The 103,568-nt window shown below is 40.3% G+C and overlaps 12 protein-coding genes and 1 pseudogene across 12 annotated transcripts; 4 read left to right on the top strand and 9 right to left on the bottom strand.

Moving 5' to 3' along the window:
* Positions 1–7,210: 7,210 nt before the first annotated feature.
* LOC115748196 (cysteine proteinase inhibitor 6) lies at positions 7,211–9,360 on the bottom strand. The gene is made up of 4 exons (XM_030684645.2): positions 9,054–9,360; positions 8,270–8,489; positions 8,021–8,166; positions 7,211–7,505 (listed from the first exon to the last, which is right to left on the bottom strand). The coding sequence occupies exons 1-4, from the start codon at positions 9,279–9,281 to the stop codon at positions 7,368–7,370; spliced, it is 732 nt and encodes a 243-aa protein (XP_030540505.2). The 5' UTR covers positions 9,282–9,360; the 3' UTR covers positions 7,211–7,367.
* A 1,733-nt stretch (positions 9,361–11,093) lies between these two features.
* Positions 11,094–17,096, bottom strand: LOC115748149 (taurochenodeoxycholic 6 alpha-hydroxylase-like). Its single transcript, XM_030684585.2, has 7 exons — positions 16,608–17,096; positions 15,720–15,919; positions 14,528–15,154; positions 13,841–13,991; positions 13,006–13,173; positions 12,404–12,570; positions 11,094–11,693 (listed from the first exon to the last, which is right to left on the bottom strand). Exons 1-7 carry the CDS (start codon positions 16,909–16,911, stop codon positions 11,586–11,588), a joined length of 1,725 nt encoding a protein of 574 aa, XP_030540445.1. The 5' UTR covers positions 16,912–17,096; the 3' UTR covers positions 11,094–11,585.
* A 1,385-nt stretch (positions 17,097–18,481) lies between these two features.
* On the top strand, positions 18,482–24,244 carry LOC115748229 (65-kDa microtubule-associated protein 5). Its single transcript, XM_030684692.2, has 11 exons — positions 18,482–18,722; positions 19,255–19,458; positions 19,829–20,074; positions 20,173–20,388; positions 20,989–21,144; positions 21,247–21,406; positions 21,859–22,010; positions 22,855–22,942; positions 23,343–23,416; positions 23,500–23,574; positions 23,862–24,244. The coding sequence occupies exons 1-11, from the start codon at positions 18,654–18,656 to the stop codon at positions 24,117–24,119; spliced, it is 1,698 nt and encodes a 565-aa protein (XP_030540552.1). The 5' UTR covers positions 18,482–18,653; the 3' UTR covers positions 24,120–24,244.
* A 1,270-nt stretch (positions 24,245–25,514) lies between these two features.
* LOC115748180 (putative RING-H2 finger protein ATL69) lies at positions 25,515–26,321 on the bottom strand. The gene has a single exon (XM_030684629.2). The coding sequence runs from the start codon at positions 26,224–26,226 to the stop codon at positions 25,723–25,725; it is 504 nt and encodes a 167-aa protein (XP_030540489.1). The 5' UTR covers positions 26,227–26,321; the 3' UTR covers positions 25,515–25,722.
* An 11,068-nt stretch (positions 26,322–37,389) lies between these two features.
* Positions 37,390–38,357, top strand: LOC125316315 (disease resistance protein L6-like). Its single transcript, XM_048284333.1, has 2 exons — positions 37,390–37,683; positions 37,828–38,357. The coding sequence occupies exons 1-2, from the start codon at positions 37,440–37,442 to the stop codon at positions 38,355–38,357; spliced, it is 774 nt and encodes a 257-aa protein (XP_048140290.1). The 5' UTR covers positions 37,390–37,439.
* A 1,877-nt stretch (positions 38,358–40,234) lies between these two features.
* Positions 40,235–42,595, top strand: LOC115748103 (disease resistance protein RUN1-like). Its single transcript, XM_030684504.2, has 3 exons — positions 40,235–40,450; positions 40,823–41,056; positions 41,540–42,595. Exons 1-3 carry the CDS (start codon positions 40,235–40,237, stop codon positions 42,593–42,595), a joined length of 1,506 nt encoding a protein of 501 aa, XP_030540364.2.
* Positions 42,596–42,700: 105 nt separating this feature from the next.
* LOC125316314 (putative adenylate cyclase regulatory protein) lies at positions 42,701–43,519 on the top strand. Its single transcript, XM_048284332.1, has one exon. It carries the CDS (start codon positions 42,701–42,703, stop codon positions 43,517–43,519), a length of 819 nt encoding a protein of 272 aa, XP_048140289.1.
* Positions 43,520–48,583: 5,064 nt separating this feature from the next.
* On the bottom strand, positions 48,584–51,634 carry LOC115730354 (annotated as a pseudogene).
* Positions 51,635–59,848: 8,214 nt separating this feature from the next.
* On the bottom strand, positions 59,849–60,982 carry LOC115732428 (cytosolic sulfotransferase 15-like). Its single transcript, XM_030663068.2, has one exon. The coding sequence runs from the start codon at positions 60,979–60,981 to the stop codon at positions 59,971–59,973; it is 1,011 nt and encodes a 336-aa protein (XP_030518928.1). The 5' UTR covers position 60,982; the 3' UTR covers positions 59,849–59,970.
* A 7,344-nt stretch (positions 60,983–68,326) lies between these two features.
* Positions 68,327–69,421, bottom strand: LOC125312490 (cytosolic sulfotransferase 15-like). Its single transcript, XM_048283551.1, has one exon. It carries the CDS (start codon positions 69,381–69,383, stop codon positions 68,373–68,375), a length of 1,011 nt encoding a protein of 336 aa, XP_048139508.1. The 5' UTR covers positions 69,384–69,421; the 3' UTR covers positions 68,327–68,372.
* Positions 69,422–77,102: 7,681 nt separating this feature from the next.
* On the bottom strand, positions 77,103–78,245 carry LOC115730463 (cytosolic sulfotransferase 15-like). Its single transcript, XM_048283554.1, has one exon. It carries the CDS (start codon positions 78,154–78,156, stop codon positions 77,164–77,166), a length of 993 nt encoding a protein of 330 aa, XP_048139511.1. The 5' UTR covers positions 78,157–78,245; the 3' UTR covers positions 77,103–77,163.
* Positions 78,246–83,731: 5,486 nt separating this feature from the next.
* Positions 83,732–84,825, bottom strand: LOC115730464 (cytosolic sulfotransferase 15-like). The gene has a single exon (XM_030661080.2). The coding sequence runs from the start codon at positions 84,789–84,791 to the stop codon at positions 83,775–83,777; it is 1,017 nt and encodes a 338-aa protein (XP_030516940.2). The 5' UTR covers positions 84,792–84,825; the 3' UTR covers positions 83,732–83,774.
* Positions 84,826–91,031: 6,206 nt separating this feature from the next.
* Positions 91,032–92,199, bottom strand: LOC125312526 (cytosolic sulfotransferase 15-like). The gene has a single exon (XM_048283550.1). The coding sequence runs from the start codon at positions 92,123–92,125 to the stop codon at positions 91,115–91,117; it is 1,011 nt and encodes a 336-aa protein (XP_048139507.1). The 5' UTR covers positions 92,126–92,199; the 3' UTR covers positions 91,032–91,114.
* Between the last annotated feature and the right edge of the window lie 11,369 nt (positions 92,200–103,568).

The following is a 103,568-nucleotide window of genomic DNA, read 5'->3' as shown; positions in this document are numbered from 1 at the left end:
CTTCTGAAAGAGAAATTCGTTTGATAATGGGTGGAAATTTCTACTTCTAAAATGTTATTAGCACAAAATTCTTTTTTCTTTGGATTCTCATCTTTCGGTTCGGAGCAAAAGATAAAAGACGACTCCTGCTCCTCTCAAAAACAGACCAGGCAAATTGAGAATCCTAGTTTGCTTTGGCCACCGAAGATAACTGGAGTCATTGTCGGCGTTTCGGATGCCATCAACAATGGCTACGAATCTTGGGGTCCACTATTTGGCAAACTATTCTTTGCTCTGTGGGTCATTGTTCATCTGTATCCCTTCCTCAAGGGATTCATGGGAAAACAGGATCGGGTACCCACGATCATAATTGTTTGGGCAATTCTTCTCGCCTTGATATTAACTCTTTTATGGGTCTGAATAAACCCGTTCGTTTCCAAGGACGGCATTGTGCTAGAGGTGTGTGGATTGGATTGCAACTAGGATTAGGTGAGCTAGGAATGTTTTAGTAGCCTCAAATTTTACCTGTAGAAATTTTGTTACTGTAGCTTACGATTGATTGTGTTCGTCGGTTGAAGACTCGAAGCGGAGGGCACCCTTTTGCGATTTCCAGTGGGATTCATCAAGTAGAAGGCTCCTTGAAGGGTGTGTGTACAAAAAATGAAAATTGGAAAAGGAGAAAGGAAAAGAATGATTTTTGGCAGATGTGGACTTTGAGTTATGCAAAATCCTCTTGATTGTTTTAGCGTGTTAAGTGATTTTTGTATGCCGTCTCCTTTTTGCCAAGAAGGTAATAAATCAATCTACTAACGAAGAGAAATTGTGACCAAAATCCCTAAATCTGTTTCCACGGTAAATCCATTAAGCTTTTGATACTTTTCAAACATATTTTGTCACCAAAAGTCACCACAAGAGCAAGCTCCATCCCTAAAATGATGATAACGGACGGGATCTCTTATCACAATAATCCTCTGCTCCATCTTGGCCAGAAGTTTTGTGAAAGTATGACAGTCTCCACAAATCCTCAGATTTTTTTCTGATCATTATTGTCTTCTCTGTCAGTAAGCTCATGATTCCATATGCAATCGCGAGTTTTTTGCTGTGGTATTGAAGTGAAGCCTCCCTCTGTTCATCTTCAAGGTCCTGCAAAACAAAATTTGTGTCTGGGACATAGCCTATCAACAAGCTTCCCCGGTTCCTCCATTTTTACGTCCAAACTCTTGGTCAGAGGCGATATCAGGTTCAGCTGCTGCATGCTGACATTTTCAGCTACATCTGCAGAGAAATATAAACGCAAAGGATTACTAATCTATGTAGACACAAACTTAAGTTACAAGAAGCTATTCCTGTTGGAAAACCGAAGTCTTGATACCTGTTCTCGCAGACAAATTGACAGATGCCGGACTATGGTTGTCTGAATTCAGAATAAATGTCTCTTTCTCCTTTTTTATTCCTAATTCAACATTTTCATTGGCATAACTTGAAAATGACAAATGCTCCTTTCTTAACTCACTGGGAGCATGTTGTCGTGGGCATACATCCGAAGGGGCATGACCACTTGCATTAACATGAGCAAGTTCTTTCTCTCTGCTATCAACACAGGAAACCTAACCTCAGTACTCCCATCTTCCAACTTCTCGCGATCCATATACTCTTGAATCATGGCAGAGACTTCTTGCTCCATTGAGTATTTCTCATTCTTAATGGTAAGCTCTTTTGTGCACGGGCAATTACTGCAGTGGTCCTCCGTCACATCTTTCTTTTCATGTTCCAAATCACAGGAGTATTCAAATGTGGCCCCGTCCTTAGAATGCTCATCATCAGTGACTCCGATCATATCTTTCTTGTTTCCTTGGTTCTTCAAGAAAGTCTCACTTAATAGAGTAACTTGAGCATCAAAACGATCCACATGATCTTTTGAAACTTCTACAGTAACTACTGGAGCCTTTTCTTCCAACTTGGTGATCCTTACCTCTACATAGTCAGTGTTCTTAGCATTTCCATTTCTCCGTCTCTCTTCCCCAGTGTCTGCATCCAATTTCCCTACACTGTCTAGTGAGTTGTCTCCGAATACAAAGCTCATTTCCCAACTAACAAATGTCTGCAACTCCACTTGACTCTCCAAAAACTTGTTTTCTACATTAGGAAACAGACAACTTCTCTAGCATCGCCAATCAAAGAGAAAGTATGAAAGAACTCTACTTACATCATAAAATGAAGAAGCGAATAAGTACTCGCCAAGATCGATCTTTGTAGACTCGTCTCCATGAAATTGAACGCAATCTTGGAGAAAAACTGATGTGTTTCCATCTTCTTCCTTGTTAAGTTTATCCACCGCCTTGATGGTCACAGTTGCAGAGGAAGCTTCCTCTTCAACTTCATAAAATTTGCAGATGCTCCCTTTGTTATTTTGATGGAAGCTTAGAGCTTCCTTTTGTGCATTCAACTCCTCTCCACCAGCACGTGGCAAATGACAATTGCCTACTTCAATAACATCAGAATTTCCTTCTTCAAGTGCTTCAAGGTTTTCAGAATGGTTTGCAGATTGATTGGCTGAAAAGTTTAGATTAGATGATGCAGTGAACTCCATCTCGTCCACTTTAAACCCCATCTCCTCCTGCTGACCACCATCATCCAATTCCCCCTGCTGATGGCCATATGAGCTTGAAGAAAGAGAACTCACAGTTCCTTTCTTCTCCAGGGACTCAAAATGTGCAAATTCAAATTGGAACTTCGTGGAAGATCAACACTGTTAATTTCCAAAGCAACCACTCCTTCAGGACCGCAATTGATACACCTGAACTGAAAGGAGGCGACGAGGTGAGAAGAAAACAGTAACAAAGGACGAACGCGCAACCGTCGAGGTGAGAAGAAAGCGAAGCCGAATAGAGAGAGAAAACTCTAACCTCGCAGATCCAAGTTCCTTCAGCACAAAAGACAAATCGCAGCTCAGAATAGGTCGTCGGACGTGCGAATCAGGAGGCAATAGCGGAGGCGGACATGGATGCGTGGTTGGGAGCGACCGAGAGGGTCGTCGGGCGTCGATTGGAGAGAAACATTCGGCTATCATAGAAGAGGAGAGAACCTGTGATTGATACACCAAAACTGAAAAGAGGCGATGAGGTGAGAAGAAAGCAGTAACAAAGGACGAACGCGCAACCGCCGAGGTGAGAAGAAAGCGAAGCCGAATAGAGAGAGAAAACCCTAACCTCACAGATCCGAGTTCCTTCGGCACAAAACACAAATCGCAGCCGAGAAGCGATCGTCAGACGTGCGAATCGGGAGGCAATGGCGGAGGCGGAGATGGATGCGTGGTTGGGAGCGACCGAGAGTGTCGTCGAGCGTCGATTGAAGAGAAATATTCTGGACAAGAGAAGTGCCCGGAAGAGGAGAGAACTTGGGCGTTCAAAATTTGATCCACAGAGAAGGAGTTTCGAGAGAAGCAATTCTAGACGAGAGAAGTGAAAATTTTTTACTTCTCGGATGAGGTTCAAAAATCTGATCCAGCAAGATTTTCTACTTCAGAAGTGAAAAACACAACCAGAAGTTACATTTTTTATCAAACGAATTTCTACTTCGGTAGTATTTTTACCAAACGAATTTCTCTCGCCGGATCGACTTCCGCAGAGAAATCAAAAATTAGAAGTGATTTCATGCAGACCCTTAGTTTACGAAAGAAGAAGAAAAGATTTGACCTGCGGTGAGCTTAGTTTTCTTACTTGAAACTAAGTTGACTAATTTATGATCTTATTTAAAATAAGATTTACTATTGGTATAATTTTGAGAAAATTGCTTCATTTCAGTCCTAAATGTGAATTTGAAAATTTCCCCTTAATTGTGAATTTAAGCTTGAGCATTGATTCTTTTCGAACATAACGTGGCTCTTGATCTTTGATTCCAACTAAAGTTTTTCTAGTCACCCGAGCCGGAGTAAACTTATTGTATGAATATTAATTCGATTCTAAACTTTTCGATTTTGCCAATGTAATCATAAATTATTGTACAATATTTCAATATAATCATGCCGATCAATTTTCACAGAAATTACTAACGTGGCGGTGTGCTTCATAAGACGGCTTGCAATGATTGGATCGCAACCTCAGCGATTTTCGGACGAAAATTGACTGAAAATTCTATATTGAAATTTCACACAAAGTTGTAGGGCTAAATTGGCGAAATTGAAAAGTTTAGAACTGAATTGACGTCCATACGGTAACTTTAGAACTGATTCAATGATTTTACCTTTTTGAGAGTACTAAAGGAGCTGTAGCTTCGAGCATAGACAAGCCCAAGTAAAATGCTACTTGACTTGTGCAGCGCATACCAAATTCCAAACTTGGTGGCTAACCTAAAATGACCATAGTGATCCTTGAACTATTAAAATTAGGCCGGCAATAGTTGTTCTTGCTCAAGTACATAAAAAAACAAAACAACAATTATCGTTCCACTTGTCATTGCTCATGTAGCCGACTAGCAAGTTTGATCACATCCTTCTTTGGATTTTTTAAAAAAAAGAAGTCACTGGGACAATTGATTAGGGATGATTGATTTCAGGTAGGGGTGAGCAAAAAAACCATGATCCATCCGAACCGGACCGGACCGTACCCAAACGGTTGATTTTGGATGGAACCGACGGGTAACGGTCCGGTTCTCGATTTCAATTTTCTGGAACCAGTAGGTATCAAATCTATTTCCGATTTCAAGTAGGAACCGTTCAACCGGCCCAACCGGACCGGTCCTTTTATACATTATATATGTATATTCTTCTAACCGAAACATCTCCCTCAAAGGCCCAAATCCAAACCCATCCGTTCAAAATAAAAAGAGTTCATACCTAGCTCATCTCACCCACCCGGATGCCCATGCAAGCTGCAGCGACCGCACGACCGAAAAGAAAAAAACCCTAGCAAAGTGCAAGCCGTTACTATGTAAAACATCATCCAAGTGTCACATTATAAGAGAAGAAAAATGAACAGGGACACGGGGGCAATAGGAATTTTGCACTTTAAGCAATGTGGGCTCAGTGAACGTGAAATGTCAGTAGAACATAGATGACCTTCAATGCTTTCATTCTAATTGAAAACTTGCTATTCTAGTAGAAAACTTCACGTGACCAAAGTGTAAGCTTGATAAAGTTTACCATTCTTCCATTTGGAGCATTACGTTGAACATTCCCATCAAGGATGCAAAGGTTCAATCCATGGCCAATTTCTCCGAAACTGGTATCATTTTCTTTTTTAATTGATGTTGATGCTCGATAGGACCATAACCGGGATCCAATCGGGAAGCGAACCGGACCGATGGTTCAGTTCTCGGATGGATCCATGGAACGAGCAGGTGGTTCACGATTCACATTTTGCGTAATCGGCCCCTAGCGGGTGGTTCTAGGTTCTAGGATGGGAACCACCCACCATGAAACCGATCACCACTAGTTTCGGGTTTTGTACATGTTCTGCCCGGTATTATTTAATTTTTTTCTTGTATTTTTTGTTTTCTTTTCCTTCTTTACAAAAAGAGAAAAAAGATAAGGAAAAAAGAGAAGAAAAGAAGAAACTAATAATAGTAATAGAACAATAAATTTGAAAACTCAAAAAAAAAAAAAAAATTTGTAAGTCCACGTTAGATTTAATCGTCCGTGTCACGTAGATCGCTTGAAAGTCACGGAGGCGCCTTTTGATGTAATGGCAATACTTAGCTTTAGAACTTTAAAGTTAACCGTGCTCAGTAGAAAGCATATGAGAAAGTGTATGCTTGTATGTCAAAGGACAAAACCAATGCTTAATTTTGGAATTTCAAAGTTAAGCATGCTCAACTGGGAGCATTACCACAATGGGTGACCTCCTAGGAAATTATTGCTTGTACGCCAAAGGACAAAATCATGAGGCTCGGAATAGAATGATTCAAAGAGGACAATACATCAAGTGAGTTAATTCAGGGATGTCACAATTCATGAATCGATACATTGCATGCTTGCAACGTGGAATAAGTGTGAATGGAATAACCATTTGCATGAATTGAATGAAGGTACCGATTTGGGTAGCAAGCATGCTCGGATAATTTCCCAACCTTGAAAGGAAAAGGATAGATGGAAGGTTTACTTTTGAGAAACCTAGAGCTCACTCTCGCTTCAATAGGGGTGATCGGATTTAGGGTCGATAAATTGAGATGTTGTAACATGTTTCTCTTTCTAATTTGGATCATCATTTCTTTTTGATACTTTAAGCTTAGCTCCCTGTTACTTAAACCCAGACAATATCTTAGTTCAATGCTATATCTGCATAATTATCAATACACCGTTCTAAGATGTTGTCATTTAGGACTTTTTGAACAGTTTTCTCTTCTTCTTTTTTACAATTATTTCCATCTCAATTGGTATTTTGAGATGAGCGATGTAAATTTTCGTATTGATTCTTTATATCGCCTCACTTCATATGAAAATTTCCTACAAGTTCGCGTATTTTGCAGCATAAGAAAGTCTACCTTCTAACGCAATTTCATTTTTTTTTTAAAGTTAAGATAGTGCCAACTGCCAACATTTGCTCACCACTTCATTTCACGGAGCAGTGTCGAATCAAATTCTACATCCATCGCTATTTCTCGTTTTGAGGAACTCGTGTCTACGCAAGCCCGAGCAGTAGCTACAACATTTAAATCTCACAACTAGTAGTATGTTTACAAATCAACCCACTGTATGCTTGCGACATTGAATAAGGTACGAACGTGATAACCATTTTCATGACTTGAAAGGAGGCACCGATTTGGGGTCAGTGAGCATGCTCAATTAGTTTCTAAGCTTGAGAGGCGAAGGACGGATGGGAGGTTTACATCAACGACATATCGATCATTCTTGACCCGATGATCCCACCGAGGTCGGGTTCCCAAACTCCAGTCTACATGATTATGTATGTTTTGCTGGAGAATCGATGACAAATCGAAAAGCAAACTTGAGAAAGGAGAAAATTTACAACAAGCCCTAATGAAAATTCAATTTGGGGTATTGCCAATTTGCGACAAAGCTACCTTGCTCTAGCCTTCAGAACAAACTAGCCGTGAAAGATTTAGCCGACCGACAAATTCAAACTCTTATGTGAGATTAACTTTGGCACTTTAATCCCTAATTGAGACAAAGTCCAATCTAAGTCATCGTTCGAGAAAGAAAAAAATTTGAAAACAAAGAGCCTGCAACGATTATGGTTAGAAAATAACAGCATTACTTTTCGCAACAGAGTAGTAAGAGTGAAAACGAGCTAATGTTTATCAGTCACAGGAGACTACACGTCAGTTTTTTTTCAGTTCACAGGAGAACTCGGAACATACAAAGACACACTAGGTAGTTCATGCAGAGAGGAGTTCGTATTGGAAACCAAAGTGATATAAAACATCACAACTCAGGGTTGCTCAGGCACCATCTGATTCAGCTGTAGGATTCCCTCATGGTTCTTGTGCACTTCAACTTTAAACTTCTCTTCTTTGTCGCCTCTCTTGACCTTGAGAAGCATGTCGAATTTGGCCAAGTTCTCCGCTACCTGCATATCACAATTGCAGTTCACTCAAGGTTTCCATCAGTTCTCCTCCTTCCAGCATTTATGAGGCTTACAATACATGGCCACGAAAACGACATAACTTTGATCAAAGGACCATTAGAGATCGCAAAAGAAACAGACTGGCATGGAGAAAGACACAAGGAGGGAGGGAGGTTATAGCAGCAACTGTTTGTAAATTAATCATTTTGTCAGTCACGAGGACTTGGATAAATTTTCTCCCTCGCTGACAGGTTATAACCACAAATTGAAATCAAGGTCTATAGCTTCAACTAGGGGAGTATTTGCTAAGCATTATAGAGTTAAGACAATGGAAGTCAGCAAATGGAGACAACAAAAACAAGCAAAGATAACCACACACCAGATTGGATGCCGAAAACTTCGCAGCACGACACATTAAGTAGACACCAATGACTTCTTAGATGGAAGATGAATGTTAGCACAATCTTCTGTAGACGAACTTTAATACGGGACAAAGTGAAATTCGAGCATTTACTTACCTCAGCTTTTGCATGAACAATCTCATGAAGTTCATACGGGAACAGGGAATTGGACCTTTGCTGAATAGTCTTCACGGCGTGATTTGCAGCATCCTGGACTTCGGGATCGTGAACAGGCACTTCTTGCCAACCAGGACCATGCCCACCTTACAATCATAACAAGATAGCTTTTCACATCCATCAACCGTACAGTGCACAACCATGAACTGTGATCAAGCAAAATCGTGCCGACCCAAGAACATCATTCACCTCTCCTAGCACCAAGGTCTGAGGGTGTGAAGGAGGGGACATCACCAGCATGCTTGAATTCCTGCAATTCTTTGAAGTTCATCCATGGCTTCACCCAGATCTTTGCTTCGTAGAGCTTCTTTTTACCTGCATCCACTGCCTCAATTGTAAGATGGTGCAAGGTACCAGCAACCACCTGTTCGTGTGCCTTCACCACCCTCGCAAACTCGAGGAGTCCATTCTTCAAGAAAGTATACATTGTCAGTCCATGAGGCAATACTGTACATGCTTGACTAGACATAGCGGTCGATATCTAAGATGGGTTCTAAAATGAGTTTGGCACCAGCTCTATGATCGAACTGAAATCTTACAAAAACCCACACAGACAAATCATCAAAAGATACGCTACTTCCTATACGAGAAACATGTGACAAAGCATAAGGCACTCGAAATCTATTTTCTCTACTCTAATCTTCTCTTCAGGTCAAACTTATACCATCTAAGCAGTAGCGCCGACCTTATTTGGGGGCATCATTGCGATATTGTGAAAATTTACAAGGTCCACCTCCTCCGGATCAATTCACCGGCATAAAATTCTAACGATTTACGAGAACGCAAATCCACTTGATGGTGAATCGAACAATCCACCTATGAAACCCGCAAAAAGCGGCGAAGAGAAATCACGAATGGCAGAAACCGCAGCAGCGATTAATTGCGTCTATCCAAAACTCAGAGCGGCGACAATCGAAATGCAGCAAAAAGACACGGTGCATAAAAAATCGAGGACAGAGGCTGTGGAAACCACCTCCTTGCTGTTGTGCTCGTCGACGGCGAAACGGCCGAGGCTTTCGACCTCGACACTGTTCTCGGCCCCTCGCGACTCGCGAACTCCACCGAGAGTGGCCATGGGATGAGAACCGTCCCCTTCCGTTCCCGCTTCTCGATCGGCGCAGAAACCTGCTTCTCCGAGCGCTGCAGAGGCCGACACTACGAGGAGAGACGAGAATAAGTAGGCGATGAGCTTCAGTTTCATGGCGATTTCATGATCGTCTCCTGATCTGCTGTATTCGATGAGAAGTTAAAAGAGAACGAAGAGGAGAGAGGGGGGGATTAATATGGCGAGTGCGCCGGGAATAGGATACGTGTGCGACACGTGTCGAATGGGCTCTTCGTTTTCCAAAGGTTCCCATCTTGCTTAGTCTGTAAGCTTTGTTGGGCCCGTGGACCCCACACTTCTCTCTTTCTTTTTTGGTTTTTTTTTCCCAAATTGGACTTGATCCTACATTTCTTATGCACGATTTTGTCCGCAAGCATGTAACAGGACACGGGTAATCTAAGGGTGATCGGTTCCGGTCCAATCCGATCACGCTCAGGAACGAGAAATCGGCCGATTATTAGTAAAAAAAAATTAATATCATGAAAAATCTCAAGCTAATATACCAGTGATAAACTTATCCCATTAATCACAAAAAGCTCCACATTAGTACACATACGACAAATTTACTCCAAATTATTTTTTGACCATCAAAAACCTTAAACTGATATATTTGTGACAAATTTACTCTAAATTAATTTTTTGACTATGAAAAACCTCAAACTAGTACATCCGTAGCAAATTTAACATTCATTAAAATGGGTTAATACCAAGAAAAAAATCCAAATTAATATACATATGACAAACAAAAGGTAAAAATCCTAAACTAGTACACTCATGAACCGCCACGTGTCATCCAACTCAGCAATTTGATGGTTAAATTTAACGAAAACTAATGAATGGTAAATTTATCACATGTAGGTAAAATTATCACAAGTGTGCCAGTTTAGAATTTTTTGTGATAAAAAAATAATTTGGCATAAATTTGTAACCAAAGTACTAGTTTATGATTTTTCGTGATATTAATCCTTACCGAAAGTAAGCAACACCGACTTTTATTTTAAGATATTAATTAAATTAAATTTATATTGAAATAAAAAAAATAACTAATAAAATATTAGGTTTACATTTAAGAAATACAAAAACTAAATTGGCATTTAAGAAAATATAAAAATAATCGATGAATTATTAAATTTATATTTAAGAAATAAAAATAATAATTAATTAGATCCAATTTGTCTTGAAAGTAGAAACCGAACCGAAAATCACCGGTTTCAATTTTATAAAATCATGAATCGGACCAGCACCATCGGAAATCAAACTGAATCGGCCAATTGTCTTATGATCGATCCATCTTACTCATCCCAAGTAATTCTTGTATCTTGACCATCGTGGCCCCTCGTATTTTCTTTCCGACTTTTTATGTAAACACCGCTACACAAAAATTTAACGATTCTGTGATCACTAGGGAGATCTACGCTTCAATCTTATCCAATGGTCGCGAAGATCCCGTGAGGACAGGGGTAAGGCGACGACCAATTAGCTTAGGACTATGCGCTGAAGTTGACCTGGAAGGGAGAGATCTTATGTACATTTGCATGCGGACCACGGAGAGTTGTTTAACCATAGATAATCTGTTAAACCATCCTATCAAATAAGTAGAAAATCCAATAAAACAAAAAATAAAATAAAATATGAGAGTTTCAAACGAACGTTCCGAACCAGCGGAGCATGGTCACACTTCCCGTTTAGAAAGAGATAGGTGGGAGCTCGAATCCTCGCCTTGGAGAGGAGTGGAGTAGGGACGAATGAGGAGGGAGGAGAGTTTTGCAATCCTTCGGCACATAGTACACACAATATGACCACGACAAAACTTCTGAAATTAAGAAAATAAAAATAATAATTAAATAAATTCAAGAGTAGTGAAAAGTCATAGACTCGGCGGACAGAGAGAGGTGTTCCATCCATTTCTTTAATGTGAAAACAAAGCACCAATTCGCCGACAGTGAACATTTTATTGTACAGTGTAACGTGAACGTACTGTTTATCGCCCAACACAGAGTCCTAAAGTACAACGTCACCTCTCCTCAAGTGAGAGTGAAAAACCAGACGCAGAGGGGGGAAAAAAAGAAAAAAGAACTGATACAAACGTTCAAGGGATGAGGGGGTTAGAAAACAAGAAGAGGCCTGCTTCACTGCAACAATAGCTCCAAGTGCTCCAAAAACACAGTTTTTATGTCCAACAATGGGAAACGGCACCTTCAGCTACTCAAAATGGGGAGCCAAAAAAACATGAGCTTAGAAACTCGCTCACGTGTATGAATCCCCAGTTGTCAGATCAACAGCGAAGCATCCCCTCATCGATTTTGAGAAAAAAGGAAACGGATGTAAACTCGAAAACTTATCTCCTCTAAGTGATGGGCAGTTTATCTGAAGACAAATCCCGTGTTGCTGCCTTTTCTTTCAGGCATTCCTTTTCACAAAGACCATTTCCAGGCTGGGAAGCTGTTCAAGAGCACCCTTGGTGAGTGGTGGCTTGAGAACACCCTTCAATCCTTGCTTCAACCTTATCTGCCAAAAAAGTTTCATCCCAACTAGATATCACGATTTCGTCGTCCACCATAGAACTAGCAGAAAATCACAGTAGAAAGTGAAACAGCTTCTCATTGCATCTCTAAACCTTTGCAGATGACGGAGTACATCAGTGCTAGAAATGCTAGTGGCTTTAGAACTACAAACAGAACCATCCAGTCGACAGTAATGAAAGTAGCATCAGTCATTGGGTAGTAAGGGCCTCAAAACAGTCCACTTAAAACCGGAACCAGGAAATTTAGTTTCCAGTCAGGCAATTTCAATCCGTCTCTTCACTTTCTTAAGACCACTCTTGCTTGGGTGTCAGATTTCAGTTGGAGCTAATATTAGAACAGAAAGGTGATCACCCGCCTGTACAACTTTTATAATATTCTCATATCTAAGGCCTAGCTCAAGAGCAATGGCAGGATATACGCTGTTTGAGTACATGTAAAGGGCCACAGTCCATGGTTAACTATTGCGATGATTCCACTATTCAAGAAATAGGAGATCGATCACCAGATATTCTCTCAAACTCCTTCCCACTTTTGTAATATTTTGACCCTCTCTGCACCAGTTAAGTTATTTCCCTTTCTTCACGTTTCTCATGTAGTGTACAGTTTCTTGCTCTAATCAGAACTCTATTAGTCAGGCAAAAGTTGTTGGGACCTATCACAAGCAGTAAGGTAGAGAAAATAGACTAAGCAAACCTCATAGTGCTCCAACAATGATGCAAATAATGTTGCCAGTCCATGGATCACAAACTTCTGACCAACACAAGCACGTGTGCCATAACCAAAAGGAAGATATGCTGCGTGGTTTCTTGGATCATCCAAAACATAAGATCCCTTCTTAGAACCGCCGTCATCAGCAGCCCCTGATGAAAATGATTGCCAGGAGATAACATGCATAACCAGAAGACTGTTACAAGAAGTTTGCCATGGTGGTGACTGCAAAATCTCATAGTAATTTCTAAAATTGCACCTTGCCATGTAAAAGCTAGTTTGTACAAGCTCAAGTTTATAATGACTCCATAAATCAGGCCATAGTTTCCTTATGACTAACTCACAACCAGAAACAAGCAATATTTATGCAAAATTCTCAAGGAAGTACATCCAGCGATTACAATGTGAAAAGTTGCACTGCCCATAAAAGATGTCCGAATCACATCAGGATGGATAAGTGACTTTCCGAAAAGTTCATTAGCAACAACTACTGTGATTCATATTTGACCAATGGCTGAAAGGCAAGGTGAACCAGGAAGTTGAAAACACAAAAGGAGACTGCAAGCTGAAAATAAAATAAGTGTAACCTTTAAGTTGTGCTGAAAGAGAACCCTTTTCAGCCCTTGATAAGAAACGATATGGATTGAACTCACTGCAGTCATTTTTCCAGCTTAAACCTTCCATTTGTACCAACTGCACAGGGACGACTAATACTGCTCCAGCCGGTATAGTAGTACCTGATTTGAGGTGCAAGTCTAGAAAGTTTGAAAAGACTTGAGTTAAAGAACCGTTCAAAATGTTCCCACTAAAAAAAATGAAAAGGTAAATGATGGGCATTATGTGAAACCCTCTTTAGCATTGAAGATGGGGGTTAGTCGACTGGAAAAAATTTGCTGTTACAAACATCAAATTGGTATACTTTTTACCAAGAAATTAAATGTAAGTCGTTTCCACTTGAATAACAAAGTAATGAATGAGGACTGTATGGCCACTAGACTGACCATCTCAGCAGCACAAGGAAACTTGTCCCCCTGGGAGGAAGGAGCACCATGACATAAAACATGGTCAAAGGGGGAGAGACCTCGAGATTTCAAGAAACTAAAAAGTTAACATTTCCCATGAATCATAACTCATCAGTACCCTACAAATGCAACATACTGAAATGATGATATGATGTAATTCGAGAAAAGAGAGGCATTCAAATTATTTTTGCAAATAATTTAACATAGGCCCTTCATCAATATGCATACAGATATTCCAGTTTGACAGTAAAATAAATGCAGCACAAAATTAAAGAACCCACATCGCACCGCATATCCATAAATTGTCATTACTCCTTTTCAATGTCAATGCACTTGAAGACACACTTCATTGCACAAATTCCGAGTCAAATGCACCACCTAATGCAATTCAACAACATACCTCCATTAAGAGAGCACCTCTGCAGCAAAGGCCATGCTGGGAGAAGACGAGCAGATTCATAAATAGTGGCAGATAATAGCACCATCTCATCAAAGGGTCGATAGTCGTCTTTCTGTGACAACTTTCTTGCCGTGACAATCTCCAGGTAGATCTTTAAAACATGTTAAAAGTACAGTCATATAATGTGAACCAGGCTCTTCATAGAAAACAACACCAGCCTCAAAGCAAGCCAAGCATGATCACCAAATCTTAACCAAAGTCATCCAATAGGAGCATCATTTTCACTATTAACTTCCTTATATGATAATGGCTCATGGCAAAACTAGGCTAAGTGATTGTCAATCAACCAGATCGATCATCGTTTACCTTCTAAAATTTACCCATCTAGAACTGATGTACAAAACGTCGACTCATATAGCGACTCTACAAGACAAAGAATAGAGGCAAGCACCAAGAGCCAAGACCACCAAAAAAAGAGCAGCACCCACGAGAAGAGGAAGGCTTGCCAAGAATCAAAAAGGTGTAAGACTAAGAATAGGAAGTTTAAGAGAAACTCTACTCCACAATCTTCTAACTTCCTTCTCCACATTGCTTAGATTCAAACTTTCTACTGCATAGTACATAGTTTAGATCTAAATTGCTCAGTCAGACAAACAATTCACAACAGTAGTAAAAGGGAAAAGTGACCTGATCTTGCAATTCTTGATTCGATGCAAGCCTTAGGAATATATCACCAATTAGGCTGGCAGAAGTCAGGCATCCATGAAACATGACACCCATAATATTAGCACATGGTTCCTCACTCGAATTAAATTGGCTATTTAGCTCCTTCAACACTAAATTATCAGGCATCATAGCAGGAGAACATGCCAGAGAACTTCCTGCTGTCAGATCAATTTTAGGCTTCTCATCAAAGTGGCAACATCTCTCATAGTTCTTTTTGCAAAGTTGAACGAATTTTTGAGTCAAGCATTTCAACTTCGTGCACATGCCTTGGTAACTCCAAAAGCCCCATCTCCAAAAAGGAGTAACATTATATGAAGCCCAAAAATATGCATCCTTGGAAATTGACATGAGCAATTCCTCATACACAGTAACTTCAGACCAACCCAAGAATGCTTCCCCAAACACTCTGGCGCCCAAAAATTGGAATGCCATATGTTGAGATAAGACTTTAGAGTCCACACTTCCTTTGGACATCAGTAGATGCATCTTTTCCATGATAGAGTCCAAAACCTTCGTGGAGACAACACCTGCTTTCTCATGCAATCTATTATTCAATTCTGCTTCCAATAACTCTCTTCTCTTTTGCACCTGTTGGCAATATTACGCGAAGTAAGAACTAACAAATGAAAAATATTTTTAAGGAACCAAAACAAGGATAACTTGATGATTCATCCCACATAAGAAGAAGAATTTGATGCATGACCTCAAGGTGTCAGCTCCAATTTGGCCACTGTACTAACACATAGAATGTACACATCTTAGCTTCAATGATAAGATAATTATGCAAATCCTAGACAGCTAGAGAGTTTAAATGAACATACAGAAACTAAGTCACCTTTCAATGATAAGATAATTATGCAAATCCTAGACAGCTAGAGAGTTTAAATGAACATACAGAAACTAAGTCACCTACTTCAATAAAAAAGATAGACATTGGCATGGCGTATTTCAAGGTGCTGGTGGTGGCAGTAAATTGGCAATGGGACCATGTCAACAGAGTGAAAAAACATTCAGTTACTAGACTGGTGAAATATCTTATTTCAATCCCTTTTAATCATGGTAAAGCAACAGCTAGAGATGCTATTGCTTCAGAGAAAGTGGAGAATCCCTAGACAATTTGGACCAAATAAGGGCAAGGAACCAGAGTCTGCACCTTGTCAAAACAGGGCATAAAGAGGCTTGATCGTCCAAAGGCCAATTGAAAGGCCCGACCAACAATAGGCAATTTATCTTCGGCCTTTGAAAGCATTTCTTTGACAAGTCCTTCATCCGTTATCGATACCAAAAGCTGAGTCGGGCCTAGCCACAGCTTGACAACTGCTCCATATTTTTCATGGAGGGTTGATAGAACATCTAAGAAAGGCCAATTGAATCGGTAAGGGTTCCAGAATGGGAAAAAGACATTATACAGAGGAGGAGCTCTAAAATTATTGATCACTAACTGAATTAACTAAATGGTGAGACACAACTAAATGCAAGGCACGACAATTAGCAGTCACTAGAACAACAAACTACTGGAGGAAACTGAAGAAAAACAAAGTGCAGCGATAGGGCTCTCCATTGCTTGAACCGCTCCACCAACTGTCGTCTTGCGCCTCCACGGCAGATGTCTACATGGACAAATAACATGGGGCGTGGCGTGTGGTCAAGTGCATTCAGATAATTATTCCTTTCTCTCTTGATAGGCTCAGAAAGCATAATTGAGGCTACATGGGCATGTTATGAACTTGTATTTCTATGTTCTTCTTCAGTCCAGTCGTAAATCACCAGCAAGGGTAACATTCAAGCCAACCCGTGAAGATCGAAGTTGAACAACTTCCTCAGTGATTTCACAAGCTAAAAAAAGCATCGGGAACATAATTATCCACAGTCAAACCACAAATTGAACCAAACTAGACGCATCAGAGATGGCCTGCTGTTAATGAGACGCGTTGCAAATTCAGTCAACAAGCACGTAACAGCCGACATCTAGTCCACGCCTTCTCATCCTCGACACTCGAGCTTCCTTCGAACGCTACACCTCGAAGACGAAAAGACTCACCAACGAGATTTTCCCTCGAAATCAGCTTGCAGTGGCCGTAGAAGGAAGGCGAGGGAGGTCCGGGGATCCTGCTCCCACCGATCCATAACCTCGCCAGCTTGACCACTTTCCCGACCAGATAAGCAGTGAAGGCGATGAGAGAGATCCACAGGAAGGCGTTGAGCTCCCTCGCGGCGCACTCTCTGATCAGCCCCAGAGTGTACTCGCCGGAACCGCAGGACCGGGAGCTGAGCTTCGATCGGAGGAGAAACCCCAGGAGAGTCTCCGACGACGAGGAGGACGACCACGATGCGCACGAGTCCATATCCCACTCCCCGATCAATCACATCGGCAACGACATCGGGGGAGTGTGATGATATTGTTGACCTACGGTAACCGAACAAAGTACGAAGACGATATCGATCGATCAAATCAAAGCCGATGGTTGGTTTGTTTTCCCGTAAAAAAAAAAGTTGAAATGACGACGCGCGTTGACAGCTGCGACAGTCGTTGCGGCTCACGCGCCCCCGCCCGGGTTCTCGTACTAGAGAAATTTCTCGAACCTCGTTAAAAAAAAAAAAAAAACCTATGGGCCCGTTCGTCCTATTTAATCACTGTCTTTTGCCATTTTCGCTTTTTGCTTGAATTCGAAATATCTGAAATCATGCACTTAATAGCACGTGCATTTATGTATAATCTTTCATAATTACGTAGCATTTAAGTAATACTTTCAATTCACATAGACGGCGTCGAGAGGGAAACCGCCCGATTTTGTCGGGAATTTTAGATCGAATATAATAATGATGAATAAGACAGAGGTAGGATGAAATAATAATGGGATTAGTAATATATTGTACAGTGTTTCGTAAATGTTCGAATATAGCATGGACATAAGATAACTGGATAATGCGAGAACCGCTCTACCTACAAAGTAATTTGCCGCTCTCGACCACCGTCGGTGATGTCTTTGCCTTCGCGTCCGACGCGTACGACAATACCTAGATCCGGGCCAACAGGTCTCCGTGGAGTCCAAGAAGAAGACTCGAGAGAGTGAACAAGCAAAAAAGAGATTTCCAGCGGAAGGTGGCTCGATTCTCCTCCGTCAAGCCGCCATTGTCATGTGCCTCGCAACTTCAAACTCCACCCAGCCTTGTGTTTATGTCGTCAATTCACCACCATCAAATTCCTTTTCGCTCGCTTTTCTAAAATAACCTTCATTGACAAGGCCAAATTTTGCCCATCATCAATGCTAACACGCGACTAGAGAGGTCATGACCGACACCAAAATCGAGGCCCGGCCTCGGGCGACCTTAGATTAGGGTCCCCCGAGGTTGGAAATTGTCAATATAGTACCTCGAATTTGAGATTATGCGCAGGCCTTCGATGATGGAAGCTCTTTCTCTTTATCGAATTCTTATCTAGCTGGGTATATCCTACCTCATAGATGCAAATATTTTAATCATCCTATATCTAGATATGTGGATCACGTGTTGCTCCAAACTCCGGATCCGATGCACCAAACGAGACGATATAAGCTCGGTTTGATACAGGCAACAGAGATTGAATGGAATTACGATTCATGCGTATTTCTTTCCCGCGCCTGCAAAGAACATTGTAGTCGTAACTTAGGTTGCTTGAATGAGATAATAAATTATTTTTAGTGCGTATTTCCGCCCGAGCGATGCCCGTCCATTTCAGCCAACGGCATCGAAGTGAGATAGGATTCTGATGAATCGGTCTTCACCGTCGGATCAGATCAGTCTCATCCTCCCTCTTGCTTCCCGCGGGGGCCCAATGCTCTGCGGGGGCCCAATGCTCTGGGCCCCTGCTACTGCCTTCCATACCGTACCAGTTCAAAAGGAAAATCCAAAATTTCTGTTTGCCCGCCAAAAGAAGCTCAATCTGTAACCGATGACTTCCTCAAAATTTTCCATTTCGCTCTCTCTCTCTCGTGCACATAAACGCGCAGATCCTCCGGCTCGGACATAGGAAAATCTCTTCTTCTTCTTCTAGGGTTTCTACCGGCGATTTCATCTGCCGAAGACCGAGCGCCTGAATTCTTCTGACATGGCGAATCCGGAGCCTCCTCTATCTCAAAGCCACACCACTTGTAGCTCCCTCCTCCATGAGCTGCGGGTCGGTCTGTCTCTCTCTCTCTCGGTCGATTTTCTTGCTCCATTGCTTGCTTGCACAAGGCTTAGGCTTCGTCTCTATTTTATGTTCTTTTTCTAAATCGGAGATTTTAATCTGTCTTAATTTGATTCAGTGCACTTTAGGTTGTTTAAGTGGGATTGCCTTTCCACGGTTTGCTCTGTAAAATTCAGGCTGATATTATTCTCGTCGTGTAGAAGCACGGAAGGATTTTCAGATTGCATTGGTTATTTCGTTTTCCACTATGATTCAAAAAGGCCAAAAAAGGAAGAAAGAAAGAAAGAAATACTGCTCAGTAGATGTAGAGTCTTGTTTCTCTGTTAGCCATTTGGATGATCTGCAATGGCTTCCCGAGTTGTCTGTAGAGAATCAAAAAGTGGCTAGATAGTAGGACTGGAAAGGAATTGATCTCCCTGTCAATGGGGTTTGAACATTGTCTCTTATTCTGATTTCCCCTCTTTTTGGATTGCACCTGCTTGTGCTCTTGTTTTCATGTGCTCTAATTACTATACCACAGATTATTTGGGATGAGATCGGCGAGAGTGATGGCGAGAGGGATAAAATGCTTCTACAGCTGGAGCAGGAGTGTCTGGATATATATCGCAGGAAGGTTGATAAAACCAAAAAGTACAAGGCAGACCTGCATCAGTCACTAGCTGAGTCTGAAGCTGAAATAGCCAACCTTATTTCTGCCCTTGGGGAGCGCACAATCGTCGCCCGGGTACTTTCGCTAACATTTTCAACCTTTAATACTCAAAGTTGAGTATTGGGGAACTGAAAAATTGCGTGAATGTATCATTGCAGTAACCTTTTCAACCTTTACCGATTGAAGTACAGGATTGGGGATTGAAAATTACAAGAACAAATCATTGCACATATTACTCATAGCATTTTAATTTGCAACAATGAAGTGAAAGGTTTTTATTTTTCAAGGGGAAAAAAAAAAAGTGGAGCAAGAGAGGAGAAAATTCTTTATTCTCGAGCTTGGGCCTACTCTAGAATTATAAACTCAGTTTGTTCTCTCCATTTGTGCAAGTAAATATTTCTGTAAAGGTAAGTGCTGAGCTTTGAGATATCACTCGATTATGAAGGGGAAGGGTAGTCTCAAAGAGCAACTCTATGCTGTACAACCCATTCTGGATGACTTGAGATGGAAGAAAAACGAGAGAATGAAGGAATTTTCAGAGACGCAATTGCAGATATCCCGGATATGTGCAGAGATAGCAGGCAATGAACTGTCAATTGATTCTACTTCTTTGCAAGTTAATGAACGAGATTGGACTCTCAACAGGTTGGCGGAACTCAAATCACACTTGCAAGAGCTTCAAAATGAGAAGGTTTATTACATTTCTTTTCTCTGTACTCATACACTGATTTTGTGAAGCCTAGGAAAAGAATTGGGAAAATAACAAAAATTAAATTGTTTGATTTGCAGTTGATCCGCTCACAAAGAGTGAACAACCATATCAACACCATCCATCAGTTTTCAGTCGTGATGTCTTTTGATTTCTTTGAGATTGTCGATGAAATTAATCCAACTTTGAGCAGCTGCAAAGATGACCAGGTTAAAAGCATAAGCAATGACACTCTTGCTAGGCTCACAAGTACAATCCGCTCCCTTAAAGAAGAAAAACAACAAAGACTACAGAAGGTGACTTGATGGCTGTTTTTCCTTCATGTCTCTGGTTCTCTATATGTGTATATCCTACATTGGACTTGTAATTCCTGATCAGAGCACATAAAAACTCTGACTGCTTCCTTATCTCTAAGGTTGTTTTTGCCTTTGATCATGCTTGTATTAGCAAGGTCTTTGCTGGAACTGCTTAAAACGTCTTATTGTTTCCTTATCTCTAAGATTGTTTTTGCCCATGATCATGCTTGTAATAGCAAGGTCTTTGCTGGAACTGCATGAATTTTTATGACTTGGTTGCATTCTTTGCGCTTTCAAGCAATGACTAGGGATAAGTACGCTACTTTGGAGCCATAAAACTGAAAGCATTAATCAAATGGATAAGTATGTAGTTAATCTAATTACTGTCTATAAATTTGACCTGTAACAGCTACTAAGTACAAACAGATTCTTCCTCTCTTTACTTTTTTCTGGCCTATTTGTTATCTTAACGATCTTCCTGAGCTTGAGCTTAATTAAATGCCTTCAAGGCTTGTTGCTGGTGAACTAAATAATGTTGTTTGCTGCAAGATTTTTTTGATAGCATTGGAATGAACAGAAATTTATTTGGTGTAATTGTAGCTTCAAAATCTAGGGAGCACACTCATGGAGCTGTGGAACCTTATGGACACTCCTACTGAGGAACAGAAAAAGTACGACTATGTCACCAGTTTAATTTCTTCAAATGTTGACAAGGTGTCTAGGCCAGGATCCCTTGCTCTAGAAGTCATTGAGCAGGTGATATCTTGTCCTAAGGTTTATTTCACAAATAACCACTTACCATATATAAAATGTTGTCTGTTGGATTTTTGTAAACATGCTTAAACCTGTTATTTCTAGGCTGAGCTTGAAGTAGAGAGGTTGAATCTCCTAAAGGCCAGTAAGATGAAGGAGCTTGTTTTAAAGAGACAAAGTGAGCTTGAAGATATCTACAGAGGTGTTCATATGGATGTGGATAGTGATTCAGCAAGACAAATTCTCATCAGCCTTATAGAATTAGGTCTCACTCATTCTTCCCTTTTTCATTTTCCTCAGCGATAAACTAGAAATACTCTCTATTGTCATTACCTTCCTCAAGTTATTTAGCAGTTTCCATGATGTCCATCTTCGCCAAATCCCAGGTAAAGAAACGCTACTGAAATATTCATCTCTGCATTCCAGTTGTCATGTTTAGCAATCAATTTCAACTCGTGTAAATAGAAATTTGTTGTAACTGAGTTCCAACCTCCAACCCTTATGACGTGTCATTATCTCTGGCATGATTTTTTCACCTTTAGCATTCTCCTTGTTCTTGATATATTCCACTTTCCTCTCTTGTGCATGCACCTTTTACCTGGTTTGCATAAAGGCCCCTCTTTTAGGAGGAAATCAAAATGCACACCTCTTGCTCTGAGGCTAAATAAAAATGCGTGCAATGGATTCTTAAATTTCTTTTTCAACATGCACTTGTAGGCAATGCTGATATGTCTGATCTGCTTTCAAGCATGGATGACCAGATTGCGAAAGCAAAAGAGCAAGCTCTGAGCAGAAAGGATATATTGGATAAGGTAGAGAAGTGGAAGTATGCAGCGGAAGAGGAGAAATGGCTTGATGATTATGAAAAGGTATCAACTCTCAAAAAGCTTTTGAATTGCTTTGCAGCACAGTTGGTTGTAGATACATTGGGTACTCTAGCTTTTGTACTGGTTTCACAAATGGCATGTGAAGTTTTCTTGGAGATACCTTTCTTGAAATGTGAAGCCCAGGCATTGTCAAAACAAGCAAAAACAAATCGTGGATGCTTTGAGAAAAGTAACAGCTCTATGAATTTTTTTGTCTTTGGGACATTCACTTCCACTGAGTACGTTAATGTTTTTTCTCCACATCAGCCCTTTCCTTTTCTCTTCCAATTTTACATTCGTATGTCAAGTGATGATAATCTTGCTTACATCTGGATTATAAGTACGTGTATGAAATATGTGTCGTCAACCTCCTTGTTGCGGCAACAGTGTAAGGCCACATCCATACCCTAGCATGGTGAGGAAAGGCCTGACCCGACTGTTGATATCCCTAGCGTTGCCCCTTGGGCCTTTTGTTATGTCACAAGCCTCAGTCATCGCAAATGAACTCGTTACTGCTCCTAGATGATTCTAGAGGAGAAAAGGTAATTAACATGCGAGAGAAATTTCTTCTGCTTAAGCTCGTGAACAAGTATGTATCGCTTAGACATAAAATCAGACTTAACCCCATGGGTACAAACAAAAGAGACACTCACATTTCTTTAAAATATATTTATGATGAATTGGTTAGTCTATTCTAGTCTATGCTAGCTTTTATCAGAACTCAGACCTTCATTAGGAGACTCATAGCAAGTAATACCTTTGAGCCATGCACTTGCACTTAGGCAATCATGTTGCAAGCCTTAGGCTTTTGAATTCTTAGGTACTCACTTTACTTTGACCTTCGCAGGATGAAAATCGCTATTCAGCTGGGCGGGGCGCACACATAAGTCTCAAACGTGCGGAGAAGGCACGGATCCTGGTCAGCAAATTGCCATGTGAGCTTTTCATCTTCTATAGACACTGATACGACAATAGTCTTTGATGATTGGTGGCACAGTGCATCCTTGCATGAGTCGAAATGTATGTTAATCAATACCATTGCTAATTAAATTTCAGACTTGATTAATTAACATTAATATTAGTGTATACTTCATAGAAGTGACCCACTCTATCAAGAGAATTCTCTTTTCCTGTGGTTATCAAGCTATTTCTCCTGAACGTGTCATTTTCTCCAAGCTTACCCCCATGGAGAAGACTACTGTGGAAATGTTCCCGTTATCAGCACCTTCACGACATGATAAATATTGTAGCGTTTTTGTGACAGCAAGGAAACTCCTTGTGTTTTTTTGTATGGATGTTTATATGCTCATACAAGACTTGAATTTTCTTGAGTAGCTATTGTTGAAACTCTGACATCAAGAATAAAAGCTTGGGAATCAGAGAAAGGGATCCCTTTCTTGTATGATAAGGTAATCAATCAGCTCACGCATCTTCTGTTTTATGTACAATTTAGCATTTAAGCTGTTTGACTCAAACTGCTAATTAATTCCAGGATCCCCTCTTATGTACTTTAGAGGAGTACACAATGTTGCGGCAGGAGAGGGAAGAGGAAAAACGTCGATTTCGGGTATGCTTGAATCATCTAATCTGGCACTGCTTGCATTTCATTATGTTGATACGCATAACATACGGATTTGATTTTTTTTTTTTTTTTGGTGAAGATTATACGGATTTGATTTCCTCCCTCTTTCACGCATAAAACGGCACCAATTTATTGTTCTATTATCATTTTTTAAGGATCTTGAAGGTTCTGCTTTGCTGTCCTTCTCATTAGGAGCTTCAGCATTGACATTTGTCATGGAAGCTGAGTTCGCGTGGTAAATCTTTGCTTTGCTTCCTTTCTGCCTCTTACAGGAGCAGAAACGGCTACAGGAGCAACTTGCTGCAGAACAAGAAGCCATCTTCGGTTCCCGGCCCAAGAAACCGCTTGGCCAGAGCACCGCTGCCAATACCCTCCACGGAACACCAATGGGTCGACGGGGTGCCACCCCAGGCCGTCATGGAGTGCCCTCAAGTGGCAAGGAGCGCAGAGACGGCCGCAAGTCTAATACCGTCATTCCTATCAACTACGTCGCTCTTCCGAAGGATGATGCCATGTCTCAGGGAAATTGACATGTGCCTTTCTCCTCCATACCTGACATGAATTTTTTCTTATCCGAAAAGGCAGACAATGTTTTGTCCTCAGGAATTGTGCATATGACCATAATAGCTAATAAAAAGTACAGCTTCTTGTTTCATGCCAACCGCCGAAAACGACAGGGTGTCGTTGGGCGCCATTCCTGAACCTGACCTTTGCGAGCACTTCTCCCTTTCATTGGACTCCTGGCTTGGTTACGAGCATTAAGTTGCAGGATGTTTAAGAAAGGAAAAGGAAAACAAAAGAAGAAAGTCTTTGCCATCTTGCAAACGAAGCTGACTCACCAAATCAGACCCTCAGAAAAGAAGCTTTTCTTTTTTAATCTCTATTTGACTAGTTGGGACGGCGTCGCCACTTTTGGTCGCCTTTCGCTCATCCCGACACCTAATTGTCACCGGCAACGATCTCTTCGGCCCATGTGAAGGGTGTATTAAAGTGCCAACAGGTCATTTATGTGGACTGCCGAGTGTCGGCCAATGACACGAACCGAGGTCGGAATCGGAATGGTCCATCTATTCCCACCCCTTTCCGTATCCCTCTTTATTTTTTCTTTTTCAATTAACGGTTGCGGGGTCATCTGCAACTTTGAAGAGAAACCCATGGCCACAATAACTGCATATACGACTCAGATCGACAGCTGCCGCATAGAAATGAAATATTAAATTGAAGGTAGCGACTAGCGAGACTGCTTTAGACCAAAGAATTGAGCCTTTTCAGCTTCCAATGGGTTCATTGCTGCTTGGGATTGCATTGGGCTTATACCCATGTTCAAACTTCAATTTTCTAGAGACGAGAGAAGTATGGCTATGGAAGGAGGGGCGGAACAATCTCGAGGAACCTTGACTTTGTAGATCTGTCCAAAGAGCCGACCCAATCACTCGCGACACGACTTCGTGCTTTCTGTTGCCACTAACTATATAAAAAAAATATGCACTAGGCCCGACACGTCAGTTGAGAATAAAGGCGAGTCTAAGCTCCGTTCAAATGTAGACACCCATCGTCGGGATCTTCTAATTTGGCCCCATTATTTCTTCCCATTCACGTCAAATAATCAAATTTATGATAATAAATTTGATTATTTCTTGTTCCCTAAACTTTTTTTCTTTTCATCCGCATTGAATTGTTGCTGAAGGGTACCAATACGAAGCAATTAGCTCGTTTTAGCTATGTAGCTAGAAGGATCTGTAACATCGGATGTATATTTCCTCCACTAGACCATCAGATTCAAAGGGGAATAATGACCGGGTAACGTTAGGGGAAACTTGAATCAGCGGCTCAAGATTTAGTATAACACTTTTGATGAGATCCTTGATTTCTTCATACTAATAAGCATACTTCAGGCAAGAAAAGAAAAAAGGGGGAACGAAATGAATAAATTCTTTCTCGAGTATTCTCTAGCGCTAGGTTACATTATAAACACAGATTAGAGGGTCACCATCCTAAGGGAAAAGGAAAAGAACAAGGAAAAAGCACCATGCATGCTTGACTTCTTCGCAGAGACTACATGTACCCCAAAATGAACATACCCAAAACCAAGACGAAACAAAAAAAGAAGAAGAAAAGTCATGCCAACCAAGATCACCTGGGATTGGTAGCGAGGGGGACCAGCTCGGATAGTGGTGTGGCGAGCGGCATGGCAGCCGGCAAGCGCCGGCACAGCGGGCACGTGGCGCTGACCCTGAGCCACGCCTCGGCGCAGTCGGCGTGGAAGCAGTGGCTGCACTCCGGGACGCACCGTATCACGTCCTTGGCTTCATACTCGGCCAAGCATATCGAGCAAGGACCCCCCTCGTTGTGCTTCGGCAGCCTCTTGCTCTCCCCCAGCACCAACTTCGGGTAGTGCGTCTCTATAGCCTCCCCTTCCATCCCCACCGTCACCGCGGTCTCCGCCGCGTGCGGACTCGGGTCCGCCGCATCGGCGTCGCCGTCGGAGGTGGCACGGAGGTTGTGGGACTTGACGCGGACGCAGGCGTAGGAGGCGAGCATGATGGTGGAGATGAGGACGAGGAGGCTCACGGCGATGGCGATGCCGTACCCGAGGCCGACTCCGGTCGTCGCCGGGGGGTCGGCGGAGGAGGACATGGGAGCGAAAGAGAAGGAAGGCACAAAAGCAGTGTGAAATGAGAGTGACTAGGGGGAGGTGGTGGAGAGATCAGTACCAAAACGGGTGGAATTAATGAGAATTGGAGTTAATGTATGTTGGTGAATGGCAAAGTTTTGAGTGTGAATGAAAAAAAGGGTGAGATGAGAGTTATGACCCTTGGGATGGGTGCAAAATTAGTGGAGAGCTCTTAATTTGTTTATGAGATTTGGAACCCGAATTGCCAATATCTTATTACTGTAAATGTTGATAAATGCAGGGGTAATAACGTAAACGGTCTTCGAATTTTGATCCAAAGTGTAATGTGATTTATGAACTTTTAATTCGAATAATATGATCCCTGAATTTTTAATTTGATCAATATGGTCCTTGAACTTTTGAAACATGTTCAACTCAATCCCCGAATTATATGAAGGTGTTCAACATAAGCCTTCCATTAATTCAAGTTCAAGGGACGGCTTTGAACATTTTCTTATAGTTTCGGGACTAAATTGAACATGTTTTAAAAGTTCGGAGATCACATTGAATAAATTGAAAGTTCATGGACCATATTGATCAAATTAAAAGTTCACGGATCACATTACACATTGGACTAAAGTTCGGGTACTATTTGTGTCATTTTCTCATAAATATATATATGGTGTTTTCCTTTAATATAAAGACTATGACAATGCACGGACGAGGGCTTTCTTAATTTTTTTTAAAGGGACAAGTGCACCATACGCCCTAAAATTTACCGCGAAAGTAGGAATACGTCCCAATTCTTTAAATAAAGTCGAGTATTAAACACAGCATTTGTGCAAAATAATAAGTTTTTGGTCTACCACATTCCTTTACTTTTGAGAACAATCATTAGATTCTTATGCCTTAAGAGAAGAATTTCACTTGCGGATAAAATGATTTTATGTGAAGAATTAGGAGATTTACGGGCGTTTGTAGATTACTTTTCATTTTTGCAAATGGGCTATTCTTTAATTTGACAGCATCTAGATTGAACAAACATTTTTTTCTATTCGTTCCATTGTTCCAATTCAGATATTCTACAATGATTTGGCCAAGCTCGGAAAGTTCTTAGCCCTTGCTCAATTTTTTTTTGTGCTTTTTCACGGCATTTATGCATCCCCCTCTCTCGCTCTCTCTGCTCATCTCAATCTGTGTTGTTGGCGTCGGCGCTACTGCCGGTTCGATCGAGCAATTGTCTTGGATCCGGGCTCGTACTTACTCGACCTCGACTGCGGTCAGTCCGATGCCGCTCAAGGTACGGCCTCGAGTGGGTTTCCTAAGCTCAGCAGACAGCCGATGTCGACCCCTCAGTTTGAGACATGACCTCGGGCATAGAGAGGTGGGTGAGCAAGAGAGCAACCGCAGCGGACTCGCCGTGTTCACGTGGCGGTGATGGGGTCACTGGAGGCGCGGGGGCAAGCGAGTATGAGGGAGGCTGAGGCGGCGATCAACGGTGAGTGAGATAAGGGGAGATGAGAAGGGCCGAGAGAAATGGTTAGAGTTTCTTTGGGTCGGTAACGAGCTGCCATGCCGGGGCGATTCTAATAGCTAATCTTGACGTCAAGTTAGGAAAGCTCTCCATATGAAATAACGAAGTACGGAAAGCCCCCGCCGGACATTCACTCGCAACACGGCACGAACTTGAGATCTCATAACAGATAATGCGATCATTTGACCATGTCTCTCAAAGTAAAACATAGATTTTAATTTGGTACAAAGAGACGGGACAGGGTCGGGACGTTTGATCTTGATTGTCTATGAAATTCTAATTTGACGGTCACAAACAGAGGTTACCATGGGCCTCGAAAAAGGGCCTAACCAAACAATTTGCTTCTCACGACCCGCTTTAATCGATTTTAGGGAAAATTTCAAATAAAAAATTGACATGCCCTCATTTTTTCAAATAAGGATTTGTAGTAGCCAAGCCGTTTCAAATAAGAACTTTTGGTCGGCCGATAAACATGTCACTATTCCAACCATCGGAGAAGAGGTATTTTAGTATAAAAAAAAATTCTAAGAATATCTTTTGATTTTTTTTAATTTTTTTTTCATTTCCTTTTCTTTTCTCTTTCTTTTCTCCTTCCCTCCCTAGCCATAGCCCGCCATCGATGGGCGAAGGTCACCCTTGCTTGGGTTGGCCTCGCCCTCGTCGGATTTGATGAGGGTCGCCCTCGCCAGGCTAGGCTAGTCCGGCTAAGGAAAGAGGAAAAAGGAGAAAATAATAAAAAAAGAAAAGGCAAAGGAAAAAAAAAAACATAAAAAGGAAGAAAATTCAAAACAAGAAAGGACGAAAATGGCCTTCAGCCAGCGAGGTCGGGCTCTTCTTTGAGACTGATATGCTCACTTTAGGTTCTTATGGACTGGATCATCTAGAGAAAGTACAATTCATGTAAATAGGACCTGGGAAAGAGGAAGAAATGAATGGAATTGCTAATCCCCAATCCTTTAGATTCCATTTCGGACCCTTATTTGAGATGATTTGGCCACTTCGGGCTTTTATTTGAAATAAGATCCACTTCATGCTCTTATTTGTGAAAATGATGGCACTTTATATTCTTATTTGAAATTTTCTTCAAATTTATATAGATGATCCTAAATTTCTCAATCATTTCGTAAGCCGCCTTGGATAATGATTTTTAGGCCTGGGCATTGTCTAGTGCCGCATATAATTTGAACTCATCCCAAACTTGGATGGGCTTGGCTTAGTTTCAGTAATATGGTCAGTTTTTTGTATGGGTCAAAAGTAATATGGTTAGTTGGAAAACATGGAATATCAAAGCTTGATGTGATTCGACCTGTGGCGCCGTCCCTAACTTTGATGGGCTACAACACGGGCCAGGAATCATTCTCCTTGTGGGCCTTGGCCCGATAGGACTTCCAGCCCACCACCCTTTTATATTTAGATTTTGTAATTTTTGAGGTCTAAACTGCAAATACATTGCCTTCGGATTTCCCGGCGGGAAAACTACCAAAAGAGTGTTAAACTTATTGTAATTGTATCAATTCAATCATAAACTTTTTTCATTCATGACAATTCAATCAATTTAGCTGGCCGATATCTATTGAACTATTTTTCTTCCAAACCCTTGCCGGCATTGGCGAGGGGCGCGCCCCTCGCACGGATTTGGCTAAGGCCGTGGTGCCCTCGCTTGTGGCAAGCGAGGGTTGGCCGGTGACCTCGCTTGCCCAAGGGTTAGGGAATAAAAATTAAAGAAAAGAAAAAAAAAAAGTAATGAGATTCAAAATATTTTTCAAATATTATTTAAAAAGGTCAACGTCGGCGTCAGTTAGGCAAATGAATTGAATTGATATAAATGTAAAAAAATTATGATTAAATTAGCAAAAAAATATTTAGAACCTAATTAACCCAATTATAATAGGTTTATAATTTTTTTTGCAATTCTTCCATTCCTCATCAAAAGAGAGACAGAAGATAATCAAAATCAATCACCATGCCATCTCTTCCTAAATGTTTCTCTCTTGGGGACGTTAAATTCTTGGATTCAATCAGTACTGTCAAATCTATCCTACAAGTTCCAATTGGCAGGCGACCACGCTGATCATTAAATTTGTTCTTTCTGGCAACAGATGGGTTTCGTGTTCTCGTGTCATCTTGTGTAACTGGAAGCTATTTTTCTAATGTTCTCAGTTTTTGTCTTTTTTTTTTTTTTAATATCATGAAAAACCCCAAACCGGTAAGCTTGTGACAAATTTACCCCAAATTTTTTTTTTGACCACTGAAAATCCCAACCTGGTACACTTGTGATAAATTTACCCCAAACCGGTACATCTGTGAAAAATTTACCTTCCGTTAGTTTTCGTTAAATCTAACCGTTAAATTGCTAAGTTTGATGGCATGTGGTAGATCACAGTTGTACCATTTTGATATTTTTACCTTTTGTTTGTCACGGGTTTATCAAATTGAAATTTTTCGTAGTATTATTCTAATTTAACGGAAGGTAAATTTATCACAGGTATACCATCTTAGGGTTTTTCTTGGTAAAAAAAATTAGCAGTACTAGTTTATGATTTTTGGTGGTCAAAAAAATAGTTTGAGGCAAATTTGTCACATGTCTATCGGGTTGGGGTTTTTCTTGGTAAAAAAAATAGTTTGTGGTAAATTTATTACAAATGTATTAGTTTGGAGTTTTTCATAGTATTAAACCTTTTTTTTTTTTTCGGTCAAAAGTTTTTGTCTTTTGTTATTGAACGAACAATTCTTGACTGCTGCTATTTGCTGAAATGTTCTTAAATTTGGATTTCCTAGCGGATAAAATGTAGATTGCCAGACGAAGTAGGCGATAGACTCTCGGTCCCGAATGCTTATGATGGTAGTAGAATCGTCGTTGTATCATCTTTTTTTATTCTCCTCTTTGATTAGTTCCTCTTAGTTAAATAAGCTGAAGACCAGAGCGGTGGGTAGGCGTCGTGGGTCCCTTTTTCGTTTTTTTTTTTTGGGTCTGAAGGTCGTGCACAGAAGTTGGAACCCTGGTCCAGGGGAAAGATCCAACCGGGATCAAGAAAACCACGTCGCATCATGTGGATCTGAAAAGATGGAGGGTTCTCGATTCATTCGTTGCGGTTCCAGAATCCACGTGAGGACTGGGGATGGACAGAGGGTGTTGAAGTTGAAGGGATCTGTCTTAGCATTAGCATGTCTTGAATCGTAACCCTAGAGCACCAACAGAAGTCATTAATTCTAAAGAGAGTTGCTAAATCTAATGGCTTGATAAGTCAAGAATTCTGTTTTCTATCGGCCAATTCGAATCGATTTCATAAGCCGGTCTAAACTCGAGATAATTTAACAAGAAGTTTTGGTAGAGGGACTGGAAGCGACGAACCACGCCTTTCCTTTGGGGAAGGGAAGCAATGAGTTCATCAATGGCCTTCTCCTGGTCATCTTCTTTGGTACCTACGATGGCGGACTGCGAAGAAAGTTGCTGGTGTGCCATTGATGTTCGAGTAAGAATCGATACGACCATAAGAATGGGAAGCACTGATCTTTTTGTTGCTAGTTGAACGTTAATTTTTCATTTTTATGTCCTCATGGTGACGTCAAAGAGGAACCAAACACATGATTCACATTGCAATAGATATTTCTACCATTGCTTGCCTACGGTAGTGTCGGTCAAACGTTTATAGCTTACGAACTAGACAATTGTTTTAAACACTATAAGTTCCTTGTCATATCTTTGTGCCAGTTGATGATCTGTGGACTATTGACATTGTTTTGATTTGACAAGTAACAACGGCTATTTATCAGTAATATACTAAGTAAATAGTTGATTTACTAGGTTGTGAACTTGTGATATCTTTGTTAATTACAAGAGTCGTTTTTCACAAGTAGATAAACGTATCGCTTACTTTCCTAGTGTGGTGGTTAATTGAGCGTTGTAGGTGGGAGAAAAAAAAACTATGATATCTTTTCCCCCCATGTCGTTTGCAAAGGAGAGATCCCCGGCCACAAAATCAAAGCACATACGTATGATTGTCGATTGGAGGGACCATTGTACGTGATTGTCCCCGTCTCGGTTGAATCTTTTCATGGATCTCGATGTCGCCGAGACTGAAATTGGGGCTTTTCCGGGACCGCATTTTATGCCTCGCACGTGAAAAAAGCTAAACGGTGGCATTGAACTTTGATTATCATTGTAACAGGACTACACAAGTTGGCGCATTGATCGCGCCTTGTCGAAGATCCCAGTTAAATCTTATGAGCGGCGTGCATAAAACGTGGGCATGTTCCCCGGCTGGGCCCAGGTCAAAAGCGACCATCCACAGCCATTCGTTAGACAGCTGAGTGAGCTACTCATATTTGACGGCCCATCAAGAAAATAGCCAACTTACTATTTACTCGGATTGGGTGGGCCTGGATCAGGCATGTTCGGGGTTGGCCCAAATTGTCATCGGTAATTTGCCGGATTTGTTGACCTCCAGGTCCTCGAGGGTCTTCAAGCTAACACATTTTGATTGTCTCTTCAATCACACCTCCCCCCTCTTGCTCCTCGGTGAAGGGGAGCCCCACAAACCAACCCGGCCACCTTCTTCAGGTGTCCTACAATGTCTTCCTTCAAGTCCTCATACTTGAGGAACAACACCTTCTGTGGCCTCTCCAAGCTCTCCTTCCGATACCCCACCGTGTCCCCAAAACGACGTGAACGATGTCTTCCCTTGGCAAATGGTCTCGAAATGCTCTTCCAAGGACCACTCTGGCTGGTCCTCCGACCGTGCCATTTCAAGGAAGAAGTGCCAAGAAGAAATCACAATGGCTTCATGTTTCGCTTGGAAGTTCCGCTGAAACGCGATCACATTGGGCAGCACTATAGTTGTTAGAGATATGCCCTAAAGCGATTATGTAATAGTTACATGTTAGGGATTTCAGTTGTATTTTCAATTTATTATTTAATTAATGGCAAAGACGTATTTATTCATTTGTCCAATTATTTACTTATATGAATAAATTCCACAAGATCGGTTATTGTAGGACCTATTCTTGAGACGTTGAGAATATGTGTGACAGGTTCACAGTTAGACTGAATCTTTAAACTGTTCCCGGTTGATGGATTATTGAATGGATATCAATGATCCCGTTGAGACCGGTGTGTTCTTAACTTCACCATTGAGCATTGGATACTTAAAGGAATGACGAGTCACAAGTCATTGGGTATTGCGATGCCCGAGCTAGAACACAGGTGCTTGTACCGGACAAGTTCACCGAACGTGACACGCGTTGAACGATTAGCGACATGGAAGCTTTTAGCATGGTCAATGTCTAATTGTTCATGCTTTGATCTTGTGTAAATAATCCTTAGACCCGAGGCACGTTGTTGACTTGTGTGTTGGATGGCTATGGTTCACGAGGACGCATATTGACGGTTCATTGATCCGTCTCGTACTTGATGGTCACTCATGCACATACGAAGTCACACGTGTGCGCAAAATGGAATCTGTCTCCTTGTCACATGCAAGGTATGATATCCTATGCAATTTAATTATGACAATGCATTGAAATCCTCGGCCGGGGTTATAACCGAGAATGAAATGTTCATGTCTCGTTTGAATGCATGTCGATTAGATTTGTGCATATGATCGAATCGGTGACTTGACAAATATTCCATGGTCTTTGTTCGATCGGGATATAGTAAGACAGAGGGATTGAATTACGCCGTAGTCAAAGCGACGAGGTTCATTATGTTCTTAAAGCATTCACACTTTGTCTAGGTGGCTATGACATATTGCTAGATGTCACTCATGGCTTGTAGGACACGGAGATTGATCGGGACAATCAATTCTCTTGGATGTTCTAATGTGTTAGTGCATGTCTTACTACTAGCTCAATGATGAACCTAGGAATGTCACACACCATAACCAATTCATGATGACATTGAACGGAAAGATGATATTGCAAATATGTTTGCAATCACAACTATTGAATTAGTCGGACTGAAATTAGATTAAATATGATTTAATTTAATTTGTTATTTTTTGGTCATGGGCTATGTGCATATGATGCACACGCACGTCCTAAATCGACACATATTGATGTGCCCGAAATTGCACACATGCTGGTATATATATATTTATATATATATTGTTTTTGTCTTTATATATATATGTATGATATATCATATATATTGTTTTTAATAATAATAAATAAACTAATAAAAAAAAAATTATGCACGTAACACACGGCCAGCACATTTGCTGGCCATGTGCACGTCTCACACGGTCAACAAAAAGTTGTTGACCGTGGGACGTGGTGCACGTTGCACACACGATCAGATCGTGTGTGCCGTGCAAACGGTTTTCCGTTTTTCTCTTCGTGCGCGAGCGTAAAAACAGTTTTTACGCTCTTAGTGTGTGTGCCATTCTAGTGGGCTGTTTTGAGAAAAAGATTATTCTCGCGTGTGCGTGTGAAGAGGCAAAAAGAGAGATTAAAATACTCTCTCACTTTTCATACGAAAGACCAGAAATTTTAGAGTTGTGAGAATTGATTCCACAATATTGCTAGCACAATTCAAGTGGTGATTCTCGCGAGTTCGTTCTTCCGTTTGACGTTGCGATTGGTGGTGTGTCTGAACTAGAGGCCCGACACTTGTGGGGCTCGGATCGAAGAACATCTAAACCTGTTTCGTTTCAAGCACGCTTCAAGAGGTAATCCGTTAAACCCCTTTGTTGCACGTGTTTTTCGATTGAAACGCACGAACTACGCCTTTGGAGATACGTGTATAGGTTTTTATTTATTTCCGCTGCGTATTTTATATGTTATATTTGCCTATGCATGTTACGTCAAATCCCAACAATAGTCGGGCGCCAAAAGTTTTGGTAGAAGGAGTACAAAGGACGAACCACGCCTTTCCTTTGGGCAAATGAAGCAACAAGTTCATCAATGGCCTCCTCCTGGTCTTGTTCTTCGCTACTTACAATGGCGGGCTGCAAAGAAACTTGCTGGTAACGCCATGGGAGGGGTAACTGGGGTTACCGCTCTGCTTGGTTGTTTTGCGAAGGAATAGATGCTTCGGGGATCTGCGTGTTTTCGGTGCGAAACGACGGATTAGTCGAGTTGCTGTTGGACAATTATATGATTTGGTGTTTAATACATCAGAAATGACCCAAAAAAAAAAAAAAAAAAACTAACCACGTGACAAGCCATTTGAATCGTGCTCAACCTCGCCTTCTCAATACTCTATGTCCTAGCACGAGTATTTGTGCTTATTCCTTACTATTGCTAGGCAAGAGAGTACAGTGTTCTAGGTTTCTTCCGTGAGCTTGCGAGATTTTGGTTTGAATCGTGATCGTTTATGGCCGTGTTAAGTGAGGCATGTTACAATAGTCACCCATTTCATGTGGATTCATCGAGAAAAGCTTTGAGACGTGATACTTTGGGTTTTGGCGTTGGAGCCAAGAGGAATTGACATTTGCACCACAATAATCAGGAAGGCCTTTGTTTGGCGGATTGTTCGCCTTAGTTAGCGAATCAGTGAGCCGGATGGACCGCTTGTACTTTTGGGAGAGCTTGAACAAATTGTAGACATGTATGATGAACAAATTTGATCCAACTCTAGGGTTCATTTGATTTCCTATTGGAGGTGAGCGAGGGCGTGTTTGAGATACTGAAGCAAAGCAACGATATATAATGAAGAATATCAGGGATTTGAGGCTGCGTTTGGTTCAACATTGAGAGAATGCCTTAACGAAAGTGCAAAGACCTTTGAGGTAAAGCATTTTGATGAAACGCAAATAGTGTCTGGCAAACAGTATTTCAGCTTAAGGGTTGTAAAGCAATTTTTTAAAAGAAAAAAAAAAGAACAGAGAAAATGCAAAAGAAGATATCGTCACACACACGTTGTCGCCCTCTCTTTCCCTAGCTCTACATCTCGAGATCTCTCCATCTCGAACTTGGCTGCACTCGACTAGGGGTCCATATTAAGCACGAACGTTGTGCGACCCTTGCCAGCATCCCTGACCTCCTCCGCGAATTCCTAGTCAGCGGATTCAAACCTAAGATCTAGCAGCGCGAGGCCTTGGCCGGCATTGCTGACCCTTGGCTGATGTGGCCTGAGCCTCGGCTGGCGGTGCCTGAGCTTCGATTGGCATCCCTGACCTCGGACCTGGCCCTTCAAGGGTAAAATTGGAATATTAGAAAACTAGTGAGGGAAAGATGGGAAGATAAAAAAAGTCATTAAACCCCCAAAAGTTGCCTTTTGAAAATGATGAACCAAAGGCAAGTTCCTACCTACCTCAGGCATTCAACATCCACTTTGCGAGTGTTGGTATTTGCCCAAAGTAGTCCCAAAAAATTTTGCTAAACTCCCTAACATTTACCCTTGGATCTTTAGAGCCAAAGTTCATTTCCAACGCCGAGCAAAACACACTCTTAGCCAAGTGGAACCGGTTTTTGGGTGAGAGGTTACAACAGTGTTCTTGTTTTAGGGTGAGCAATACTGATAGACCGAATCGGTCGGTTAGGTCTAGTTCCTTGGAATCGAAAATCGAACCGATTATTTTTCATTTTTTTAGTTTTAGGATATAAACCTAATTATCTACTAGTTATTTTTTATTTCTTAAATATAAAGCTAATTTTGAATAATATATTAAAATTAAAGTCTGTGTTGTCCACTCCTACTAATAATTCATTGGTTTTATTGGACCTCTCAAGAGTCGAATAGGGAGTCGATCACCTCTAATCATTGCATTTGGCTCTAAAGCGACTCTGAAATGTGATGACATTTGAAAGGATGGTGATTTGATAGTTGTAGTGAAGGCATAGATTAGGAGCTAGGAACCCTCTCTCTTTTGGAAGTGAAGCAATTACTTCATCATCTTTCTTCGGATGATGGCAATGTTCACGGTTGAGTGGGACATCCAATTGTTGTCGCCGCCTTGAAATTATTGGCTGCTTTATCTCCATCGGCTCGTAAGTTCTCTCCGCATTTCATCTTATGAGACAATACCTTGAAGAACATATACCCAACTTTTCTTCTCTTTCCAATTTTATCCTCACCTTTTGTAGGTTACCAACAAAGATACTCACCTTTTGCCCCTTTTTCGCATCAATCATTCACAAAATTCATTAAGGCCACGGTTACTTGAAATGAATACAATTTCTAAAGCACACAAAAAAAAAAAAAATTAATTCAAAAGTCTTTCTCGCAGTTGTTTTTTTTTTCCCGATAATGATGTAAAAGCGGATAAATGTTACTCGATTTAAAAAGATAGATAAGAGAAGAGGAGAAAATCCCACAAGTGAACAAAGAGCAAAAGTAGAGGCAACTCTATGGTTGATATTCAGACTTGTTTATCGTGTGCCACTGAATGAACAATGGACATAGTTCATTAGGTTAATCAAGTTAACATAGATATTGCGGGAGGTTGTGCTCATCTAATTCATAATAACAGAAATTGTTTTTTTATTCAAAATTTTTATTTGTATTTAATAATGTCATCGAAACTTGCTCACATGTGCAGTGAAACTTCCACCACATAAAGGAAACGACTATAAACGCGTGGTTGACTTATGGGTACAAGATTCTCTTTGCCAACTGGTTCCCATTATACAAATCAACCCACAGGGAGAGAGAATTGGCAACAACAAGGCCATTTCCTGTTTCCTCTGAGAGAAGCATTCTGAGCTTTTTCCTCCGTCAGATTTGAAAGCGAAAATCAAGGCCAGAGTCTGAGCAAAGCCGAAATGGTTCATCTCAGTTTTGGGCATTCTTTCGCCGAGCTCGTGGCACTGATCCTTCTCCCCGGGCTTGCTTTTTATCTTCTCAATAAGAAGAAAGCTGGTGCTCGTAGAAATGAAGAAGATGCTGATACTGGCGCACCTGGTTCGATGACTCCGCCGACAGAAGCTAATTCTGATGGATCTAGTTCGTTTCCGACAGAAACTAATGACGGTGGATCTACTTCGTCTCCGATGGAAACTAATAATGGTGCATCTACTTCGCGTCCGACGGCAACTAATTCCTGTGGATTTAGTTCGTCTCCGACAGAAGCTAAATCTGGTGGATGTAGTTCGTCTCCTACAGAAACAAAATCCGGTGGATCTAGTCCGTCTCCGACAGGAATTAGTAAAGGCGCATCTAGTTCATCTCCGACAGAAACTAACAACAGTGCATCTAGTTCGTCGACCGCGACTACTGGAAACCGCTATGAGGTGTTCTTGAGCTTCAGAGGCCCAGATACTCGATATGGCTTCACAAGTCACCTCTACAAGGGGCTCCATGATGCTGGAATTGATACTTTCAGAGACGAAGAGGAGCTCCCCCAAGGCGAGGACATCGGACCAGAGATTTTAGCAGCCATCACGAAGAGTCAGATCCTGATCCCCATTTTGTCCGAGGGTTACGGTACAAGCAGCTGGTGCCTGAATGAACTGGCTCAAATAATGAAGTGCAAGAATGATAATGGGCAAATGGTGTTGCCTGTATTCTATAAAGTGAAAGCAGCTGACGTGGGACATCAAATCGGGAATTTTGGAAAAGCATTTCATGAGCGTGAGGAGCGTTTGCTTGAGAGGCCTTCTTTTGACCGAACGAGCTTGGAGAAATGGAAGAAAGCACTCGGTGAAGTCAGTACCTTGAAAGGATACGAAGCCGATGGGTAAAATTTTTCACCAAAGCATTCTCTACTTTCTTATAATATGTGTGAGTGTTTACTGGTTGTTCTCATTCTCACCTGCTTCATTTTCGTTTTTTTTCCTTTGTTTATAAAAGAACTGCAAGATCCTGCAATGCATGAGTTCTATAAGTTTTTTTTTTTTTTGAGGTTTTTCGCTCTAAGGATGACCAACCTAATTGTAGATTATGCTGTAATAATCCCATTTGCTTGAATAATAAGATTTTCTGAATGAATTTTTACTCTTCTATCCAAAGATTTTTCAACATTGTGCCATTTTCAACATTGCACCTGCATGTGTCGAAGCAATGTTCTTATTTTGGGTAAAAATTATTCTTCTACTTTCGTGTATAATCAATAATAGACCAGTTAAAATCATAGAACATAGATACTCACAAGGAATATAAAGTACAACCTGTTATCATCCTTGGAGGCAATGAAAAATGATAAGAACACAAAGCTGGAATGATACTAAAATTCACAGCACGAGTAGAAACTCGCAAGCGTGTGGAAGTGAGCAAACAAGGAGAAATCCTCTCAACTGCAATTCGGATAGTTCACAATATCACACTTTGAGCAACTTTTCCGATTGGCATCGCAAAACCCGAAATCATCTCTTATCAAAAGTTATAACTTGTCTTTGCTTATTCAAATGCTCTACAAATTTTCAAAGTCACGTCCACGTCATCCCTCATATCTTTAACAAACAACAAGTTTAAAATTTGACTCAAATCCATAATAGATACAATATTTAATATTCATAACTCATACCCTCAAGTTTATTCTGGCTTAATAAATTATTTTGGAGTAACAGTGGAATTGGGCACGCCATGTGAAGCAACCGCCAATATATGGAGGTGTGACAAAAATGATTTTTAAAGTTTTTCAATCAATATGGAGATTTATTTATTATTGTGTTCTCATTTGATAAACAACATAAAATTACTGTTGCCACGTAACCGAACTATTCTCACATTTGACGGGTATGAAGCGGACTTGGTGGAATTGATTGTCCAAAAAGTGTTGAGCGAACTAAAGAAAAAGTTTGAGTTAGATATTTCTGAGAATTTGGTCGGAATTGATCGTCATGTGGAGGAGATTATGGAATTTGTGGATACTAAAAAATCCCATGCCACCCTATTTGTTGGCATCCACGGAATGGGAGGCATTGGCAAGACTACTCTTGCTAAAGCCATCTACAACAAGCTTTCCAATCAATTCAAGCACCGTAGCTTCATCGCCGATATAAGGGAATCATGGAAGTGTAACGGCGCACATTACTTACGTAATCGGTTAATCCATGATATATCGACGCTCAAAAATGAAGTTCATAATGAGGATGAAGGGACTAAGTTCATCTCCTCCAAGTTCAAAGGTAAAAAGGTCCTCCTTCTTCTTGATGACGTGGATGATCTCGTTCAATTGAAGCATTTGGCTGGTAATCACGATTGGTTTTCTTTTGGAAGTATGATCATTATTACCACCCGAAACAAGAGGATTCTTGAAGAATTTGGAGTGGACTATGCCTATGACCATAAAGAAATGGATAACGATCAATCTTTGATTTTGTTTAGCAAACATGCATTCCGAAGGGACTCTCCTCTAATGGAATTTAAGGACCTCGCTCATGAAGTTGTATCCATCACCGGAGGGCTTCCCTTATCCCTTGAGGTTTTAGGCTCATTATTGTGCGGACAAAAGCTAGCATTCTGGAGAGATACAATAGATAAGTTAAAAAAAGTGCCTCCTCGGAAAGTGCGAGAAAAGTTGCGGATAAGTTATGAAGTATTAGAAGATGGACAAAAGCAAATTTTCTTGGATATTGCTTGTTTTTTCATTGGCACCGATAGCGTAACCGTATCCTATATGTGGGATGCCTGTGGGTTTTTCCCTGAGGAGGGAATTGAAGTATTGAGATTCATGTCATTGATAAAAATTGGAGATTATCAAGAGCTCTTAATGCATGACCAATTGAGAGATCTTGGTAGAGAAATAGTTCACGAAGAAAATCGGCGGGAGCCTCGTAACCGTAGCAGGTTATGGGACTCCGAGGAAGTCAAGAAAGTGCTAAAGGAAAATAAGGTAACCGTTTCGTTTCTTCTTCGTACTTAGTCCATGTTCCACTGTTAGAGTAATGTTGGTCCACTGCTTAGTGCTTGCTCTACTATTATTGCAACTTGAATGTTCCATTGACGATATTAGAAAGTGGGGAGGTTGCTCTCTTTGAGTAAGTATTGTAGTGTTAAGATCATGTTTCTACATTTGCTTCACTTACGTCTTTAACAAATGCAGTAAATAACTTGACTAATGATAAATCATAGAATCATAAACTCAAGCGGAAAAAGAAAAAAAGAAAGTTTAGGCCTGAATTAGCACAATTGAAATAGGTTTTTGGTAATTTTACAATACTTTAATTGGATATAGTATTAATGGAAATTGAATCGTTGCATATAGGGAACGCGAAATATTGAGGCCATTGATCCGAGTGGAGGCAGCTCAAAAGGCTTCGGCGAAATAGCTAAGCAAGATGACAACATTTACACAGGAGAACAATTCAAGAATTTGACAAGTCTAAGATTCCTTCGCATGGAGGAAGGGGCACATCTCGATGGAGATTTTAAGGACTCGATGGAGGAGTTAAAATGGCTTCGATGGCCAATACGCCGCATGAATTTTAAAATTGAAGAGGTACATTTTTCATATAGTTACTTGAGTATTTTTGCATGAATCCATTTCACTCTTCATCCATAGTATCATAAAAAGAAGCACAACCTTTTGCATATGGGCCGAAAATTAACATTACCTTTCAAACTCATGTTTTCGTTCATGGGATAAAAGTGACCTCCACCGTCAATTTAAAAATTGACGAGTTTAAGATTTCTTCGGGCGAAGCAGGCATATTCCAACGATTTTGAGGACTCAATGGAAGAGGAGTTAAGATGGCTTCTATGGGGAGAACATGCCATGAATTTTGAAGTAACAAATTTTCACGCAATGCACTAGTTGTACTTGGATTTGTCAAGTAGCAAGATAGATGAGAGATGGCAAGGGTGGAGTTCTTTTGGGGTAAGAGCAAGTCTTTTTCTTCTTCTTCTTCTTCTTTTCCCTTTTATGTTTTATTTTTTTTATTTTAATCATAATCACCCCTTGACAACCATTTCTTTTTACTAGACGGCAAAGAAACTCAAATTTCTCGACCTTTCCTTTTGTAAATCCTTGGAAAATACGGAATTCCTCTCGGCTTTTAAGAATTTGGAGGTTTTGATCCTCAATTTTTGTGGTGAACTGCGGCAAATCGACTCTTCGATTGGAGACATGAAGGACCTCGTTCGCTTGGAGTTGAGGAGCCATCACCGCCTCACGAAGCTTCCGGAAGAAATAGGTAAATTAAAAAAACTGGAGCAACTCCGCGTAGAATACACTTCGAACTTTTCGCATTACACGGGGAGCATAGGATCTTTGCGCAATCTAGAGATTCTAAACATTGCATACAGTGGTATAGAAGAATTACTCGACGAGATTGGGAGGCCGAGAAATCTCCGAGAATTGCATGTTTGTGGATGCGCAAAATTGGGAGGGAAACTTCCGGAAAGCATGGGGTCTTTGCGGAATCTAGAAATTCTAAATATTGCGGAAAGTGGTGTAGAAGGATTACCCCATGGTATTGGGAGGTCGAGAAATCTTCGAGAATTACATGCTTGTGGATGCGCAAAATTGGGAGGAAAACTTCCCGAAAGCATGGGGTCTTTGGAGAATCTAGAAATTCTAGATATTTCTGGAACCGGTGTAGAAGAATTACCGAACGGTATCGGGAGACCGAGAAAGCTCCGAGATTTAAATGCTTCATATTGCGAATATCCGAAAGGGGAAGCGTCGGAAAGCATGTGCAATCTTTCATCCCTACAACGCCTTGATTTTCTTGGCTGCGAGAGCCTCCAATCGCCGCCGGACCTTCCTTCCAACTTAACATATTTACGCGTCACCTGTCAAAGTCGCAAATTGCCTTCACTCTCCCACCTAACCCGTCTCAAGGAGCTAGAAGTCATTTGCGGTGAATTTATCGAGTGCATCCAGGAGCTTCCATCAACACTACTAAAGAATTCAGAATGCTCCCAACCGACAGGTGTTGAAGAATCGGAATTACCACAATCCCAAAACACTCCCTTCAAGTTGGAAATCTTGAAATTCGGTGGATGTGAATCTATTGAAATACTGGACGTTTCATAGTTTATCCATCTAAGGACATTATCTGTCGATCGTTGTTGGAATTTACTTGAAGTTCGAGGTCTTGATAAATTGAAATATTCGGAATCCTTGACCGTTGAATACCGCATGTCGCTTGAACGGTTGGAGCTTCCAAAGTCCGAGGGTTTGAAGATAATGCACGTTAAATATTGCGCAAAATTAGCGGAAATTCAAGGCCTCAATAGGTTAGAGTCCTTGGAACAAATGAGTATCTCTGGGTGCGCTTCAATTGAAAGGTTGAACCTTCCAAAATCCAAAAGTCTGAAGTACTTAAATGCTGAACATTGTGAAAGCTTAGTCGAAATTCGAGGCCTTGGTAGTTTGGAGTTCTTGGAAGAGTTGAATCTCTCTGGGTGCACTTCCTTTGAAAGGCTACCTAACTTTTGTTGCTTTGACTACCTGAAAAGTTTGAATGTCAACGGCTGTGACAAGCTTCAAGACATACAGAGCCTAGAGAGATTCCCATCCCGCAAAAGTTTACGTATTGGAGGTTGCAAGTCCTTAGCCATATTACCGAACTTGTCAAGTTTTCATGGTTTACGAGAATTGTTCCTGTCAAACTGTCATGAACTTCGAGAGATCCCGGGGCTTGAGGAGTCAATATCTCTAGAACGTATTGCTATCTCGGGATGTTCCTCGATTGAGATCTTACCGGATTTGTCATCGTGTGCCAGCCTGATGAGTCCGATTGTGGAAGATTGCAAGAAATTGACAGAGATTCGAGGGCTCGAGAAACTGGAGCAACTAGCGGAACCGGATATTTACGGATGCAAGTCACTTAAAACAATTCCAGAATTGTCCGGAAGGCGACTTTATCAAAATTGCAAGAAAAAGCCATTTGCATATCATGGGAGGATAGAATTTGGATTGGACTATTTGGACGACTCGAATGAGTCAAGATACTAGAGATGATCCACTTTTTCGAGCAAAGTTACATAAAGCAGGTAAGTTACCTTTGCTCTTTTGAGATCTACCGCTCAATTGTCATTTGCAATTTATTTCAAGATTTATCATCTTCTCATTATTATTTCCTAGTTGACAGTGTTATCATTATTTTTGTTACTTGAATTCAAAGAATCAGGGGCGGATGTTCATGGAAGTTAATGTGTGGTTTGGCAAAATGATTCTTCTTATCATGCCGGTAACGGAAATAGATGAAAAGGCTTTCTAAGCACATCATATATCTTTAGACTTTGGGTAAGATCCTTCATCCTATGCAGAAAAATAACTATTCCTAGCGTTTGATTGTTTCTGGATTTCTGGAAAATCTGATAAAAACCGATGTATACAGGCATTTGATAGCATGCCAAAGGTCATTGTATAGGTTGAGAAATACTAGATGGAGGACCCTATATGGCGGTCCTTGTTTGAATCCATGTTCATTTGTTTTGGGTCCGGGATATACATAAAAGTCCAAGGCAAATAATAGATTACCAAAAGAATGCATCTTGATGTTTGTAGAGTTGGTATAGCCATCTGTGAGATGCCTGGACATTTGAGCCAAGCAAGACCTTAACTAGAATGTGGTTTGAAATGATCAACTGTACTTCCCTTATATTGTGCATAAACACTTGTTAGTTCATTTACTTGCTGAAAAGAAAAACACGGGAAGCATTTCCATAAGTTTCCTGAGGAAACTTTATCCTATATGCCGTTTGAAAACTGTCTTGCATGCTTTCTAATACATGAATGGCAAATGGTGACAAGGAAAGAATCAAACTATATCCCACAAGAGCAAGCAACTTGAGTTGAATTCACTATGCTAACTTGCTCAAAGCTTCTGTGCTTGATGATGTTGGGTGCCCCATTAGTTGGATCCGTACGTAGAGTTCAAAAAGAATATCGAGTTTGACGGACGGGGATCCCTAAACTTCGGAGTGTTATTAGGAGTGCGTTGATGTTAGTTGCTGGATTGATTTCATCTAACTCACCGGCATGGTTGAAGTTGATGTTGAAATACGCAAGAGATCTTTCACAAGGCATTTCTAAAAGAAAAAAAAATCATCAAAGTATGAGGAGCTCGATGTTTCTTGAACTTCTCCAATGCCCGACAATGCATCCTTGGAATGGTAAAGGATATTTGCATGTTGTCGTCTCACATTGCCCTACTTATATTCAGCAGATGCTTTGCGGAGCCGGAGACGTCTCGCTCCGCTCCCGTAATCAAGTCTCTATCTTCCTTATTATCTCTCCCACCTGTTCCTCTTCCGTAGTTTTATTCATGCTACTCTTGGATTTGGGGAAGTCTAGCCTCGAGCTTTCCTGCGGGTTTTCGAGCACCGACGGCGGACCGTAGCGTGTGCTTCCATTCCCGCTTCAGTTCAATAAACTTCCGGCTTCTCGGGTTCGTCTCCCGTTCGGAATTCTTTTGCGACCTAATGGGCGGTCGTCTCAATTGTTTGACTCGGTTTTGTGAAGTTTGCTCGATTTCCGGTTGGCAGGTGAAGATCGCGGGCCGGAATCTGGAGAAGGATTTGCTGGTGATGGTCACAGAGGACCCAAAGGTGTGCTTCATGGCTTCAATTGGCGGAGGCCGTACCTAAACGTGTGCTTCATGGCTTCAATTGGCGGAGGCAGTAGACAATCTCTCCTGGTAATTTCTTTGAAACGAGAAAGTCTCTCCCGGTACTTGCTTCGACTAGAGGAAGTTCTCTTTTTAATTGAGCGTGTTTGTTCCTTCAACAATGGCTTGGTGCGCCCTTTGAGTCATTGGCCTTATCTCGTTTTACTTCTTTCGCTCTTCCTAAATGTGCTACGCTTCCTTCTCCCGAGAGAAACCACTATAATTGCCAATCTAGATCGATTTGTGTTTGATGGATAATTGGACAAATATAAAGGCGAAGTGCTTGAAAGTCTAAAGGAGAACAACTAAGGAGTTCCCAAACTTAATCGACAGTCCACTGGACCAACCGGAAGTGTACCATGCTCCTGTATTGCCATCTTGCTTCCCTTCCGTGTACACCAGTTAAAATGTCCATGAAAATAAAGAACTTGAATTGGAGGGGATGTCATGTATTCTAAATAGACTAGCTATATCGATTGTAGAAATGCTTGATGCCCACTTGGAGTTGGTGGGTTCGGGACCTGCAGAATAACATCTCAACACTGTCGGGCATGTGTATAGTTTCCTCGGATTTCTAATGCTGAATCTCACAATGTAATGCTACTTGTGGCTCCTCTTCTTCCTCTTTTGCCTGATTGAGAGTTCCCAACAAGGAGATATTTAATGTATACTAGATTGCAGAGCATAGGCTGGAAAGTTTCTCGCATTTTGCACTACTTGAAGTCAATTTATCTTCTTCGATTACGAGAGGGCCATTGCATCGCATCATTTTGATTAATCAAGTTCTTCGGTGGGAGTTTAACTTACTTGTTAATAGGATATCTCAAGCGATCATGCATACTTGTATGATAATCCGGTCGAGAGGGATGGAGTCGGGGACTAGAGAAAGTGCGAAAACTAGGAGTGTAGAGGGAGCTGCATCCAAGTATGTCAAGTTCTTATATGACTCTATCTCTTGGTAATTCAAATTCGTAAGGACTTTGGATTAGATGCGTAGCCTTGGCGATTCTTGATATCTATTCTCCTTGGAAAAATTTAGAGACCAATTAGAGAGGAAGCATCTTTTCTCCGAAAACATCCGAATGCTTCACGCATCATATGGTCTTCTTGATTTGGAGAACATGTTGTTGAGTGCACTATAATTCTTGAGCCAACCTTTGAATGGTTTTTGTTGAGATCCTAAGTTGTCGATACTAGTAAACTCGTGATCCTTGCCCGAATCCACTCCACCTCGAGGTTCCAAAGCGGAACAACAAGATTCATTTTGGGATTGTGATAATGGATTGGAGGCTGCCATAAAGATGCAGATTCCTGTCACTTTACGTGACCTATTAGCCCAAATAAATCCCATATCAAGTGACCGATATCCCTCGGTTGTATTGTACTGTTACGATGCTTTGCCTCACTTAACAAATTTTGATTAACATTTTCTCATTCTTTAGCGTTCTCTATCTTCCCTCTTATTAATTTTGTGGCGAAAAAATTATTCATTCTTTTTATCTCTGTTGTTTTTTTGGCACATTCATTGTGTCGTCAATACCGGTTTCTCATAATTATTCTAATCTACTCCAGGTAAGTGTACAACATCATTATGTTGGCTCGTCCCGGTGGCGAGATTGTTGTCTTGGGATTTGAACATGGTGCGGTTTCACTGCATGATGTAGAAGTAAGTTTTCATGCTGTTGCGGCAATGTTACCCCGCATTACTTCTCAACAAGAAATTCACCTGGCAAGAATCCTTTATCATCAGAATGTGTTCTTCTGCGACCTCTCTTGGGAAATATTCTGAATTGCTCAAAAGCTGCATGATGCAATGCAAACAACAAGCTTGTTGAATGAACATTAAGTTAAGATGTTTCTCAAATACTGAAAGTCTAGCCAACTCGTTTGATATAATGGCCGACTAATCGGGCGGTTGTATCTTAAGTCAAGATCGTAGTTGACACTTGTAGTGTGTATTGGAGTCTTTATTCAAAAAGAGTTGTTTGTGATTCGGGTTTGGATCTTCATGTTAAAGTGGAAGCAATTCGGTCCGAGGTTGAGATTGTATCGGTGTTGATTTTGTGCTGTTAGAATGACGGAGGTTTGTTGGGTGGTTCCGCCTCTTTGTGGGGTTCAGCTAACACAACATAAAAAGAAAACCAAAAAAAGCGAAAAAGTCGAAAAAAGAAAAAGAAAGAGAGGGGCTGTTCGTGGTGTGAAGAGTAAAGAGGGAGAGCGTTCCCGGAGAAGGCAGCACAAGAAAAGGAAAAGGGGCAGCGGCTTTCCGGTCCAGATTCGAAGGCCCAACGTTGTTGTGACTCAAATTTCAGTGCATTGTTACCGAGCCTAAATTGTTTCTTGTTTTCTCCAATCAAAGGCCCAACAAGGTTGTTGTTGGAACCAAAGTTGAAAATGTTTCTAGTGGCAAGAACGAGGTCGCTAGAGTCTAATTGATGTGCATTTGAGATTGTGCTTCTATAATTCTATTTGGGATATTGAAGCTCCGTTAGTGTTGCTTTAGGCTTTGTAACAAAGAATCAGCTCTCACAAAAAGAAAAATGATACAAATGAACTTTATCTCAATATACAATGTTATCCTTGGACTTTTTAATTGGTTAATATGATCCTTGACCTATTGATAGATGTTCAATCTAAACCCTAAGTTATATGAAAATGTTCAATGCCGCTATTTCGTTAATTCAAATTTAATGAAGTCTTCTCACGTGGCTTCTAATTCGTTAAATTTGAACGATGGACAAAAAATAGATATCGGGTGGATTGTTCACGTAAATTTTCATCTCTGCATATGATAATCGAATTCATATTATGATAATGTACATTATAGAACATGCGTCATCAGATAGTGCCTCATTATTTTAAAAAGACTGTAGTCATTGATTTAAGTTTGCGTACTTATTTTCACACATCCGACTTGACATACAATAATCAATATCATTAAATGATGTTTGATTTGTCGTTTAAGCATATGGAAGAACTAAATTGGAAATTTAGCAATAGTTCATGGACTACACCGAACAAACTAAAAATTCAAAGACTATTTACATCATTTGTTTCCTCATAAAAAATGCGATATTGGAATCCAACTACCAACTTGGTTTTTAAAAACATATGCCCAATAGTTTGTCTCATTCCTTGCCATAAAAGCATTCCTCGTGGAATCAATGGTTGCACTCGATAACCAATTGAATTAATATTCATGATCAACACAAAAGGCAAGGTGGTGTGAACGACCGGATGAACTTAGAAGGGGCATCCAAGTATCCAAATTCATAGTAGAAAATGCAAAATCAGTTGAACTTACTCATCTCAATTGAAACTCCGGGAAGAGATTAATGAGAAAAATGAACTTAAAATGGGGTTAGACACAAATTGCTTCCTTATAATTGAACAAATTTGGCAATTTCTTAGATAAAATACTTAACCATCCGAATTTCTTTCTGCTTATCATAGAATGCTTTATTCTCATTGCTGCAATCAAAAATCACCATGTAGCAACCCACAGATTGGGCATGATCGGTGAGAAAAGAAAGAACCTTCTTTCCTAACCGCATCCCCCTAGAATCACAATCAACGGCCGCGTCTTCAATATGGCCAACCTTGCTGCAGTTCCTTATAAACTTCTTCTCAATGAACACACTTCCAGTAGCGACTATCTTTCCACGATTAGTATCCTCTATGGTCATCGCCAAGAGAGCTGAGCTCTTGGAACCGCTTTTGGAAATCCTCATCGGAGATAGCATCGCAAACTATCAATTGCTGCAATAGCTCTACAAACCCTTTGCTTTTGTGGGGTATCTCTAGTTTACGAACTTGAAGATTACGTGCTTCATTTAGTGGGACCCCAATCTGCATTTCCTGAGATGAGGCTTCTGTTTACACCAACTTCATTCACATCGACAAGGAGAGAATTAGAGTTCATAGAGTCAGAGAAAAGAACATGGAACGCATTTAGAAGCTCCACCATGTTATTAACGGGAAATCACACATAAGACACATAGCATTTCTCTATCTAAGCAAGCCACCTAGCACAGGCTTGTAGTGGCCAAATCTGCTGACTCTAAATCATAAAGCAAAAGATAAATGCAATTCACTTTTCTGCCTTCTTCTATGAAGGTAATATTAATGCAAATGTGATATCAGTTACTTCCTAGTGAGTCTGTTCGCAAAAGATAAAAACAAGAGGGGAGGAGGAGGAGAACTTGCTAATGAGGCTAAATGAGTATGTACGTACTCAATACAGAGAGGAAAAAGAAGCAGTTCCATAGACTCCTTTGTTCACAGAGTGATATTCTCACTTTAAATTACAAACTTAGAAAGCAGAATCGAAGAACCTATCCACAACCTGGCAACAATTACCGCTGAAAAACAGAGAACGATGAACAAGTTTCCTTGGCTTTGTCATTTTTCAAAACAGCTCATTAAAGCTTCAAATAAAATTCCAACTAAGAAATTGCCATTAATTGCATTCTTTGGTGCACAGTAGGTATCTGTAACAATGTTTGGTGTTAATACACGACACCATTCTCCATTGATACATCGGAGAACGACATCTGCGGTGCTTATTAGTCAAAAACTCGCAAATGGAGTATCTCTTTCTCAAAGTATAAAATATCTCAAAAGATTTTTCTTACATGGACTTAGTTCATGTCTAGGATATGGCAGATAATCCATAGAATACTATCTTGACACGGCTGCATATTTTGGACACAATGCCCATGATGACCACACAACAACAGGAACAACCTTTGCCAACACTCATTAAGTGATTTGCCGGCATTCGTAAAAGCCAGTAGAATTCTTACAGGCAAAAGGGAAAAAATAAAGTTCAAAGCGATGTTGAGAAAAGCGTTACTACTAATTGCCGCAAATTCTGCTAAAGACATCCAAAAATGCCTGCAAAAGCTCTATCTTTAGGCATTTGATAGTAGCATTTGCAAATGCCGCAATGTGTATTTCTTGTAGCAAAAATTGTAAGTCCCAGAAAAAAGTCATTGCAAATGGTCCCTGAAAACATTGCTTCACCGCAAATTAACTCCCGCTTAAAACTGTGAGGTTGAGACAGAGAGACAGATTACGAAGTTTGCAACTCCTAAACAGCCGTAACAGTGTCGAAAGATTCGACCCAAAAAGCAAAAGAAATCGATGGATTACAAAAGCTTCATATCAACTCATGCATCAATGCCAGACACGATAGCAATCTCGGAGAGAGTACAAGAGACTGTCCTGCGCTTTTCTAGGGTGTGATTGAGCCTAGCCATCGCCTACTTCTAATCACGCTAGCGAAGAAGTCCAGGGGCATAAAGCTTATCAAATTAAGTCGAAATTCCCAGAATCGCACGATGGCCAGCATCCACGCTCGACACCCGACACTGTCTTGCGCTTTCGATTCAGGAGGAGCAAAAAAAGATTACGCATTCCCAACGCTCGTGATAATCACAATCACAAACCAGAAGAACGAGAGAGTACCTTGGGCTCGATTTAATTGCTGTTCCCTGCTCTCCCGATTCGAAGTCGGCAAGTGATTGATGAAATGCGAGCGAGAGACAAAAGGAAGCAAAGAGTCTGAGATTTGCTGTGCCTTTGGTAACCTATTTACCCCCAAAGTAAACGAGAGGGGGAGCTAAAAAGGCATTTCAGTTTGATTCGCACTGGGCCAGATCCGCGAGGCGATGGTGGTGGAGAGGAGGGCGGTGAAGGCGGAAAGTTCCGCGAAGGTGGAGAGAAGATGGTCTGGTGTTCAGTGGCCTCTCTCCGATGAAAACAGAGAGCGTGGAAGGGAAGAGAAATAGAGAACAAAGCAGAAAAGGGCAGAGAGAAAAGTCAATGAGAGTGAGGCTGTCTGGGGGGAACTTTTCTGTTCTCGGAGCGACTTTTGAAACGATATATGGTTTCTATTCTCAATAACAATTTATAAAAATAAAAACGCGCTTGGTAATTATAAAAAAAATTATTTTTTATTTTTTTATTTAATTGAAGAGACTATATATATATAAATTAAGATTTATTTATCTTTTTAACTTATTAAATCAAATTAAACCCCATTTGTTCAAAAATTAAATTAAATTAGATTAATATATATATGAGTAATTTATACGTAATTTATCAAATTATAATCTGAATGAAATCAACTATAAAAATATTCAAGTTGTGTGTTCAAAAACAAAAATGTTCCTAACTATTTCTAAAAATGTTTCAAATGTTAGCCCCACGCGAGTGCCACGTCAACAAAAGATTAACAATTAAAAACTAAAATAGAAGAAAAAAATCTAATTCACTGTTCATCATCTTCAACCTTGCGATCAGTCGACCAAAGCTTCTCCGATGCTCGTCGTCGCTATTCACTGCCTAAACCTCCCAGCAGCGTTGGTCGACCCTCGCTTGACCTCCCACCAAATCTGTCCACGGCGGCCACTAGCTTCATGGTTGGATCTGGCTTCGAAGTTCACAGCCGCCATGGCCACTCGAGCTCGAAGCTGGCATAAGGGTTTGTGAATTTCATCTGCTTTGCGAGGGAATGAGCAAGCCCTACACTTCGGCTCCTGTTGGCCCCGAGTCGCCGAGCGCCGCAGCCCCAAAGCTTCTAGCGCTCCAAGTCCTTGTACTGCAGGTAAAGGCTGTCCTTTAGCGGAAGTCCCTCCAGGCTATGCTTCTTCTCTTCGACCTTTCCCTGACGATGCACCTCTTGCCTGTCCATGGCTCATCTTTTCACAATCAACAAAATGAACAATAACATCTCATTTTTTTACCCTGAATCGGACCTCAAAGCTTGCCGCCGCCATGACCAGATCTATTAGATGTGGTCAAGCAAGGGACGATGAGCGCCGTCGGAGGTCCAAACGGAAGTGGGTAGCGACGGACCATCGCCCAAGGACATTGCGAGGTCGAAGACAATGAATAGTGACTTTTCCTTTTTCTTCTTTTTAATGTTTTTTTGATTTGGCCCTTGCCTGACGCTGCCATTTTGGATTCACATTAAGTTTTTAACTGTCACTTTTAATAAAAGAGGGTAAAAGTGTCACAAGATACAAATTTAAGATTTTTAGTATCACAAAAAAAATTAGGATAAATGTGTCGTAGTAGGCATAGTTTGGGATTTTTAACGACACAAAAAAAATTCAGAATAAATATGTCACATTGGATAAAGTTTAGGGTTTTTTGTGATACTTTCTCTTAAATTTATTAATTCCAAACAATGACTCGTACTAGCAAACACTGAATTAATTTTTATAGTGTAAATTCATTTTTAGGCTCTCTTTTATTATTTATTTTTGTATATTTGAATTAAGTTAGTTTGATTGTAATAAGTATAGAAAATTATAATTTATTATGTACATATAAAAATATATGTTTAATATATAACGTGTCCCAATATATCGAAATTCTCTATTTTTTTGAAAATGAAGTGTCGGTATGTCGTGCCGTGTCACGTGTCACATGTTGATGTCGGTGCCACCTAGAAAAAATGTACAGCGTAAATACCAACTTAAAGCAATAGTTTCATAACTAAATAGCATGCATATGAAGAATTACAAGTACTATTAACTTTAAAACGTGAAGTCATGGGATTGCTTTCCGGTCATCAAACAATTTTGCGTCGAATCCAATAAGATGATGATTTTTTTTAACAGATGTCAACTTTATTGCGTCAAGCTAATGATCAACATTTGTGTATATATTGATAGGTTGAATATGTTCTTGTCACAACAGTAAACGCGGTAAATATGCCTAGTACTCTTGTTAGAGTGGTAAATAGCTACAGGTTTTTTTTTTTTTTTTTTGGTCATAGTAAATAGCTATAGGTTGATATATAACATTCATGTCTGATTCCTTTTAGTTTAGACGCATTATAGGCGAAGTAGTCTAACATCCGAGCTAGAGTTGATTAGCTTTAGAGAACGGTGCAGTTATGCTCTTGAATTTGAAGTGATAATTTAGCACACTCCTTTCCTTTCTTGCTTCACACTCCATAATTTCAAGTATTGCTATTTGAGTTTGAGTTGTTGGTATATAAATAGCATTGATAATTCTTTTAGCTTGCATTGTTACAAGTGACTATCAGAATAACCTTCTTTGTATTGTAAGATGAAGTAATTAATGCATTGAATTTTTAACCTCTCACTCAATTCTTGATACAAATCTTTTAATTGGAGTTTATTTGACATGTTGAGACACGTTATATATTAAATATATAATTACTATTTCTATGATTTTTTACAAAAATGAAGAATAAATTTCCTGCATAAGGTACTCCTGTAATTTGAACTAGAGTCTAGACATTTGACGGACTAGACAGAACGCGTTCTCTCGCACGCTCAGGCGAGTGAGGTGAGCCCACCCCCCGCACTAGCAATGTGCCTTGCACGGTAACACTAGACAAAACACACTCTCTTTCCTCTCTGTCTCGCGAAGGGAACGACAACCACCATGATTTTGGCTGCGTCATCTCTCTTTCGGCGCTCTCTCGCTCTGTCCTATGGCGCTCCGCTCCGGCACGACCAAAGCACGTTCTCTGCTCCAGTGCTTACCGCGCGTCGTTGGCTCTCTCCCTCATCTCTCTCATCCCAAGATGCAGACAACTCCTCCCTCTATCCCCCGATCTCCGCCCTCCCGATCTGCGCCATCCTTGCCCTCCTTCCTCACCGACTTATGTGCCCCCGGCGTGTTGATCGTGTGTCGGAGCATGTCGAATGCGTGTTCGTGTCCAACACCAACACAGCACCTCCCTTGACCGGTCGGTGCTTCATAGCGTGCACCAACCAAGTTGAATAAAAATGTTAATATGCTTAGGTATAATTTGAGTTGCAAGCAAAACCACTCAAAGTTGGTTAACGTGGCATTTCTACGTCAATTGAAAATATACATTAACTGGGTGATACAAAAAATTATCTTCAAAAGAAAATCTTTTTTTAATCGAGAAAATTGAAAAAACTAGGGACGATTTACAGTGATTTTTGGATGGAGGCCTAGGGAGGTAGATTTAGGGCAAGACCTACAATTGAGGTGTTTTTTTTAGACAAAATTCACTTTGGGCAAGTTTGGGACTTGACCCAAAGTTACTATGTTTTTTTTTTTTTCCAAGAAAAAAGAAAATTGACATAGAATTTAAATTAGACCTAAAGTTGAATTTTTTTTTTCAGAGAATTAGGCCTTTTATATTGATAGGTATTGTGTTTGGCTAAAGTCGCCGATCCTTCTCATTAAAAAAATTAATATCAATCTTTAGTCCTCATTTCCCTAGAAAATTGAGCATTTTCCTAGACAAGCAGCGCATTGACTCGAGGGCGAGGTCAAGAAGAATTGTTTAATCAAAGATAAGCGTACCAATACTACTTGTCCAAGTTGATCAGAAATATGCTCTCCATTGTTTGGATATATGTTTGTGGGACTCGCTATAGCTCGAAATGAATGAGAGTGCATCTTATCTTTTGATATCTCGAGACTTGCAATCACATCCTTATTATTGGCCAATCAATTAATTAGTACTTAAACAATATGTGGTTTATCCACTTTTCATTTTGAGGAATTTAACTTTTCACTCTCTTATTAACCATCACACACAAAGAGCGAATAAGATTGCTTTATGTGTTTGATATGGATTATCTAAGGAAATGAACTTAATTTGCTAAAATAAATTTACAAGGATTAATATTGTGAGCGTACTTTCTTACAAGATTTGTGCATGTAGGCACCAAGTAAGCTTGTACACGTGAGCTTGTACTATTCTAGTTTATCATTTTTGTCTAAACAGTCATAAATTTGTTATGTAACAAGCATGGGCATGATAGTTTCATAATATCAGTACGATGCATCCATCTCTCACGAGCTCGCAGGTGATTTTCAGGTTGGGGTTCTGCAGGCATGTGAGCAAAGCAGTGACCACAAGGGAAAGATCAAGGATCTGGAGTGAGGGAGATAAACAAAAAATGTGCAAAGGTCGAGGAAGCAACTAGAAAGAGTTATCGTGGAGTTAAAAATGTCTACCTGGTAAAAAAATCAAGCATGAGGAAAGACAACGGTACTGAGCATAGATGTGTTCAGCATATGCTTTCCGATTCTTCTGCAACCTTTTAAATAAATAACAGTGATCGATGCATCAGCATGTGCTTACTGATTCTTACTCGACATAAAATTATAATTTAATGTTTCTTGTCCAGATGCATTCCCCGAAGGACATCCTAGTCCACTTTTCATCCTCCCTATAAATCCACCTTTTTATGTGTATAGAAATTTTGACAGGCCTCGTCTGTCATCCTTGGATTCTCTTGGGCATTAAGATTTCAGCTGCGTGAAGGGCACCGACTCCTACCCCACGTGGTTGCGGTTCCCCGTGAATGAATTACTTAACAAGCTTGACTTATATAAATCAAACCACTAGAGAATAGGCAACAAGAAGGCATCTCCTGTTTCCTGAGAGGCATTCTGGTTCTTTTCTCTGTTAGACTTGAGGACCATAATCAAAGGCAGATCAGAGCAAAGACGAAATGCATCAGCCCATTTTTGGGCAGTCTTTCGCCGTGCTCGTGGCACTGATCCTTCTCTCTGGGCTGGCGTTCTATTTTCTCAATAAGAAGAAAGCTTCGCACGGCCCTATTTGGGCCCGGAGCACCACGTATTAAATATTTTTTTGTCCAGCTTGATAAAAAAGATGCTCTCCATTGTTTAGATTTGTTCTGGAAAGTCTTTATAGATGAAAAAGAATGAGAGTGCATCTCATCTTCTAATTTGTACTTAAGCAAGATGTGGTTTATCCACTTTTGATTTTATGACTTTAACTATACACTCTATTACCAACCATCACACGACAAGTGAATAAGACCGCTTTAGGAAATATTTCTTTACATCAGTATTGTGTGCTATAATTGCCCTAATTTATTATGTTTCAATCTGTTAAACATTGTCCAAGAAGATGCTTGTAAAATATAAACGAGAAACCAGTCCACGTTATGAACCGAAAAAAGTATGCTTGATTTGGATTATCTATGGAAATGAACTTAATTTGTTAGGGGTCAAAAAAGTTAATCAATTTAATGGAGATGTTTTTTACTAGTTTTGTCTCAAAAACAAATTATAAGGAATGAAATTGAACATTCACAAGAATATGATGATCAAAAGTGGAAGGTTTGTGCACGTAGACACCATGTAATCTCGTACATGTGAGTTTGTCCTCTTCCATATTATCATTTTGTCCAAACACAGTAATAAAGAGTTGTCATGGAGTTACAAAGTCTACCTAGAAAAGAACTTAAACAAGCATAAAAATATATCTGTGGTCAATGTATCAACGTGTTTCTTATTCGGATGCATTGCAAGTCGCTGTATATTTTCTATTATATATTTAGATATGCCAATTGTATTCATTTACAAGAAAAAAAAATAGGCCAATATATGTAAAAATTTACATATCATCGAAAGTTATTTCAGTATATTCTCAATTATAAACTATACTAATTTAATACAGAGAAAGACATACTAAAAGTCTTGAAAGTAAGGTTTATTATAGGAGTCGAAATATCAAGCTACTAAGGTTTATTATATTCCATGCTACTAAGAAAACTATAGATCCCCTGGTTACTCACATAGTCAATCAAGTTAACATAGATATTGCGGGAGGTTGTTCATTAGGTTAACCTTAATAATAAATTGACCCGATATCAAACAAATAATACAATTATAATTTAAATAAATACATCTAACACCCACTAATTGTTCTAATCACAGTCCACAACAATTATTCTAACTCTCGAACGCAGTTAACACCTAATCAGAGTTTAGGGGTCGACTCACTACTCCAGTGTTCAATGTACAGTCCGGCGCGACGTTGTCGAAAACGCTATTTGAATCAGGTCTCGGGTTACTGCTCGGTCGGGTCGGGTTGGCGGTTCAGGTCAGATCTCGGATTTTAGGTCGGGTCACTAGTTTTCGGGTCGGGTCGGGTTCAGTTACTGTTTCGGTTCGGGTTTAGATCGAGTGAAGTTCGGGTCGGGTCTCACGGGCTACTGTTCACGGCATCGGGGTTTCGGGTGGCTGAGGTGGAGGAGCTGGCGTCGGAGGCTATTGCGGGTGGCTGGAGGTGGGCGGTAGGGCGGGCCGGACGGCGGCTCGACGAAGGCGGGCTCAGGCGACGGGGTCGCGAGCTCGCGGATCTGGGTCGGGTGGAGATGGTGGTGGCTGGCGACGGTCTGTAGGAGGCTGGAGGCGGCGGAGCCGTGACCTGTGGGTCTCGGGTGAGGCGCGAGCCGCGGAGGGAAGGTCGCGGTAGCTCAGATCTGGGTTTGGGTAGGGCGGCGGCGTCGGGAACGGGTGCGGCGGCCGGGACGGGCTCGGATGGGGATCTCGGGTGGCTGAAATGGAGGAGCTGGTGTCGGGCTCGCGGCAGCTGGAGCTTGGCGAAGGCTGGAGGTGAAGGCGTCGGTGGTGGCCGGCGGGACGCGAGCCGGTGCGATGGCCTACAAAGGCGGAGGCTGGGTGGTGGTGGCGTGGTTGGGCAAAGTGAGCAGAAGGGGGCTCGCACGGTTGCAGAAAATAAAAAGAAAGAAGGGAAGTGAAGAAGATAGAGGAAGAAGAAGAAGAACGGAGAAGAAGCACAGTGGGGGAGGTTGTCGCAATCAACAGAAGAAGGAGAGAGAGAGAGGGAATTAATGGGAGGGAGAGAAGATGGGATGGGTGTTCACGCGGAGAGGGGTTCTGGTGGCGTGAAGAACGAGGGAAGAGAGGGAGAGAAAGAGAGAGAGAAGAAAAGTCAAAAATAAAACTTGGGGAGGGGGAAAATCACGTGGGTTGGCAGAGAGAGAGAGAGAGAGAGAGAGAGAATGGGGAAATGGAGTTTCTGTCAAAAAGAGAATGAGTGGGGCCCACCAAAAATCAAAACTAATTTAATGATTTTATTTTCTATGCATAAAAATTAGGGATAAATTGATAATTCGATAAAATGGGTATCGGTAGTCATTTGGCTCAATCGACTAAGGGTAAAATTAAAATTTTGGCATGTAGGATTCGAACAAGTCTGAATTTGCGCGCGAAGGGTCTCGACACTACGAGTCAACGTTTGACAATTCAAACTTGACTTTCTCTGACAAATGTCCCGGAACAACCAATCATCGTCTCTTAAATCCTCAAAATCCAAATTTTATTTTCCACGTTGGAATTTATAATTTTTCTTACAGACACCAAATTTTCGGGGCGTCACAGGTGACCTCGCCCGTAATCGATGAGGCCGATGAAGGCCCTGGACGAGGGCCTTTGCAGCCTCTCCTGTGGACATGATGGCTGTGGACGAGGCCATCGCGGTCTCACCGATTGCAAGTGAGGCCATAAAGGCCCTTGCCAGATCTGAGTGGGGGCCACCTCATCTGCAATCGCCAAGTGAGGCCATGAAGTCCCTCATCGGCCAAGATGAAATGAAAAAAGAAAGGAAAATCTTTTAGAAATTCAATGGTTTTTTAAAAAATATTAAAAATACTAACGATAGCGTTGGTCGCGCCCCATAATATGGTTGGGGTCTACGTCAGTGATTTTATGCTAAAATTGACCAGATTGACTCGATTGTCAAAATTGCAAAAGATTTATCATTGAATTGGCATTAATGCAATAAATTTGAGATTTTTTGGGTACTTTTTCCTGGTGATGACTGTGCCAATCGTGCAGTCCAGTTACAAAGAAAACGAAAGTTCTATGCGAACGGGCTGTCCAATTGTCCTGGCCTAGCTGCCGGTTAGCCTTTCAACATGCGATGTATAAAATGCGGACCCCGGAGAAGCCCCAATTCCAGTCTTGGTGACATCTTGATCCGTGAAAATATCAACTGAGTTGTGGCAATGATCCCTCCAAGCTCCGACCGACAGTAAAACGTCTGTGTGTCTTGATTTTGTGGCCTGAGATCTCTTCTGAAAATGGCAAGACGTAGGAGAAACCAGAAAAAGATATCATAACGGTGGAAGATTCGGATTTATCAGCCGGGTTAACGCTAAAATTCGCAGCGATGCCAAAGAAAAAAACGGTTCCGACGAGAAATATTTCATCTTATATGCATATATTTAGACATAAATTATTTTCGATAATAAAAATATTTTCGTTGACTTATTATTTTAAGCGATACAAGTAATCACTTTTAGAATGACGTTTTCTAAATCATTTATTTTCCATAAAACAAACGGAGCTAAAAGTAAGTGTGTGAATGTCAATCATAATGATGCGAATGTCTTATTATTATTAATATTATTATTAAATGAAACTGCGAAGTAATAGCACACAATTATTAGTCTTGTCATTAAAGAGTCGTCTCCCTTCATTGAAAGAAGGAGCTCAATATGATTCAAACTTTAGATCTAAAGAGAAATATGTTCGATCCTTTGCTAAAGGTTTAGGAGAAAATGAATTCATCCGAGACTAAGGGAAGAAAAGAAAGACTTGGATTATTTTTTACATATATGACAACACGTACAAGCATTACAGGGTTGGAGTAGTTTACACGACACTACCCAACTCAAGCATAAAATACTTGGGCGACAGAGGAGTCAAGGATTCTTGAGTTCTCTGTACAGCACCAATAACGAGGACGGCAGATCCATCCATTATTAACTTGGCTTATCACTCAACTTCACAGTAGATCACATGAAGTCTAATCACCTTACACCTGATCAGCATCAAATGAAAATACTTGTGCGACAGAGAAGTCAAGGATTCTTGAGTTCTCTGTACTGCACCAATAAGGATGAACGGCAAATCCATCCATTATTAACTTGGCTTATTCCTAATGGCACACGCACGCAGAGAAAGCGGAAGTGATCAACACTTAACGTGTGTTGAACTGTAACCCAAAGGGGCTCATCTTCTCTTTCATGATGCTACTGAGGCGATCCACCATGGAAGGAGTGAGATGGTTGACCCAATCGCCCACCTCCCCTTTCCTGAAATAGCTTCTCTTCTCAACCTTCATAATCATCGCCGGCAATTCGCCGGATTTGTTGACCTCCAGGTCCTTGAGGGTCTTCAGGCTACACATTTTGGCTATCTGTTGGATCACACCTCCCTCCTCTTCCACCTCGGTGAAGGGAAGCCCCACGAACCCGGCCACCTTCTTCAGCTGTCCTACAATGTCTTCCTTCAAGTCCTCATACTTGAGGAACAACACCTTGTGTGGCCTCTCCAAGCTCTCCTTCCAATACCCCACCATGTGTTCCCAAAAGGGCCCGAACGATGTTTTTCCTTGGCAATACGTCTCGAATTGCTCTTCCAGGGACCACTCCGGCTGGTCCTGCGACCGCGCCATCTCAAGGTAGAAGTGCCAAGAGGAAACCACGGTGTCCAATGGGTTCCGGCAGATGTATATGATCCGGCAGTCCGACTGCTTGGCGCACTCCGCCAAGGATGCGTAAGGGATGTGCGTCGAGAAGAGCCTCGGCTCCGCCAGGCCGTCGAGGTCGGGCCTCGGGTTGCTTCCATACAGCTGGAACTCGAAGAAAGGGACGAGGTGATGGGGGTGGGAAGTGAGCAAGGGCGTGCTGAAGATGTCGAAGCGGGAGCGGTTGACGACGGAGAACACCAGGGCCTTGAGCCAGGTGGTCCCTGATTTGGGCTGAGAAACCAGGAGTATGTCCTTGTGTTTCGCTTGGAAGTGCCGCTGGAACCCAATCACGTTCGGAAGCAGGTAGGTGGGGCACCAAAAGTTTTGGTAGAGGGACTGGAAAGGACGAACCACGCCTTTCCTTTGGGGAAGTGAAGCAATGAGTTCATCAATGGCTTCCTCATCATCTTCTTCCCCGCCCACGATGGCGGACTGCGAAGAAAGTTGCTGGTGTGCCATTGATGTTCGAGTCAGAATCGATACAATCAGATGAGTGGTAAGCACTGATCTCTTTATTGCTAGCTGAGTGTCAGTTTTTCATTTTTTTTTGTCACTTTGTGCACGTGACAAAACCTATTTTGTCCGAATTTCTCCCACGGCGAAATCTCTTTCGCCTAATGTCATTCTGTCATTTTAAATTGACAGTTGGCTCGTCGATTAAAGGACGAACCACGCATGTGGGCAGTCCCATGATTGCAAACACTCTATTTTCCAATGTCTTCGAATTCGCAACCGTATCTTAATGTTTTAGTCTTTCTTCCAACACTTTGATGTCTTATCGTGTAATAATTTTTCTAATGTGGATTTACATTTTACCATTTAAGAGATTGGTCCGTAAGATAAGGTATAAGGATTCTTAATTAGTTTAATGTGAAGCTAACTAGTGTGGGCCTAGTTAGGTCCAATCGTGATAAGAGAACCCGTGGCTAGAAACTTTATAAATAGGCATAAGTCCCTTATCTAACCCTCTAATGCGGAAATCAAAACGTACCTTTTCGTTTCTTGACGGTTATCTCATTTGACCAGCATAACCGAGAGGGAATATAGGAGAAGCGCTTGGGTTTCGGGAATCGTTGTCCTTCCGCATCAAGATGTATTCTAAACCGGGTATGTGTTAATCCCTTTTCTCTATTATGTAGCGTCTAACTCCGATAATGACGATTATTGGGCGTGCCAATTTCGTGGCTAACAAATCGATCTTTACTAATCGATACCCTTATATATTATTGTTAGCTTTTTGTTGACACCTAAATTTTGATTTTCAGAAAATCATTCATTTAAGCATAAAATGAGAATTGAGCTAGTTCTCACAAATTTTTTTTTCATGCATAGCATATTCAATTTAATTTAACATGCATTACATTTTGCATCTTATATGGACCGGCGGCGTAAGCACACCTAAAATGGATGTGTGGATCGATCAAGAACCCATCAGAAATTTGGCACACCTGCAGTGGGGAGATGGTGTTCAAAAATTGTAGGCAAAAATAGGAGTTTTGGCTTTATTGAACAAGACCAAGTCCATGTTGTTTAAAATTTGACCAAGCCCATGGATATAATATGTCTATATGCAAGTGAGGTGTAGGACTTGGAGGTTTGCATTATTCAATCCAATTTAAAATAATCCTTAAGATCTTGATTGCAATAAAATAAAGGATAAGGATATTGATTGCAAAAGAGATATACTGAAGATTAGCCTTTTAGTTGAACGAAACCCTAGGCTTTATCTATATATATATATGTGTGTGGGCGTCGTTCAAAAAGGTGGAGGCATTAACACATTCGAGAAAGTCGAGTTCCTTGCTCACGTGAAGATTAGAGAGCAAAGAGGGAGACTTAGGTTTTCTAATAACACATAATTCCTCCCATCGCTCGATCGTCCACAAAGCTTGACGTGAGTTGACGACTCCTTGCTTGAACCCGGATCCAGATTTGACGTCGTCTTTGCCCAATTCGGCACCGGCCTCGACGTTGCATCCGCTTCCAACTACCACCGCTCGGCTAAGCTTGCTCGATTGCCGCCGTTGCACCCTCGGTCCGGCCGCCGTTCACACTTATTCTCACTCTTGTTTGGTCTTCTCTTCGGCTACGGTCCGGGGTCTTCATGTGTGGCAATTTGGCACCTAATTGTCTCGTTATTCGGTGCTTGAGTTTGGTTGCCGCTGCCCAGTGCCGTTTCTGCTCCAAATTGGTCCAACTTGTTCTCGCTGTCCGCAGGTCAATTCTCCCGCAAATCAGCACTTGAGACAGCACCGTTTGGAAGTGATTTTTGGGCGGATCCCACGGCTTGTGCGTGCAGATTTTTCTCGAGCAATTCAAGGTAATACTCTTGCACACTTAGGGTTAATTTAAGCATGTTTTAGAGTACTTTATCTGCTGTTTGTTGTTGTTCCAATGCTGTTTCTGCATAGTCCACATGCTGTTTTGATCCAAATCAAGCTGTTTTTTTTTTTTGTTATTTATGTCACTAACCATGCAGATCTTTGCGGGAGCATAAAGGTAAGTATTTTACTCGTTTTAGATGCTGTTGTGCATGGATTGAAAGCCGTCTACTTGTTGTTCTTCGGCATGAACACATAAAATTTTGAAAAAAATTCAAGGAGCAAGTTTTGCAAATCAAAACCCTAATTTTTATCATGGATTTTGAAAATCGGGTTTAATTGGATTCATTGGATATATTTTCAGAATAAAAAAAATCTAAATCTAAATTAGGAAATTTTATTTCCTAGTAGGCAACATCTATGTTAAGTTGGATAAACTTGTCCGTTGCCATTCGGATACGACCCTCCAACTTATTAAAGATGGGAATTTAGTTAATCTGATCTATCGCCGTTTAGATCCGATTCGCTATCTTCAAAAAGCAGAATTTAGATTTATGAATATCCTTTTTTCGAAAATTACGAGAGAATAGGATTTGATTTGGTTTGATCTGGATCGCTATCTTGAATTATATGATTGGATTGATATTCTGCAATTGATTGAGCTCTTGTTTGATTTAAATTTCCCGATAAACTTAAAAAAGAATCCTAAAAATTAGTGAGATATGGTTTCTTATAAATCATGTCCGATTAAATCTTTAGGAAGATAAGGTTTCCTAAAAACTTTATCTCATTAAGTTTATCTTGAAAATTTAGGTAAAGAGAATCAAATCAGAATATTTTTAATCCGGCCAAAAATTCAAAAGAAAGGGAACAGAAATCGGAGAATTTTGTCATGCATATCTCACATTATCTCATTGCATATTTAGCATATCCTGAACATCTCACGTCATTTTCGCGCATATTTCTAATTTTATGCATATCTTGCATATCCACTGCATATTTTCGAATATCCCTAATCTTGCATTCCATATTTAAAGGTATCATGCACTTCATTTATTTCATGCATCTCTCATATTGGGGAAAATTCATGTAAAAATACAAAAGATCAGTTCATGCCATTTTGCATCATTTTATGCATATTTAGAGTATCTCATCACGTTCCCGTCATATCTCATGTCGTCTTATGTGATTTCATGCATATCTTATCTTATTCACGAAAAAATACAAAAAATATGCCTCATTGCATATCTCGTGTTTCCATGCGTATCTCCTGCATATATCTTGCTATCTTTGCATATCTTTCTCATATCATATTTTTTAGAAAAATCATATCTCGCATATCGCTTGTCATACTTTTATATCATATGTTGTTCATTGGCGTATTTTGAATATCACCAACATCATATACCATATTTTTTTGAAAATTGCATATTCATTCATCTTATTTTTTTAAAATCATTATTTTGTTATGTCACATGTTCATGTCATTGGCATATCATGTTTGTTCAAGTTCATTATCTTGCATGTTATTTCATATTACGTAAATGTTGTGCCATATTGCATGTTTTAATTAAGTAGTTAATTGTTGCATATAGGGAAACCTTGACTTAACATCTTGCATGTTACGGTCTCCAAATGTTTGCATAATTGTCTGCATGTTGCCTTGCATTCCACTTTAATTTGATGTTGTTAGCATTACTTAATTTAGTCATACAAATTCGGCACGTATTTTAGCCTTCGCATGTTACGCATTGAATTCATTCTAAGAAAGTGAAAACATAAAAAAAAAACCTCACTTGAACTTGAAAAGCTCCTTGTGAATTCAATCAAACTTGAGTTGCCAACCTAGGACATTTCATGAAATTAAGGTACCGAAAGGGCATTAGCTTTAATTAGTTAATGTAATCAAGTCCCCGAATCCACAATCTCCGGTTCGTAGAAATAAGAATAGTCTTCCCACTATTTTTATTTAGGTTTCTAATCAACCTATCCAAAATGGTTAATGGCGACTCCGAATCCTAAATCATTATAGTTAACCAAAGTTGCGATTTGGTAGGGCTTGAGAGAGTTCGTATTAGGTTAGTCATCAAAATTAACCCGATAATCCATTAGCCTGAAAAATTAATTTTTTTTTTAAGGTCGCGACACTTTTCATCGTCGTATATCGGCAATAGATTGGTGACAATTAGTGAAATGCACTAGTACTGTTACCGACATTTATCGTGGATGATTAGTCACATGTTTAACGATACATCTTGCTTTAACCACATGTCCACCGCATGATCACATTTTGGTGCAAATAGACCTCTAATTTATCCCGGCTCAATTATTGTTAGGTACAACACTCATGTCGGCCTAGGTGACGTCAAAGAGGGCACCAAACACACGATTGAAATTGTAATGCATATTTTCAATATTTTGTGCGTCACGAAACGGAAATTTGTTCTATTCAAGGTAAATTTGAATAATAGATAGTGAATTTGAAATATGATCTATAAGTAACAAATGATTTGTAACTCAATGGTCCAGTCAATTGTCCGTAAAGTAACAAAGAAATAACAATCTCAACTTGCTTAAATCCAAGATTAGATTGCTAATTATTCTTAAAACTTCTTAAGCTTTACCGGTAACATCGGTCAAACTTTCATAGCTTAAGCAGTAGATAATTATTTTAACACTGTAAATTCCTAGTTGCATTACTATTATTGTTTCGAGATACTCTACTAATAGTGACGTTGACAACTTATCTTATAACTTATAAAATGATAACTGATTTACCCCCTAGATATGTAAACCATTGACTTTGTTTCGATTTGACAAACAGTAAATAGGTTTCGATTTGACAAGTAGTAACTGCTATTTATCAATAACTCCATTCATGTTGCGAAAAATATGATGTTCTAGGAAAATATTTTTCAAGAAGTCATTATTTTTTCTGAAAAATGACATTATTTTCTTATGTTTGGCTAAAATCTAAAAATAAACTGAAAAATATTTTTTACTTTTTGGTACGAGAAATCGAATTTAATTTTTTCCCATGCACTCCCTTTCAATTATCACAAAAGCAAATAATCCGCCGGGATGTGCACGAAGACTCGGTATCTCGAATTCACTGAGCTTTTTACGGTTTCAATCCGAATCGATTTACTTCTTTACGTGAGAAGAACAAACGCGTTCTCTCCAATCGAACAGCATGCGTCGGGGACGAATTGGAAAATTGGTTGTGTGATACGATGGACGAGATTGAAAGCGATTGCGTGATTTTTTTTTAAACTCTATTAAACTTATCAAGCAAAAGGCACTTGATGGTGACGCTCCTGTGCCTCCTTTTGCCCTCTTTCACTGTCAACTTGTATCATTCAAATAATTCAAACACGTCATGTCATGTCATGTCATGTCGTGTCGTGCAATCATGTGTTTGAATTATTACACGTGCACATGCAGATAGTAATAGAAGGTACTGCATCATCTCTAGCGATAATCCATACAACTCCGGCTATACCCCGCTCGAAATTAACAAAAAAACGACGTGAGCTGAGCGACATTTTAAGATGATGAAGATTGGAAAAGCACAAACTTGACAGTCTTTCCCATTAACCGTGGGGCTTAAACTGGTGGTTTGTATTAGAGTTAAAATCTTGAAAAAAATTCAAACTGGTACATTAGTGATAAATGTATTAAATACTCATATTAGTACATTTGTGATAAATTTATCATGTTTTCATTTTCATTGAATTTTACCGTCAAATTACCAAGTTGGATACCGTGTGTAGTTGAGGTTTTTACCATCCATTTGTCACATTTATAATAATTTGAGATTTTTCGTGGTATTAATTCAATTTAATAAATGGCAAAGGAAAGTAAATTTATCATAAGTATATTAATTTAAGATTTTCAGTAGTTAAAAAATTAATTTAAGATAAATTTATCAAAAATATATTATTGTAGAATTTTTTGCAATATTAAATCTTTGTATTAGCCCCAAGAAAGCAACACAGTGGGGGAGGTTGTCGCAATCGACAGAAGGAGAGAGAGGGGGAATTAATGGGAGAGAGAGAAGATGGGATGGGTGTTCACGTGGAGAGAGGTTCTGGTGGCGTGAAGAACGAGGGAAGAGAGAGAGAGAAGAAAAGTCAAAAATAAAACTTGGGGAAGGGGAAAATCACGTGGGTTGGCACAGAGAGAGAGAGAGAGAATGGGGAAATGGAGTTTCGGTCAAAAAAAGAGAAAGAGTGGGGCCCAAAAATCAAAACTAATTTAATGATTTTGTCTTATATGCATAAAATCTAAGGACAAATTGATAATTCGACAAAATGGGTATCGATAGTCATTTGGCTCAATCGACTGAGGGTAAAATTAGAATTTTGGCATGTAGGATTCGGACAAGTCTGAATTTGCATGCAAAGGGTCTCGACACTACGAGTCAACGTTTGACAATTCAAACTTGACTTTCTCCCGACAGATGTCCCTAACAATCAATCATCGTCTTTAAATCCTCAAAATCCAAATTTTATTTTCCACGTTGGAATTTATAATTTTTTTTACAGACATCAAATTTTCAGGACATCACAGGTGACCTCGCAAGTAATCGATGGGGCCGATGAAGGCCCTGGACGACAGTAAAACGTCTGTGCTTCTTGATTTTGTGGCCTGAGATCTCTTCTGAAAATGGCAAGACGTAGGAGAAACCAGGAAAAAGAAATCATAACGGTGGAAGATTCGGATTTATCAGCCGGGTTAACGGTTCCGACGAGAAATATTTCATCGTATATGCATATATTTGGACATAAATTATTTTCGATAATAAAAATATTTTCGTTGGCTTATTATTTTAAGCGTACAAGTAATCACTTTTAGAATGACGTTTTCCAAATCATTTATTTTCCATAAAACAAACGGAGCTAAAAGTAAGTGTGTGAATGTCAATCATAATGACGCGAATGTCTTATTATTATTAAATGAAACTGCGAAGTAATAGCACACAATTATTAGTCTTGTAATTAAAGAGTCGTCTCCCTTCATTGAAAGAAGGAGCTCAATATGATTCAAACTTTAGATCTAAAGAGAAATATGTTCGATCCTTTGCTAAAGGTTTAGGAGAAAATGAATTCATCCGAGACTAAGGGAAGAAAAGAAAGACTTGGATTATTTTTTACATATATGACAACACGTACAAGCATTACAGGGTTGGAGTAGTTTACACGAAACTACCCAACTCAAGCATAAAATACTTGGGCGACAGAGGAGTCAAGGATTCTTGAGTTCTCTGTACAGCACCAATAACGAGGACGGCAGATCCATCCATTATTAACTTGGCTTATCACTCAACTTCACAGTAGATCACATGAAGTCTAATCACCTTACACCTGATCAGCATCAAATGAAAATACTTGTGCGACAGAGAAGTCAAGGATTCTTGAGTTCTCTGTACTGCACCAATAAGGATGAACGGCAAATCCATCCATTATTAACTTGGCTTATTCCTAATGGCACACACACCCACGCAGAGAAAGCGGAAGTGATCAACACTTAACGTGTGTTGAACTGTAACCCAAAGGGGCTCATCTTCTCTTTCATGATGCTACTGAGGCGATCCACCATGGAAGGAGTGAGATGGTTGACCCAATCGCCCACCTCCCCTTTCCTGAAATAGCTTCTCTTCTCAACCTTCATAATCATCGCCGGCAATTCGCCGGATTTGTTGACCTCCAGGTCCTTGAGGGTCTTCAGGCTACACATTTTGGCTATCTGTTGGATCACACCTCCCTCCTCTTCCACCTCGGTGAAGGGAAGCCCCACGAACCCGGCCACCTTCTTCAGCTGTCCTACAATGTCTTCCTTCAAGTCCTCATACTTGAGGAACAACACCTTGTGTGGCCTCTCCAAGCTCTCCTTCCAATACCCCACCATGTGTTCCCAAAAGGGCCCGAACGATGTTTTTCCTTGGCAATACGTCTCGAATTGCTCTTCCAGGGACCACTCCGGCTGGTCCTGCGACCGCGCCATCTCAAGGTAGAAGTGCCAAGAGGAAACCACGGTGTCCAATGGGTTCCGGCAGATGTATATGATCCGGCAGTCCGACTGCTTGGCGCACTCCGCCAAGGATGCGTAAGGGATGTGCGTCGAGAAGAGCCTCGGCTCCGCCAGGCCGTCGAGGTCGGGCCTCGGGTTGCTTCCATACAGCTGGAACTCGAAGAAAGGGACGAGGTGATGGGGGTGGGAAGTGAGCAAGGGCGTGCTGAAGATGTCGAAGCGGGAGCGGTTGACGACGGAGAACACCAGGGCCTTGAGCCAGGTGGTCCCTGATTTGGGCTGAGAAACCAGGAGTATGTCCTTGTGTTTCGCTTGGAAGTGCCGCTGGAACCCAATCACGTTCGGAAGCAGGTAGGTGGGGCACCAAAAGTTTTGGTAGAGGGACTGGAAAGGACGAACCACGCCTTTCCTTTGGGGAAGTGAAGCAATGAGTTCATCAATGGCTTCCTCATCATCTTCTTCCCCGCCCACGATGGCGGACTGCGAAGAAAGTTGCTGGTGTGCCATTGATGTTCGAGTAAGAATCGATACAATCAGATGAATGGTAAGCACTGATCTCTTTATTGCTAGCTGGGTGTCAGTTTTTCCTTTTTTTTTTGTCACTTTGTGCACGTGACAAAACCTATTTTGTCCGAATTTCTCCCACGGCGAAATCTCTTTCGCCTAATGTCATTCTCTGTCTTTTTAAATTGACAGTTTTTTTTTTTTAATAAATTGACAGTTGGCTCGTCGATTAAAGGACGAACCACGCATGTGGGCTGTCCCCTGATCGCAAACACTCTATTTTCCAATGTCTTCGAATTCGCAACCGTATCTTAATGTTTTAGTCTTTCTTCCAACACTTTGATGTCTTATCGTGTTATAATTTTTCTAATGTGGATTTACATTTTACCATTTAAGAGATTGGTCTGTAAGATAAGGTATAAGGATTCTTAATTAGTTTAATGTGAAGCTAACTAGTGTGGGCCTAGTTAGGTCCAATCGTGATAAGAGAGCCCGTGGCTAGAAACTTTATAAATAGGCTTAAGTCCCTTATCTAACCCTCTAATGCGGAAATCAAAACGTAACTTTTCGTTTCTTGACGGTTGTCTCATTTGACCAGCATAACCGAGAGGGAATACAGGAGAAGCGCTTGGGTTTCGGGAATCGTTGTCCTTCCGCATCAAGATGTATTCTAAACCGGGTATGTGTTAATCCCTTTTCTCTATTATGTAGCGTCTAACTCCGATAATGACGATTATTGGGCGTGCCAATTTCGTGGCTAACAACGATCTTTACTAATCGATACCTTTATATATTATTGTTGGCTTTTCATCGTCGTATATCGGCAATAGATTGGTGACAATTAGCGAAATGCACTAGTACTGTTACCGACATTAATCGTGGATGATTAGTCACATGTTTAACGATACATCTTGCTTTAACCACATGTCCACCGCATGATCACATTTTGGTGCAAATAGACCTCTAATTTATCCCGGCTCAATTATTGTTAGGTACAACACTCATGTCGGCCTAGGTGACGTCAAAGAGGGCACCAAACACACGATTGAAATTGTAATGCATATTTTCAACATTTTGTGCGTCACGAAACGGAAATTTGTTCTGTTCAAGGTAAATTTGAATAATAGATAGTGAATTTGAAATATCATCTATAAGTAACAAATGATTTGTAACTCAATGGTCCAGTCAATTGTCTCAGAAGTAACAAAGAAATAACAATCTCAACTTGCTTAAATCCAAGATTAGATTGCTAATTATTCTTAAAACTTCTTAAGCTTTACTGGTAACATCGGTCAAACTTTCATAGCTTAAGCAGTAGATAATTATTTTAACACTGTAAATTCCTAGTTGCATTACTATTATTGTTTCGAGATACTCTACTAATAGTGACGTTGATAACTTATCTTATAACTTATAAAATGATAACTGATTTACCCCCTAGATATGTAAACCATTGACTTTGTTTCGATTTGACAAACAGTAAATAGGTTTCGATTTGACAAGTAGTAACTGCTATTTATCAATAACTCCATTCATGTTGCAAAAAATATGATGTTCCAGGAAAATATTTTTCAAGAAGCCATTTATTTTTTTTTTCTGAAAAATGACATTATTTTCTTATGTTTGGCTAAAATCTAAAAATAAACTGAAAAATATTTTTTACTTTTTGGTACGAGAAATCGAATTTAATTTTTTCCCATGCACTCCCTTTCAATTATCACAAAAGCAAATAATCCGCCGGGATGTACACGAAGACTCGGTATCTCGAATTCACTGAGCTTTTTACGGTTTCAATCCGAATCGATTTACTTCTTTACGTGAGAAGAACAAACGCGTTCTCTCCAATCGAACAGCATGCGTCGGGGATGAATTGGAAAATTGGTTGCGTGATACGATGGACGAGATTGAAAGCGATTGCCTGATTTTTTTTTAAACTCTATTAAACTTATCAAGCAAAAAGCACTTGATGGTGACGCTCCTGTGCCTACTTTTGCCCTCTTTCACTGTCAACCTGTATCATTCAAATAATTCAAACACATCATGTCATGTCATGTCTTGCAATCATGTGTTTGAATTATTACACGCGCACAGGCATATAGTAATAGAAGGTACTGCATCATCTCTAGCGATAATCCATACAACTCCGGCTATGCCCCGCTCGAAATTAACAAAAAAACGACGTGAGCTGAGCGACATTTTAAGATGATGAAGATTGGAAAAGCACAAACTTGACAGTCTTTCCCATTGACCGTGGGGCTCAAACTGGTGGTTTGTATTAGAGTTAAAATCTTGAAAAAAATTCAAACTGGTACATTAGTGATAAATGTATTAAACACCCATATTAGTACATTTGTGATAAATTTATTATGTATTCATTTTTATTGAATTTTACTATCAAATTACCGAGTTGGATAACGTGTGTAGTTGAGGTTTTTACCATTCATTTGTCATAGGTATAATAATTTGAGATTTTTCGTGGTATTAATTCAATTTAATAAAAGGTAAAGGAAAGTAAATTTATCATAAGTATATTAATTTAAGATTTTCAGTAGTTAAAAAATTAATTTAAAATAAATTTATCAAAAATATATTATTGTAGAATTTTTCGTAATATACAAAGCCCCAAGAAAGCAACACAGGAGCACAGGAGATGATGGGGACGGTGATGGTGACAATGGGAGGGAATTTGCACTTGTTGACGAGACCTTCCATGTGCTGGGAAAACGCACTACATGGCTGAAATCTGGTGTCTTGCAGTAGATATTATCTCCTGTGATCCCTCTTTTATTGGAATGAAATATGCTTTTATTTTCTAAACTTTTCTATTAATTATCATTTCCAATTCAAACCGTGCCTGATAAAAGCGACGTGCAAAGCATGTCTGCAAGGAAATCATATGTGCAATCTGAGACTATGGCTAGCAAATTTCCTATGCCCCAAAAAAAAAAAATGTGTGCGAAATTAGACCATTTCATATGTAAAAATGTCTGCATGGAACTAATACGTGCAAAATCCGAACATTGCATTGTCCCCACGGAATTTCATTTCTACCAAACATGTCACGATTACAAAACATCAACTCACACATGCCTTTACACAATCAATGTCTGCTGACCAGTCTATGGCAAACTTTGCACATCCTTCTCCTACAGATTTCCAACAAAGGTGAGCTAAAATCATCCGGGACACAATTGACATCATCTCCAATCTGGAATTTTCTTTCTTGAGCTTTGCCGCATCTTGCTTCTCGCGTTTCATTAGTGTCTTGAGAGCTCTCACTTCGGCTTCCATGGGACTACTATTATCCTCATGCTGGGTCGACACGGTTTTCCCTTTGATATTGGCCCCTAGAAGATTTTTTCTTTTTTTCAACACAATCTTCAGTTATTGAACCATTTTAGCATCAACCCAACTGATAAATCCGCACCTTGGACAGCTATGATATCTTTTCCCCGCAATTCTCCTCCGTCCTTGTCGTTTGCAGAGGAGAAATCTCAGGCCACAAAATCAAAACACGGACGTATTATTGTCAGAGTTGAGGGACCATTTTGCGTGATTGCCACATCGCAGTCGATTTTTTCATGGATCTAGATGTTGTCAATGCTGGAACTCGGGCGTCTCCCCGGTCCGCTTTTTATACATCACATGCTGAAAAGCTAACCAGTGGCCAGGCCACGACGATTGGACAGCCCATTGTAATCGAACTTTCATGTCTTTTTGACAGAACTACGCAAGACCGCAATCACATCTTAGAAGTGGATGAAACGTGGGCATCCATTACAGAGCTGAGTGAGCTACTCACATTTGAGGGCCCATCAAGAAAATAGCCAAAAGTAAGTGCTCGCCTTCCGAAATCTCTGCGTCCGAGCATGATTACTTGGTCTTGTTCCTTACTGGGCAAGAAGGTACAGCGGTCTAGGTTTCTTTCATGAGTTTTTGCGAGATTTTGGCTTGGCAAGATCGTTATGCATTTCGTATCGATTCACGTAGGAAATTGCATGAGCTTCGAGATGCGACCCATCCGGTTTTGGCTCTAGGACCAAGAGGAATATACATTTGGACGAGTAGACTACTCCCAGTTTTGGGAGCGCTTGAACAGATTCCACACCTGTATGATGAGCACAGTTGCTCAAACTTTCAATGTTCATTTAGATCCTATTGGACGTCAGGAGAATTCCCAATTCATTGTTGATCCTTAAGCTGTTCATGTCAGTCCTCTGGTGTCACAAGAACACGTTTTAGTCTCTCTCCCTCTTTCCGATCCACAAATTTCATAATCTATATTCCGTGCTTCACGAATCATCATGTTTAAAAAAAAAAAAAAAGTTGACATGGACTACCAAAAGAACTTTGAAGCTCAAGGGTGGTCGACACCGGAGCAGGGTTTGATTGATTTGGTCGCTACCGGTGCTTGTTACCGTTCGATGGATCTTTTTGTTAAAAGCAAAAGTGTTTCATATCTCCATGGATGATATTCGTACTAATTTTACTTGCGCGACTGAATGAACGAGAAAAGAGATTGCGTTCTCGAATGCTTATATCAAGTGTAAAACTATAGCAGTTTACGCTACCGGATGCAAGCTATCATCATAACTAATAAAGACTCTTTCTCACTTCCTTTTTTGCAGTTATCTGTTTTGTGGATAAACGGGTGGAATGTCTTGGGGCAAAGTTTCGAATAGGGGATGGGAAAAGTACCAAAAAAGTCTTAAACGTATCACATTAGTACCAATTCAATCCTAAATCTTTTAATTGGAACAATTTAGTCCTAACTTTTTTTTTTTTTGCATTCGTACTAATTGAGTCCACTCAGCGAATTTTGGCAAGGGCACCGACGTGGACAATTGTTATTATTCATGTAATAATATTGTGAACTTTTTGATAATTTCTTTTGTTCATTATTTTTCTTTATCTGGGCTTTACTTCTTCATTTTTTTTCCTGGCCAGTTAGGGCCACGATGCCCTGCCTCGATCTAGGCCAAGCGAGGGAGCCGCGGCCCTTGTTGGCCAATAGAAAAAAAAATTTCCAAAAAAGGAAAAAAAATAAAAAAACTATTAATCAATTTAAAATATAAAAATGTCAATGTCAGCACTAGCCGTGCCATATAGGATGACCGGCATTCACATTAGTGATTTTCGGCTAAAATTGGCTAGAAGGATTCAATTAGTACTAATGCAAAAAGGTTTATGACTCAATTAGTCCAATTAAAAAGTTTAGCACTGAAATGTTGCCAATGTAATAGGTTTAGTGCTTTTTTGGTACTTTTCCCAACGGGGGATAGATAAGTTGGACCGCAATGAGTTTTTCTATTTTTTTTTTTTTTTGTCAAAAGGAATATTTTAATTTTACTAGAAAGAGAGGTACATTGCTTCAAGATAAAGATGAAAATTAAACTAAACAAATAAATCCGAAAGATAAATCAACTTAATACGATCTATAGAGATTCGCTCAATTCACCACAAAGACGGGTCCGAAATAACATCAAAGCCCAAAAGGTGATCAATCACCGAATCTCGCATTAGTGATGAGCACACACCGAGATATTCTTCTCCACTTACGGCTTTGCCAAGAGGCTATGCGCGTCTATGTTCGGTGTTCCCAGCACCATCATCGAAAAAAGATAAGAACAACTCCAATAGGTTGAGAAAGTACAGAAAATGCATTATAAATTCTAGATCTATTTCTAAATCGGAATAGAAGAGTATCCAAATCTAAATTTAACTCTAGATCGAGGGAGAAGACTTGCAAAAGAAATACCAACCGATTGTAAAATTACTTTTAGATAAGCCGCCTTCCGAAGCAGTAGAGAAGAGCCTTGCTCGACTATATGGAGCAAGCACCAGAGCCGAAGTGAGCAAGCAGATTCGGAATAGCTGGTTCTTTCAAGTCACTCACGCTTTGAACTTCCGAGCTCACCAGATAAAACTCTCTATGAGGAAGAAGTCGACGGGATCGTTTGAAATTAATGATAAAATCTTCAAGAAGAAGTTGATGATATGAGAAATATAAAAACAAAAGGGAAAGGACGAGGACGAGGACGAGGACGAGGACGAAGGGAAAGGGAGATTTGCTACAGGAGGGGCTTGGCCGCCGTTTGGAAAGGGGGCAAACCCTGGGAGAGCGAAAAGATGTGTCATTTTTTCTAGTTGTTTGGGTGCTTTCGGTCACAAATCACCTAATACTGGAGCTTCTGGGATACTTGCCCCAGAATAGCACATCCCTTGTTGTAACGTAGACGTTGGAGTAAACTGATCTTCATTAGGTTCAATGCAAGAGAGACAAAGCATGCTTTCCTTATATCTCGGTGCAATTGCTCATTGAATCTTTTCCACACTATAGTATTTGTGGGGGGATCCAAGATAAAGAATGATTGAGTTCAATATCATAAGTAAAGTACTGTTGATATTCTCGATAACAAAAATCAATTGAATTGGAAAAATTAATTTGAGATGAACAATTCTAAAAAGTGTTTTCATCTCTTTAGAGTTAGAAATTCACCATCCCAATTTTATGTATGAATTTTTCGTAGATTGTGCTTTCCGTTGACTAAGTCATTTTCGATAAACCAAATAGGTGGAAGTCCGGAAAATACTTTCATTCAAACAAACGCACCCTAAATAAGCTTTTTACGCCAATTTTTAAGAGATATTACATTTTTTTGGTATATTTTAAACTTATTTTCCCCGCTTCTGCACCCACTTTATACCCTAAAAGACTCATGTTTGGTTTCTCATGATTAACAGATTTGTAGTTTACAATAGGATGGGATTGAAACCCACATAATTTCCGATCATTCTGTGTATTGATGAGGCGATACATATCACGACCTACCTTTTGTACATCAAAGTAAGCCCACGTCTCACATGTAATCAAAGCAGGACACCCACGTTAGATTAGGAAATTTACAAGAATTCGAATAATTAGTAAATAGGTTCCCTTCCATGATTTTGTGACATTCGGTTGGATCATAATCATTTTATGTCCATTATGAACCAAATCGAGGACAAAGTCTATGTGCATTTCACATTTAGATGAGTAGCCTACTCAAAAGTTAAGGCGGGAAAAAAATGCATAAGGTTTCGCGATTTTTTTTTTTCAGTATGGTAATCGATTATACTAAAAATGGTCGCTCATATCACTTATAAAAATGAACTAACGAAAAATATTTTCATTGTCTACAAATTTTTTTAGAGATATATTCTTATTAATAGTTAAGATATTTTTCATTGATTAACTACTTCAAGCAATACGAGTGATATTATTAGGAAAATATTATTGAAATCATTTATTTTCAGCGAAACAAACAGAGCCATAGTGCCAGTGAAGTATGACGTGCTTATCTAGTCGAAACTTTAGATTCTTTATTTCGTTTCTAATTTCCCAATCTGTATATGAACCCTTGGCGTCACAATGACAAGTAAGACAGTTTAAGTATAATTTTTTTTTCCTCCCTCCTTTCTCTTTCTAATCTCCTGATTTCAAAATTCCTATCTAGTTCTCAAAGAACAACCTATTCGAAAAACAAAAGAACATGAGATGAGATTGGGAACTACAAAGCAGATTGTGATTTCGAACGCAAAACATCCTCTCTCTTTTTGGCTTTCCTTACAGCTGGTCAACATCAAATACTTGTTTGGTCTCTAGCGACAGAGAAGTCAACGATTACCAAGATCTCTGTACAGACTGTACTGCACCAATAAGGAAGGAGGATTGCAGAGCTATCCATTATTAACTTTGCTTATTTCTACAGACACGCGTAGAGAAAGCGAAAGTGATTAACACTCAACGTGTTTTGAAGCGTAACCCCAATGGGCTAATTTTCTCTTGCATGATGCTGTTGACGCGATCCACCATGGAAGGAGCGACATGGTCAACCCAATCACCCACCACCCCTTTCCTGAAAAAGCTTCTCTTCTCCAGGATTGTATTCAGTAATTTGCCGGATTTGTTGACCTCCAGGCCCTGGAGGGTCTTCAAGCTACACATTTTGGCTATCTCTTCAATCACGCCGCCCTCCTCTTCCTCCTCAGTGAAGGGAAGCCCCACAAACTCGGCCACCTTCTTCAGCTGTCCCACTATATCCTCTTTCAAGTCCTCATACTTGAGGAACAACACCTTCCGTGGCCTCTCCAAGCTCTCCTTCCAGTACCCCGTGATGTGATCCCAAAAGGGCCTGAACATGATTTCCTCTCGGCAAAAGGTCTCGAAATGCTCCTCCAAGGACCACTCCGGCCGGTCCTCCGACCGTGCCACCTGGAGGTGGAAGTGCCAAGAGGAAACCACGGTGTCTAGTGGGTTCCGGCAGATGTAAATGATCGGGCAGTCTGACCGCCGGACGCTCTCCGGCAAGGCTGGGTAAGGGATGTGCGTCGCCAAGAGCCTCGGCTCCGTCATGCCATCTGGGCCGGGCCACGGCTTATGCTCGATGAAAGGGACTACTTCATGGGGGTTTGAAGAGAGCAAGGGCGTGTTGGAGATGCCGAAGCGGGAGCGGTTGACGACGGAGAAAACTAGGGCCTTTGGCCAGGTGGTCCCTGATTTGGGATGAGAGACCAGTAGAATGTCCTTGTCTTTGGCTTCGAAGTGCCGCTGGAACGCGATCAGGTTCGGAAGCAGGGGGGTCGGGCACCAGAAGTTTTGATAAAGGCTATGGACAGGACGAACCAAGCCTTTGCTTATGGGAAGTGAAGCAATTAGTTCATCAATGGCATCCTCCTGGTCATGCTCTTTACTACTTGAGACGTCGGACAGCGAAGAAAGTTGCTGGTGTGCCATGGATGTTCGAGTAAGAATCGAAACAAGAAGATGAATGCGAAGCGCTGATCTTTTTGTAGATAGTGAGCGTTAGTTTTTATTTTTATTTTATTTTTGGTCACCACTTTACACACGCGACGAATGATCAGAGAACCCTAATGGACGTTTGTTCCCTCCATGGTAAATTTGAATAGCCGATAGTAAATTTAGAATATTGTTCATAGGAAAAGTGATTGAAACTCATTTGTCCAGTCAATTGTCTCTAAGATTACCAATTGTTTTAAAAATTTCCAAGTGGGCTGTTTTTTTGGCTACAAGATTATTATTTACTCTACTGTTAGTGCCGATCGAAGGTTTTCTTGTGAACAGTCATTCTCTAGCAAAATCATTGGGGATTGAGTGATTTTAGCATTAACCCATTTGACAAGTCGGCATCTCGCTCTAAATATATATCTTAGCAATGATGTCTTCTTCTCATATTCCCATTCGTCCTTATTGCTTGCGAAGGAGATTGCAGGCCACAAAATGAAAACGCAGATAGACGTACCATTGTCTGTTGGAGGAGGGACCATTGTAAGCCCCAGATTTACACATCACATGCGAAAAAGGATAAAGTTCACTAAAAGTGTTAAATCTTGTGTACAGAGCTCACTTTAGTGTCAAAATTTTTAAAACAATCACTTAAGTACCAAATTTCTTAAAAACCTTTTACTTCATTGCCTATTCCAATTTGAGTCGACGTGATCAGCCGGAAATTCGACATGGCCTATTTTTAATTAATATTTGAGCCGACATGGCTCGTTGGAGTTGACACCGAAGTGATCGTTTTTCAAAAAATTTGATACTTAAGTGATCGGTTTGAAAGTTCTGGTACTAAAGTGAGCATCACATATAAATTTTGGCACTTATAATATATTTAAGCTAGTGAAAAACCTAGCCCGTAGCTAGGCCAGGACGATCGGATAGCCAATTGGCATCGAACTTTCATAGATTAGGAGCAGAACTATACAAGACCCCAATCGAATCTCAAAAGTGCATAAATCGCGGGGCACGTTCCAGGGTGGGTTCATATCAAAAGCGATCATAGCCATACATTATAGAAGCTGAGTGAGCTACTCATATTTGAGGGCCCATCAAGAAAAGATCCAACTCACTGTTTACTGGGATCGGGTGGGCCTAGACCAGGCATATTCGGGCTTAGCCCAAATTGCTATCTAGGCCTATTTGTACGGTTGGATTGGGTTGGGCAGGCTCATCGCCGAGCCCATGATCTCACGGCATTTGTCCCCTCTTGTCACCTACTTGACTCTATTGCAGCTCTCACTTTGTCTTGTGCGCACGAGGATAATAACACAAATGATCCCTAATTTTTGGTCTAATATATAATGTGGTTTCCGAATTTTTAATTTGTTCAATGTGGCCCTTGAATTTTATTCTAATGTGCAATGTTATCCCCGAACTTTTAATTTGTTCAATCCGATCCATAAATTTTTTGTTTATATTCAATCTAGTTCTTGAATTATCGGTGTTGTCCCCGAACTTGAATTAATGGAAGGATAACATTGAACATTTTCATATAAATTAGGGACTGACATGTATAACAAATTCATGGATTACATTAAACAAATTTAAAGTTTCAGGACGACATTGCATATTCTGCTAAAGTTCACGGATTATGTTAAACAAAATAAAAATTCAAAGACCGCATTGCTCATTAGGCCAATTCATGGACTATTTGTGTCATCTTTCCTCAAAGCAAGAAATACGTCATCGCTTTGAATTCCAACAAAAATGAAAGCATAGCTCACTCGTCTTCCCAAAATCTCTCGATGAAGTTCATTGTATCACTCGATTCGGTTTGGTCTAAAAGTGAAAGGTAGTGCTTGCATACTGAAATCTATGCGTTCTAGCACGAGTACTTGTGCTTGTTCCTTATTGGGCAAGAGAGTATAGTCGTCTAAGCTCTTTCATGAGTTTGCGACATTCCGGGATTCATTTCATGTCCATTCATGGAGGAAATTGCGGAGCTTTGAAACGTGATCCATACAATTTTTAAGAGTGAGCGGTTCCCGGTCCGGTCCGGTTTCCATAAAAAATTGGGAACTGGACCGGTGGTCCCAGGCCGTACTTTTCGGAACCGCGGACTAGACCGGCCACCCTCGGAACCGGGAACCGGATCGGACCATTGGTTCGGTTCGATTCTCGAGCGGCCGCAAGGGTTTCTGATTTGCCGTTCCGAAAAGTGGATGCACATTTTTATAGAAGACGCGATTGAGCTTGAGGTCGAGGAAACAAGGGTCGGTGTACCACGAGCTCGGCGAAGTGAAGGCCTTTTCAATTGGTAGCTCCGGATCGAACTCGTCCACCAGCGACTTGGTTGCAAACGGTGCCAATAAAGTTTGAGGTGAGGCAAGCGGTGGGATGACTCGGGACTCGTCTGTGTAGCGAGAGAAGTGGAGAGTGGATAGTGGAGAGGTAAGAAAAAATGTCCGCGGCGCTACACGTAAGTGAAGTAAAGAAACCCTAAAGGACCTCAACCTAAACAACAAGTAAATGTTAGCTTTGTTTTTTCTAATTTTTTTTAAAAAGAGAGACATGTCCTATCTAGTCCCGTCATAGGCCCTAGAACCGGGAACCAGATTGCCTGGTCACCGATTCCAATTTTAGGAGTCGGGAACCGGACTGGATCCCCCTAAAATCAAAAACCGGACCATCGATCCCCGTCCGGTCCGGGCGGTCAAGGTTCCGGCGGTCTTTTTTACTTACCTCTAACGATTTTGGCTCTAGGCCCAAGAGGAGTAGACATTTGGATGAGTAGGCTACTGTCGGTTATGGTAGGAAAGAAATAAGCCTCGGGTTTCACAATCTTATTGTCCAATATTACCGATTGATGTTAGAAATAAGATTGTTTGCCTTAATTATCAAATCGGTAAGCCCATATGGGACCACCTCGGATGTTGCATGTTCGTTTTGGAGTGCTTGAACGGACTCCGGACTCGTATGATGGGTACAGTTGCTCAAACTTTTAACGTTGCTTTAGATCCGGTTGGAGGTTAGGAGAATTCCCACTTCTTTGTTGATCCTTAAGTTCTTCATGCTAATCCCTTGGTATCACAGTAACAAACTTTAGTCTCTCTCCCTCTTTCTGATCCATTAATTTTATAGGAAAAATTCTAAGTGAGGGCATGAAGTACGCTTATTTTCTCAAATAAAGGCCTAAAGTGCTGTCGTTTTCTCATTTAAGAGTCCGAAGTGAACTTTCTTTCAAATAATGGCATGAAGTAGCTATGTTAGTCTCAACGAATGGCCCAACATTCAAATTGGTCAAGAGCATTTTTATCTTTTATTTAATTTTTTTTTACTTTTTTCTTTCTTTTCTTTCCGTCCGTGGTTGGAGGTCGGCCACGTGCCATGCCTAGAGAGGATTGGGCAAGGGCGACCCTTGCCGGCCGTAGCAAAGAAAATAGTAAAATAAAAGATAATTTTGAATTAAAATTGTCTTTGGACCAAAATGTCTTTGACTAGTTGGAATATTTAATCAGTCGGTGCCAGGCCCTCATTAGAAACTGGGAAAAATTTTAAATATGGGCACCAATTGTCTTCGTTTTCTCAAACAAGGCCTAAAGTGGTCCTTGTTTCAAATAAGAGCCCAAAGTGTTTTATTTATTTCAAATAAAGATCCGAAGTGACTATGCCTATTTCAAATAATGGTCTGACCTAGTCAGCCACCCGACTAGTCAAATATTCCTGTTGATCAAGGGCATTTTCGTAAAAATATAATTTTAGCCTAATTTTTAGTTAAATTAAATTACAATTTTTAAAAAATTAAAAGTAAGGAAAAAATAGAGATTTAGGCAGGAGGGTGTTGCCCTCCCGCATGTGGTTCTTTTTTGCGTTTATATTTTTTAAATTTTTGGAAAATTGAAGAAAGGAAAAAAAAACAAATAAAAAATAAAATGTTATAAAAAAAAAATACAAAATGCCCTTACCAACGGGTGAGTTAGGCCCTTTTTTGAGACTATAAGGTCACTTCAAATCCTTATTTAAAATAAAGTCCACTTCAAGCCGTTATTTGAGAAAATAAATCACTTTATGCACTTATTTGAAATAAGGTAAACTTTAGGTCCTTGTTTGAGAAAATGAAGGCACTTTGGGCCCTTTTTTGAAATTTATCCTAGAAATTGTCATGGCTACTTCAGGCTCTAATTTGATACTGATATAGCATCATCATGCCCTTATTTAAAGCAAGATCCATTACATTATTTTATTTGAGAAAATAGAAGCTCTTTATACTTTTATCTAGAAATTTGTACCCCGTACTTGATGGGTCACTGTTGGTCTTTGGTTTATATGTTAGTATGTGGGAAAGAATTGTGCGAAAAAACAACAAGGATGAACATATGAGAGTTTATTATCGGCAAGAGACTACAAGGAAAAGAGAAGACTTTTGTTATTTGGTAAGTATCACAATGAAACGGAAAGGAGCTAAGCTTGTTGGTCTACTCTACAAAATGAACATCCGCTCTCCTATTTATAGCCTATAGGCACTCATCACCGCCTCATAGCACAAATTATCTTTGCATGTCACTGATTTTTTTTTTTTTGTTGCTTTCATCTTATCCACGCTTTTTTAGAGACTTCAACACTAATCTTAAAACTTTCTTAATGAGACTATACTCTTCTAGACATATACTGATCATGAAAATTAAACCAATCATTTTAACACTCCTCCATGATCCAATTTTTTTTATACTCCAAGCATAGTCCACAAGGTCTCGAACTTGGATGGCACATGGCAGTAGTGCTTTATTGAATATGTCTGTCACTTGATCATCCGTCTTGCAATATTTGAGCTCGATCTTTCCATTACTTTGCACTTCTCGTGTGCCGACTTTACATCTAGTTGATGGATCTTCCATTCTTTAAGAGGTGTATTGTCTCGATAAAGGTTGATTTTTTTTTCTTTCCTCACTTCTGCTCCCACTTTATGTCCTACAAGACTTAGGTTTTGGTGTATCAATATGATCAACGGATTTATGGAAAAAAATAATTTAAAAAGTCTTAAACCTATTGCACTTTTGCCAATTTAGTTATAAACATTTTAATTTTGCCAATTGAGTTCTAAACCTTTTGAAACTTTGTCAATTGAGTCTTAAACTTTTTGACACTTTGCCAATTGAGTTCATTCAGCCAATTTTAGTCGAAACTTGCTGACTTTGATTATGATGTGCGGTAAGTGGATTATGTCTAGCTCATAAGGTTTGGTATATCAATTGAGCTCAAACTTTCTATCACATCGGGTTGTAGTAACACGATTTGCTGGGGGCTTGCTTGGTTCCTTTGCTACTGAATGAACTATAGATCATATTGTGATCTCGACCATTAATATTGACGATAGGACCGTAGTAGTTTACAGTACCAGATGTAGTCTACCAGTGCAACCAATAAATCTTTTTTTTTTTTTTCGCCTTTCTTACACATGATCGCCATCAAATACTCGGTTCATCTATGGCGACAGAGAAGTCGAGGATTCTTGAGTTCTCTGTGCTATACCAATAAGGAGGATAGCGGATCCGTCCATCATTAACTTGGCTTATTTCTAATGACACGCACACGGAGAAAGTGAAAGTGATTAACGCTCAACATGTTTTGAACTGTAACCCAAAGGGGCTCATCTTCTCCTGCATGATGCTATTGAGGTGATCCACCATGGAAGGAGTGAGATGGTCTACCCAATCACCCACCTCCCCTTTCCTAAAAAAGCTTCTCTTCTCCACCACGGTATTAGCCGGGGATAATTTGCCGGATCTGTTGACCTCTAGGTTCTTGAGGGTGTTCAAGCTACACATTTTGGTTATCTCTTCAATGACACCTCCCTCCTCTTCCTCCTCGGCGAAGGGAAGCCCTACGAACTCGGCCACCTTCTTCAGCTGTCCTATTGTATCCTCCTTCAGGTCCTCATACTTGAGGAACAAGACCTTGTGTGGCCTCTCCAAGCACTCTTTCCAGTACCCCGTGATGTGATCCCAAAAGGGCCCGAACAAGACTTCCCCTCGGCAAAAGGTCTCGAAATGCTCCTCCAAGGACCACCCTGGCTGGTCCTCCGACCGTGCCATCTCGAGTAAGAAGTGCCAAGAGGAAACCACGGTATCCAATGGGTTCCGGCATATGTAAATGATCCGGCGATCCGACCGCCGGACGCTCTCCGGCAAGTATGGGTAAGGGATGTGCGTTGAAAAGAGCCGCCTCTGCTCTGCGGGGACGTCAAGTTCGGGCATCAGGTTGCTTACACACTCCCGGAGCTCGATGAAAGGAACGAGGTCATGGGGGCTCGAAGTGAGCAAGGATGTATTGGAGATGTCGAAGCCGGAGCGGTTGACGATGGAGAACACTAGGGCCTTAAGCCGGGTGGTCCCCGATTTGGGATTAGAGACCAAGAGAATGTCCTTCTCCTTGGCTTCAAAGTGCCACCGGAACGCGATCACGTTAGGAAGCACGAGGATCGGGCACCAAAAGTTTTGGGAAAGGCTATGGACAGGACGAATCGGGCTTTTGCTTATGGGAAGTGAAGCAATTAGTTCATCAATGGCCTCCTCCCGGTCATCTTCTTCACTACTTACGACGGCGAACCGCAAAGAAAGTTGCTGGTGTGCCATGGATGTTCGAGTAAGAATCGAAACAAGCAGATGAATGTGAAGCACCGATCTTTTTGTGCTTATGGGAAGTAGAGGACTGATGCTGGTTATGCACATCAAGGGCTTGCCGACATGTTTGGATGGAACTCCTAGTATTATAAGACGACCGTCATCATCATCATCATCATCATCATCATCATCATCATCATCATCATCATCATCATCTTCATAATAATAATAATAATAATAATAATAATAATAATAATAATAATGATGATGGCCATAAAGTTATTTGAGTGGAATGGACTAATTAACACTCAACAGCTCTCCCATCTAATTCAACTTCTACAAGAAAGGAAGTTTGGTTAAAGAGCTATTTTGAGCTCGTCCTACAATAGACGATTTACGCAGTCCCCACTGCGACAATGCGAATAAAAAGAAAATGAAAAAGAAAAAAACTATTAACAAATGAAAAAGTAATTAAAAATTCGAAAGATGTCAAAATATTATTTAAAAAAACTGTCCCCTCAACGTTCGCCGATCAAATGGATTGAATTGACTCGATTGTAAAAGATTTAGGACTCAATTGACAAAAAAAAATATTTAGGGCTAAATTGGCATAATTGGAGTAGATTTCATATTTTTTTGATAATTTTCCGTTAACAAAGAAATAATAAACGTAACTTGCTTGAATAGTTAAATTGCCAATAGTTTTAAATTCTTCAAGTGGACTGTTTTAGATACGGGATCACGAATTGCTTATCTAGTCGAGTAATCTCAGTTAATCATGATAGCTTACAGGCTAAATAATTATTTTAACACTATAATTTCCTAGTAGATTATTAACATCGTTTTAAGAATTATTTTTTGATTGTTTTGAGAATTGACGAGCGAGTAACAACGTGTATTTATGACATCCATTTACCAAGCTAAAATATCCTTGTAAATTACAACAATCTTTCTTTTTTACATTTGGGCATATATTTTCACTAGTAAATTACTAGTTTCATAATTCGATACTGATAATGTTGATTGATGGTTGTCTTGTGAAAAATAAATACTCTTTTATCACTATATTCGTGGATTATTCACATTGTTGCGATTTGACAAGTAGGAACAGTTGTTTATTTGTAACATGCTAAGTAAATAATCGATTTACAATATTGACATATCTTTGTTGAATAAAACAGAAAATCTTTTTCCCAAGTCGACACATTTTCCCGCTAGAATCACTTACTTTCCTAGTGTGGTGATCAATTAAGAGTTGTAGTTTGAAAAAAGAAAAGCTATTTTGCCACTTCAAATTTTTAGTAGATTATTAACATTATATTGATTTTACGAGCATCAAATTCTATTTGTCGTTTCCTTACCAACAAAAAAAAAAAAAAAAAATTCTATTTGTCGGTGACATACTACTGAAATAGTTACTTTACCAAGTGGAGTTACCCTTTAATTGCAAAAAATCATTCGCTTTTACAAGTGGGAGCATTCTTCCACTAATAAATTATTAATGGTTTACATACTTTACCAGTTGGATTGTTTTACTTATGAACAATATTATTATGATGCAAATATAAATTCCTAGTAAAATCCTTGCATCTAGTAGTAGATTACCAAGTAGTTTGTGACTTAATGAGTGAGCCCATCAGTCACCTATGAGATAATGATGTTACCACTCTAGACTTGGCAGTGGACTACCAAGTATGTTAAGATATTGCAGCCAAACCTGACAAATAATTAGTAGGTTGTGAATAAAGATAGTGATATTATATCATTATGAAAATCTAGTATCTTGCAGTAGATTACCAAGTGTGCAGCTTTCAGCGGCGAACATAGCTCGTCCGTAACCCCTCTTTTATTGGAATGAAATATGTTTTTATTTAGTAAGCATTCTTACAAAGATTTAGAATTGAATTGGTAAATATATATATATAAAAGATTGAATTGACATAATTATAATAAATTTTAAATTTTTTTTATAAATTTTCCAACAATAAACAATCGGGAAACAACCAACATTAACTTCAATTATGTTTTGAGTGCTCACTTCAGCTTCCATGGAACCACCATTATTCTCATGATGGGTGGACTCGGTTTTTCCTTCGACATTGACCATTAAAAGATTTTTTTTATACAATCATTGGAGAATGAGTGATATTAGGATCAACCCAACTGATAAATCCGCATCTTGCTCTAAGTTTATATCATAGCAATGATATAGAAATTGTATTCATTCAACATCAACTTTGCCAGTGCTGGTATTTGCCCAAAGTAGTCCCAAAATTTTTTGCTAAACGCCCTAACATTTAACCCTGGATCTTTAGAGCCAAAGTTCATTTCCAATGCCGAGCCACACACACTCTTAGCCAAGTGGAACCGGTTTTTGGGTGAGAGGTTACAACAGTGTTCTTGTTTTGGGGTGAGCAATACTGACTGACCAAATTAGTCGGTTAGGTCCGGTTCCCTGGAATCGAAAATCGAACCGATTATTTTTCATTTTTTTAGTTTTAGGATATAAACCTAATTATCTACTAGTTATTTTTTATTTCTTAAATATAAAGCTAATTTTGAATAATATATTAAAATTAAAGTCTGTGTTGTCCACTCTTACTAATAATTCATTGGTTCCATTGGACCTCTTAGGAATTGAATTGAGAATCGATCACCTCTAATTATCGTATTTGACTCAGAAGTGACTCTGAAATGTGATGACATTTGGAAGGATGGTGATTTGATAGTTGTAGTGAAGGCATAGATTAGGAGCTAGGAACCCTCTCTCTTTTGGAAGTGAAGCAATTACTTCATCATCTTTCTTCGGATGATGTTCCATGATGGCAATGTTCACGGTTGAGTGGGACATCCAATTGTTGTCGCTGCCTTGAAATTATTGGCTGCTTTATCTCCATCGGCTCCTAAGTTCACTCCACATTTCATCTTATGTGACGATTCCTTGAAGAACATACACCCACCTTTTCTTCTCTTTCCAATTTTATCCTCACCTTTTGTAGGTTACCAACATAGATACTCACCTTTTGCCCCTTTTCCGCATCAATCATTCACAAAATTTCATTAAGGCCACAGTTTCTTGAAATGAATACAATTTCTAAAGCGCACACAAAACAAAATTTCAAAAGTCTTTCTCGTAGTTGTTTTTTTCCTGATAATGATGTAAAGGCAGATAGATGTTACTCGATTTAAAAAGATAGATAAAAGAAGAGGAGAAAATCCGACAAATGAACAAAGAGTAAAAGTAGAGGCAACTCTATGGATGATATTCAGACTTGTTTATCATGTGCCACTGAATGAACAATAGACATAATTCATTAGGTTAATAAAGTCCTTCCATTTTCCTAGAGATGTCAAATGAGTGGGCCGACTCGGGTTTGGATTGAGTTGAGTATGGTCCAACCCTTATTGCCCCATTTAACCTGTTTTGATCCATTTTCACACGGTATAAATCTAACGACCCATACCCGACCCGACTCGCCCGTATTACTTAAACATTTCTATATCGAACTAAATCATGAAATATTTATCTCTTATAATTTGTTAAGAAAAATGATATTGCTAAGACACTTTTATGCAATACAAATTTAGTGAATTTTTTAAAAGTATTTCTTATTTTATTTTCGTTTTCTACTTTCTTTTCCTTTTGTCCGGCGGCCGAAGACGGCAATTGGCGGCCGACGGTGGCAACCGGCGACATTCTAGTTCAGTTTTTATATTTTTAATTTTAATTTTAGTTTTTCTTTCTTTCTTTTACTTATAAAAAATAAAAAATAACTTTTACAAGCTAAGTAAATTGTAAATGGGTTGAGTTTGTCTAGCTAAATTGGTTCAAAGACAAACCCATTTACAACCCTCATATAATTAGGCTTAAAATTAATACCCATTAACAATCAATTTATTAGAACTTAACTAACTCGTATTTGACCCATTTGATTGAACATAGGTTAAAATATTAGTTTTCAACCCATATTGACACCTCTAAATCATTTTCCGAATGGATCAAGGGAAAAAGAAATTCTATTTTAAGAGACTATAATGGACCTTCGCTTCATCAGCCTTCTCAATTGGGAATGGTCGCTGGGTGCTTTCAGGCCAAAAGTTACAAGTCATGGTCATTGATTTTTCTTTTTTGCGTTTGACCTAGTACTGCAACTTTCTAGGCTATCATGCACCAGAAAAAATCCTCTCTCCTTACATGGATGTTGAGTAAACTAATCTTCATAAAGCTCAGGGAGAGAGGGGGCGCATGCTTTCCTTCATGAGCATGCTGGTTGAGTCTGTTGCCATGCAATAAATTGAGTAGCTGATTGGGTTTTTTGAGTTGTTTTCGCTTGCATTGAACATTCCTCATCTCTGTAACAAGACCACAGAGTTGGCACGTTGATCACCTTCTCGCAGATTGCAGGAAAATCTTAAATATGCATGAACTTTAGCTCCAATGTATGGCTGTGGTCGCTTTTGATATGGACCAAGCCAGGGAACGTGCCCACGATTTATACACATCTAAGATTTGCTTGGGGTTTGTGGCAAGGCAATGAAAAGTATAAAAAAAGTGCTAAACCTATTTGCGTTGATGTCAATTCAGTTTTAAAGTTTTTGCATTTGTGCAGTTGAGTTCATAAATTGCTGGCGTGGACGTCGGCCGTTTTACGCGGCGCAGTTGGCACTAAAATAGACTTTTTTTCAATTTTTTTAATTACTTTTTTATTTTTTCATTTCATTCTTGCTGGCAAGGGTGACCTCACCCATAATCGATGGGGCCGACGAAGGCCCCGGACGAGGGCCTTTGCAGCCTCTCCCGCGGGCACGATGGCTGTGGACGAGGACATCGCGGTCTCACCGATCACAAGTGAGACCATGAAGGCCCTTGCCAGATCTGAGTAGGGACCACCTCGTCTGCAATCTCCAAGTGAGGCCATGAAGTCCCTCGTCGGCCAAGATGAAATAAAAAAAAAGAAAGGAAAATCTTTTAGAAATTCAATGTTTTTTAAAAAAATATTAAAAATACTAGCGATAGCGCCGGGCACGCCCCGTAATATGGTTGGGCTCTACATAAGTGATTTCATGTTAAAATTGGCCAGATTGACTCAATTGTCAGAATTGTAAAAAATTTATGACCGCATTGGCATCAATGCAATAAATTTGAGATTTTTTTGGTACTTTTTTCTCGCCATGAATGTGCCAACTGTGTAGTCCAGTTACAAAGAGAACGAAAGTTCTATGCGAACGGGCTGGCCTAGCCACCGGTTAGCCTTTTAACATGTGATGTATAAAACTCGGACCCCGGAGAAGCCCCAATTCCAGTCTTGGTGACATCTAGATCCGTGAAAATATCGACTGAGTTGTGGCAATGATCCCTCCAGCCGGCAATAAAACGTCTGTGTCTTCATTTTGTGGCCTGAGATCTCTTCTGAAAATGGCAAGACGAAGGAGAAACCAGGAAAAAGATATCATAACGGTGGAAGATTCGGATTTATCAGCCGGGTCAATGCTAAAATTCGCAGCAATGCCAAAGAAAAAACTGTTCCGACAAGAAATATTTTCGTCGTATATGCATATATTAAGACATGAATTATTCTCCATAATAAAAATATTTTCATTGGCTTATTATTTTAAGGGATACAAGTGATCATTTTTAGGAAGACATTTTCCAAATCATTTATTTTCCATGAAACAAACGGAGCTAAAAGTAGTGTGTGAATGTCGATCATAATGATGCGAATGTCTTATTATTATTATTATTATTATTATTATTATTATTATTAAATGAAATTGCGAAGTAATAGCACGCAATTATTAGTCTTGTCATTAAAGAGTCGTCTCCCTTCATTGAAACAAGGAGCTCAATATGATTTAAACTTTAGATCTAAAGAGAAATATGTTCGATCCTTTGCTAAAGATTTAGGAGAAAATGAATTCATCTGAGACTAAGGGAAGAAAAGAAAGACTTGGATTATTTTTTACATATATGACAACACGTACAACCATTACAGGGTTGGAGTAGTTTACACGACACTACCCAACTCAAGCATAAAATACTTGTGCGACAGCGGAGTCAAGGATTCTTGAGTTCTCTGTACTGCACCAATAAGGAGGACGGCAGATCCATCCGTTATTAACTTGGCTTATCACTCAACTTTACGGTAGATCAGATGAAGTCTAATCACCGTACACCTGATCAGCATCAAATGAAAATACTTGTGCGACAGAGAAGTCAAGGATTCTCGAGTTCTCTGTACTGCACCAATAAGGATGAACGGCAGATCCATCCATTATTAACTTGGCTTATTCCTAATGGCACACGCACACGCAGAGAAAGTGAAAGTGATCCACACTTAACGTGTTTTGAACTGTAACCCAAAGGGGCTCATCTTCTCTTTCATGATGCTACTGAGGCGATCCACCATGGAAGGAGTGAGATGGTTGACCCAATCGCCCACCTCCCCTTTCCTGAAATAGCTTCTCTTCTCAACCTTGATATTCATCGCCGGCAATTCGCCGGATTTGTTGACCTCCAGGTCCTTGAGGGTCTTCAGGCTACACATTTTGGCTATCTGTTGGATCACACCTCCCTCCTCTTCCACCTCGGTGAAGGGAAGCCCCACGAACCCGGCCACCTTCTTCAGCTGTCCTACAATGTCTTCCTTCAAGTCCTCATACTTGAGGAACAACACCTTGTGTGGCCTCTCCAAGCTCTCCTTCCAATACCCCACCATGTGTTCCCAAAAGGGCCCGAACGATGTTTTTCCTTGGCAATACGTCTCGAAATGCTCTTCCAGGGACCACTCCGGCTGGTCCTGCGACCGCGCCATCTCGAGGTAGAAGTGCCAAGAGGAAACCACGGTGTCCAATGGGTTCCGGCAGATGTATATGATCCGGCAGTCCGACCGCTTGGCGCACTCCGCCAAGGATGCGTAAGGGATGTGCGTCGAGAAGAGCCGCGGCTCTGCCAGGCCGTCGAGGTCAGGCCTCGGGTTGCTTCCATACAGCTGGTACTCGAAGAAAGGGACGAGGTGATGGGGGTGGGAAGTGAGCAAGGGCGTGCTGGAGATGTCGAAGTGGGAGCGGTTGACGACGGAGAACACCAGGGCCTTGAGCCAGGTGGTCCCCGATTTGGGCTGAGAAACCAGGAGTATGTCCTTGTGTTTCGCTTGGAAGTGCCGCTGGAACGCAATCACGTTCGGAAGCACATAGGTGGGGCACCAGAAGTTTTGGTAGAGGGACTGGAAAGGACGAACCACGCCTTTCCTTTGGGGAAGTGAAGCAATGAGTTCATCAATGGCTTCCTCATCATCTTCTTCACTGCCCACGATGGCGGACTGCGAAGAAAGTTGCTGGTGTGCCATTGATGTTCGAGTAAGAATCGATACAATCAGATGAATGGTAAGCACTGATCTCTTTATTGCTAGTTGAGTGTTAGTTTTTCAATTTTTTTTTTGTTTTGTCACTTTGTGCACGTGACAAAACCTGTTTTGTCCGAATTTCTCCCACGGCGAAATCTCTTTCGCCTAATGTCATTCTCTGTCCTTTTAAATTGACAGTTGGTTCGTCGATTAAAGGACGAATCACGCATGTCGGCTGTCCCATGATTGCAAACACTCTATTTTCCAATGTCTTCGAATTCGCAACCGTATCTTAATGTGTTAGTCTTTCTTCCAACACTTTGATGTCTTATCGTGTAATAATTTTTCTAATACGGATTTACATTTTACCATTTAAGGAATTGGTCCGTAAGATAAGGTATAAAGATTCTTAATTAGTTTAATGTGAAACTAACTAGTGTGGGCCTAGTTAGGTTCAACCGTAATAAGAGAGCCCGTGGCTAGAAACTTTATAAATAGGCTTAAGTCCCTTATCTAACCCTCTAATGCGGAAATCGAAACGTACCTTTTCGTTTATTGACGGTTGTCTCATTTGATCAGCATAACCGAGAGGGAATACAAGAGAAGCGCTTGCGTTTCGAGAATCGTTGTCATTTTGCATCAAGATGTGTTCTAAACCAGATATGTGTTAATCCCTTTTCTCTATTATGTAGCATCTAACTCCGATTATGACGATTATTGGGCGTGCCAATTTCGCAGCTAATAGATTGATCTTTACTAATCGGTACCCTTATATATTATTGTTGGCTTTTCATCATCGTATATCGGCAACAGATTGGTGACAATTAGCGAAATGCACTAGTACTCTTACCGACATTAATCGTGGATGATTAGTCACATGTTTAACGATACATCTTGCTTTAACCACATGTCCACGGCATGATCACATTTTGGTGCAAATAGACCTCTAATATATCCCGGCTCAATTATTGTTAGGTACAACACTCATGTCGGCCTAGGTGACGTCAAAGAGGGCACCAAACACACGATTGAAATTGTAATGCATATTTTCAACATTTTGTGCGTCACGAAACGGAAATTTGTTCTGTTCAAGGTAAATTTGAATAATAGATAGTGAATTTGAAATATGATCTATAAGTAACGGATGATTTGTAACTCAATGGTCCAATCAATCGTCCGTAAAGTAACACACAAATAACAATCTCAACTTGCTTAAATCCAAGATTAGATTGCTAATTATTCTTAAAACTTCTTAAGCTTTACCGGTAACGTCGGTCAAACATTTATAGCTTAAGCAGTAGATAATTATTTTAACACTGTAAATTCCTATTTGCGTTACTATCATTGTTTCGAGATACTCTACTAATAGTGCCGTTGACAACTTGTCTTATAACTTATAAAATGATAACTGATTTACCTCTAGATATGTAAACCATTGACCTTGTTTTGATTTGACAAGCAGTAAATATGTTTCGATTTGACAAGTAGTAACTGCTATTTATCAACAACTCCATTCGTTTCGCGAAAAATATGATGTTCTAGGAAAATATATTTCAAGAAGCCGTTTCTTTTTTTTTTTTTTCTGAAAAATGACATTATTTTTTTATGTTTGGCTAAAATCTAAAAATGATCTGAAAAATATTTTTTACATTTTGATATGAGAAATCGATTTTAATTTTCCTCCGTGCACTCCCTTTCAATTATCGCAAATGCAAATAATCCGCCGGGATGTACACGAAGACTCGGTATCTCGAATTCACCGAGGTTTTTCCGAGTTCAATCCGAATCGATTTACTTCCTTACGTGAGAAGAACAAACGCGTTCTCTCCAATCGAACAGCATGCGTCGGGGACGAATTGGAAAATCGGTTGCGTGATATGATGGACGAGATTGAAAGCGATTGCGTGATTTTTTTTTAAACTCTATTAAACTTATCAAGCAAAAGGCACTTGATGGTGACGCTCTTGTGCATGCTTCTGCCCTTTTTCACTGTCAAACTGTATCATTCAAATAATCCAAACACGTCATGTCATGTCGTGCAATCACGTGTTTGAATTATTACACGCACACACGCAAATAGCAATAGAAGGTACTGCATCATCTCTAGTGATAATCCATACAACTCCGGCTATGCCCCGCCCGAAATTAACAAAAAAACGACGTGAGCTATGCGACATTTTAAGATGATGAAGATTGGAAAAGCACAAACTCGACAGTGTTTCCCATTGACCGTGGGGCTTAAACTGGTGGTTTGTATTAGAGATAAAACCTTGAAAAAAACGCAACCTGGTACATTAGTGATAAATGTATTAAACACCCAGATTAGTACATTTGTGATAAATTTATCCTGTATTAATTTTAATTGAATTTTACAGTCAAATTACCGAGTTGGATAACGTGTGTAGTTGAGGTTTTTACCATCCATTTGTCACATGTATAATAATTTGATATTTTTTGTGATATTAATTCAATTTAATAAAAGGCAAAGGAAAGTAAATTTATCATAAGTATATTAATTTAAGATTTTCAGTGGTTAAAAAATTAATTTAAAATAAATTTATCAAAGGTATATTATTGTAAAATTTTCCGTAGTATTAAATCTTTGTATTAGCCCTAAGAGAGCAACACAGGAGCACAGGAGATGATGGGGACGGTGATGGTGACAATGGGAGGGAATTTGCACTTGTTGACGAGACCTTCCATGTGCTGGGAAAACGCACTACATGGCTGAGATCCAGTGCCTTGCGGTAGATATTATCTTCTGCAATCCCTCTTTTATTGGAATGAAATATGCTTTTATTTTCTAAACTTTTCTATTAATTATCATTTCCAATTCAAACCGTGCCCGATAAAAGCGACGTGCAAAGCATGTCTGCAAGGGAATCATATGTGCAATCTGAGACTATGGCTAGCAAATTTCCTATGCCAAAAAGAAGAAGAAGAAATGTGTGCGAAATTAGACCATTTCATATGTGAAAATGTCTGCATGGAACTAATACGTGCAAAATCCGAACATTGCATTGTCCCCACGGAATTTCATTTCTACCAAACATGTCACGATTACAAAACATCAACTCACACATGCCTTTACACAATCAATGTCTACTGACCAGTCTATGGCCAACTTTGCACATCCTTCTCCTACAGATTTCCAACAAAGGTGAGCTAAAATCATCTGGGACGCAATCGACACCATCTTCAATCTGGAATTTTCTTTCTTGAGCTTTGCCGCATCTTGCTTCTCGCGTTTCATTAGTGTCTTGAGAGCTCTCACTTCGGCTTCCATGGAACTACTATTATCCTCATGCTGGGTCGACACGGTTTTCCCTTTGACATTGGCCCCTAGAAGATTTTTTTTTTTTTTCAACACAATCTTCAGTTATTGAGCGATTTTAGCATCAACCCAACTGATAAATCCGCACCTTGGACAGCTATGATATCTTTTCCCCGCAATTCTCCTCCGTCCTTGTCGTTTGCAGAGGAGAAATCTCAGGCCGCAAAATCAAAACACGGACGTATTATTGTCAGAGTTGGGGGACCATTTTGCGTGATTGCCACATCGCAGTTGATTTTTTCATGCATCTACATGTTGCCAAGGCTGGAACTCGGGCTTCTCCCGGTTCGCTTTTTATACATCACATGCTGAAAAGCTAACCAGTGGCAGTTGGAATCGAACTTTCATGTCTTTTTTACAGAACTACGCAAGACCCCAATCACATCTTAGAAGTGCATGAAACGTGGGCATCCATTACAGAGCTGAGTGAGCTACTCACATTTGAGGGCCCATCAAGAAAATAGCCAACTTACTATTTAGTATTTACACCGAAATCTCTGGATGAAGTTCGAGGTATCACGATTTTTCATTCGGTTCAAAAGTAGAAGTAAGTGCTCGCCTTCCGAAATCTCTGCGTCCGAGCACGATTACTTGTGCTTGTTCCTTACTGGGCAAGAGGGTACAGCGGTCTAGGTTTCTTTCGTGAGTTTTTGCGAGATTTTGGCTTGGCAAGTTCGTTATGCATTTCGTGTCGATTCACGTAGGAAATTGCATGAGCTTCAAGACGCGACCCATCCGATTTTGGCTCTAGGACCAAGAGGAATATACATTTGGACGAGTGGACTACTCCCGGTTTTGGGAGCACTTGAACAGATTCCACACTTGTGTGATGGCCACAGTTGCCCAAACTTTCAATGTTCATTTAGATTTTGTTGGACGTCAAGAGAATTCCCACTTCATTGTTGATCCTTAAGCTATTCATGTCAATCCTCTGGCATCACAAGAACACAGTTTAGTCTCTCTCCCTCTTTTCGATCCACAAATTTCATAATCTATATTCCGTGCTTCACGAATCACCATGTTAAAAAAAAAAAAAAAAGTTGACATGGACTACCAAAAGAACTTTGGAGCTCAAGGGTGGTCGACACTGGAGCAGGGTTGGATTGGTTTGGTCGCTGCCGGTGCTTGTTACCGTTCGATAGATCTTTTTGTTAAAAGCAAAAGTGTTTCATATCTCCATGGATGATATTCGTACTAGTTTTACGTGCGTGACTGAATGAACAAGAAAAGAGATTGCGTTCTTGAATGCTTATATCAAGTGTAAACCTGTAGCAGTTTACGCTATCGGATATAGGCTATCGTCATAACTAACAAAGACTCTTTCTCACTTCTTTTTTCTTAGTTATCTGTTTTGTGGATAAACGAATGGAATGTCTTGGAGCAAAGTTTTGAATAGGGGATGGGAAAAGTACTAAAAAAATCCTAAATTTATCACATTAGTACCAATTCAATCCTAAATCTTTTAATTAGAACAATTTAGTCCTAATTTTTCTTTTGCATCGATACTAATTGAGTCCATTCGGCAAATTTTGATCGGGGCGCTGACGTCGTGGACAATTGTTATTATTCATGTAATAATATTGTGAACTTTTTGATAATTTCTTTTTTTTCGTTATTTTTCTTTATCTGGGCTTTACTTCTTCATTTTTTTTTCCTGGCCAGCTAGGGCCACGACGCCCTTGCCTGATTTGGGCCAAGTGAGGGAGCCACGGCCCTTGTTGGCCAACAGAAAAAAAAATTTCAAAAAAAGGGAAAAAATAAAAAAAAAAAACTATTAGTCAATTTAAAATATAAAAATGTTAATGTCAGCACCAGCCGTGCTTTATAGGATGACCGGCATTCACATTAGTGATTTTTGGTAAAATTGATTATAAGGACTCAATTGGTACTAATGCAAAAAGGTTTAGGACTCAATTGGTCAAATTAAAAAGTTTTGCACTGAAATGTTGCCAATGCAATAGGTTTAGTTGTTTTTTGGTACTTTTCCCAACGGGGGATAGAAAAGTTGGACCGCAATGAGTTTTTCTATTTTTTTTTGTTCAAAAGCAATATTTTAATTTTACTAGAAAGAGAGGTACATTGCTTCAATATAAAGATGAAAATCAAACTAAACAAATAAATCCGAAAGATAAATCAACTAAATACAACCTATAGAGACTCGCTCAATCCACCATAAAGATGGGTATGAAATAACATCATAGCCCAAAAGGTGATCAATCACCGAATCTCACATTAATGATGAGCACACACCGAGATATTCTTCTCCACTTACGGCTTTGCCAAAAGGCTGTGTGCGTCTATGTTCGGCGTTCCCAACACCATCATTGAAAAAAGATAAGAACAACTCCAACAGGTTGACAAAGTACAGAAAATGTCTTATAAATTCCAGATCTATTTCCAAATAGGAATAGAAGAGTATCCGAATCAAAATTTAACTCTAGATCGGGAGAGAAGACTCGCAAAAGAAATACCAACTGATTACAAAATTACGTTCAAATAAGCCGGCTTCTGAAGCAATAGAGAAAAGCCTTGCTATTTATATGGAGCAAGCACTAGAGCAAAAACGAGCAAGCAAATTCGGAATAGCTGATTCTTTCAAGACACTCACGCTTTGAACTTCCGAGCTCACTGGATAAAACTCTCCACGAGGAAGAAGTGAACGGAATCGTTTGAAATTAACGAAAAAATCTTCAAGAAGGAGTTGATGATATGAGAAATAGAAAAACAAAAGGGAAAGGGCGAGGACGAGGATGAGGGGAAAGGGAGAATCGCTACAGGAGGGGCTTGGCCGCGGTTTGGAAAGGGGGCGAACCATGGGGGTGCGAAAAGATGCGTCATTTTTCTAGTTGTTTGGGTGCTTTCAGTCACAAATCACGTAATACTGGAGCTTCTAGGCTAATTGCTCCAGAATAGCACATCCCTTGTTGTAACGTAGATGTTGGAGTAAACTGATCTTCATTAGGTTCAATGCAAGCGAGACGAAGCATGCTTTCCTTATATCTTGTCCGCATTCTTTCGGCCATAGAAAAATCGAGGTCTCTCGGTGCAATTGCTCATTGAATCTTTTCCACACTATAGTATTTGTGGGGAGATCCAAGATAAAGAATGATTGAGTTCAATATCATAAGTAAAGTACTGTTGATATTCTCGATAACAAAAATCGACTGAATTGGAAAATTAATTCGAGATGAACAATTCCGAAAAGTGTTTTCATCTCTTTAGAGTTAGAAATTCATCATCCCAATTTTATGTATGAATTTTTCATAGATCGTGCTTTTCGTTGATTAAGTCATTTTCGATAAACCAAATGGGTGGAAGTCTGGAAAATACTTTCATTCAAACAAACGCACCCTAAATAAGCTTTTACCCCAATTTTTAAGAGATATTACCATTTTTTGGTATACTTTTAACTTATTTTCCCCGCTTCTGCACCCACTTTATACCCTACAAGACTCATGTTTGGTTTCTCATGATTAACGGATTTGTAATTTACAATAGGATGGGATTGAAACCCCCATAATTTCCGATCATTCTGTATATTGATGAGGCGGTACATATCACGACCTACCTTTTGTACATCAAAGTAAGCCCACGTCTCACATATAATCAAAGCAAGACACCCACGTTAGATTAGGAAATTTGCAAGAAATCGAATAATTAGTAAATAGGTTCCCTTCCATGATTTTGTGACATCCGGTTGGATCATAATCGTTTTATGTCATCATGAACCAAATCGGGGACAAAGTCTATGTGCATTTCACATTTGGATAAGTAGCCTACTCTAAAGTGAAGGCGGGAAAAAAATGAATGAGGTTTCGCAATTTTTTTTTCCAGTATGGCAATCGATTATACTAAAAATGATCGCTCATATCACTTATAAAAATGAACTAACGAAAGATATTTTCATTGTCTACAAAATTTTTTAGAGATATATTCTTATTAATAGTTAAAATATTTTTCATTGACTAATTACTTCAAACAATACGAGTGATATTATTAGGAAAATATTATCGAAATCATTTATTTTCAGTGAAATAAACAAAGCCTTAGTGCCGATGAAGTATGACGTGCTTATCTAGTCGAAACTCTTGATTCTTTATTTCGTTTTTAATTTCCCAATCTTTATATGAACCCTTGGCATCACAGTGACAAGTAAAACAGTTTAAGTATAATTTTTTTTTTCCTCCCTCCTTTTCTCTTTCTAATCTCCTGATTTCAAAATTCCTATCTAGTTCTCAAAGAACAACCTATTCGAAAAACAAAAGAACATGAGATGAGATTGGGAACTACAAAGCAGATTGTGATTTCGAACGCAAAACATCCTCTCTCTTTTTGGCTTTCCTTACAGCTGGTCAACATCAAATACTTGTTTGGTCTCTAGCGACAGAGAGTCAACGATTACCAAGATCTCTGTACAGACTGTACTACACCAATAAGGAAGGGAGAAAATATTGGCTACAGACCAGGTATTGCTGATCTGGTCCCCATGTCCATCCATCATGCCACACGTGTCCGGAACGGGCCCCACCAGTCAGAAAAAGAAAAAACTCCTCTCTCTCCTCTCACGGTCACGGTCTCCGTCTCTTCCCCCGGGTCTCTTTCTCTCTCTTCAGCCTCCTCTCTCTCTCTCTCTCTCTCTCTCTCTCTCGTCCGCCCGACCGCTTTCTTCTCCAACCTCGGCAGTTTCTTGGGCGAGTGCTTGATTTGGTCGAGGCGCTGGCTTTTCTGATTCGGCCGTCGGTGTCCCTGACCGGAGCTGCGGCTTCCGATCTTTTGGGAGGCAACTCGGGCAACGGCGCCGGGGACTTGTCAGTGACGAGAGGAGGGATGGTTTTGACGTTGCTGGCAGCGAAGCTCAGGAAGGTGAAGAAGCACGAGTGCCTGTGGCGCGAGGATCTGGATCCGAACGTGAAGGGCGGCGTCCTCAGCCACCTCTCGCCCTTCGAGCCGCTCACGGAGAAGCCGAAGCCGGTCACTCTGGAGTTCGACAAGCCACGAGCGAGCAGCTGCAAGCTCGACATCTGGCGGCCATGGCCACTAACCGACAAGGATGCCTCGGCCGTGGCTGCTCGAGCTCGACTTGAGACTCGCGGCCATGGCCGCTCGAGCTCGAATTTGGGTTCGCTGGCCACGGGCGAAGCAGCTGTAAGATCGACATCTGGCGCGCCCGTTTCAGGAGACTCCGATCGTGTTCTTCACGGCGGCCGACAAAGGCGGAGGCTCGGGCTCGAGGTCAAAGAAGAAAGAGGAGTCAGGCGGACGAGATGGGGGAGGAGGGTGAAGAGAGAGAAAGAGAGGGAGGGAGACGGAGACCGTGACCGTGAGAGGAGAGAGAGGAGTTTTTTCTTTTTCTGACTGGTGGGGCCCGTTCCGGACACGTGTGGCATGATGGGTGGACATGGGCACCAGATCAGCAATACCTGGCCTGTAGCCAATATTTTCTCGTCTGTTGGAGGAGGGACCATTGTCCTTGATTGCGACGACTCGATTGATTTTTACGTGAATCTCGATGTTGCCAATATTGGGATTGGGGCTTTTTTTCGAAGCCCCGGATTTACACATCACATGCGAAAAAGGATAAAGTTCACTAAATCTTGTGTAGAGCTCACTTTAGTGTCAAAATTTTTAAAACAATCACTTAAATACCAAAATTTTTAAAAACCTTTTACTTCAGTGCTAATTCCAATTTGAGCTGACGTGATTAGCTGGAAATTCGACATGGCCTATTTTTAATTAATATTTGAGTTGACATGGCTTGTCGGAGTTGACACTGAAGTGATCGTTTTTCAAAAAATTTGATACTTAAGTTATCGTTTTGAAAGTTTTGATACTAAAGTGAGCGTCACATATAAATTTTGGCACTTATAATATATTTAAGCCGTTGAAAAACCTAGCCCATAGCTAGGCCAGGACGATCGGATAGCCAATTGGCATCGAACTTTCATAGATTAGGAGGAGAACAATACAAGACCCCAATCGAATCTCAAAAGTGCATAAATCGCGGGGCAAGTTCCAGGGTGGGTTCATATCAAAAGCGATCATAGCCATACATTATAGAAGCTGAGCGAGCTACTCATATTGGAGGGCCCATCAAGAAAAGATCCAACTTACTGTTTACTGGGACTGGGTGGGCCTAGACCAGGCATATTCGGGCTTAACCCAAATTGCTATCTAGGCCTATTTGTACGGTTGGATTGGGTTGGGCAGGCTCATCGCCGAACCCATGATCTCACGGCATTTGTCCCCTCTTGTCACCTGCTCGACTCTATCGCAGCTCTTACTTTGTCTTGTGCGCCCGGGGATAATGACACAAATTATTCCTAAATTTTGGTCTAATATATAATGTGGTTCCCGAACTTTTAATTTGTTCAATGTGGGCCTTGAATTTTATTCTAATGTGCAATGTCATTCCTAAACTTTTAATTTGTTCAATGTAATCCATAAACTTTTTGTTTATGTTCAATCTAGTTCTTGAATTATCAGTGTTGTCCCCGAACTTGAATTAATGGAAGGATAACATTGAATATTTTCATATACATTAGGGATTGACATGTATAACAAATTCATGGATTACATTAAACAAATTTAAATTTTCGGGACGACATTGCATATTAGGCTAAAGTTCACGGATTATGTTGAACAAAATAAAAATTCAAAGACCGCATTGCTCATTGGGCCAATTCATGGACTATATGTGTCATCTTTCCTCAAAGCAAGAAACACATCATCGCTTTGAATTCCACCAAAAATGAAAGCATAGCTCACCTGTCTTCCCAAAATCTCTCGATGAAGTTCATTGTATCACTCGATTCGGTTCGGTCTAAAAGTGAAAGGTAGTGCTTGCCTACTGAAATCTATGCGTTCTAGCACGAGTACTTGTGTTTGTTCCTTATTGGGCAAGAGAGTATAGTCGTCTAAGTTCTTTCATGAGTTTGCGACATTACGGGATTCATTTCATGTCCATTCATGGAGGAAATTGCAGAGCTTTGAAACGTGATCTGTACAATTTTTAGAAGTGAGCAGTTCCCGGTCCGGTCCGGTTTCCATAAAAAATTGGGAACTGGATCGGTGGTCCCAGTTCTTACTTTTCGGAACCGCGGATTAGACCGGCCACCCTTGGAACCAGGAACCGGACCGGACCGTTGGTCCGGTCCGATTCTCGAGCGGTTGCAAGGGTTTCTGATCCGCCATTCCGAAAAGTGGATGCACACTTTGGTAGAAGATGCGATTGCGCTCGAGGTCGAGGAAACAAGGGTCGGTGTACCACGAGCTCGGCGAAGTGAATGTCTTTTCAATTGGTAGCTCTGGATCGAACTCGTCCACCGGTGACTTGGTTGCAGACGGTGCCAATAAAGTCCGAAGCGAGACAAGCGGTGGAATGACTCGGGACTCATCTCTGTAGCGAGAGAAGTGGAGACCGGATAGTGGAGAGGTAAGAAAAAATGTCTGCGGCGCTACACGGAAGTGAAGTAAAGAAACCCTAAAGGACCTAAACTTAAACAACAAGTAAGTTTTAGGTTTGCTTTTTCTAAAAAATTTTTTAAAAAAAGGGGCATGTCCTATTTGGTCCTGTCATAGGGCCTAGAACCGAGAACCGAATTGCCCGGTCACCGATTCCAATTTTAGGAGTCGGGAACCGGATCGGATCCCCCTAAAATCGAAAACCGGACCATCAATCCCTATCCGGTCGGGGCGGTGCCGATTCCGACGGTCTTTTTTACTTACCTCTAACGATTTTGGCTCTAGGCCCAAGAGGAGTAGACATTTGGATGAGTAGGCTACTGTCGGTTATGGTAGGAAAGAAATAAGCCTCGGGTTTCACGATCTTATTGTCCAATATTACCGATTGATGTTAGAAATAAGATTGTTTGCCTTAATTATCAAATCGGTAAGCCCATATGGGACCACCTCCGATGTTGCATGTTCGTTTTGGAGTGCTTGAACGGACTCCGGACCTGTATGATGGGTACAATTGCTCCAACTTTTAACGTTGCTTTAGATCCGGTTGGAGGTTAGGAGAATTCCCACTTCTTTGTTGATCCTTAAGTTCTTCATGCTAATCCCTTGGTATTACAGTAAGAAACTTCAGTCTCTCTCCCTCTTTCCGATCCA

Source organism: Rhodamnia argentea, chromosome 8 (genome assembly GCF_020921035.1).
Source record: "Rhodamnia argentea isolate NSW1041297 chromosome 8, ASM2092103v1, whole genome shotgun sequence".
In the NCBI taxonomy this organism is placed as follows: Eukaryota; Viridiplantae; Streptophyta; class Magnoliopsida; order Myrtales; family Myrtaceae; genus Rhodamnia; species Rhodamnia argentea.
The sequence above is the reverse complement of the archived record's forward strand: the minus strand, read 5'-3'. Positions and strand labels throughout refer to the sequence as shown.

Coding starts and splice junctions, on each gene's coding strand:
- LOC125316315 (XM_048284333.1), top strand. CDS start 37,440: ATGGTTCATCTCAGTTTTGGGCATTCTTTCGCCGAGCTCGTGGCACTG. Junction 37,684..37,827: donor TCCGATGGAAACTAATAATG/GTGCATCTACTT, acceptor GAATTAGTAAAG/GCGCATCTAGTTCATCTCCG.
- LOC115730463 (XM_048283554.1), bottom strand. CDS start 78,156: ATGGCACACCAGCAACTTTCTTCGCTGTCCGACGTCTCAAGTAGTAAA.
- LOC115748103 (XM_030684504.2), top strand. CDS start 40,235: ATGTGGGATGCCTGTGGGTTTTTCCCTGAGGAGGGAATTGAAGTATTG. Junction 40,451..40,822: donor AAGTGCTAAAGGAAAATAAG/GTAACCGTTTCG, acceptor CGTTGCATATAG/GGAACGCGAAATATTGAGGC. Junction 41,057..41,539: donor TGAATTTTAAAATTGAAGAG/GTACATTTTTCA, acceptor TCTTTTTACTAG/ACGGCAAAGAAACTCAAATT.
- LOC115748229 (XM_030684692.2), top strand. CDS start 18,654: ATGGCGAATCCGGAGCCTCCTCTATCTCAAAGCCACACCACTTGTAGC. Junction 19,459..19,828: donor AGCGCACAATCGTCGCCCGG/GTACTTTCGCTA, acceptor TCGATTATGAAG/GGGAAGGGTAGTCTCAAAGA. Junction 22,011..22,854: donor GGCTTGATGATTATGAAAAG/GTATCAACTCTC, acceptor TGACCTTCGCAG/GATGAAAATCGCTATTCAGC.
- LOC125312490 (XM_048283551.1), bottom strand. CDS start 69,383: ATGGCACACCAGCAACTTTCTTCGCAGTCCGCCATCGTGGGCGGGGAA.
- LOC125316314 (XM_048284332.1), top strand. CDS start 42,701: ATGTCGCTTGAACGGTTGGAGCTTCCAAAGTCCGAGGGTTTGAAGATA.
- LOC115748180 (XM_030684629.2), bottom strand. CDS start 26,226: ATGTCCTCCTCCGCCGACCCCCCGGCGACGACCGGAGTCGGCCTCGGG.
- LOC115748196 (XM_030684645.2), bottom strand. CDS start 9,281: ATGAAACTGAAGCTCATCGCCTACTTATTCTCGTCTCTCCTCGTAGTG. Junction 8,490..9,053: donor ACGAGCACAACAGCAAGGAG/GTGGTTTCCACA, acceptor ACTTTCTTGAAG/AATGGACTCCTCGAGTTTGC. Junction 8,167..8,269: donor AGACCTTGGTGCTAGGAGAG/GTGAATGATGTT, acceptor TATGATTGTAAG/GTGGGCATGGTCCTGGTTGG.
- LOC125312526 (XM_048283550.1), bottom strand. CDS start 92,125: ATGGCACACCAGCAACTTTCTTCGCAGTCCGCCATCGTGGGCAGTGAA.
- LOC115730464 (XM_030661080.2), bottom strand. CDS start 84,791: ATGGCACACCAGCAACTTTCTTTGCGGTTCGCCGTCGTAAGTAGTGAA.
- LOC115748149 (XM_030684585.2), bottom strand. CDS start 16,911: ATGGACTCGTGCGCATCGTGGTCGTCCTCCTCGTCGTCGGAGACTCTC. Junction 15,920..16,607: donor TTCGAGGGAAAATCTCGTTG/GTGAGTCTTTTC, acceptor GGCCTTTCTTAG/ATGTTCTATCAACCCTCCAT. Junction 13,174..13,840: donor GAGGTGCTCTCTTAATGGAG/GTATGTTGTTGA, acceptor CAAACTTTCTAG/ACTTGCACCTCAAATCAGGT.
- LOC115732428 (XM_030663068.2), bottom strand. CDS start 60,981: ATGGCACACCAGCAACTTTCTTCGCAGTCCGCCATCGTGGGCGGGGAA.